The sequence below is a fragment of the Platichthys flesus genome, chromosome 1 (genome assembly GCF_949316205.1).
Source record: "Platichthys flesus chromosome 1, fPlaFle2.1, whole genome shotgun sequence".
NCBI classification, from domain to species: Eukaryota; Metazoa; Chordata; class Actinopteri; order Pleuronectiformes; family Pleuronectidae; genus Platichthys; species Platichthys flesus.
In genome coordinates, this window is record NC_084945.1 from 30,251,715 (window position 1) to 30,395,893 (window position 144,179).

Genomic DNA, 144,179 nt, shown 5'->3' on the forward strand with positions numbered 1-144,179 from the left:
GGCTTCAAACTGGGTGAGGAAGAGCCAAACTCTGCTTCCAATGTGAGGTTGTGAAAGACAGTTTGATGTCACAGGTCATACACCATGGCAAAACTGAGCACAGCAACAAGACACAAGGTAGTTCTACTGCATAAGCAAGGTCTCTCCCAGACAAAGATTTCAAAGCAGACTGGGGTTTCCAGATGTGCTTTTATTGAGGATCATAGACGCAGTGGTCGGCCAAGGAAACTTAGTGCAACAGATGAAAAATACATCAAGCTTATTTCCCTTCGAATTCGGAAGATGTCCAGCAGTGTCATCAACTTAGAACTGGCAGAGACCAGTGGGACCCATGTACACCCATCTACTGTCCAGAGAAGTTTGATCAGAAGTGGTCTTCATGGAAGAGTTGCAGCCAAAAAGCCATAACTCCGATATGGAAACAAGGCCAAGCGACTAAACTATGCACGAAAACATAGGAACTTGGGTGCAGACAAATGGCAGCAGGTGCTCTGGACTGATGAGTCAAAAGTTGAAATATTTGACTGTAGAAGAAAGGAGTTTTTTCGCCAAAGGGCTGGAGAGTGGTACAATAATGAGTGTCTGCAGGCAACAGTGAAGCACGGTGATTCCTTGCAAGTTTGGGGGTGCATTTCTGCAAATGGAATTGGAGATTTGGTCAGGATTAATGGTATCCTCAATGCTGAGAAATACAGGCAGATACTTAACCATCATGCAATACCATCAGGGAGACGTATGATTGGCACCAAATTTATTCTGAAGCAGGACAACGACCCCAAAGCCAATGTCATTAAGAACTATCTTCAGTGTAAAGTCCTGGAAGTGATGGTATGGCCCACACAGGGCCCTGATCTCAACATCATCGAATCTGTCTGGGATTACATGAAGAGACAGAAGGATTTGAGAAAGCCTACATCCACAGAAGATCTGTGGTTATTTCTCCAAGATGTTTGGAACAACCGACCAACCGAGTTCCTTCAAAAACTGTGTGCAAGTCTACCTAAACGAATTGATGCTGTTTTGAAGGCAAAGGGTGGTCATTCCAAATATTGATTTGATTTAGATTTCTCTTCTGTTCATTCACTCAATTTTGTTCATTGATGCATGAAATATGTATTTCAAATACAAGTAATAGAAATACTGCCCATCTTTGTCGCTGGGGATTAAGGACCTTGTTAAACCCTATGGGACTAATTGTGATTTGTGAATATGAGCTATACAAATAATGTTTGATTGAATTTATTTATGTTAAACTGTAGGCTACTTCATTCATTGAAGTGGGAGAATACACATTACTTAATAACCATGCTCATCAATGTTAGCTGTTGAATTAGCACACTGAGACTCCAACAGTTACCTGTAGTTATGCTGCTACAGGTCTAGACTGCTGGGGGAACTCGCAACATGCCCTACTTCTCCCCTTCTCTCTGTCTCTCTGCCCCCCCCCCACATTTATTTTACTACATGTCATTAACTTAGTGTTTTTTTACTTCCATAGTCTCTTATTAATTCATTATTATAAAAACAGTTAACATCTTTATCTCTTCATCTTTATCTCTTCATCTCCTTAGAGGTTTCTTCCAGTTAATGGAGGTTTTTTCTCTCCACAGTTGCCCAGGTGCTGCTCATTGTGAGAACTGTTGGGATTATCTATACATGTTCAAAGTCTTGACCTTCTTTGGGAAGTGCCTTGAGATAAATGTATATTATGATTTGGTGCTATACAAATAAAATTGAATTGAATTGTATTGAAGTGCGTTGTGTCGACTGCAGGGGGAAACATCCTCACATCACAACGGGCAGTGCTATTCCTGAACACCGGCAGAAGAAGAGAAGGAAGCGGAAGTGAGAACGTGCATGCGGAGCTTGACAATTATTTACCTACATTTGTCTAAACTTTCTGTTGGAAATCGACATATTCGTGCCAATGGATGGTAAGTTTATAGGCGAAGTGAAGTTAATATTTAAAGAAAACCTGAAAAGGAGATGATTCGGTGCAGTGACGTTCAATGAGGTGAACTGTAAACTACGTACACTTCTAACGTTCGAACGGGACGTTTAAGAAACACTAGAAATTAATGAAGTCAAATGGAGATGAAAGTAGGAAGAGGACGATATGCACGGGTTGTCCAAATCTGGTCCTGAATGTGTCTCCTGTGACCTTTTTATTTTACATCTCATGTCCCTGCTTTATATGCAACTACACATGTGCATTATTTTTATATTTTTTCACCAAATGATGTTGTCACCCAGAGTATACACATGTGTCCATTTTGTGTGTGTGCGCGCGCGCGTGTGTGCGTGTGTGTTATATATTGTGGCCACATACAAATCAACATATGAACACTTGAGAAGAATACAAACATTTTGGGTTCTTAATAAAACAAGTTTTTCAGCTGAGTAGGTGTTCTTTCAATCTGACCCAAGACACGTTTCGTTCACACTGCTAAAATAATGTGGCCACATATGTCCTACACCATCTCTCAATGTTATCGGATCTCAAATGCGTCCTTAATGCGTGTTGGGTGCATTCACACCTGAACCTAGAGGTGTTCACTCGTGTTTGGATCACTCTGGACAGATATATTAGGTGTGAATGGCATCAGGGTGTGTAGATACTCTTTCTTTCAGATACAGAATATTAATGTATCGGTGTCAAACACACTGGAATCAGTTTCCAGTTTCAACCTTGCATGTTGATCTTTCTGCCGTCTACTGGTCACTAAACTTTTAAAAGAGCTAACTCTTCTGTTCCTGTCTCGATCAAGTGATCTGATTGCTCATTGGGCAGGCTGTTATCAGATTATGATCTAATCCTCTGAAGTTAATCAGAGCGCTATAGCTCTGTGCAGCAGAGTTTACCATGGGGCTCCAGCACCTTTAAAAGAGAACCAGCTGTCTGGTTCAGTTAACCTGAGTCAAGCCCAGAGGGAGCTGAATAGCACTCATTTCTGTTTGTGATGGAGGACCCACATGCTTTATGTTCTGCAAAAATCTTCAATGTTTGGACAAGGAAGTATTTGGATTTCATATCTCAGTTCTCTGTGAGCGTTGTTTGTCCAATTAATGCTACTCCCTAATTATTTTAGGAATTTTTGAACATTTGCACATTCATGAAAAGTAGGATAACTGATATGGATATTGGTTATGGGAGTAGCAAAATGGTACATTCCATCCATATGAAACTTCACAAGACTTTACATTTCAAAAGAGCAAGTAGAAATGCTTTGCGCATCTGATAACTGGTCTTCTAGGAAAATATTGCAACAATTATCCCAGCAAGGAACCAGAAAATGTTGCTGCAGTTAGACACATATGGAATACTTTGACTGATGATCAGTTGACTGTATGGCTCTGACTTTGGGCTCTTGGGTGAAAACAATAATATCATGTTAGATTTGTCACAGTTTAATGGCATTTTATAGACTCCTCAGTTAATCGGGCAAAAAAGCTGATCTACTAATAATTAATGGAAACAATTGTTGCAACCAAATGTACTTACTGCTTGAAGGAGCCCAATAGTGAGTTACAATAACATAACCATACAAGTCGACAAAGCTACAGCTGAAGTACTTTATAAATAAGAAGTCCTTGTGGCCAGCTGCTGCTTTTTGTTCTAGTGTCAGTGAGTTGATCCGGTTTTGTATCTTTCTCATTTTATTTGTCTCTCAACAGAAGCACTTGTTCGAATCAGGATTCCTCAAGACCTGGTGAAGCTACTTGGTGTTGAGGTGAGCAGATTCATCTCATCCGACACTGTGTGACATCCTGTGGAATCCAGACTTCTTGTGAAGATGAACCTAGGAGAGAAGAGTGACAGCAGTTTTTCAGCAAAAGAAAATTATTGATCCATCAAGCAGGATATACTGACTGAATTTTCTATCAAAGTTTAAAACAAACTGTGCAGCCTGGACATTACTCTGAGTGTTTTCAAGAAAAAAATTCAGTTAATGTAAGCTCTGTAAATGTACTTGGTGTTGTTGTCTCATTTCCAGTCTCAGACCAGCTCTAAAGCGGAGGCCTTCACCCAATCGTTCCTAAAACACAGCATTCAGCATCATGAACGACATGATTTGAAGAACATGTTGAGCCACAAAGCTGTGGTCCTGGGCTACTCCAGGCCCAAGAAAGACCAGTCAAAGAGGAGTAGTAAAAAAGCCAAAGGATTGAATGCTCGTCAGAAGAGGGCTATGAAGATCTTCCAGATCAAGCCTCAGAACCAGAGGTTGGTGAAGTAGCTGAAGCATTTGACACCTGTTGTGTCTCATGTGGAAAAGGGTTGGATGATGTCCACTGTGCTCATCTACCCAGTTCTCTCCCTCCTCCTCTACCCCCACCTTCAACATTTATATAGAGTAGGACCCTGAGTAGGTTGCGGACTATCTTGGACAATTAGCACCACCCACTACACAAAGCTCTCATCAGACATAGGAGCTTATTCAGTGGCAGACTCCTGTCACTGTCATGCTCATCCGACAGGCTGAGGAGGTCCTTTGTCCCCAGGGCCACTCAGCTAGATAACGCCACGCAGAAGAGGAGGGGAGGGGAATGATCTTCCCCGCATGAGTCTACCTCAGTCTGGCCTCCCCTTCTCTACTCATCTCTTCTCATCTCATCTCATTATTATATACCAACCCACTGTCCATCCCTTTACTGGCTATACTAGCCCCATGCACAGACTTAACCACTACATATTCTTATATATTCAGATATTTATATATATATATTTTTCTGCTGTTTTTATATATATACATTTTATATTTTATTGTACTATCCACTCCAGCAGCACAAGAACACTTACCTACTGGACACTGACACAATCACATCATTGCATTCCATTCCTGTATCTGTAAATTTGTTCTCCGTATGTGATTTATGTATGTATGTCAGTGATGTGTTAAGTGTACAAGCTACTGGATGATCTGAATTTCCACGTGATTAATAAAGTATCCATCTATCTATCTATTTATCTATCTATCTATATCACCATCATCAGATACGAGCTCTTCCTGCCCCTGCATGAGCTCTGGAGACAGTACATTATTGACCTGTGCTGTGGATTGAAACCAACAAGGTAAATCAGTTATGCACACTAACATTACTTTGTAACATCTCATCTGAAGCTGTTTTTCTTGAGTCTCTGAAACGTCTGTAATTTTACAGCAGTCCTCAGTTGGTGCAGCAGAAGCTTCTGAAGGCTGACTTCCATGGTGCGATCATCACAGGTGGATTTTTTATTTTCTCTAAAGTTAACATCAAAGTGAATTAGATTCAATCACTTATTTTGCATAGTACCAAATCCCAGGAAAGTGTTCACTCAGTTATCATGAACTTAAATGGTGCAGTAATATACTGTACTGGTAAAAACATCTTGCTGGAAATGGCTCAGGTCTAAATTAACAATCAATTACAACCAATTTATCCAGGGACTTTAGTTCTGTACCATAGTGTACAGCTGTTATACCTGCACCAGCAGTTGTCAGATAGACAAACTTGTCAAGAACAACTGATCAAACAAAGTTTTGACCAATCACGTTCAAAAGTGAGACACAAGACCACTATTTTAAAAACAATCATATTTTCAATGCCCAGAGGTGGTGGTCTAGTGGCAGAAACTTGGAGTATGGGAAGAGAAGGTCTCTGGTTCGTCTCTGGTTCAACTCTTTGGAGAGACAACAAAAGACGAACCTGGATTGATCTGTCCAAAAAATCCAAGAGTCTCCCTACCCTGTCTAGTGCCCCTGAGCAAGGCACCTTACTCCCCCAACATCTGCTCCCCGAGCGCCGTACATGGTTGCTCACTGCTCTTTGTGTCCTGCACCAGATGGGTCAAAAGCAGAAGTTAAATTTCCCTACCTGCATGAGTGTGCCTTTGCATGTCTGTGCATGTGTTTGGGACTAATAAATGCATCTTAATCTTAATCTTAATCTGAAGACATTCTGATCATTTCCATTGCTAGTAAACATCCTGAATTAATGGGAAATGTGTAAATTTGACTGATATATCATTTTAGCTCGCCTAGAGGGGAGCAAATGTAAAAAATGTCTCACATTACTCCCTCTCCCCTAACATCTGTTACATCTGTTATGGTATAGACCCTGATTTGGATGCACCATATAACCGCGTCTTTTCTTTTCAATTTCACAGTGGTCCGGTCTAAATGTCCATCATATGTGGGGACAACAGGGATTTTAGTCCAGGAATTCAAACATGTCTTCAAAATGATCACTAAGGAGAACAGACTGAAAGGTTTGACAGCTCTGTCTCACTCACTGACTGACTGACCCCCCCCTCCCTTTAGCTGACTTCTAACAAGTGGTTGTTTTCATTTCACATTCTGCTGAATGATTTGAATGAATCTGACCTTGTTGTTATTTTGGTTGATGTCGTTGTTTGCATTTGTCAGGAGATTGTTGTATGAAATGCAAGTAGGGGAAAAGTCCCATTTATATAATCTTAACTTGACAGAGCTGGGTCATCATTAAGATAATCTAAATGTTTGTTATGACAAAGATCTTTTTGAAGAGATTCATTATTTTATCATTTTATATTATTTTAAATTCCCTCACCTTGCCTTGTATTATATAAAGTACAACATTATACAATACTGCACAAAACGGCAGTATTTAATTATGAAAGAGACATCTGTTGAATAGATTAGATTTCCCCACACAGAAACTAGCCTTTCAGTTATGTGGGAAGAAAATATTTATAATGGCCTACAGGTTAGAAGAGGGCTATCTGGATTCCTTTATACAAATCTTCCACTTCCTGTTAGACTGCATATCATGGTAAAAAGTTAAACCATTTTGGTCAAATTCAGCTCATTCATTTAGACATGTGTTCGAACCACCATGGGACGCTTCTCATTACACAATATGATGATCAAATCTGTCTGTGATGGCCCATTCATACATTTACCTCAGTAGGGTAACACATGTGTTCCTTTGTTTCTCTCTCTCCACTTGTCATGTGCCAGTGATCCCTAAGAGGAACAGTGTTTTTGCTGTGGAGATAAACGGCTTCATCTCTCACATCTATGGAAGTAGGTTTGAGCAGCGAGCCAGCGAGCGCTCCGCCAAGAAGTTTAAAGTGAGAGGATCTCTTGACTTGTGATGGCACTTAGAGCCAGAGGTGCTGTGCTGCAGAGACGACTCTCACTTGGACTGCATTCTATTGGCCATCAAAAGACACTGAAGCAACAATAATTGTCCCCCTGTTTAAAGAGAAATTCTGAAAATGGTGAACTCTCAAGATCATTTTAGAAAAGGACCTTACAAACTGGATGTATTGACTTAAAATACCTGGGATTTTACTTGCCAGGTAGTTTGCTAGAAAAAATTTGTCCATTTGCATTATCAAAAAAGTGGGATACATTTTTTTCTTTAAGACTTAGCATCAGGATAGCTCTGTCTCTACTGCTTTGATCGTTATTGTTTGAAAAGTAGTGTTTTGCAAGCCTTTATATCAGACAACAGGAAGTTATGTAAGTAATGGAAAAACACAGAGAGGTTTGTGCTGCCGGTTTGTAGTTTGTCAGGTTCTTATTTAAAAGCAAGGGACTTGTCTGACGGCAGCTTTCTTAAAATGAAACCTGATCTAGTTCTATAACTTCTCCAAGAATTATTTTCTTCTGTTTTCCATTCAGTGTCTTAGAAGTGCATAACACCAGAGTGTGATGAAGCGACACACTGACTGTGTTCCTGTGCGTACAGACTTTACAGTTTTTGTGTTTATAATAATGTTTTTGTTTTACAATGTTAATTGTGAAGCAGAAGAGAAGGCAGAACGTTCTGTTACCTGACAGCCTGACTGCACCCTGTCCTGTTCTCTGATGGGAAACATGCAAAACTTCCTTCTTCTTTTTTAAGAGAAAATTGATAAAGTATGACTGTTAATAAACAACTCTTTAGCTGACGATGCGTCTCCTGCTGTCTGGTGTGCCTCACATAATTAATTTGTGGATAGAATTTGTCCGACCACTTATTGCCACCATTGATCGGGAGCTGTCTCTGGTTTGAAAATACACAATTGTAGTTGTTTCCACAACAAATCCCGGAACTTGGTTTCATAATCACTCCTTTCATTCAAGAAAGGTGCATGCAGAAATTTAAGTCAGATCAGGTCACTGATCGAGATAATGACTGCAGAATAGGAACTGTCAGTTTTTTTTCTGATGCCTCACCCTGTATAGAAGTACTAATTATAAGTTTTGGGCCCGTACTCTACAGACCCTAAATAAACAAGCACACATGGTTGATTAAAGAGGAAATCTCAAAGATTTTAATTTAAATGCATTTCAAAGTCACCATGGTGACTGAGCAGTTTAAACTTCCTCTTTGAATTATAAGCTCTTTCACATTTAGATGTGTTGCAGGGAGGCCTTATGCAAAGCTTTGTAGCTTCAAATTGAACCATGTACGAGGGAACTGGCACTCCATTGAGAGATATGCTGTTGAGTAATGTGAGTAAGAGTGTGGATGTGTAGGGGAATATTTGATGCTATTTCATTTGAACAACACAGAGGAAACAGTCAAATTCAATGATGGCTGAATTCTTTTTAGCTGCTTCTGTTTCAGGGTCCACAACAACCTAAGCCTAACCCTGTGTGTATTAATAAACAAATGAATGCATCATATAGTTTGATAAATACTAAATTACGAGATAAAATCATTTCTTGCATCCAATAAGCCTGCATCAGCCAAGTTTTTTTAAGGGATATAAATGAGAAAGGTAAAAAGAGATGGATCCTAACATAATTACTCCAGGGTGTTTTCATATTGACTGTTGCCCTTATTTGTTTTGACATTAATATATGTAAGTAATGTCCCGGCTCCCTATAAAACCCTATACAACCCCAATAATTACTGAACAATAAATGAATAAACATTCATGACCTGGTAGTAGTGGGAGCAGCATGTACCTTTTACTGCAGCCAGTCAGGATGTATTGTCCTGAAGTCCCACTAAAATCACTGAGAGCCTCATAACTTCAGACTAAATTTAACACATAAAAAGTGAATTTTAGCTGCAAATCAGCAAAGGAATTTAAATTCCCAAAATATTGTTATTCTGTTAGAACTGACATTCCCTTCTACTGATTCGCTTGCATCACTTCTCTTAATTAAATGTAGCTCCCGCCCCCTAAATGTTGTTGTTGACGCTGAACCTACTTTGGAAAGCCTGTTTGCGTCATCAAGAACATTAAAGGCTTTTGCCAGCCTGGTTGTTTTATTAGAGGGACAAGACGAGCACATGACAGCATCTCACACCCACAGAGGCGGGAGCTAGAAAGACTCTAACATTTGATCAGGAAAATCTGAAGCGGATCCGTGCTGTTGAGATTTCACTTGGGCCATCAGGGAAGCCCCTCTCCCAGCCTGGTCGGGTTCTGGTTGGACAGGGCCAGTTGATGAAGCAGAGCCATCGGGGGCCCCAGCCTAAAGTTCTTCCGCTTCAATGATGAGCTTTTGTATGGCAGCATCATCCTGAAGGGACGCTGGTGCCAAAACCAGCAGATCATCCTTCTAGGTGAGCACCTCATCCTCCTCTGCTCATCACAACTCTTCATTCAACAAGATGATAACTTACAGAGTTAAATTATTTCATGAGAGTGTTAGGGCTTGAAATGCCTTCAAAGTTAAAAGTGAACCTCAATGCAGTAGATAAAGGCTAAAGAAATATATTAAGGACAAAGCTGTCTGACAAAACTCACATGCAGTTTACACTTGTTGTCATCTTGCACTACTCTAAACTCATAGAAGAAAAAATGCTTACAAGAACAAACTGTCACCTTCAGTGGTGGATGCATGTGCTTCTAATCAGACATGCTGAAATAAAAGATGTTGTCTTTACGTAACAAGCTGTTTATAAGAGGTCCCGCCTGTGTGCTTGTTGACGCCCTAATAATGGTCCACACCTTTGGTACATTATATGAATGAATTTGCTTTCATAATTTCAGAAGACATTCAGCAGGAAAACATGGAAGATGGTGTGAAAATGAAGAACCAATGGTTGATTCGTTCACCACGCAAGTCATTCTTCGTGGCAGCTGCCTCATATGAGGAGAAGCAACTTGGATAGAGCATATGGAGGACTGTTTTCAGACTGCTGCAGGGTGGGAACCGCAGACCTGGCTCTACTTTTGCTGTCACCTGGATCCCTGACCAAGCTGCTACCATCTGCATGCGCTTTTACAACGAGTTCACTGTGACCCAACGTAGACACCACTGCAGAAAATGTGGCTTTGCGGTCTGCAGCTCATGCTCCAAGAATCGAGCAGTAGTTAGACATATTCACTCAACTAAGCGGTTAAGGGTCTGCTGCATGTGTCACTTGAGTCTTCTGAGCATTGGGGAGACAGGCTTGGCTGAAGATGGGGTAGAAGGGTCCGTTGAAGAAGAGGAGGCAGAGGAGCAAGTGGAAGACCATGACATAAGCGAGTGGATGGACTCCCAGATGGACTCCTGGTCAATCTATATCTACCTCAAACCAGAGCATGTGAGGCCCTCACGAATACAGCACTCAGACTTGGGCTAATAATTTTTTTATTATTATTATTATTATTATTATTATGCTTTTGTTCATATACAGCATTTATTGATGTAAAAAGCTTGTAACCACTACTGTTTTCACATTTTGCTTTGAGTGGAACTATGACTGTTAATATTATCTCTGATTATGCTTCCTGTTCCCTGTCAGAGGCAGGCCTCAGTCTGCCTTGCTGTTTATTTATGCTTACTTTTAGTTAAATGTATATGTTTCATGGTTTATATGAGCAATAAAGCACTTACAAACCTGATCAAATATTTGTCTCTGATAAGTTGTGTGCTACTAATGCAGCTACACTACCGTTCAAAAGTTTGGGGTCACCCAGACAATTTCGTGTTTTCCATGAAAACTCACACTTTTCAAATGAATTGCAAAATGAATGGAAATATAGTCAAGACATTGACAAGGTGAGAAAATAATGATTTTTATTTGAAATAATAATTTTGTTCTTAAAACTTTGCTTTCGTCAAAGAATGCTCCATTTGCAGCAATTACAGCATTGCAGACCTTTGGCCTTCTAGCTGTTAATTTGTTGAGGTGATCTGTAGAAATGTTGCCCCACGCTTCCTGAAGCAAAACAGTTAAACAGTTTTCAGCTGTGGTAACATAATTGCACAAGGGTTTTCAAGGGTTTTTCTAATCATCCATTAGTCTTCTAAGGCAGGGGTTCTCAAACTTTTGCAAGCTGGGCCCCCCCAAAGATGGTTAGGGTGTGCGTGGTTGCGATATATAGTTTTGAGCGCAGTCAGTCTTGAAAAGCCTGCCTCGCACAAATAAGTCGACGCAAAAAGGAGGATAATTTTTAAGGCTATGTCGCAAAGCTGAGGGTATTCCGGCATCAATGCTACCAAGAATGAAGAAAGAGGGGAGGTGGTAAACAGATGCTTTAGTCTACTGTCACTCTTCAGCTCAATAAGCTGCTCTTGCATGTCTATTGACAGCTCGTCTGCTGAGCAGAGAAATGGATCCCGAACCCAGGCGAATGAACGGTAGTCCTCTTTGAAATAGGACCCAAAGTGATTCTTCAGCGCTAAAAGGTGATCAGCAGCTGATTGGAGGAGAGAGGAGAAATCAGTGCCACGTGCATCGGCAATGAAGTCTGCAAGGCTGGGAAACATGTCGCAGTTTCCAGAACTGATGCGACCATGCCAGAGAGCAATTTTTTGCATTGATGCGTTCTGCTTCTATCAGCGAGAAGCAGAACGTTAGATTCGCGGCCTTGCAAAGAACGGTTAAGGCCATGCAGCCGGTCAAAAATATCCACCAATTAGGAGAGGGAGGCAAGCCACATGGCATCATCCAGGTGCTTCACCAGATCTTTTTGACTTTGCAGAGGCCAATACACTTTCCCCAGCCCAAACCACTGTCTTGGATGAATGAGTCAAGGACATCAAAGATTGCCTCCCCTGTTATACGGGTCTGAAGAGGCCGGCAAAACAGGATGTCCTCCTCAATTTCCTTTTCCCGCACATACCTAACGTAAGTGAGAAGCTGGGCCTGTCCAGCGATGTCTGTGGATTCGTCCAGCTGCAGTGCATAGTAAGGACTGATTTGAATGTAGTGTATTAGTTGCTCTTTGATATCATTAGACATTTCTGATATTCGGCGTGACACAGTATCATTTGACATAGGTATTGCGCTGAGTTTAGCAACTGCACTCTCTCCTATCATTATTCTACACATGTCTTGCGCGGCCGGCAAAATCAGTGTTTCAGCAATTGTATGGGGTTTGCCAAGCTTAGCAATTCTATGAGCAACTACATACAATGCCTCCAGACGCTGCTTGGAGACAGTGCTATGCTTGGAGATGGTGGTTTGTTGTTTCTGGAGGCCATCATGTTTACGTTTAAAGAAGTCCACAGGCTTCTCTTTCAAGTCCGGGTGTTTGGTGTCGAGGTGCCTTTTTAATTTGCATGGCTTCATGCTGTCATTTGCCAGCACCTCGGCACACAAAACCCACTGAGGACGTTGCTCAGTCGTGCCAGTGACGGTGAAACCAAACTGCAAATAGCTCTCGTCATATTTGCGAAGCTTTGGCTTCTTCGCAACTGGCGCATCGGTTGCCTGACTTTTACGAATCAGAAACTTGTCCATGGTTGTTTGTTTGCTAATACAGTGTGTGTGATGTTAATAAAGTTAAAATTGCAAGGTCGTGGTCTTGTGAGTGTGTTTTGAATAATGAATAAGGCTGTTCTAGGCAATGGTTCCTATCAAAACAAGCAGTACACAATGTAGACAGAGACAGCACAGAATGGAAAGTAAGGAGTGAGTCTTTAAATAGACTGTTTATAAAGCAATGAATATCTGAATAATAGAGGAAACAAGAGCAATCGCACAAGCTCTGCAGGGTGTCGTCTCAGTGAGGGTGAGTGCTGACCATGCCTGCAGTTACTTTTAACAACTTTTAGCAACTCGCGTTCAATTGATAACACTCCTCTTTTGATTAGTGGATCACGAACAAAACAATATTTGATTTGTTTGCGTCAGTCCAGCCCCTTGCATTTTGCCACTGAAGGAGCTTTTCACTAACCAGTGCCAGGTCTTTTAAAAAAAAAAAAAAAAATGCGCGCCCCCACTTTGAGAACCACTGGTGTCCACCAAAATGGCGTAGGTTGATTATAATATATAATGCCGGGTTTATGGATAAAATTAATTTGATTGGCAACTGATGGAGGAATATCTCCCGAACAGTTGTCTGATGATGATGGCTGAATCAAAACTATATGAGCCAAACATGCCGCCACCTTCTTGAAACAAACCTTAACTTAGGGGGCCCTCATGACCTTAGGTCAGACAGTTGTAAGACAGATTTATGATCACGCATGGAGAAAGTCACAGTATAGCATTCTATGGACCATTAAGATGTACAACAGCAACTGTATAAGTTCTGAAGCATATAACCACTTCTCAGTTTATGACCATTTACAACTTGTAATGGGTTTACACTGCAGCACAAATCTATGGGGATAGTCTGGGCCCCATGCTGTAGCTTTGGGTTGTTTTACAGTTTAATCATTAGGTGTAGTTGTGTATAGTTTATAACATTCCCTCACAATCAGAATCTGCTATTGTTGCCATATACAAGGAATTTGCTGAGGTGTCAGTGCAAGTATGAATATCAGAAATATAAAAAAATTGTTAAATTATTAGTCTCACAATGGGGAAATTTGTTTTATTACAGCAGCAAAAATACATCAGCAGTAATAACTACAAAAATATCAAAGAAAAAGTAAATATCAATGGAATTAATTAAACTAATATATATAGTGTAAACAAATATATTATGTGAGAGAATATGTACAGTGAATAGATTGAACATGAACTGTTTATATTGGACAGACTGAATATGGCACAGTTGAGAAATGTTAAGTGCAGTCCATAATGGTTGTGCATGTAGTTTTACTGGTAGCAGGAACGACCTGTGTTACCTCTCCTTTTAACTGTGGATGGATTAGTTTGTCGCGGAAGGAGCTGCCCAGTGCGGTGATGGTGTCCTACTGGGAGTTGGACTGGTTGACTATTAGAGAAGACGGCTTCGCCATCATCCACTGTCACTGGGTCAAGTGGGTATCGCAGGACCGAGCTGGCCCTCCTAATCAGTCTATCCAGTCTCTTCAGTCAGCTGTCGAGATGCTGCTGCCCAAGCAATTTCCTCCAAAGAAGACAGCAGATGCCACCACAGAGTAATAAAAGGTCTGAAGGTCTGATTGTTGGCTTTAGTTACTCCAGTTTTTGGAGTCCTGGTGATGTTCATGTTCAATCACTGCCACCGTCATCTGGCACAACTTCACAGAACAGAGCCATCGCTGATTTTGTTACCAACACCTGAGCTCTGACAAGTCATAATGCCTGCTCCAAAAACGATTTTTCATGGCATCAGTAACATTCATCTAATTATTTACCCATGATTGATGTTTAGCACAGAAAATTTACTTGACGTCCATTTAGTGAAACCTTCCCTGTTTTTCACATCAAGTACCTTTGTGTCAGCTGTGATGATACAGCACAGCTAGTGTTGTGCTGTAATTGCATATTGGGAAAAAGGGGGTGAGGCCTTCCTGTCTTTGCCTGATCCCTCATTCAGGCTTTGCGTGTTGATTCTGGATTTGTCACTGTGGTGACCTGTGTGCTGTCAAGTCACCCAACAAAGGCAGTATCTGGTCGTAAAGCTCGGTAATGTGGAGTTCCTGAAAGGCTGCGCTCAGCCCTGGTAACATCTTGTAGTCCTTCACCTCAAATCTCTGGAGACTGGAAGAAACACATGGAGAGACAGCGATCTCAAGTGCTGTAATAATATCCCTATGTGATGATCCAACACAGATTATAATTTCTGCCCTTATTCCATCTCTCTGCTACATCAGTGTCATATTAACCATACCCATGTTCATAGGAGCAAGACAAAGGGGTTTCAATGAGAACCTTCATCATCCTCTCCTTGCATTTTTTCCCTGAAGAATCCACGTCCACCTTTACTGTCTTCAACAGGTGATAAAACTCCTAAGGAGACAAATGATTGGCCATAACAGTCAGTGAACAGAGGAGAGAGAGTCCGATCACAAAAACATCTCAAATATCTAACATCAAATCTAACAGTAGTTAGATATTAATTTTGGCATATTAAGTTAAGTAGGAACTATAGTCTAAAGTTACAAATAACAACACACATGATCTCAAATCACTTGACACAGTAAGGTTGGGTGTTGCAGGAAGTTCTCAAAAGTAAAAATAGACAAATGTACCAAAGTAAAGTGCCAAATTAACTTTTCTATTGAGTAAAATTAAGTACTTGTTTTACATTATACTTTAAGTTGTTGTATTAAAGGTAAAATCACTTGCCCAAATTAGCCTAATCACTAATGCTGCAGTCACATACATCATTAACTGCTGTGCTACATGTGAGATCTATTGCACTTCTGTCAGTCCTTGGAGAAGGATCCCTCTCTGAGGTTTCTTCATTCTTTTTTTTCACTTTTAAAAGCTTTTCTTTTGTAGTATTTCCTTACTCTTGTTGAGCGTTAAGGGCAGAGGATGTCGTACCTTGTTAAGCCCTATGAGAAGTTGTGATCTGTGAATATGGACTAGACAAATAACATTTGATTGATAGATGGAGTAATGTGTGAGAAAACAAGAAACTTTTTGTTCAAAGACACAATTATGCCACAAAAATGAATGAAGAGCCAGTTTGCATTTTCTTGGCCCCTGACAAATCTGGTCAGTGACTACATATACAGCTGAATGTCATTATTCAGGAGTGCTGACAGGAACTAGGAGCTTCTCTGTGTTGGCTCTTTGTAAATTCAGAATAGAATTCAAGATACTGCTCCTCACATACAAAGCCGTTAACAATCAAGTCCCTTCATATATCAAAGAGATCATTAAACCGTATTATCCAAATATATCACTTCCAAAATACAGGCTCTCTTGTGTTTCCAAGAGTCTATAAGAGCAGAATGGGAGATGATGTATATTATGGTTTGGGACTATACAAATATAATTGAATCATTCAACCACTGGCTGTCGATACAGTGTCCAGAAATGTTTAATGATGCCCAATTCGATTGCTCTTAGACATATGAAAGGTTACTTCACCAGTGAGGATATCAATTTGACTTTTACTCTCACTAATGCTTACTGTGTTTTTTCCAGTACATAAATTATCTCTATAAATTGTTAAGAAAGCTACTAGGTAATAGAAATACTATCTTAGACTTTGTGCGATGAAGTATTAAATGTGGGTTCTTGCCTTGATGCAGGGTTTGGTTCCCTGCAGAATAACCAGTATATGCCGTCCCACTAATACAATCACAGTCAGCTGTAGCTGCTGGCTCCAGCGCTCCAGGAGCCCCATGTAACGACTTCTAGACCGGATGTGGTCCAACGACAGCACTGCAGTCCATCTCTCTTTCACCCCATCTTCACCTGTACTCTGCTCCTCTTTCACCTCCTCACACTGCTATTGTTACAACGCACATATAGGGTACATCATTTATCATGAATGTTAGGTCTGCTTTATTTTGAAATGTATTATTTTTTGAATGCTGATGACTTTTTTTAATGTTATTTTTTGGTACAATATTCCCTCAGTGTGAAAATTTTCTTCAATACATTTTGCCAGCTTAAGTCTCAAAGCTCAGCCAAAGACTCTACTTTCAGACAGCACCGCCTCTCACCTTAATGATCTGAATGGAAAATCTACTGTTGCATAGTTAATGTGTGAAAGGCAATTCAAAGAGAAGGTCCAGAACCAATTGTTCTGACTTTCTCTGAAGTCAATGTCTGAAAATGTGAGGAGGTTTACTGCGGTCAACCCAGTCTCCACTCCGAAAAATATGGTGAAGTTGCCCCCACTAATTTCTCGGTGTGCATTTCTCCAAATATTAATAAGATTGTAATATGACTCAAAATGGGTTATTTATACTGTGTTTTAAGCCTAAATGATGGGAGTGTGAAAGGGATAGTTCACTCATTATCTACTCATCACTATGCCAATGGAGTGGTGGGTGAAGTGTTGGAGGCCACAAAACACTTTTAGAGATTCAGATGTAAAAAAAACAACTGTAATGCCACCATAATGCTCCTGTGGTTTCATCCAATCCCTGACATTCATATTCAACTCGAAAATAGGTTATCTACAGCTAGTTTTTTTTGCCTAATTGTCAAGTATTTTTTTGCCACCTACTATTTCAGCTTTTTATGCTATTGCTTATTACTTGTTGTTTATTAATAATTATTATTTGTTTAATTTATTTAACCTTTTGAGTATGCAATCAATGTTAAGAATTTTGTATCACCTGTTTGAAAAGGCGTTATGGATAAAAGTTGATTTCTAGTGATAGGTCTTACTCAGGTCACTATTATATCACATTCATATATCCCCCTCCTGTCTTTGTTTGTACAGTAACAGAGAGATTGTAAATATAAATATGTCCCTTTTGTAAAAACATTCTGCAAATGCCACTATGGAATTTAGATGTTTTACTTTGAAATTCTAAAATTAGAATCAGAATGTCCTGCTATTGTAAGGGAGAGGCTCTGAGGTGGTGACCTATCATTGTGAACAGGAATTGGTCTGTGGAAACAGGTAGCTTCTCAATGACAGTCTTTTTCTTCATATTAAAGTTTGATTAGTCTTTCACACAGTACAAATGACAATTCATTAATTTTGTAAGTCTGAGTTTTCTCATGAGTTTCATGGGAAGTCGTAATTTCATTGATTGTATTTACTACTTTTCATTACTTTGTGTAGTTCAATTCATTTCTGTATTTCCATAAATTAGATATTAACTCTTTATTTCCTTCCTGCGTTCACAGACTGTACAAATGTGACGTCCCATTTACAGGAAGGTCACTTTTAATTTGAAATTACTCGTAATTCCTAGAGAAATTGCGCACCGCTAAATGAGTGGAGACTGGTTTGACTGCGAGTATTAGGCTGTTTACCTGTAACCACTCTACGAGCTTGTGAACCATTGGCTCTGCTGGTAAAGTAGCAGCTTGGTCCAGTAGCTTCTGTCTTATGTCATGACACTGGGTCCTGGAGAGAGCGGTGGAGGAGACAGAGATGTCGGGGGCACAGGAGGGGTAACGCGGGTGCAGATGGAACAACAGACTCGTGTCCCTGTCCGCTCCTAACACGGTGCTGTTAATTTTGACAAGGAGTCCATCCTGAGCTACGAGGAAACAGGATAGTGTTGTAGCAGTGAGACAGAGCGAACACACAGAGTTGAGTTTAATGTCCCTTATTAGTGTTATTTTGCTTCACAGTCAAGTTTCCGGTTTTATCTATAATATGCAAGTTAACACAGGGTCAACAGTACAATGAAATGTGTTGGACAAGGAGAACCTCAGCAGTGCAATAGTTAAATTAAAGTAAAAGCAGGGCTTACTTTAAAAAAGTCAGATACAATACAAAACTAAAACTACATACATTCAGTGTAGTGTGGTATTCGTTTCAAATGATGTAATAACCTGAACTGTATGGAATGCGTGTGAATAGTTATTGCACGTCTGTAACTATTTTGGCAAAATAAAGTGCTAACAGGCAGGAAAAGGGTGTGCAGAAGCAGTCAGTGTGACAAAGCCTGGTGTGTAACCTGTGCTCACGTACCAGACTGCCCCAAGAGCTGGAACTCTCCTTCTCCGCAGTATATCGACGACAACACTGAGACCTCCTCTAAGACAGCTTCAAACATGATTCAGGAGTCAACACCATCAACACCGTCTCTGTAACTTCACTCCCGTCTACTTTGTAGATACGCCGGAAGTTATTGTGCTGGACTTGTGTGCTTCTCCGTCGTCCGGGTAGTGCCGCATTTGACGATAATCTGTTCCGCAGCGCTGTAATATTGTTTCCTCCTCTGTCTGTGTTGGTCAACATACGTATGCAATTGTCATTTTAAATCAAATTTTAAGCGAATAAAATGCATATCTGTATTGGATATAACTTATTTAAAGCACCCACTGTTCTTAACCTTCAACAAGAGTTCGTAATGTATAACCTCCATTTTAGGATGATTTCAGTTTAAGAAAGCACAATGAAATGGCTTTGATATTTGTTGTAGTCATCAGGGGAAAAAATACCAGAAGAAGACAGTAGGGGTCCCTCCTACACAGGAGTAAATGGTTTTGTATTTATATAGCGCTCTTCTAGAATTGACCACTCAAAGCGCTTTACAGTAGTTTTACATTCACCCATACATTCAGAGAGTGCATCTATTAGCAGCACTTTTGTTTTTGTATGAGGGCCAAATCAGGGTTCAGCATCTTGCCCAAGGACATGCAGATGGGGAAAACTGGGGGATCTACCGACATTCAGGTTGGAGGACGACCGCTCTACCCCTCAGCCACTTATACGGTGTCCCATACAGAGGAAAAATAGAGGGGCTTAACAACTGACCCACTCACTGGCAGCACCAGGAAGCTCTGTGTGTTGTATATTCCCTTCACGTTACCATGTTCTTGTAACAATCCCATCCCGATTTTTCAGCAGTTTTTTTATTTCATCCTGATATTTAATGTAGCCCATTGAAAAAAAATATTATTAGGAGGTTGGGATACATTTTTGACAGAAAACATTATTTGCATTGTAGCCATACGTCTATTTCATTACAAATATTTGAGAAAAAAAGTGCCAAAGTGCCGTCAGTGCTTTTAACTTGAAGTCAAATTGCAAAACAGGAAGTGATTCTATGAATGTTGTCGCGTTTCTTAGTCCAATATGATGAAATAGAAATAATCAAATTATCTAAATGATCTGGCTGCGATTAGGATCTGCGGTTTGACCTAGTTATCAACCCCTGCAGTAGTTTATCCAAGAAAATAGAAGAGGACATCTTCAACTTGGTTCACAGACTTACAGGCTCACTGTCGTGAACCCTGGAACCAGTCAGCAAAATCAACACACGTCAGGCCTGTATTTAATGACAAGAACTTCTGATTTTATTTAAACATACATCTACATCAAGATCGACAGCTCCATGACTTCCACATACAGCTTCTTATGACTTACCACATTCCCATACCCTGAGTGGCATAATTCATTTAAAATATATTTACAAAAATACAGTCCATTCAAAAGGGTTATCACCAGTTTAAAGTTTAATCAAAATTATCACCAGCTATATCGAAAAGCATCATAGGATAGCAGATAAATTATGTCATACCCTTGCACAACTTGGTATTCAAAATATTTGACATAAACTTATGTGTACTTAATAACAGCAACTTGGTCTGCTCTCATATAAAGCTATTCTAACCCTCACACACTGCAGTACGTCTGAAGCAAAGCTTTCAAAAATTACTTTACCAACAAATTAGTTCTTCCACTGCTACTGTATCTTACGTAAAAATTGGCTGTGATGCTGGAGGAGTACTGACCTGCAATATTGTAATACAACTTTTACAATGAGCAACAATTAACCATCCCAGCTCAGGGCTCAATAATGAGACATCTGAAAATACTGCTCACATGTGACAAAAGAAGAGACTGGATCCACATGAGCTTTTTCAGATTGTTTGCCTGAGTATAAACATTCACAGTGGGTGAGAAGTGGGGGAAAAAAACATTGACTCTTTATTTTGACAAATGAAGGAGAGAACTATTAGATGTCAATCAACAAAGGAGTGTTATGCACATCAGACATTTTAACATTTATTCAACAGTTATTGTGGTTTCTCTGTTTTCTATCAGTAGTTTAAAGTTGAAGTTTGTTCTTTATCATATGGCTCTTGTTTTTTTATATTTTAATTGGGTGGCATCACTGACTTCTTTGTTCCATTGGTAAGGCACTGCATTACGGTGGGATACACATCCTCTAACCCCTGTACACAGCACTTTCTAGTTCATCAGTCAGATTACTATATTATACTGATGCACCTGACCTATTTGTGTTGAGTGATCAACATTCACATGCAAATTTGAAATGGCCATAGAAAGGCAAAAGTAACAGAGATTAGCAACTTAACACTTCATACCTACTGACAGAATATTTTTTTTGCAGAAAACATGACTCAACAGTTTTAGAGAGTCACCCTTGATAATTCAGATGTATTCACAATACAGTGACAGTCAGTCACCTGACCACAGACAATAGATAACCAAGGGACTCATAATCAACCACAGGAATAAAGTGAAAATGTCTGTCAGAAACAGGGCAAACTTCATCACATCCTGCCTCCACAGCTTTGGACATAGATAAGATAAATTAGACTGTTAAAGGAAGCACATGACTTATCAGTAGACATTACTTGTTTAAAGCTCCCTTCTTTTTTTAAATAAAGATTCAGTGTACAAAAAGCTTGAGGTGAAAAAAAAGAGACATACTTCAGTGAAACATCCCACAACTGAGCTTAAATGAGATGATCTCACTCTGCAGAAACACCAAGTGCATTTTAAATTGTGTCACTACAGATAATAGTATTAGATTATTCCAGCAACAAAGACAGTGTTGTTGGAAATTGCCTTTTTTTTCTTAGGAAATTTGACTCATAATGAGAAGTCCAACTAACAAAATTAATAATGGCCATGTTCCATTTATGAGGCAAGGGGCATTGATTTGGTCAAAAAAATGGTAAAAATCCATCATAGTTATTTTTTATGCTACGACATTCCAATATGTCTGCTGTGAAAAAAAGGTCTACTGCAACAATGAGGCGCTGAGAATCATTCATCAAGTTCATGAAATACATTGAAGATCTTCAAACTCATGGCTGTTTCTACATCAAGAAAATGCAAACAACGATTATTATCAAGGATATTATATTAAAAAAACTAAAAAACATTAGTGTGAACTATAATCTAAGTAATTTAGCAAATCCTTTCTATTTAAGGGGTTGTCCCAAGCCGTTGCTCCACTGACTACCTGAGCTTGACAAGGCCTATTTACTTAAGTGAAAAGAAGCCTGTAATACATCATTAAAATTTCAATCATTGACTTGAAGGGATTACAGTACAATCAATTCTGTCTTGGTGGACTTTAGATCGGCTTGATTACGACGCAATATATTTAGCTTTTTCAGGTCTTCAGGACCAGTCCAAATTTTCCTCAGAACCCAAGACTCGCAGAAACTCAAGGTGGATTCCACCCAAAACTAACCATAAAGAATGGACCTGAGACCTTTTCTAGGTAGAGTCAGGTCTGATTAATGATATTTACTCTTATGTCCAATGTTAATAACCATCATCCGCTGACAGCGGATGAATCGGAGGTTAAGGAGTGGTTGTTATTCATGTTTAGAACGTGTTTTTGTTAACACTCTGCATCCATCCAAGAGATGGGACTGCAGCCCAGGGTGGAAGATTTTGAGGTCTGATAGTCTCAGCGTGTCTTCCTGTAGTAAACAATGGTTGCCACCAGTACAACCGAGGCTACTATTGCTACTGTTCTCCACCGAGAAAAGCCACTGATCACCCCCTCCTAGAGAAAATAAAGAAAGCTGTATTAAATGCCCTGCATGCTACTAAGCAATTTATACAATGGACCATAAAGCCTTACACCAACATTTTTAACAAATTAAGCACTTTACTGAGATGATGCATCACTCACCCAGCCTCCTTGTTGTACTAGCCAGGAGTAAAGCTGCTCTCTGATGACCTCGAGAACCCAACTGATGACTATTCTGATGTTCTCTAAATGGTTGGTGGTCAGTGCCTTTGAAGCAAAAAACAAAAAAGGACAGGACAACCCTCAAGTAAAACAAATTAATTTGTCAAGTCAACATTCTCTTTGCACAATAAATACGATATGTACATCATGGGTAAATGTGAATTGTTACTAACACAGGTGATTGCTCTTTGCTGTTTCGAGTCACAACACTCAGTAAACTCTGTTTACATTTTCCACTTCACTTCAAGTAGCAGCTGTTCTGGCTGTCTCGGAGACTCCATTTACTCCTTGCATTAAAATCTGCTTCATATCTATATTGTATCCTGATACGCTTTAAACCCAATTACTTTTACACCCAGTATTATTTTATATTTCCTGCTCCTGTGACATCCTCCTCTTGTCCCAAGTTTCTAAGTTTATGTCATTGCTTGAAAAATCAACTTTTGTTTTGTTCCAATGACAAGCTGTTGAGAATTTGGTACATAAGTCGAGGAACTGCAGGATTTGATTCCCAATGATCCTTTGAGGTGAGGGAAATATACAACTGCTTAACAAAAGTGGCGGTACTTTGCAGGGTCAGATACACCGATACATAACGTCCCACAGATGCTCAATTGGATTTAGGTCAGGGGAACGTGAGGGCCAGTCAATGACATTGATGCCTTCATCATCCAGGAACTGCCTACACACTCTGGGCGCATGAGGCCAGCGTAAGGCGATTCAGTGTTCCCTTAATTTTTTGAGCAGTCTTTTTGTCTTGAGGCACAAGGTATAAATGGCTGAAAATGACTTGACTTATGAATATATGCAACGCAGATCCCCACTCCAACCCCACCGTGCATTCATCAGTAACTCTAACAAAGCAACTTAACGCGAAATGGAAACTGACATTAGTGCTTTAGAACAGTCTCATCCCTGCCAAGAAGGGTTTTCTGTTTCAGTACATTACCTTGTATATGAGTCTGTAGGCCAGATGGAAGAGAGCCACAACTCTACCCCAGTTGATTCCATCAGCAAAGATACTCCTGGCCACCTTCATGAAGATGTCCCGAGCACAGTTACCTTGAACCTGGTTGATCAATCTGATAGGAGGGAATAGAATGATTGAAATTATTTCATTCGATTCAACATCACTGTAAGATTATCTACGTCTTGCATCAGTGTTCATAAGTCTTGGTAAACAATTTTTATAGTATGTCGTATGGCACATGGTTTGTGGTATCTGTAGTTCAGTTTAAACGGTAATATTATTTGGGCTGGTATACTTTGTGTCATTGTGATATTATAGTTTACCATACAATTTATTGACACAATAACTGCAGCATGAAATGTTGACACTGGCCCATCCTTAGTAGTCCAAATGCAAATCAGCATGCGATTCCATCAACTGAAGTTCTATGGGCTGATTGGTTGGTGGAAACTAGGAATGTGAGTTCCACACAACTACTTCCACACCTCACACAACTAACTCTCTTTCCCAATATTTCTAAGTGTTTAACTTTAAATTGACAATGCACATATACAGCTTACAGTTGAAGTTCAGCATTCCTGTTCATATCATCTGCAATCTTGAGAAGCTGTTCCACCACTTCTTTGATTTGTGGATCCTGTTGTTCATTGGGCCGTCCTCCCAGATCCTCAGAGCGGACTTGTCGACCAGGGTCCTGTGTGTTTATGCGTTCAATCACGTATCTGTGACAGAGAAAAACAGTTTGACCTAGTGAAAATTACAGATATTTATTTTGTGCTCTGCTACAATATCGTAACCCTCAAAGATTAAGTTTACCTGCCGTTTTATGCTATTTTATCAAATGTGGTCAGTGGTCATTTAGCCTGTTTGAAATCTAGTAGGAGTCTGCAACAGGTCGATAAGCCCTTCGCATCGCCTCTTTGAACAGTTCACCCAAAAAATGTTACGCCTTAAACATCCCAAAAGTATTTTAAGACGTTATAAAATATTTCAAGAACTCCTGGGGACCCTGGATTAGGAGAAACAAGACTTTAAAGGGATAGTTCATCCAATAATGAAAATGTAATCCTTATCTACTCACCCCTATTCCGATGGAGGGGTGGTTTGAGTTCACAAAACACAGCCTAAATTTCGGCTACCAGAAATAGGAATGCTAGCGGTAGTCAGAGGACATGTAGGCTAAATACAAGGTGTAAATTAAGCTGTTGCCATTGGAATATGAATGCCAGGGCGTACGGACACGTGGGTGGAACCACAAGATCATTCTTTTTTTTTTTCCTGTTGTTTATCTACATTTGAAGAATTAAATTGGATTGGATTTGTCTGCAATACTGTTTACCCCTTAGATTCCAAAGCATTTGTTGACTAAACACTTCAGCCACTCCTCCATTGGCATAGTGGTGAGAAGATAATGAGTGAATTTTCATTAATTTAATTTATTTCGGTGAACCATCCCTTTAACCTTCAATACTAAAACTTGTAGTGTCAGCTATAGACCCACAATGTTACCAGATATAATTTATTTTCATGTTTTACGAGAAGTACATTTTGGTGTTGTTCTTATTATTAAAACGTTTTACTTTTACATTTTTACATCGCTTTAACATTCTGTGAAACTAAGCTTGATTAACAACTAATTAATTAACTTGGTCTCATACATTTCTGGTACTCCTCCCCCCTGTTAATCAGGTTTGTTTTTGAGGTTGAAGCTATACAAAAACACAAACCTGAAAAGTCTAAAAAACCATTGGGTATTTTAGAGGGTATGTAGCAGTTTGTAGTAAACTAATTAATCCATGACCAAACTGGTATGGTCTTTTAAAAAGTTGTTATGGTGAGACTTACCCTCTGAGGACCACTGCCCCTTGCTCCAGGATGGCATCATCAATGACATCTGGATCAATAAGAAGACTGATTGAATACACGTCAAATAAATGTTTCCCAAAGATTGTTTTGTTGATTTTTTTAGGCAGATCTTATTTGTTCTTGTTTGTTTACATGTGTACCAATAGTTATTCGTTTGAGATTTGGCCGTTGAAGTCGTTGTTTCTCTGGGATGGAAGGACAAACATGTTAGCCACATTGGAAGGAGGCTTCCAAATAGGATAACCTAGGCTCACAGCTCTGACGCAATTGAAAATCTATACTTTCAGTAAAGTCATTTGAAAGTTTGAAAGACGTTTTTCTAAATCATCGGAATAGCTTGTCATCAGTTGATATGTTGAATGCACCTATTATAAGTCGCTTTGGATAAAAGTGTCAGTAAAATGATATGTAATGTAATGAAATTTACCCAGTATTAAAGACAATCATAGGACAAGGGACATGATCCATCTTACACAAGGACGTCGTACCTGCTCCTTGTCTTGAGCGATACCGTCAGGGCTCAGGGTTACAGGCAAGTCAAGATTATGTGTAGCACAGATAATATGTGGGTGACAGGGGAGAGATGAGGTCATTTGAGCTACGGAAAAACGGATGGCTGGTGTAAACCTCCAGATCAATGAGGGGAGAGAGACTTTAACCCGCCATAATGAAAAAGAGAGAGGGGAACGTTGTCTTAGCCTACAATTGGTGTTAGAAAGTTAGTTAGAAAAGAGCTTCTTCGCCTGAGCGTGAAAGAGACATGGCTTCACATACCTTCCCCACCCCCGGCGCCCTTAAGCTCCTGGTCTCCTTCTTTTCTCTCCTCTTCCCGGCTGTCAGCCATGGCTGCAAACCGTCCGTCAGCTCTGAGCGTTACTTTAGGAACTACTTGTCTCGCGCCGACATTTAACGTTGGCACGGCTCGTTGGCGGAGTAAAGTCGCTGTTCGGACTTGTCGCTTCCGTGAAAGTTTTTCACAGGAGAACAAGGAAGTGACATGATGTGCGCAGTGCCAGCCACCGGCACGCCCCCACCCCGACCGGAATGAGTACTGCCTCTCATTCGAGCTGTAGCTTACTGAGGTGAGTCGGGGCGGTGCTCATTGTGTCCTTCCTAACGAAGACTGGACCGTGTCGCCTGTCCTGCACAGACCACCTAGAATGGAAGTAGGGTGCACTGACATTAGGAATAATGTATGTTATAGTCACATTAGACCCGTGCAGTAATACGTTTAAGTATGCAGGGGAAACTTGTTTAATCTATACGTATGCTTTGTATTGATTTAATGCATATTTGTTACCTTATTGGCATGTTTTACTTTATATTTACTTGACTATGTGTGTGTATTCTGCCAGATCCTAAACAGCTGTCTGAAAATTATTTAAAAAGTACTGAGGCTGTTCTAAAATATGTAAATCACATACATCATATATGCAACACACAGTATAACTTATTTTACAATAATCGATGGTCAAACTACGGCCATGTCACGGCTACTTGGTTTCCACCATCTCCATTAAATCCCATGCAATACCTGCCAGTATTTTTCTTGAAAGATTCATCCATCTGTTGTTGCTTGATCTATATATCTGGCAATGGTGGGAAGTTACGAAGTAAAAATACTTCGTTACTGTACATTCACATATCTGTAATTTACTTGAGTATTTATTTTCATGACGACTTTTTACTTTTACTCAATACATTTCCGAAAAAAAATTGCTGTACCTTCAACTTCTTATATTCTAAAAGGTGTCCCTTTACGCACGGCGCACCTCTCTCTGGCTCGGGCCCCCTGCCTCGGGAGATGCGCAGGCCCGAAGGCGTATTTGCCGTCGGGGGGGAAGCGAGAGACCCAAACGCGGAGAGCGAATCCCTCTGCCTTGGTCGACCGGGCTCCGCAGGTTCACCGTCAGAAACTTTGTTAAGAGTTTTACTTCCTCTAGATCAGAGGTCTTCAACAGGGGTACCGAGGAGGTACTGCAGATGGTTCGCGAAGTGGTCGATCAGACAATTATTAATATTATCTTTTTTTCAACCAATTTTTTTCCTACAAATTTAAATGTCTTTAAATCCACATAAACATGAATCCAACATATTGTCGCGAACGGGTAAATGGAGGCAGGAAACGTTATCTTCCAGTCAGCAATGCACACACTGCAGCTCCTATACCTTGCACATTTTTTAAATAAAAACATGAATATATGATCCTTTGAATTAATCGAATAGCTTAGAATTGAATGCACAATAACAGAGTAGCTATGTTTATACATGACACTAGGCCCCGTTTATTATAAAACATTTTTTTTTACAATATATAAGGTAGGGGGTCCCTACTCCATCTCTCAATCAGTTTTGGGGTCCTTGGCCTGAAAAACTTTGAAGACCACTGCTCTAGATAGTCAAGTTTTATCGTCTTCTCGGCGTTCCGCCAGGGCATTGACCGACACTGGCGGTGCCGATCCGAGGACCTCACTAATCCATCCGATGTGGAGCAGCGATGTGTGTACCACGGGCAGGGACTTAATCAACGCGAGCACATTTCCCATCCATTTATTCCTTTTAGAATTATTCAGGTGTTCATGCAGGAGATTGGTTCAATTTAGCCTTTACTATTCTGTCTGAAATTTGGCCTGCAGTACAACTAAATGTGACAAGTGATTTTTTCTTCTCTGCACTAGCACTGTGCGTGTTGTCAACAAAAGAGGAAACCTGTCCTATTTTGTGTCCCTAGAACTTGTTTCCTTTTCCTGAGTTATCATGAGGGGCATTGTGTATCATTCCTGCTACTGATTAGAAAGTGGAAGGTACATGTTCAGTGATATTTACAGAATTGCTTAATGGTTATACTGTGGCTATTAGGCAGACACAAGAGTCACTTTTTTAGTCTGTTGAGTTGGTTCTCTATTGTCCCTAAAAGTTCCGATGTACTAGGCCACAGAACTACTATTTGAACTGAGCATCTGGGGTTCAAAATTGTAAAATTATACAGTATATCTATATTTTTGTTGTAATTTTTCAGTCAGTTGAAATAAATCCTGAAGAGAACAATTTGGGGTTATTTTGCGTCTGTATAGGCCTACTATAAAAAGCACTTTATATTTTTAAGTTTGGTACTTGTACTTGTGATACTAAAGTACATTTCAACACCAGATACTTTTCACACTTAAGTACAAAAATACTTTAACACTTTGACTCAAGTCATTTTCTTATGGGTGACTTTTACCAAATTCACTTTCAGGTAAGATATCTGTACTTTTACTCAAGTATGGCTTTCAAGTACTTTATACACCACTGATTTCTGGACCAATAAAGTACTCCGTATTTGTTCGGGGTACTCAGCCGCCCCGAATAAATACGGCTATACATCCTACGACTTTAAAGTCGGTTTGCCAGTTGTATGTCAAGATATGTCAGTTCATATTGTGACGTCCCTAGCCATATGTGTTCCCCTGATTGCTTCCTCTGTTGCAGGTGGTTTGCTGTTTTGACCTGACGTCCTAGTAACTTCCATGCTCCGCATACTCTTCATGAGGAAACACTGCACCTGCACAGCCGAGTATAAAGGAGAGATTGCATTCAACTGATCTCACTCTCTCCCTGGACAACCAAGCTCCTGCTCTTTGTTTGTATTTTGCTCTCCGCCATACAACACCTGCTACATACACATGGCTTCCACTCCATTCAACACCGACCTGACATCATACATTTTGGTTATTCTGTTGATTATATTAAAACATGTTACTTTGATTTAAACTCTGCATAGACCTCACTTAATTGTTTTGGCCTAAAATGAGCTGGCCATAACAATATTTGAACACACAACATTATCATCAATCAATCGATACAATTTTATTTGTATAGCCCATATTCTCAAATCACAATTTGTCTCATAGGGCTTTAACATGGTGTGACATCCTCTGTCCTTAACCCTCAACAAGAGTAAGGAAAAACAACTGAAAAAATCTTTTAACATGGTAAAAAAGACTGAGAAACCTCAGAGAGAGACACATTTGAGGGATCCCTCACCCAGGACAGACATAAGTGCAATAGATGTCAAGTGTAAAGGAGAACATCAATGATAAGGGTAAACATTTTGAAGCATAAATGAAGGTCAATGAATTGATGGTTTATTGTCAGTAATGGTCAAGTATCTGAGGAGAAATACTGTGTATCAAGCAGTCCTGCTGCAATCATAGTCTATGGTCAGCAGCCAGCAAGATCATGATCCACCATCAAGATTGGTTGCCACTATAGTCCACAGTCTTTGTCCACTGCCCCCATTAGGATCCACCATCAGCTGCCACCTCGATCGTGGTACACCACCATTATCAGATGCCAGCATGATACAGAATCCGCCATACTGGATCCACTATTACGATCTCTTATACGCGATACACAGATTGTAATCCATGATGTGGCCACAGCTGCTGCCCTGGAACTGAGGATGATAATGCAAAGGGCCTCGGGGAAGAGGTCCAGTCAGGAACATGTATTGATGAGATATGAATTTCTTTGATGAAATAATGTGGCATGTGTCCCCTGACCTTCTAAACCTATAGCAGCATAAATAAGAGCAGGTCTAAGACAAGCCTGGACCGGCTCTAACTATAAGCTTTATCAAAAAGGAAGGTTTTAAGCCTATTCTTAAACGTACAAATGGTGTCTGCTTCCCGAACTGAAAGTGGGAGATGATTCCATGGGCTTGATGGCTGAAAGCTCTGGCTCCTACTCTACTTTAGAGACTTGAGGGACGACAAGTAAGCCTGAATCCTGGTGGGGACAGTGCTCTAGTGGGTTGTCATAAGGCAGTTGAAGTAAATTTGTTGAAAATTTGTATTATTGGGTCTCTTCAAACTTCTGTAATAGAGATTGAAATACCACATTCTGGGGTAATAGATGCTTAATTATTTTTGCTGCAAATTATGGACAAGCTGATACCTAAAAGGTTGATGTTCAGTTCGGTCTGTCCCTCTATAAAGCAGCTGGTATTCTTTATAGGGCGCCTTACATTTTTTATTTGAATTTATTTGATTTCAGCCAACAGTACAACTTTTCTTTCAACCGTATTTCCTTAAACTCAGGCAATGATTATTTCCAAAAATACTGGTGTCACATGTCTGTTTAGGAAGCAGTGTTCACCGTATGTTCATGCAGTATGGATGTATTTTAACATGCTGAATGACTTCCGCAACTAGGTGGTGACTTTGAGTAGATAGAATTCGGTTTAGTTGCACATGTATACCATTTCCATGTAGCACTTTGTAGTTTGGCTTTTTTTTCAAAGCAAATTGTATTTACATGATTCTGGTGGTCCTGGGTTTGTACCCTCATGGTTGAAGGCACTTATTATAAGTTGCTTTGGATAAACGCGTTGGCTTTCTTTGTAGATTATATTATAACTTTTATTTCATCGTAATATTATACTTTTGGACAGACAAATCGAGGCCTGTGTTTTCTCTTTCTGGATAAGAATTACAATATCATTTACATTTGAGTCACATTTAAATATCCCTCACCCTACACAATTCATATTTCACTTTATATATTCATATATATTCACTGTTTGATACATTTCTCTTTTTGATACATTTTCTTTTGTTCTGTTTTTGTTTCTACCTTGTAAGGTGACTTTGAGTGCTGTGAAAGGCACCTATAAATGAAATGTATTGTCATTATTATTATTAATATTAAATCAACACTTAGGATAGGGTTCTTAGGAATTTGTGTGAGCAGTGGGTGGCTCTTTAAGTATCCCACCACTCATTTTACTCCCAGATATTGCACAATGATTCGAGGTGAAGAGAATTGAGCTTACAACCTTAATGAGAAGATTAACTGTATTCAATAAAACTACATTTTCATAATACCGGGGCTTTGCTCATCACTACAGTATATTAAAATTTCTGTGAAATAAGTGGCTTTATTTATTTTTTTTTAACACAAAACCCACTGTTATATCTTACAAGATACCACGTGAGGGCGTCATTGTATCCCATATATATCTTGCTTGCAGCCCTGTTGTCTACTGACAGCAAACACTTTGAACCTGTTCACAGGTCAACCTGTACTACAAAGCTGGGTTTGCACTCATTATTGCTTAAGGTAGATTCTAGGTGTCCGGTACTACGACATCATGAAGAGGAATCCACTGGAAATTGCTCAGAATCTCTCAGGTAATTTTTTCAAAACATGCATCCAGAGAAATTAAATTTGATATGAACATTTCCGCCGTAGCAATATATATATAATGAGAGACTATAACTAAAATATATATATGTATTTTGTCATTTTTTGCAACTCCAATCTACCGTACTGCTTTACCGTTAAGGCACAAGTAGACGTGTAAAAAACATCCAAGGGGTGTCCAGCCTTTCCGTGCTTACATACATCTCGGCTCACTTTACTGCTGTATAATCATGTCGTGATCATGAAATATATTTTCTCAAATGTCACAATGGGCTCCAAAACTTACACATTCACACAATGAGAGATTTTTTTATAACCAACTGTTCTTCATGTATTTAGCAGCTGTAACTGTATTTCCCTTAGCCCCGATAATGAGTTTGTTCTCCTAAAATGTTTTTACCATAGCACTTTGATCCTTGCTGCCAGTTCACTTTTCCATGTGTGTGACTTATCAAGTTGATAACCATCTTCGTGTGACTACTTATAGCCTGACTGCTATTTTTAGGTTAAGTTCGGCTGGATCTGGGTAGGTTAAAACTCGCTTCGTAGTACAGATCTCTGGTGCTATATTAACGTCTGTCCGAAGAGATCCAATCACAATTGGCAGCTCTAAGTACATGTGTAAACACACCCAAGATGCATCGTGGACATATTTGAGATCAGATTCCCTCCCCCCGTGCGACAACCCCGACACGCAGCGAGTGTTTCCAGGGTGTGACAGTTCACCTTCTGTTCTGCTTGTAGACTGAACCATGCAGTGAACAGAGAGAGGGGTGAAATATAATCGGATATCCTGATCATTTTGCCCTGTCTGTGCTGGGCCCTAGGAATGGTGCTTACTTACCCCTGCCTTACGGCGCCCCTGTGCAGGGTAGAGGCAGGTATGAACCACTGAATACTATGGATTTGTGTTATTGGTGGAGCATTACCCACCACAACCACCTCGCCCGTCCACATGCATCACAAAAAACCTGCCTGTCAGGCTTCTGTTAAGCCGTTTCTGTTGAATGAGTTGAGGAAAGAAGAATGTATGGCCCTGACTCATACCTAAACAAGCTGTCAATGTCACCGTGACTCTTTACACTTATATGTAAATAATGGTAGCAGTAAAAAGCTACATATAACATCATACTTAAGCATATAACACATTTTAATTCATGGTGAATTCTTAATGAGATGAAAGTAATTTGTAAAGGCTTCTGAAGAAGTCATTCTCTTCCTCTTTAAAGACCCACTTAGCATTTTTCTGATACATAAATGAAAAAAAATATTTTTTTCAAAATTATCCCTGCTAATAATAAACTAAGGTCAAGTTTTAACTAGCCTCATTCTGTAAACCTGAATCACATAGATTTAGTCATTATTTATTACTTGTATTAAACACTTCAGAACATAAAAATAGCGATCAGGTTGGATACACCAGATATGTGTTTAGTGTTATTGATAGTATATAAGATACATGTGTAATTCCAAAATTATGAACTATTCCTTTAACCACAGATAGGGCCAGAACCTGTCTTTGAGCAGGTCCCTGTTTCCTCACTCGCTTGATTTGGTCACTTTTGTCATGCAAACTCCCTCATTCACAGCACAGTGCATTTGATAAATGATCAATGCAAATGCACCTTGTTGTCAACCTACCCCTTGAGTAAATTTGGAATGGCTGTTTCTCAGGAGGTAAAAGGGTGGTATTCTGCAAGACACTGAACCACAGGTTGCCTATGATGGCTGTGCTGACAGTGTGTGATAGTAAAAGCTCTGCGTATAGAAGTGCTGTATTAATGTGTTAAGGTGACTTGTTCCTTAAAGCGCATAGAGTGGTGGGCTAGGCAGAACAGTAACATTTACCTATCATACTCTTACATTGAAGTCAGCTTTACTTAATCAAACCAAACTTGTTACCCACATACCTGTAAGAGAGCAGGTAGGAACAACAAGACAACAAAAACTTGTGTAATTTGAGGATTCACTCATTATCTAGTCACCACTGTGATGAAGGAGGTGTGGGTGAAGTGTTTGAGTCCCCAAAACACTTCTGGACTCTCACGGGTAGAAAGTGTTGCAATTGAGGGAACTGGTGAACTATCACTTTAAGCCTGTTTGTTGACACTTGTGTGTTCTATTTTAGGACATTTGCATATTATTACCTTTTAATTATACATATATATGTTTTATAAATACAGACAGCAGACACAGGACAATAATAAGCTCTGTTACTTCAGTATACAGTAGGTCCCATGTTCACTCTCAATGGTTTAGTCTCCACTAAATCAACAGGGAAAATATTTGGCCCTTAGCTGCTAAAAGCTTTGGTATGTTGAGAAGCTGAGCCCTATGCAACTAGTTGCTAAAATATAACAGGGTTATCAGAGGTTTAAATCAAGGCTGATGGGAGCTGTGATTTTGAGTTAGGATTGTAGAGTTTTGGGCCAAGACAAAGCTAAAATTCGTGGGGACCTGGGGAAGGCTAGTGTTACAACAAGCACCTTCTCTCACAGTGTAAAGTCATTTGACCCATTGTTAATGTAAACAAATATTTTCACAGCTTTAAATCCTTAATTCAAGGATGAGATGGAATTAAAATTGAATCAGTTGTTAACTAGTAGACCATCATACAGTCAGGTGAACTACTGACCAGAACTCATGTGAACCCTCAGCAGTGACACACACACTCACGCCTTTCCTTCAGGATGTTACATAGAACCCCCCCCCCCCATATTGCTTATGTTTATCTGCTACAAGAGTTGACTTTAAAGTTATTATTTCTTGATCCGTGTAAAAAAAAAATTCAAGTAGCTTTCTATCCTTTCTGACCACCATTCTCTGTCTGTGTACGACTGTGAGAAAATGCCCCTAATCTCACTGACGGCTGTGGAGGGGTCGAAACTAACAGCCTGTTTTAATTTCAGTCATGTCATGGCAGGAAGTCTATGTATATATGTGTGTGCGTGAGAGAGACAGAAAGATAGACAGAGTATGTGTTTGGAGGAGTGGGGGGGACAACAGGAAGCAGAGCAAATGGTGCATGGGAAACAGTTAATCGAGTTATTTTTGCAGGGGACACTGGTGTGAGGAGGGCTGCTTGACCTTGGTCCTGTTCACACTGATGCTAAATATGGCAAAGTGTACTAATATTATTATTAAAAGTCATCTGTCACTGGGTGCTTGTAGTTCAGCTGAAGCAAGACATAAAGATAAATGCAAGATTAGGTCACAAAGGACCTGGAAAAAAAGCCAATTATGTAAGGGGGAGAGACAAATGTTATTTTGCCTTCAGAAGTCACATTAAAACATAAACTTAAGTGACTGACTTGTTTACAACATCAGATCATTTATTATATGTAATTAAATAAGATCACAAGAACTGAAATTAATTACAAATAGCACAGCTTAACTAGTCATTAATAATAATAATTAATTATTATTAAATGGTTAATGGTCTGTAGTGCTTTTCTAATCTTGATGACTTTACACTACCATTTTTTGCAACTCACCCATTCACAAACATATTCGCACAATGCATCTACAGGCAGCACAGGCCTCACAGTACTTCTGAATAATTCTCCATAATTTACAAAAAGCCACAGAGGAAAATGTACATATCTAATAATTGTTTTTGCAAAGTCATTGTGGTATCACTGTCAAAAATGAAGAAGAATGGAGCCATGTATTCCTGTGTATTTAAATGGCCTGAACAGAACGTTTAGTACCTTTTTGGAAAGAGTTTCTCTTCCTCTTCTTGTTTATGAAAATATGCCCTATGACTTTTAATTATATCAAATAGACAAAGCATTCCTACCCTTACAAAAACTTCTAATTTATAATTTAAATGTATTATATCTTGAGTTTGATCAATGAAAATTATTTGCCATTAGATTTCTGTCTGAGAAGGCATCCCTTCCCAAAGTAATTGAGTACATTTACTAGAGTAGTGTTGAATAATTCTCTATAATGTTTAGGTTAACTTGAGTTGTGTTTTTTAATGTCAGTACACAGTACACTACTCTGCTCTAGTTAATGAAATTATAGGACTCAAGAGTTATTGACTCTTTATGTCAGAGAGGTTTCTATATTGCAGCTTTAAGAACATTTGTTCTTTGGAGTCCCAACAGGATGTGGTGAGATCATCAGAAGCCAAGCTGGGACTTGTCTTTGCCGTCCCTGTCCTCTGCCTCTCTCCCTGTGTGTCATTTGGTACCTGCTTCTTTCAAGCTCTTGTAAAGACCTCATGAACACAGCTGCACATCATTTGCTTTCACATCTATTTCACATGTAATGATTAGAATATAACAAATTCTGTGTGTCCTCACAGATACTGTATAGTGTCTAAAGATGTTGATAGCCATTTTATTCAGGAACACAGACATTTCCTGAAGCAAGTGTCTTCCTCGAATTTTCCCAAAAAATCTGAGAAGGATTGTGATAAATGAAACAAACAGAGCACTTTGAGAGGTAGACCAATACAGATTAAGGAAACAAATGATAGAAGAATAGGGTGAGATCCTGCCAAACTAGAGCGAGTGCTTTGCATGTATTCTTTTTTTCTTTCTTTTTTCATTTGGTATCCTTTGTGAGTTAGAGATGGATAAAAGCGTCAGCTAAATTAAATGTAAGTTTCAGGGGGTCTCAAATGTCAATCAAGGGGTCTCATACCCCTCAAGACACCTCTGCTTTGTAACCAGGCCACCAAGCTTTTTGGGAGGGGTACCATAAAACGCTATAATTAACCAGGTTTTCAGATATCAGACCAGTGCACTAACAACTTCCCTCAGGTCTGTATCATTCTCATATGGGATGGATTGTCATTGTGGAAGGTAACTTAAGTTTGACAGCAGGGATCAGTCACACTTTCAAAAACAACGGTCCAATGATGTACAGGGGAGTTAACTCAAATCAGTATTGAGTCAAAATGTCTAACCTAGTTTGCATGTGTTGCATGGATTTAACATATTTTAGTGTTTGTTAGCCTTCAGAACTTGAAAGAGAAGAACACATATCCCTCCAGATCTTGTGAAGTAGCAGTGGGTGTCTGGACTTCTGGGACCTCAATTTCTGCCTCTTGGTTGAGAGTTGGTAACTAACATGAGGAAGCTTCATGAGTAAACAGAGTAATTTGGGGGAAAAACATGATAATGAAGGAGTTCATCTGTCTCTCCTGGCAGAGAGAAGCTTAGGAGAAGCCACAAAAGCAAGGAAAAGTTATCACACATGGCAAGACTAATTGTATGACCTTGTGAGGGGGGGAAACCAGTCACAAAACTGTGCAACGGGTGACTAGGCACACCAAATATTGAGACTGAGAGGATGGACAAGATAGAAGAGGACAGGGCAGATAAAAAAACTATCTAGGTGGATGCTACCAGATGTGGTGAAAGTACTTTAAAAAAAATTGCGGGGGTTGACATTGTGCAGCAACAGTTATTCAAGGAGAAGTGGCTAACCATGGAGAGGAGCAGGGGTATGGAAGGGAAGCAGCTGATGAGAGGCTGTTACTTGCCATGGTTTGTTTCTCTCTCTCTCTCTCGCTCTCTCTCTCTCTCTCTCTCTCTCTCTCTCTCTCTCTCGACTCTCCTCTAGGTGGGTGCTCTTGAAGCACCTCCACTGTAACAGCTGAGGCCACTGTAGAATCAGGGTGTGGCCCACAAAAACCTAAGCAGAGCATCAGTTGTCCCCAGTTGGCCAAGCGCCAGTTTGGAGAAGCTTCGTGCGGACGTACTGTGTGCAGTATTGATGTTTTGGTGTGGAGTTGTTTGCAAACAGCTCCTTTCGAAGTCATGGATATTGTGCATAGTTAGGGTTCTTTTGTGTTTCGTTTTCCCCTTCCGTTTTGGGAAGCGCGATTTGTGTTCACCCTAGTTGGTTAATACGGCGGCTGTAGAGCAGTTGTCCTCCAACCTAAAGGTCGGCAGTTCGATCCCCAGTCTTCCCTATCTGCAAGTGTCCTTCGGCAAGAGGCTGAACCCCGAATTGACCCTAATAGAACAACAAAGTGCTGCTAATAGAGGCACTGTATGAATGTGTGTTTGAATGGATGAATGTAAAACTGTACTGTAAAGAGCTTTGAGTGGTCATCAAGACTAGAAAAGTGCTATAAAACTACAAAACCAACCATTTAATAAAATACTTGTTTCATTTAAAAGCATCCTACCGGTTTCTTGTTTTTGGCCCGGTTTATTTTCTAATTGTTTGTCCCCCTTGCCCTTGAGGTCTTAGGGACATAACAGTAACCATGACAGGGTCGAGGGACAGAGTGTGGAAGAGATGAAGGAGAGTGTAGTAGAATTGTTAAGGAGTCGAGTATGGGACTTGCAATGAATGGGTAACTGCTATTGTATCTGCTATTTAACTTACTTGCATTTTAGTTTGTCCCTTTTTTCCGCTCACTCTGCTCATGAACTCCAGCTCCCACTGTTGTTGGTGTGTGGGTGTGTACGAGGTGGCAGCACTCGACAGTGGCTGTACGAGCCCAGTACAGCCACTGTTGAGTCCACTTTTGTCTATACTGAGCATAAAGTAAATAAAAACCAGTGAATGCACTCAACAAAACAACTAACCATATTAGTCACTTGTCAAAAGGAAACAATAATTCATTAGAATACTAATATAATACAGCTAAAATCCATTTCTGGTACAGTATCTGTTTTTCTCTTCAGTAGTTGTGTGCTAAATACTTAACATAATCTATCTTTAAAAAGTTGGGCTACCTGGAAAGATGAATCTTGTGGAAATGTTGTTACCACACCTGGTCTCTCTCCTGATTTACTTCTGTGTACTGTAAGGTTTGGGTGTGGTATGTAAACCAACACCCAGGGCTATAGTCTTTGCATTATTGAGAAACACAATGGAAGGACAAAGCTCATGCAAATCTATTGCATTCTCTGTGACATGCCCTACTCTGGCCCACACCTGAAGTATGAGTGCTTGAATTTTATTCAGCATGTCCAAACTGACACCTATTTGGGAATTGTTATTTTTATTTTAGCAAACAGCACTCCCTGTTTGATTTGCCAATGCGTGTGAAAAACCAAGGAGGAACAGTTTCTTTTGAAATTAACCTGTTGACTGTTGATTCTAATCATGCTGAGAATGTCAATCAGGTTAAATAACTTTCATAATTTCTTCTTCTATAACTTGCACTGACAGACAGTGTTTGGGTGACTCTGCATGTCTGCACAAGTTTGCCCAGAATGCAGTATGACACATTCACACACCCACAGGTAAACCCTTGCAAATGTGAAATACTTACACACTCCTGATACCTGCACCGAAGATCCAGATAAGAGCTGCTTGATATCTTTCACACAGGGCACTTCACTAGCTTTTCAACCACATACTTTTCATCCTTGTTTCATGTTAATTATATGCTGGCATTAAGGACTGTACTTGTACAGTGGTTCTCTGCTACTAACAGCAAGGGTCAAATAAGTTTAAAAGGTGCCCGTTATTCCCCCACACACACGTTTGTAGGGGCAATCATTGTTGACGTGGTGAGGACCAATCACAATCGATCTCCAGCTTTTCCATTCGACATGTCAAACTGGGGCAAGACAATGAACCTTAAATCACTCTTGATGGTTGTTGCATTAGTGTGTGAATGGAGTATGATAGAAGAGGCTCGCTATTACATTAAATGGTAAATGGTTTTGTATTTATATAGCGCTTTTCTAGTCTTGATGACCATTCAAAGCGATATACAGTACAGTTTTACATTAACACACACATTCATACAGTGCATCTAATCGCAGTACTTTGTTACTCTAAGGGGGCCCATTCAGGGTTCTGCGTCTTGCCCAAGGACACTTCGGCATGCAGATGGGTCAGACTGGGGATCGAACCGCCGACCTTTAGGTTGGAGAACGACCACTCTAACCCTCAGCCACAGCCACCCGCACAGAGTAAAGCGGTTTGAGTGGCCATTGATAAGAAAGACCCAACAAAAATGCAGTTAAGTTACTATTAGTACATCTCCTGAACTGCTGGCAGATCACTGTTCCCAGATCAGCAAGGCTAAGCATGTCTCACAAAGAGTACATTTTTCATTGTGCAAACCACTTAAGGAAAACCCATGGGTACTCAAGATACAACAGGTAGATAGCTCAAACCTAGTTCTTAGATGAGACAAGCAGAAAAAATGTTAATATGTAAATGCAAACGTTGATAAAACATTTGAATGGATCAGACAGATTATACTCTGTCATGTGCTGTTTGTGTGATATAAACGAACATAAAATATAAATCTACACAAAAGTGGTATCTCACTCCTTTTCATTGAATAGTGTCACTCTGCAAGACCTAAGAGTAAGTTCAGAGGTGGGGTCTTGTTTCAGATCTTGAGAGCCTACTGACAAGTCCACACATGCTGGTCTAGAAATGCCTGTCTCACCTGAGGAGACTCCCTTTCTACCATTTCATAAAGGTAAGAAATAAATGTAGATCTCAGATCACCTTCCCGTCAGTAAAAGGTTGGTTTACAGTTCTTAGTCATGCGCGTTCATTTAACCTGTGTTGTCTCAGAGCTCAATCCGCACTTCAAGTCTTTATGGTCACGTTGCATAAACCCCCAATGACGACATGTAGTCCCAGTGCTGCTGTGTGAGTGGGAGGAGAGATTTTACCTGAGGAGGCCAGAAGCACTTCCTCTTCTGCTCCGTCTCACTCAGGTGAACGGGAATGTTACCTTGCAAGTACCAGCAATTGATCTCTTTACCTTCTACCCAAACGGCTTTTCTGTAATTCTGGAGGAAAGGTAAATATTAATTTCTTATTATATGGCTTTATATTAGTCAGAAACCTGCTCTCATTAATTTTCTTTTCATCCATTGAACTAACATTGAATAGCGGCTGTATCTGTCAAGTAAATGCGATTTGTCACATGTATTTTATTTGTGCTGCTATTTAAAGAACTGCCACAGTGACGGTTGAGCAGGTTGGGCTAGAACATAGTTGCAGCCATCGGGCGCACGGGGACAAATAGTGGCCCGCTTCGGACAGCAGAAAGGCTGGCTAGAAATGGGTAAAGTAGGGAAAGGGACCCGCTCTCTCGTGTTGGTCATTTAGATCATGTGAAGGGTTAAGACGATGTTGTGTGTGTGCCCTTATCTCTGATGTTCGCTCAGAGGTGATCTCTCTTTGTGCGACAATACACCACTTACTCGTGCGCTTCTATCACCTCGCGCCTACTGGAAGACCCGGGCGCGAGTGGGCGTCACCAGCTGGCTCACTGATGCTGGAGCCAGAGAACAATGCTGCATTCATGTTTTATAGGAAATAACAGAACTATGTTATGTTCCCCTAATACTTATTTCCCCCCGCTACTGAATGGCGTTTTATGCATACATAATAAGGGGTAGAGGTATTGTGTGCAAAAAAAAATAATTATCTATAGCCGCAGTAATGCTCATTTGTCCCCATGCCATTCAAGACACAGAGCTGAGTAAATACCAGGAAAAGAATCCAACTTTTGAAACATGAAAACATTTTTGGAAATGTTATAACAATTCATCCTGGTAGACAGAAATGGCATGCTTCTGAAACACAAGGACAAATATTTGGGTATTGATAACAAATGTGTGTGAAAATATGAATAGACAGTATATATTCATACTTTATTGTTCAGCAGATGGACATTTTTCTCCACAAATATGGCGAGAACAGAAGGGAACCCTTCAGGAAATGTTTTAAAACAGACTCTTTGTTTTTTTTTAAATACTGCCAGATAGTTAACATTTTGAAAATGCTAATCTATTAGTAATCTATTACTATCTATCCAGACCATTAATCTACCCCACAACAGGTTACTTTAGATGTTTAAGAATTTTTACAGGACAATGTTAACATTTATAAGAGGGTACCAAACCCAGCACTTTCCCTTTTTGTGTTGGGATAGTGTATATATGTTTTATATTATGTAATTTGCACTGCTGTAACATCTGAACAATAAAGCTAAGATGAAGCAGGCCATGAACCCTATACATTGAACTGTGTAAGAATAAATACGTTAACGTGACCATCTTGTTTGCATAATCAGCCCTCGTTCACTCTTTTCCTGGGGCATTTTAATACAACATCAGTCTAGAGCGTTTTTTGCACAATTTCTGCTGCGCGTCCCTGCGCATTATCTCTGCTCTTAGAGAGTGGATCATTTCATCCAAACAGAGCACGTACCCGCACAGATGTGTTCTAACATAGAAGAGTGTCACGCTGACACATAGTGTCACGGAAGCAGATTCATTCAGACCTGAAGTAGCTTGTGTATTCATTTACATCAATTCTATGTTGGGGGTCCATTCGCTTCATTTGGACCCACTAGCCAGGACAGACTTTGTCAGTAGTCTATCAGGTCTCTGCAAGAATGAACAAGTGGTAGCTTTCTGTCCAGCGTTTCCACGCAACAGCGGCTGTGAAGTGACGAAGCTCTCGGAGGGATACATGCTGTTACAGAGTCCGACGGCACAGTAGATGTGGTGTGGGTTTCAGTAGAACCCTTTGCGCCTTTTAAACCCAATGGAGCGAAAGGATGATGGAGGTGAGGCGATGGGGCGCTTGATTCACCATGATGGTGCACCGGAGCCCGGTAAGAGTCCGTTATTCCGGCAGACATTTCTTTCTACATTTGGTAAGAAATGCGGGAATATAATGATCTGTTTGCGCGCGCACTGAGACGTCGCGTAGCAGGAGAGAAAAAAGCCTCGCATGTGTTTACTTCAGTTTACATCTGTCACAGCAGCCTCTTACATTCCCTCTGGTTGATTTCTGTGAACTGCAGTTGTTAATTTACGGCACATGGGCGCTGAAACAGAAACATATCTGGTGTTCAAGATGCCTGCTCTCACACCAGTGCTACCTGTGTTTAATCAAATTATTTAACATTAGGAGGCTGTTGAGTCGGAAAATAAAAAAATTGTAATTTTAAAGCACAGAATAGGTAAATGGTTTTGAATTTATATTGCACTTTTCTAGTCTTGATGACCGCTCAAAGCTCTTTACAGTACAGTTTTATATTCACCCATTCACACACACATTCATACCGTGCATCTATTAGCAGAACTTTGCTGTTCTATGAGGGGCAATTCGGGGGTTCTTGCCCAATACGTTTTTCCCATATATTTTAGGCTTACTATTCCAAAAAAGATTGTTCAGATTTCAAGTCTATCATTGGCCTCATGGGATATGTAAAGAATATAAGCACAATCCTCGACCAAAAACTTACCTTAAGTAAAAGGGTTTCCCCTTAACTTAAATAACCTTTTTTTTTTTTACTTAAAGTAGAATGGGTTGGTCACTGTCTACCAAGAGTTAAATAATGAAATATCATTCTGGCTCTCTGCAGTCAGTAGACAGATTGATCGGATTCTTGAGGACCTGGAGATGAGACGAGCTGCTTTCAAATTAGAATGCAACTTTGGAAATTGTGTTTATATAGCCCATATCAACTATCAAATTTAGGCTCAGCTTAACAAGGTGTCACATTCTCTGACCTTAATCCTCATAAAAAGTAAGGAAACACAAAAAGGGAGAAAACAAACCATAGAACCACAAAGAGAGAGTTACAAGCGAGGGATCCTTCACCCAGATGATGCGTGTAGCTGAGCACATCAACAACATATCAATGCTCAAGTTCTTATTAAATAATGAGTGAACTTACATTTTTGGCTCAACTATCCTACTATTTAATGCTTTGATAATTAATCCATTAGTTTTGCTTATGGCTGTCCCTGTACTGTACTGTACTGTCCTGGCAGATCGCTAACATGTCAGACTTTTTTGTAAACAAGGTAATATAGTATTTCCAGAAACTCTAGCTGAATTGATGGCTGTGTAAATAAGTTCACACCACTCTCAGTGTTAACACATTATACACTTTATTTCTCTTTGATCAATACAATGTGAACCAGTACTATGTAACAATGTGGCATATAAATTCAACTTGCAATCTGAATATGTTGCAGGCGTTTCTGGCTTTTTAATCATAATCGTGCCTACTAGTTCTCAAGGCAACAAGCTAATTATTATTCCAGTTTTTTACATGGGGGTGTTATCTTCACTGGCTGTCTGTTTAATCTGTGCTCTTATTATCTAGCTCATTAGAAACCAATGATTATTCCATGGTCTGTGGGAAAATTGTACATCTCCAAACCTGTTACATAGCCAGATTCAAATTTCAGACAGGTGAACTAACCTGTTGTTGATTTACACTGAAAACATCTTGTGTTATGAAGGTAAATACAAGATACATGCTTGGGGTCGTCTGTCTATACTCTGTGCCAAGATATTTGACAGATGATCTCCCCAGGTCTTTGGCAGGGTGGTGTTAAATATTTTTGTGAAAAGCAAGATGATTTCCTGTGATAGTGCCAAATTGCCAATCAATTAATGTCAATGATCTAGTTGCGCCAAATAATCTAATGAAATAAACCGTTCATAAAATCTACTTAAATCTACAGAATACTGTTTAACCACAAAATCATACAAAAAGGTAAACAGTACAGAAGAAGGCTGATGTAATGTACAAAGTAAAACTTGCTATGTCATTCTAGACATGTTACATCAAGTTTCTGACCTGCAGAATCTAAACAAAGCCTATCTGTTCCCTCAGGGCTCACTCTAGATCAGCAATGCAAAAACATTATCCAAACTACAGCTCTGCCAAGGCTGTATCTCACAGCCCAAAAAAAAGGCAGGCTGGTAGGGAGACAGCCAGGCAGATGGAAATTCAAATGTAAGCGCAATGGTAAGGCAATAAGGTTCCAAACAAGAAAGTGACACAAAGGTTATAACACATTTAAGATTGTTAAATGTTAGGGTTTTCACATCTTTCCTGCATGGACCCCATTAACTAATTTCCTTCATCACTGTACCCAATATATTTACCAATCTTTTCCACCAGGTCCTCCTTGTTACGTCTGTTTATATGATATGTTCTTTTCCTCAGTGTTCCTGTCTGCCTCTTATTTACCTTGTGGATGTCATTGAACTGTAGCTGTACAATCTAACAGAGACTCATCTCTGTCAGATATTTATTTGGAGTTGAAAGCTTGCATGGACGTTTAACCTACCAGAGTAAGGTCACAACTCATGACCAATTAAGAGGTAAAGAATATTTTTTTACTTCTGAAATCTGCTAGAAACTATAATAAAATAGACTTTAAATGGAAAATAGGAGTTGAAGTCCACATGGCAGGTTCTTCGGCTTAACTTCAACATGCAACTCCTGTCCCATGGTCCTGTTTGTTTGGGTCATACATCTTTACTGAGATAATACTCAGGTAGCCTCCACTTATTTAGTGATGAAACTGAATACATGGCAACTGCATCACTGCAAAAAACAGCACTCTTTTTGAGGACTTTTTGTATTGAATATCTTACAGTTTGGAGTCTGTTGATGTGCATCCAGGAGTTGAAATCTATCAATGGTAATTGCCAGATCCCTTTTCCAGGTACAAGATTGAAAACGTTCTTATTAGGAATCCTGTGTGGTGGATTAATGTAAATTTTGCTGTTTTTAGTCTGTTGCCTAATGCCTCAATTATTATTAAGACACAGTTTGAGACAACAGCAGCTCCTGAAAGTTCTGCTTCACCTGCACAATAACACAAGACGATACAAGATGTTCTAGAATGATGGAGGATCAGGGGCCTACTTTATCATAATGCATCCTTTCACATATGAAGATTTGGAGAAATGTTATTTCCCATATACAAAAACGTAATAAAATAACACACCCTAATGGGAGTTCTCTCCGTTCCTCTCCCAGGTTCTCCTCCCCTTGTTAGTAATCACTCAGGCAGCCCATCGCAGGAGGAGCCCACCATGATGAGGAGGAGCGACAACTACTCGCCGGTCCCTAGCGAGGAGAAGAACCCAGATGTGGACTTTGTTAACACAAATCCCAGGAGCAGCGAGTCTATAGTAAGATACTACTTCTATATAAATCCCCATTTCCCCCTTTTTGCTACCAATACAGGGTGTGCATCCAACCATTGATTTAGTGGTTGTGGGTTATGGTGTGTGGAGCATAGATCTAAAAACAGCATCTCCTTAAAATGTTTAAAATGTTTAGTGCCGATTTCATTGCATTTTGCATAGTTTCACACTTCACAGTCAGGACTCAAATCTGGACACAGTCATGCTTTACACATGTATAGAATGTTTGAGGCTAATCTGTATCAGAGGATAATAATACATTTTCACCTGAACATGATTTATTTTGAAATGGTTAATCTTATTTTCTTATCCTTATATTGGATTTTCTTAAAGAGCAAGTAAGTAAGTATTTAAAAACACACACCCTGCTGTAAATCCACTATATCTTAATATCTGAGGCAGTGCCTTTATCCAGGGGGTCATGCAAACAAGGGTGATCCTGAATAAGTATAATTTTATTAATAAGTGCTTGAAAGTTGCTTTGACATGTTGTGGTACCTGTGTTATGTGTTCTAGTGGCTTGCATCAAGCAGCTGTTTAGTGGTTGTTAAATTATAGCAAATACAAAATAGGAGCGATTACTACCACATAAAACAAATAAACCTCTCTGCCTAGAAGCATATCCAGAGATGTAGTTCTTTTAAGATGAACTTTTATTTAAATTCAGGGTGGGAAAAAAAAGGATTCATTCAAATACAAATATTTGTGCTGATACAACACAAACACAGCAATTAGGGAAGCTGGTTTATGAAAATGGACTGTGGCCACTGGGCATTAGGAGAGGCGGTGGTCTAGTGGCAGAAACTTGGACTATGGGCAGAGAAGGTCTCTGGTTCGTCTCTAGTTTGACTCCACGCAGAGACAACAAAAGACGAACCTGAATTGATCTGTCCAAAACTCCAAGAGGATTCTCCCTAACCTGTCTAGTGCCCCTGAGCAAGGCACCTTACTCCCCCAACATCTGCTCCCCGAACGCCGTACATAGTCGCTCACTGCTCTGTGTGTCCTGCACCAGATGGGTCAAAAGCAGAGGTTAAATTTCCCTACCTGCATGAGTGTGCCTTTGCATGTCTGTGCATGTGTTTGGGACTAATAAACGAATCTTAATCTTAAAAATTATCGAAGAAACTCACAGATAATTTCAAAGAGCTACACTTAGTTCAGTGTCAACAGTATTCTTCTGCTTTGTCAGTTGTTCAGCATTCATAAGATGTACATTATTTATCATTTAAAAAATCGTGATCACTACATGTTTTGAATTTACCGCATAATCATCCAGTGTCAGGGGAACAGGAAGTTATCTGTTTCACATGTTAATTGACTACAATGCATCAGCGTGCTTCAAGTTGAGAAGTGGTCTTTTTCGGTTAATTAAGTTATTTTACTTAGTTTTAGTCACAAGTTACTTTGTTTTACCATTTGCTTTCAGAACCTTTAAACTGGTAAAGTGGTGGTCACAAGTGCTGGGTATGATGCCCCTCAGCAGGCTTCTGAATGTCTGGCCAGTCAGAAGAAAGTGGGCTATTAAGGTGTTCTCTAAAGGTAGCCTGAGCTAATATTACCTGTTTCAGATGCTCAACTGAGCGGCTGCGAATCAGGTAGTCTGAGAGAATTAAGGACTTTTTGAACTCTGAATCATGCAGAGCTTCACTATTGGAGTTCTTGACTATAAAGCTGGAAATGAGCATAACAGGGCCACTTAAATTACAACTTGAGCTGAAGAATATTCTCCAGTTCAGCAGGACTCAGATCAAACCGATTCCCCATGATCATGACAACCAACAAAGGAAAAAAGCACTGAAGAACAGTGAGCTAAATGAAAAATTACTTTTTTAGTTGCAATGTTTATTACATCTCACAGTACAAAAGTTCTATGAGAGAGAATAAACCATAAACTGGTAGATGATAGAGTTTTGCAGCATTTTCAGCAGTCCAAAAATATAAGTTTATGAGGCACATAATAGAGAAAAGTTAATTACACATCATTCAAATCAAAAGTATTTGTCTTCATGGACGAATAGATCTCTAATAGATCTCTTGTGGGGATGCCTGTTAAATTTGAGATATTCTAGCTGACATTTTGTCCTGAGTGTGGTGCTAGAGGAGAGATAATGACATGATCAAAATTGGGAGAGCTCATACTGCTGCACAGATTAATATGTTTTATAGAATCAATGGTTTTTGTGACTACTTTTTGTGTTAAATGGGTTGCTCATAGTAACAAATACACAAAGAATTAGTGGATATGGCAGCGCAGCTAAAAGATTGACTGTTGCACTAGATCATTAGGGGAACCCAGAATGTATAATGCAGAATGTGAACTCTTTACAAATATGTTCGCCATATCATACGCCTGGCATTGCTAGACCAACTCACATTTGCTAATGTTTCTTTGATCTTTTCGTTGATTTTGAATTTCCAGAGGGAGTTATCAACAAACACAGAGCAGAACAAGGGCAAAGAAACATGTGACACATTAGTTACAGGAACAGTGAAAACAGCTTATATTGTGCAGCTATTCTTTTGTCTTATAAAAACATTTGTCAAGTTTGTTTAATAAAGATTCGATAGAGGACTAAACCGACCTGTCAACATCAATCACAGCCATTTCAGCAATGCTCCCATTGGGTGCTCTTAAGTCAATCATTGTGACATTTTAGTTAAAAGTGTTGTGAGTGGCTGGCCAGATTCAGGGCTGATGGGAATCTGTCTGAGTGGAAGAGGACCATACCTACCTGTTTTGAGAATAAATAAACATCAGCTGGTTTGGCCAGGCTACCATCTCATAAATTTATAACCTGATAATATATGATTAGTGTTTTTTGTCAGGGTTGAATGGTATATATCTTGACATAATGAAGCAATGATTATTTTTAATATGTTTTAGAATATATTGAAAATAATTAAATTCAGTTGGCACAATTGATGTTACCAACTGAATTTTAGTTTAGCTCAGGCTAAAGGTAACTCTGACTGGCTACTGGCTTATACTGTATGGGAGTGCTATGAAAGTCATGTGGCCTGTTCAGTAGATCAGACATCATATCCAGAGTATCAGGTTTGGACTTAGTCTGGTATTAACAATATGTACATAAATTTATACTTACAGTAGGCTAATTTCAGTAGTTTTCAGAGTTTATTTGCATAGCTGAATATTATATTTGTTCAGTTGTGTGAGGTACTTACTAGGTTTGGAGATTAGGAACTGCTGAACCCTGTTGGATCAAAGTTATTTTTGGTCCCAATGTGTACTTGGTGTACTGGTTTGGAGCGAAACAAAAGCTGCAGTCTTTTTTCTTTTGCTTTAAATGAATTATTTATCCAAATTAGCAGGATATTTAGCTGTATATGTTGAGCACCATAGATAGTGTAAAAGCCAGACATGGAGAAGCTTAATTGTCTGCATGTGTAAAACCCACCAGGGGTACAGGAGAAGCTCTGTTATTTTGAGTATTTTGTTTTGGACCAAAGTCAATAGTGGCATAGCTTTAGCTGTTTACGGCAGTCAGATTTCTGCAGTTCCTTGTGTTGTGAGATAAACCGTCAGTATGCAAAAACTCACTGTTCCAGCTGTCACATGTAGCTCACTGTTTCTATGAAAAACATTATTGACTGGAAAACTGCAGGGTTGTCTCAGCCTAGTGCTTATTATGGCTCAGAAATATGTTTGTGTGTGTGTGTGTGTGTGTGTCTGTGTGTTTGTGTTTATGTGTGTGTGTGTGCGTGTGTGTGTGTGTGTGTGTGTGTGTGTGTGTGTGTGTGTTTGTTGGTGGGTGTGTGGGTGTGGGTGGGTGGATGGTTGTGTTGGGAAGCCCAGAGGAGAGAACCTCCTTTACCAGTATCTTGGTGAGAAAAGAGTTCTTATTGGTGGATGATGCATACACCACCACATCCTCATGCGCCCTCTGAGAAGCAACCTCTGATCTTCCAGCTATGACTACTTCCTGTTGAGAGAGGGCTAGATATCAAAGTCTGTGAGTATGTGTGTGTGTGGTTGGGTTGAGACTGTGGGCCATATACTGTACACACACAGAAACACAAATTGCTGCATAACAGTGTGTTGGTTGCTGTACTGAGGAAAAGCTTTTCATTTCATTGCAGTGTTACTTTTTCAATAATAGTTGCTGATCTATGTCCCAAACGGCAATTCCCCTCCATTCTGCTTGAGATTATGATGGCCATCTTCTCATCATGCATTTCCATGTGATTGTGCCTTCATCACCATATACACATCAGCCTTTGGATATCAGCTGTGTTTAAGGCTGTTTTGAACTCATGTACAGCTTGTGCTTTCTTCAGTCTTTTGAGTGGTCATTTTACTAGGAACACCTTAGAGACTGTTTCTCACAGGATCCTGAACTATGTCTCGAGAGATCCTCTGTTCATATGTAGCCCTAAGCTTTCATGTAACATACTGAAGCTCCGTCCTCTGTAGATGCAAAAGAAACTGACTTTCGCAGACATACAGCAACTCCTCATCTGTTTCTATCGGCGCACATTTTCCTCAGGGGCACCACCAATTATCCTCAGTACGAGGCAGCTTTGCCATCCTCACGGCCTGGTGCCGTAGTTACAGTGTATTGGGGCTCAAACAAGTAGCACTGCTAATCAAAGTATCACTATCCAGCTGTGTCTTTTTAGTGTGATAGTAGAATATAAACTTATGATAAGTTGGGAGCCTGTTAGTTGAAGGATCCACCTCCTTTTCTATTATTACAGCAAAGTGATCTTATGGTAAAATACCGTGCTATGAGTTCTTAAATGTATAATGGGGGTTGATCATTAAATGCTCTGTATGTGAGGAACAGGGTCTTGAATTCTATTCGGAATTTTAAAGGGAGCCAATGCAGAGAGGCTAAAACAGTAGTAATATGATCTCCTCTTCTAGTTCCTACCAGCACTCGTGCTGCAGTATTTTGTACCAACAAGAGCAGGGGTTGGCAAACTTTTTGACACGCGGGCCACAATGGGTTCTAAAATTTAACAGAGGGGCTGGACCAGGACCAGATGGATGGAGTATTTTTGTGAACTAATATAAATGACATGGAAAAATCATAACATGAATGGATTTAACAAGTAGACAAGCATTTATTTGCAAGGCACTTTAACAAAAACTCGCCTTCGGAGAAAGGTTTGCTAGCCTTTGCTATTTCGAATGCCACCAAAAAACTTGCCTCGGTAGTTGACTCTTGAAACGCAGCAAAAAGTTGCTGAGTCTGTAAATTAGCCGCCAACCTCTGAGCCGTAGCCGCCCGTTCTTGCGTTGACTGCTTTCTAGCGTAGTTAGCATGCTTCATAGCAAAGTGACGGCTGATGTTGTACACCTTGAAAACTGCTGCAGTTTCTTGGCATTTCAGGCATACAGCCTTCGGTGGATTTCAGTGACAAAGTATTTTGTTGTCCACTCCGTGTTAGACAATCGGCACTCATTTTCCACTTTTCATTTCCTTGATCCGCACATATTACAGAAGGGCTCACAGGGCAAAGCGAAAAAGTGAAGGGAGATCATGTGCCCTTTCGAGCCCTATACACCACACTCCCGTCAAATTTAATTTAGCTGGCGCTTTTATCCTAGGGCGACTTACAATAAGTGCATTCAACCCTGAGGGTACAAACCCAGAACAACAAGAAGCAAGAAAATGCAATTTCTTCAAAAATAAAGCAAAACTACAAAGTGCTATAAGTAAGTGCCATTCAAGTGCTACTAAATTGTTAGTTTAAAAAAAGTAATAGTCTTTTTTTATATATATTTGGACAAGTTCGGCGGGCCGGATTAAAAAGCCGTATACGGCCCGTGGGCCATGCTTTGCTCATGTCTGAACTAGAGGCTTTTCACAGACTTACTGGGAGATCCTGTTAGTAATAGTCTAGGTCCTGGGGAAGATTTGTACACGCTTCATTTAACGGAGAATATCTCAACTGTTATAGACTAATATGACCCCACTGAACAACGTGGGATGTGTGCCAAAATCTAAATTTTTTTCTTTATAAATATCCTCATCAATTTCTACCAGATTCATCTTCATATTAAGAGAAATAAATTTTGTTTTAAACTTTTTCTCAAAAATAAAGTAAAATATGCAAATTAGGCAATATATCATAAATATTGAGTGTAATAATTTTAATTCACTTTGGACAAAAGCGTCAGCTTAATAACATATATAAAAAAAAACTTTAAGTTGCGGATAAGCCAGAGCTCTTGGAGGCCAAGACTTTTCCAATTGACTGTTATGTGGTATAATAGGCACACAAAGACATCTGTGTCACCTGACGACAGTTTCAGTGATGTAGATCCTGTACAGTGACTTAAAATGTCCTGCACATGGAAAATCATCCTGTCATCAGCTTCCTCGTGTGTGACGTTGAGCCGAGAGAATGGAGTAGCACTCGCCGCTGACATAATCCATGCCAGTGGTGGTGGCGGACCCTGTGTGGCGGATTCTGTGTCATGTGGGCTGATCGTGGTGGTGGTGGCGGACCCTGTGTCGCGTTGGTATCGGGTACGGGCATTGGACCAGGACCGCGGCGGAGGCTCGTGGTGGGTGGCGGTGGACGGTGACTGAGGACTGGAGTGGCGTTCTGGTCTGGATGGTGGATCGTGGTCCTGCTGGTTGCTGACCATGGACTGTGATTGCAGCTGGACTGCTTGGCATGTCATGTTGGGGTTGTCCTTCGGGATGCTTACCCTCATCAAATGCTGCTAGAGACTTTAATCTTGATGATGTTTTCCTGCACGTGGCGTCTATTGCACTTCTGTCCGTCCTGGGAGAGGGATCCCTCACATGTGGCTCTCTCTGAGGTTTCTACATATTTTTACCCTGTTAAAAGGGTTTTAGTAGTTTTTCCTTACTCTTGCTAAGGGTTAAGGACAGAGGATGTCACACCCTGTTAAAGCCCTATGAGATGAATTGTAATTTGTGAATATGGGCTATACAAATAAAATTTGATTGATTGATTGATACAAAGGTATAATGGTTTGGTGCCTTTGTAATTGGTGGTCAGGCACTCAACATAGAATGCCATAGATTCCCTTACTTTTCTTGATCTCACAAGTCATCTTGCTTGACAGCCATGTGCTCTGCTATGACCTCAGGTCACTATGGCTGCCAAGTAAACTTTGTTGAAAAAAAAGTTGGAGGTGATGACGTGATGACAGCAATATTTAGAACAACTAGGAAATGTAAGCTTTTAAAGTTTAAGTTAATAAATAACTGGCAATTCCTGTATGTTGCTAGTTGCATGTAATAGGTAATAGTTGTAACTTTTTTTTTGCCATTTTATTTATATCAAATCAGAATGCTTACACTCTTCTATGACCTTATAATCATGGTCATTGTGAACATTGTGATCACCTTAGAAAATCTGTAGCTTCAAGGGTTTATGTATGCATAAGGTAATGGTAAATGGCTTTGTATTTATATAGCGCTTTTCTAATCTTGAAAACCACTCAAAGCGCTTTACAGTACAGTTTAACATTCACCCATTCACACACACATTCATACAGTGCATCTAATCGCAGCACTCAGACTGGGGATCGAACTGCCGACCTTCAGGTTGGAGGACGACCACTCTACCCCTCAGCCACAGCCGTCCTATAAATGAGATATTGCCTAATTTGCATATTTTATTACCAAAAGTATTTCTCTTAATATGAACATTAATCTGGTATAAATTGATAAGGATATCTATAAAGGAAAAAAAAAAGTCCCATTCACCTGTAGTGTGATAATAGTGTCACCTGTTGTGGTCATTTTCAGGACTTTCGTCCCGGATAGAGATTTTGGCACACATCCCACGTTGTTCAATGGGGTCATATTAGTCTATAACAGTTGACATATTCTCCGCTAAATGAGGCGCATACAAATCCTCCCCAGGACCTAGACTATAAAGAATTATAGTCCAGTGTAGACGTTTCAAATGCACGGACTCGTTTCTCAGCATCCCTTTGAGACAGGATGTTTCTTACCTCTAAAAGGTTTTATGACCCATGACCTCTCTTCCAATACCACAGGAGGTGCTCCAGATGGGGGGGGACGGGGGACGTCAAACTTTTCATAAACTTCAGATTTGCCAAAACATAATCATCATGTTTAAGTTGTCATAAAAAATGTACTACAATCAGCAGGGAAAACTCATGAAAAATATGTAAGGACATGTTGAAGGCCAGAGCCATTAAAAACTACAAAAAATTACTGAAAATTATAGGTGTTTAGATGTTCAAAATAAATTTGGCATTTATAATGCTAATACTAAGAATAAGAATAAGAATAAGAATAAGAATAAGAATAAGAATAAGAATAAGAATAAGAATAAGAATAATATTTTCCTCAGAAAGTAACTGCTCATTTAGTGATCACTCAAAATGAGTGAATTAAACTGACCCATCTCCCCTCATACAAGAAACTCTACAGAGACTCTTGAACTTAATAGTAATTTGTCAACCTATTCTTTATTGATAAGAAATAGGAAATGTTTATAAATTAATCTATGATACTTTGTTTCTGTCTTGCTTCTAGCCAATGAAAAGTCTTTATGCGAACCCCTTCTCCCCACTATACCCTGGGCTAGGCCCATACTTTTCTGATGGGTGTCGCCGGGTGGACTATGTGTTGGCATACCACATCCTGAAGCCCAGCAGCGTCCCACGCCGGTCATCCAAATTTGGCGATAACAACTTCATCCGAAGGCTTCGCCGCAGCCTGAGTATGAGAAGCAGCCGAGCCCCACTGCAGCCAAAGGAGGACCCTGAAATCGCCGCCCAGGAGCAACGGATGGACTATCATGAGGATGACAAGCGCTTCAGACGAGAGGAGTTTGAAGAGAACCTCTTGGAGACAGGACTGGAGTTAGAAAAGGATGAAGGGGTGAGAAAGGAGGGAAAGTTTACAGAGCTGAATGTGATTTGGTATGGTGAAAACACAAAGGAATTGGAAAGAGGTATAACATTTATGCCCTCCTGACTGAAAGGAATAGTTCACCCAAAAATGATAATTCACTCATTATTATACATTTTCAATTCAGTTTTTGTGTAGCGCAAAAATCATAATATACATTATCTCCAGGCACTTTGCCTAGACATTGAGATTGTGAGTATGATTCAAGTGCACAGCAAATTAGTCTATTTTGGCATTTTTATTGTTTAATTAAACAAATGTTGCAAAATAGTATTGCATAAGGAGCGGTTGAAATGCTCAATTTAGACAAATTAGTTTGCTCAGCAACTTCCTGGACAGATGTTATGTTAATATTATCATAATATAATAAAATCTGTTTTTGTTTTGTTAACACAAGCTAACTGACTGAGCTAAGTTGGTCTGCTGCCTAACAGCCATTAAATTGATTTTAATTCATGTCTTTGAACTGACTCCGGATAGTTACTTTACATTATTAGGTTTATTTTTATCACATCAGTGAGTGAATGTTTGTTAGACCATATTCCTGGTAGCTTCGGTGTCACTACTGTGTACTTGCTCTGTGAGTGAACCCATGGATACATTTGTTTTCTTTAATGGAGACCAGCGCTTCCGCTGGTCATTTCTTTGCCACTTTTTACTGGACAAGACAAATGGAGATTTCATTGACTTCTCACACACTGCATCACCCATTAAGAGCTATATACTGAAAAAGGCTCTTAAAAAGACTAATAGGCTTGACAATGTGTTGGCAAATGTTTGAGAAAGGGTCCTACAGATAGCCAGTGTGTTATTATAATATACTTTTTCAGTGGGTGATTATGTATGGGTTAAATGGGTTTTAGTAGCTTGATATACAGAATAAATGGCTATAATTACATTTCCAGTATATTATTTACTTTTTTAATACAGCCTGGTGTGTTTGATCATAAATACCATGACTGCCAACCCAAGGAAACCAAGCTGGAACCTGTAACATTCTACATGTTTCTGGAATGGCTGCAAACATTATTTATATACGCCATTGCTGTTTGTTTGTTTTATTTGTGTAGACTGCATATTGGCTACTAACAGGACATGCAGCTGTGGACTTGAAAGCTGACCACAGATGCACACACACTATGCAAACTACGATCGGGAGTAACCAGACACATTCCCCACATGCACTCTAGATCTAGCACGACGGTGACCTCCATCCAAGAAGAACTTCTGTGATTGTTAGGTCTCTTAGAACAAAATGAACAAGTTGGAAAAATAAAAGAGTGTCTGTGACTCCCTCACATCAATCAGACCTATGTTGAGGAATACATATAGTGCATGAGTTTAATAATAATTCTTTACTATTTCATTAAATAAAAAATAAATTTATAAGAGACAGTTAAAATGCATTTTATGAATCAGTCCCTAAACTTTTTGTGTGTATTAAATAACTAATCAATTAGAATTGCCCTAAGGAAATCCTGGGAAACACCATCCTCAAATGAAACTCCATAACTGGGTTTCACCCCCCCTCCCCCCTTTACAGTATATGTAATTTGGAATTTAATATAAACCCTTATTTGCCAAAATCCTTTTAACAATATTGTGTTTTAGCTGTATCAAGTCATTTTGAAGAAACTGCATTTTACATTTTATGGGCTTTGCTTATGATCAGCAGCAGAACACAAACCATTTGAGCATTTTACATTGAAATCCATGGTATATATATCTATCTGTGTGATATATTCAATACTCTCCTTTAGCTACTTTGAATTGGTTATATTTCTGCATCAAGATGTGTCAGTGTGCTGACCTGAATGGTGTGAAGTGAGTCTGGCAGTGTAGGAGTTATTTATGTAGGTGTAGAGGCTGCAGACATAATCTCATATGCAGCAGTAGAGGCATCAATTTGTACTGAAGTGTATCTACCAGCTTAGCTTTAAATCGAACAGAAATGCAACATCTACCTTTTTCCAAATATGTACTGTTCATAGTAAACGTTCATATATTTTGCCAAACCATGATCTGTAATTCTGATGCATCATAGATAATAGTTTCTGACTATTCAATGCTATTATTTCAGTGTAAGATACCTGGAATTGGGTTTTTGAAGATCCATGCTCCTTGGAATGTTCTGTGTCGAGAAGCTGAGTTCATGAAGCTCAAGATGCCAACAAAGAAGGTACTCTGCCCATCAGTATGTTGTCCATTTATCAAATGTTCATTCTCTGTAACTGAGGCCGAGGAGCCTGGCTCTCAGTGCTGCAGAGCTACATGGGAGGGAGTGTGAAGATTAATGTTTTCTGTTGCTCCCTCCTTTCCATTCTTCAGTGTTATAAAACCCTTATGGGGTCATTTTGTGGTGACAGCTTTTATAAGCCAGATAATGATAATTTGATCGAAATCAAATGCAAATGCAGAATGCAGATTGCCTGTTTAATAATCAAACATTTGTGCCGTAATTCACAGCCCATTGTTAATATACAAGGAAAGAGTGCAGTACAAAAATCATTAGAATCTACTTTGCACTCATTGTCAGAGTCAGAAATATTGGATATTAATTAAAAACACTATAACATCAGCAGGCTCAGTCCTAAAAAACTACCAACTACATTATTTAAAGCCTACACTTAAGTCCCAAGTAAGCTGTTTGCATTTCTGGAAAATAAGTATTTATGCAACCTCAGAATTTAGACCATACTATATCACACACTTCGTTTACGACCAGATGACAAAAACATTAAATAGTTTGAAGAAGTTCCGGTAGAAATTAAGCAGTTTACAGCGATTTCATGTAAAATGCATTTCTCATTTCTAGGTAAACAATTATTTTGCCTAATCTGCAGGTGTACGATGTGAAACAAGGAAGTAATCTGGTGGAGAAGATCAGACTCTTCATTCACAAAGTCACAGCTCCACTGCATCCAAAAGTAGATGCCAACAGACCACAAACACGCAAATCCCTCTCTCATCCTTTCTCAAGGGAGAAGCAGCATCTGTGAGTAAAACCTCTGCTGACTATTTTGCTTTTATTTATTTTTTACTTGTAAAAAAGAGATTGTGATTTCAGCAACTGTGTTCATCCATGTACAGAGCAGACAGTAGAATTGGCATTAAAATGTTCAGCCAACCCTGCAGGGCTTTTAGTCTCTTTTAACTTGCTCTTTTGCTCTATGGGGTCATACCTTTCTGGTTAACTACACTGCCTATGCACTAAACCCCCAAAGTTAGAAAGTTGCTGGTGAATATGATGGAGTATTTATCAGTAAGACATTTCCCTATCAAGTTCAGTCTAAATACAGCGATGAGAAGGAATATTGGACTTTGGAATGATAGATACATTTTTTGTTAAGTGGAGCCACCCAGTGGCTTCAATTATTGACAAAGCTCAGAGAAGTAAAAACAATTGAGCTGTAAATTAGTATCAAATAGTGTCAAGCTTTCCGATTAGAGCCTGACTGGAAAGTTAAAGCATGTCATTCAACTGCTGCCCTCCTTATCCCACAGCTTTCTCACATCCTACGGGAACAAATGAAGCTACTGGATTTAGAAAATAAATGTGTTGAAACATCTAAATAAAGCATTTACACTGATTATTGGATTAACTACATACAGCAGTCACAACTTCATTTATGCTTCCTTTCCTATCAAGTAAAATCCCTTTCAAAGGCAGCGATTAAAGAAGAAAAATATCTTGGTATTAAAGCCAGCCTCCCGAGATGTGTAGAGGAGAGAGTGGGCAGTGGGCAGCTATATTTACAGCTCTGACTAACAGCCAGCTGGAAATCTCCCTCCACATATTTTCCATCACTTGATATTCATCTTTTCAAGAACACTCAAAGTCAGCTCTGAGATTAAAGTTGGTATAAAAGATTATAATCCAACACAAATTTTGTCCAATTCAGCAAATATATCAAGAAATAAATGGGGAGAAAAGCTGGACAGACCCACAAAACATTATGCATGACAGTCTGCAAAATGTGTCATTTGTGATTAAGCACGGGAAAAAGGAAGGAGGCAGTAGGAGCAAGAGATGGTAAATATAGCAAATGCTAACAGAAAATGTCAATTGAAGGATTACTAGAGGAAGGAAAAGGAGCAGACTATAGTTTGTCTCAACCAGATCGTGTGGTGTTTTGCCCGGAGACTTATTAGGACTGCAGATGACAGCAACAACATTAAAGTGAGTGCATGGAAGGAACACTGACTGACATTGGCCTGAGATTGATGTGTCCAACAAATTCACATTGTGGAAAACCTTTTAAAAGTGCTATGAACAGACAAGGTTTATGAGGTGTGTCAACAGTGGTTAGGCTTTCAAGTGGTGAAGAATGCACCTTCAGACTGGGACAGAAATTCAACCTTGGACGTTAACCACACATGACAGGCAAACAGAAAGCAGTAAAGAGACTGGTAAAAACTTTATTGATTTGTTAGCAATCACCAAACAGCTCCTGGGCTCAGTCTGAATCGAGTCTACAGGTGTAACATTGCTGTGACCATACCAAATTTGTTTAGCATTGATTGGCTAGTTGAGTTGATTGTTGCTAACTTGTCATGCCGACCTAACTCATACACTACGCTGATAGTGCGGGCTAAATGGTGTTAGCTAATTCCACATATTGGTAGGCCTATGTGTTGTAGCATGTTATATGGTTGGTTATTTAAAATGATAACTTCCTTTACATTTGGCATGTAACTCTACTAAAGGACTGGAACCACAGATAGAATCTCACTTTGCCGCAAATCATTTGGGTTATTAATTTAAGACAGGGGCCTTTATCAGATGTACATAGTCTTTAGCATGAACACTAAACTCGCTTGGGCATCTCTGGCTGAATCTCAGTCATGTCCCCACTCCACTTCTATGCCGGAAAACATCCTGGAAAGAATAAGGAAGCAAAGACTTGTAGAGTCAGGACCCCTGCCTGTTGGAAGACACCTCTAGGTCGAAATGACAAATACTGATTGCGAGACATGCCTCCATTCTTTGAGAAGCATCTCCAAGGCAAACCAGACAGTTAGGGAACAGAGTAGGCTATTTCCGAGTAGGGTCTGGAACTATGCTTGTCTACACAATGCAGGCTACACAGAGAAAAGATACAAATATTAACTCAAGTAATGAAAGAGACATTGATTATCTATTTGTATCCAGGAATGCTCTTAATGGATTTCCCTTTCCATATTGTGAATAATAATAATAATTTAAAAAGAATGTCTATCAGTTTATTTAAAATGAATCCAAATATATTAATGATAATTTTACTCTTGTCTTTGCATACCACATATTGCATGTTGACTATATTAGCAATACATTCGAAAGTTAAGGTTTTGCTACCCCAGTTTGTGTCCAAAAATAAAACCATCATCATACAGTCCCCACAATCGGATGATTGATGATTGAAGCAGCCTATCTATTTCAAAGGTAATTTTGATATTTTCAGGAACTGACAAAAATAAGTAATGATAAAGTCACATATTTTGGACCTACTTGTGGTTGTGTCAGAACGACCCACCACTGATCTATCACAGCAAACTGACTTACAGAGCAACGTTTTTAGTTGTCTGAATCAACTGTAATATGTCAAGTTTTCAGTGGCACAAAGTGAAAGATTTAAATCTTTAGATAACTTTGTTTATTTTGAGTTTTAGTCAGACATTGGATGGAATAAGTTTTTCATTTGAGGATGCATCACTTTGTGTAATGATCTTTCCTTTTATCCAGTTGCTCTGCACTGAGATGACTATCTATTGATTATTTTCTCATTATCTCATACATGGTAAATGTCATAGTTTTGCTCTGAGGTTTATAAGCAAGGAGACATAGGTCTGTTTCTACTTATATCCACTTCTAAGACCTCCACAGCCTTGCGTGTCCCTGCATAAAGTACCTGCTGTATGTCAGTGAATGTTGCCACTGATGTAAATTGCCAATGCAGATGAAGTAATTATGAGAATAAATAGCAGGATTGAGTGATTGAGCCAACAAGGATTTATAGAGGTTTCTTTCTTGCAGCCATTCCTCTTTTGTTAATCATCAGCTGGTTGTGAAATTGCAGCCTGCTCTTACTGTAGATTAACTTAACGCCTTAGACTCCATTCTGTTGTACTTGTTAACATACATTGTGTAACTTATTTGTTTTGCATTTGGTCTTACTTGTGCATGTGATTTTGGAAACATAAAACAGATTTGAGCTTTAAGTCAGTGTAAGCATGATTTAAGCTAATAAGTGTATTTTACATCCAATCTTGTCTGATATTTCTCTAATCTTGATTTATTGTGTACATGGACAGCAAAAACCATGTTCGCATCATAAAGACCTAAACTCACTAGCAGTTGAATTTTATTCATCTTTCTCAAATTTTTTCTCTCGTACATGGTCTGCAGGACAATGCTGCTATCAGCCTGCACTCTTTCTCTACATTTACCATTAAAATTAGACTCTGTTTGCTTTTTCTTGCCAGATTCGATCTGTCTGACAGGGACAAGTTCTTCGACAGCAAGACCAGGAGCTCAATTGTAAGTACTGGTTTGAATAGATACGGGACTGGAGGCTGGTGTCTTCTTCGTGAATCATGCTTGTTATCTAACAACAAAGATTTTTAATCATGGGCTACCAGCGGGCACTTTTGGGGCTTCTATGTGACTATTTAATGAAAGGGCTGCCATGAAAACCGAATAGAAGTTGCAAATTTGTGTCATACATATGCTGCTACAATGACATACACACAAGCACATTGTAGCCATGTTTATAAATTAACTTTTGATCCTATTACAGACGTAGCACAAAACTGGTGACTGTCTTGTCTGAGATATGTTTCCATCTACTGGATATGCTGTGCTTGGTTCGGGCGAGGGATGGCACCCAGGAGAAATAATAGAACACAATTAACACACCCACTCACTCCCAGTGAATTTTCTGAAAAAGAAGATTCTCTATTCACACATGGGCTCAATATTACACACTTTATTCTAGGGAGCTGGCAGGGAACAGTGCGTTTAATTTCTGGTTTCAGCAATTTGGACGTAAGTGTTCACAGCTCCTTTGGGTAAAGGGTAGAAAAGATCTGCGTGAAAACGGCTGCACACCCACTCAGCACGAGACTAATGACTTGGTTATGTGATTGACTTCTCATTATGGATGGAGCTCCTCATCACAGCAGTTATTGGCTCCCAGGCTCATCTCTTAACTCTCTGTGTATAGTACATGTGTTTTACACTGAGCTGGTCAGCAGCCTCTTTGAGGACAGACATACAAATGTTTTACCTGCTTAATATTCCTTTTAACAATCTCACCTGGGCTATTGTATAAGTATATAAATACAACTCATCCTCCTCTGTATATCTAAATCTTTATATCTTTAGGGTTGAAGCTTCTCAGTGAAATATGAGATTTTTTTGTAACATTAGGTCTACGAGGTACTGAAGAGGATAAGATGCACCAGAGCCAAATACTCCATGGGTAAGTCCTCTGAATATATCTCTAACACCCAGCATAAATCTATATGCAGTTAATCTGGTCCCCCTTTTTCATTGGTGTATAGTGTAATTACTACCACAGAGTAGAGGAGGGTTTGGAATACTCTCTGCCTGTGTATTTGATATGAAGTCTCATCTCTTTTGTGACATTTTATTTATTTATTAGGTAAAAATATAACACTTAGTTAAAAAGAAGATTCAATTCTGCTCTCTATTTGTTCCGCCTTTGGAAAGACATCCAACATCCAATGATTGTGCAGCATTTTCTGTCTTGTAGTTGCTAGCTTAGCAAAGGAATGACAGCTTTGTGTTGTGTTGTTAATAACAGTAAAGCAACAAAAAAATCAGATTGTGGGATTAAGTAGGCATGCTGAGGACTGTGCCTATGTCGCTGTGTCATCCCAAAATGAATGAAGTGTCCCTGTGGCTCTTTATAAGATCGGAATGGAGGCAGTGTTAATTTTTCTGTGAATAGATATGTTCACAGTATATATAAGGGACATATACCTGCTTTATAATCGTGTGTGTGTGCCTGTATTGTAATACACACTGAATATATCGTCCTACAGGGATCACCAGTCTGCTAGCCAATGGTGTCTACACGTCAGCTTATCCTCTGCATGATGTGAGTATGTCATTATCACACCTCCAAAGGCCTGAGATTAGTTGATAATCTGCACTTCATTTCCAGAGAGAAATATTCCTTAAACTCAGAGATTTCTAAAAACATGTGTGTGCGAATACATACAATTATAAGTCTGTTCTATTAATGTTTGTAGAATGTATTATATTTATAACATGTAATTTATACACCTATACATTATGAATAAAGATTACAAATATTGTAATGAAAAATATGACCATATGTACACTTTTTAAATTTAATTTACAGGTTAAATTTGGTGCAGCTCCGTATAAGGAACCAGATTTTGTCAATTAAAATATACAGTTCCTGGGTACATATCTTTTTACAGTTATTGTGGGATAACCAACATTCATTCCCTATATCAGGAAATGCCTGCGTTTAAGGTAAGCAATTGGCAAAAAAGGCGTGTGTACATGGTAAATGTATCTGATGTGAATACATGCATATGCAATATGAGGATATTGGTGAAGGTTTTTCCTCTTTAAATGCCCCTATAGTTTATGGAGAATAAATCTATTTGCGGTCCACGTTTAGGTTTCTACATTAAATGCATTAATCATGCTTGTTGACCAATGTATATTTACTGAAACTGAAACTGAGTGGGGGGGTGTGCTTGTACATTTATGTGTTATAGGGAGACATCGAGGACGTGAATGCGGAACCTAATGACAGGAAGGTAAGTAGAGGCGATAAATTGAATCCAAGGTTACCACACCGACACTGTCAGCCCATTTAACAATACTGAATCATCAATCAGCCCAAAGAAACTACATGCTGAAACTGGGGTGTTCTATTTTTATTTTCAATTAACAGTCCACATTTACAGACATTATTCAGATGTGGCTCGTAAGCAGAGGAGTGGTGTCACTTGACTCGTGCATTTTAACAACCAGGTTATATATAGAGAGAGAGAAGCCCAGCGTTTCTGATGTTTGTCTGATTTCTGAAAAATGACAAGGGGCAGAATATGGAAAAGACAATAACAATTATTTTTATTAAGAAACCTTTTATCTTTAACTTGTAGATTCATTAATACTGGCAGCCTTGTACTATTTTACAACAATACCTAATCCCCCATACAGTCCAACAACAAAATGTACATTGTTTTGTTTTGACACTGGTGTCATTAGGGTAAATTAAGTAATCACAGTCAGCCCAAACATACTCTGTCCAGTTAGTTGAGTTAATTTTAAGAAGTTCTGCAATGTAGTTGCAAATTTAGAATTATCTTAGATCAGAGGAGTGACAATAAGAAGTAGAAATTTCCTTTGAAGGGAGGGCTTTATATAAAAACCAAGACAGAGTATCATGGTAACTGTCCAGGTACAGGTCTATTAATATTAAAAGGAAAAGAATAGGCATTTTCTGTTCTAAACTTTACTTTGTATAAATGGCGGGAGATAAAAAAAAAGATCACCTGTAACAAATTCATAATTACAAATCACAAATACATCCTTTCTGTTGCAGGAAATGTAATACATGCTGTATTGACATGTGATATGTCATAGACAAAATTAAAATATTCTTGAATTGTATTATCATAAATGTATCTAATTAAATATTCATTTCTGAGAAAGATTTATTTGGAAAGTAACAGTGTCAGTGTGTTAAGAAGGGCATATCCTCTATTTAATGCAAATCATTAATACATTATCTTTAAGTGACTAATACATGTAACTCAACATGTAACCAAGATTGGTTACATGATCAAGCCTATGTCTGCTACTATAGAAGTAAGTCATCAATATGAAGAGCTGAGTCTCCTCTCTCCTCCATAATTATACTTTAGGCTGTGTGTGTCACTAGGGCAACCGGCTTGTGTGTGTGTGTGTGTGTGTGTGTGTGTGTGTGTGTGTGTGTGTGTGTGTGTGTGTGTGTGTGTGTGTGTGTGAGCTCGTTCTTTCACGAGCTCAATGTTCTGTGAAGCTGCCTGAACAATCCTCTGAACCTGCCTCTTGTGTTTATGAGCCCTCATTTGACGCCTTGCAGTGTACTGCTCTGCCTGTGGATGGAGGGTAGATGCATTTGAAAATGTTCCACCATTTCACAGTGATGTCTATATCATCAGCAGTAGTTGGAATAGAGCATTTTTGCAGTCAAATGTTTGGTGATAACTGTATCACATAGCATTTGATTATGAATAAGTTTGACCCCACCCCTTTAACCTAAACATTCTTGCAGTATGAATTATAGTACATTAAAAAACTATGTATCTAGAATTAATACCAAAGTAAATCTAAATTCCTTCTACATTCCCCCTACTTTAAAATGCAGCTTAAAATTCATCATTCACTAAAAAATGGTAACAGCAAGATGTACAACAATGATACATAATAATAATGATGATATATGATAATATAAGTCATAGTTTATATTCTCCTTTAAAAAATGCAAGAGATGAATTTCAGTCTTAACTAAAGGTGCAAATTAAATTAATAAATATTAAACTACAGTTATGAAGAAGTCATTCAAAATGTACATTCAATTGTCAAATTGTCCTAGCTCTAATATTATAAATATTGAATATTAAGAGAAATGCAGTGTATTATAACCTTTATTAAAATAATATGACCACCACTGTTAGAGCAAATTAAACATGACTCAAATACAAAATGCTTTGCAAGCGCCAGCTATTTCCACTGATCATTAAAATAATAAAGTTTTAAATTGTATAAAAAGACTGAATATAATTACTGGTCATGTAATAGCAGATTGTTGCTAAATGACCAAAACTCTTTGCAATTATAGAACATTTTATCTCCAAAGGAACTGATCTGCCTACAGTGAATTGATCCACTGCATCTCAATCTGAATAACCTGCTTGCAATATGTACAAATGTATTCTTAAATTTGTATCATTATTGTAACTTTAGGGATTGTAGTAGCAACATTGTAGTAAGATGTTCTTCTATATACTCAAGATGATATTTATAATTCAGACTCAGGGTCTCACATTGCTTTCATTGCCACCATTGGTTATTCTGTTGCTCCGTCAAGCACAAACACAGGGACAAATTACACAATGTCTCAGGTAAATGCTGAATACTTACTTAATAATATATTCCATTTGATCTACGCTTGTGTTTCCATACTGGTTGACCTACTGTAAATGATTTAATGAAATTCTTCATTACTTTAAACTTAAATTAGCTATTGTCAAAAAGGCTTATACAGAATCAGTGGAAATATGGCAGCATATATTTAATGCCTTCTAAATAATGATTGTTTTCGTACAACAATGGGTTCTCAGTGATGACCTGACAGAAATCCCTGCTGGACTAGAATCTGCTTTGAAGCTCTTTCTTTAAGATAAATGTGGATATTCTGTTTAGCCTGTAGGTCAGTAACTCGTTTGGAAGCGTGACCATCAAACGATTGTGGTCTTACTGTACACCACTTAATTAGCACTCAATGAAAAAATATGTTACTGTGAATATGCTTCATCAGTGGATTTATAATGCAAATATGAGTGCAGGTAACTATTTTTCTTTAATGTATTAGACATGTGCTTTATAGTGATGCATAACAGCATAAATCCTCAAATAAAAACATGTAATTAAATAATATCTGGTGGCCAGCACAAGCAAATATTGGCTAGTCATTCAAAAACTGTGGCTCAGTTAGCTGAACAGTGAAATTTAGTATAATGTATATAACGACTTCACTTATACATGTAGCACTTCTCTATCACCCTTGAGTTAATGGGAAAGCCATCAGGGGCACTTAGAAGTTCAGTGTTTTGCCTGAAGACTATTCCATATGTAGACTGGTGGAGCCACTGATCGAACCACCAACCTTCAGACCAGTAAATGACCTGCTCTACCTCATGGACCACAGCTGTCCTTTCATCAGTCAACAAGCCATTTCCCCAAGAGCTGTGAATTGTCAAGCCTCTCTTTATCAAACATGATTGGCTTAGAGATATTATTTCTTCTGTAATGTCCAGCATATTGAGACACATTCAGGTGATGGTGGGAGCAGCAGGCATAGGCAGAATGTAACGTATTTAGTCTGCTGCGAAGATCATGTCTTGTGTACAGCTCTTTGACAACAGCTTCAGCACTGATGTGCAAATGGGTGAATATCTCATATTTGAAACACTTTGAGTGGTCATCACGACTACAAAACAGTATATAAATGCCGTACATTCATCATTTTGGTGTTTTTTTCCACCTTTATGCAAATCAACTTGATCATCAGTCTTCTGAGGTCTTTCTTTACAAGGCATGTTTCATCAATCAATCAATCAATCAAATTTTATTTGTATAGCCCATATTCACAAATTACAATTCATCTCATAGGGCTTTAACAGGGTGTGACATCCTCTGTCCTTAACCCTCAGCAAGAGTAAGGAAAAACTACAAAAAACCCTTTTAACAGGGTAAAAATATGTAGAAACCTCAGAGAGAGCCACATGTGAGGGATCCCTCTCCCAGGACGGACAGAAGTGCAATAGATGCCACGTGCAGGAGAACATCATCAATAATCAAAGTCTCTAGCAGCATTGATGAAGCACAGTCCATGCTCAGCAACCATCTAGACCACGATCCACCATCCAGACCAGACGCCACTTCAGTCCTCAGTCACCGTCCACCGCCGCCCACCAGGAGGACCCATCACAAGCCACCACTGCGGTCCTGGTCCACCGCCCGTGCCCAATGCCAACGCGACACAGGGTCCGCCACCAGCACCACGATCAGCCCACATGACTCAGAATCCGCCACACTGGATCCAACACCGCGACCCCCGGTGCGCGATCCACAAACCGTAATCCATGGTGCGGCCACAGAGGCCCTGGATCTGCGGGTGATAAAGCAAAGGGATTCCGGGGAAGGGGGATAGGGATGGAGAAGAGGAAGGAGAAGCTGGAAAGAGAAGCTCCGTGTGTCATGTGTCATAAAATAGAACAAGTAACGTTCTGGCGCACTAATTAGCTCTAACTATAAGCTTTATCAAAAAGAAAGGTTTTGAGCCTACTTTTAAACGAACAGATGGTGACTGCCTCCCGAACTGAAAGTGGTAGATTATTCCACAGCCGAGGGGCTTGATGGCTAAAAGCTCTGGCTCCTACTCTACTTTTAGAGAATTTAGGGACGACAAGTAGGCTTGAATTCTGGGAGCGGAGTGCTCTAGTGGGTTTATAAGGTATTAACAGCTCTTTAAGGTATAAAGGCGCTATATTATTAAGGGCCTTGAAGGTGAGGAGGAGAATTTTAAATTCTATTCTAGATTTAACTGGAAGCCAGTGTAGCGATGCTAATATTGGAGAAATGTGCTCTCTTCTCTTTGTTCTCGTCAGGACACGTGCTGCAGCATTTTGGACAAGCTGTAGAGTCTTTAACGACTTCCTGCTGGAGCCTGATAATAATGAATTACAATAGTCCAGTCTCGATGTAACAAAGGCGTGGACTAGTTTTTCTGCATCTTTTTGTGAAAGGACATGTCTAATTTTTGAAATATTACGCAAGTGGAAAAAAGCGGTCCTAGAAATTTGTTTTAAGTGTTTCATGTCAGCAGATGGACAACAAAATCAAAATGTCTTTATGGTTTTATGAATCAAAGTCACTGTAACTCACAACTTCACTCTGATTTCACTAAACTCAAGGTTTGACAACTTATGACTCCAGTAGGCGTCTGCTGATATCTTTTACCTTGGGCTTCACATGTTTTTTTCCGCCCTATACTGTGAACATTTGAACAATGTGGTTAGTGACAAAAAAATACGATGAGTGATTGATGACATATTGTGTTTGTTTCTAACTTCAACAAAGATCTCACCAGACTTATTTATATATTTATACATAATTGCAGGTGATTCCAATGGGTTCACTTACTTTTTGTATCAACCTTTTCTTTACAGCTGCTTTACCAGGAGTGGGCCAGCTACAGTGTCTTTTACAAGTACCAGCCCATTGGACTCATCAGGTCAGATCAACAACGGTGCTGTTGTCACAATCATCAGGACATTTAGACACATTTCCCTACTTCACACATGTAACATGGCTGGTGCTCTCAGACCAGTAAATACTACCTTGACCAGCCTGCAGGCAAGAAAGACAGATGAGGACTCTCACAAGCAGAATGATGCTCCAATGATGCTCTTACGTGGAAGCAATAGTCCTGTGGTAGGCTGAAGGAACGAGACTTTGAGTGTGAACTGTATCTTATCGGAGTATCTAATCTCTTACCAAGCACACTGAGGGAGTGTCAGGGAACACAACGCTGATGAAACTGGTTACATACAATGAGCTAGACCAGGGGTCTTCAAAGTTTTTCAGGCCAAGGACCCACAAACTGGTGGAGAGATGGAGAAGGGACCCCCTACTTTATATATTGAAAAAAATTGTGCTTTATATCAAACTTGGCCTAGTGCCATATATAAACATAGCTACCCTGTTATTGTGCATTCAATACTAAGCTATTCAAATATAACACAGGTTCATATATTCATGTTTTTAATTTAAACATGTGCACGGCACAGGGTGGCCATGCCACTGTCATTTATAAACATACATCTTGCATACAACACTGAGCTATTAAAGTAATTCACAGATTCATGTTTTTATTTTAAACATACATGTAGAAGAGACAGTGAATCCTCAAGCCATCTGTGGATGGCACACATACTCCCACATTAGTGAAATGTTGGACCCTGATGGGTAGCACACAACTTATCTAACCTTGGACGTATGGAGGTTGTCAGGCAGAGGGTCAAATCAGCCTTTCAATATGTCGGATGCCTGTTAATGTTTATTTAAAGACATTTAAATTTGTGGAAAAAAATTGGTTAGAAAATAAATCAAAAATTTAAATTGTCCAATCAACCAAACATTTCGCGACCCCCCCTGCAGTACCTCCGCAGACCCCCTAGGGGTCGCGGACCCCCTGTTGAAGACCTATGGGCTAGACTATTCTCCATCATCTGCAACAGTCAATGGCCATAAATATGTTTTTAGGTTTTTCTACACTATCAAGATTTTAACATTTAGAGTCTTTAATGGAACATACTGGCAGGTATTCATTCCATGGGCCATGCAGTAATAGTAGTTAATTTGTAAATTAAAACCTTAAACCTTTGTATCTCTTTCCACAGGAAATATTTTGGGGAGAAGGTTGGACTTTATTTTGCTTGGCTAGGAGTCTACACACAGATGCTGATCCCTGCAGCCATCGTTGGAGTTATTGTATTCCTCTACGGCTGTGCCACTGTAGACGATAACATCCCTAGGTACTAAACGCACACACACATAAAATATCCCTACTGTTATCAAGCACTGCTTTTAGGATGTGGCACATTTTGATAGACACACCAAAGCGTACTCACTCAGTGAACAACTGTTGTTGTTTTCCAAAACAAAACTATTCAAGCGTTTTTGTATTTTGATAGCTCTTTGTGTTTGATATTGAATCTGAGATATTACATCTTTCCAAAATATGTAAGCTTGTTTCGCAATCTATTGCGAAACATTTTAATCAATTGGTAATTTTTTTTGTATTTCTTGCATATTAATATTCTTAAAAAGTTAAGATGACAGCTACGCTATAATAATAATTACAAATCAAAACTAATTATCTGGTTTCTTTTATCAGAAACAGGATGAGTTGCCAGTCTTGTGTGTGTGACAGTTGAGTGCTATGTAAGAAAATACCCCCCAAATTTGACTCTTTACTTGTTTTCTGGAATTTTACTAGCATTATCCTTAGCTATCTTCATTATAATTTTTTCATTGATGAGTTGGGTTGATCACCCTATATCGAAGCTGGCAAAACAACATGGTCATGTGTGGTGACATATTCACACTAGCTGGAAAAAGAAAGGGATTGACAACTTTACACCGGTTGCCTTTACTCCGGCAAAGACTTCTTTGAACATGCAGTTGTCTGCTTATGCTATCTAGGTGGTCTGACTTCCCTATTGAGTATTGTTACAAGCCTTCTTGGATTCTGCTGCCTCCCTTTAGTGGCCACTATCGGTCAGTGCAGGTACAGGAACTGATACTGGGGCAAAGCTGAACATGAATCTACATGGGTTGATACAAGGGCTAAATCCAAGGTCATTGTTTACATCTCTCCATATAATTGTAACAACCTCTGGACTCAGCTGCCCTGTCCAGATGAAGTTTGTGGAAACATCTTATTTTTATTAACAGGAAGAAGTGATAAAACAATGGTCGATGTTTACTTGGTCTAGGAAGTTACATTTGAAGCATTCCGAAGCAGCAGATGACTTGATAGATGTAGACATGTTGAAGTTTGGTTTGACTATCCATGGTAAATTCTGGGCTCAGGACACACCCTCAGAATAAGGATCTTTTCACATAATCCCATGCTAAAGCTTTATTTGAAATACATCGACAAGTCAGTATCAACTTGTACATGCAGAGAGCATGTCCCTTGTTTGGCAATATGATGATTCACATATTTGACTAGGCATTCGATTTTGCCAGCCATTAGCGTTTACATGAAATTTATAAATCATAGATTGAATAAGTCTGAGTCATTAGCCATATGTTCTACATTCTATCCAAAAGATCTTTCTCAATTGTTTCTCTGTAAAATGTTTTTGCAAAAATGAATGCTGTACAATGTGAAATTATCCAGATGGTGCAAACTGTCTGAAGCTAATTCAGACACTTGTAATCACAACAAGCCTGTTGTAAACATATAATGTGAAATTCAGCCCTCCATCATCCTTTTACGGTCTCCCCCCTTGAATAACAAATATCTTCCACTCAACTCTTTGTTGTCAGTATGGAGATTTGTGATCCAAGGGGGGGAGACCTTTTACGGTCTCCCCCCTTAAATAACTAATATCTTCCACTCAACTCTTTGTTGTCAGTATGGAGATTTGTGATCCAAGGAACAATATCACCATGTGCCCGCTGTGTGACCGCGCCTGCAGCTACTGGAAGTTGGTGACTGCTTGTGGCACAGCCCGTGCCAGCCACCTGTTCGACAATCCAGCCACTGTCTTCTTCTCCATCTTCATGGCCCTCTGGGGTAAGGGCATACTATCATCTAATCACACCAACAGCAACGAAGGGGTCCAATAAACCTGATTAGATGAGCAGGATCTTACTAATACAGGTTGTGTATTTTAGCATTGCTAGAGAACAAATCCAATTTATAAATCATACAATTTAATCCAGAAATACAAAACATTTACCTGCTTATGAACATGGAATTTACTGTAGGAATCTAGAAATGTAAACACACAGGCAGACTTCTCCTGGTGTCCTATCAGGCCATACTGCCATCTGTTAGCAGCAGCAGGGAGGTGTTATGTGTTTTAGACAAAGATTACAGAGTCACAGCAAGATGGCCATCTGTATTCACCTAATGTAGAGCTGATGAGGGATAATACCTTCTATGTTGGTTCCAGTTGTTTTGACTCCAGCTCCGACCTCAATCCCAGTATAGATAACGGATGGATGGAGTCTATGTATGTATTCTTATTGGGAAACTGGTTGCTATAGTAAACTGTGTAGATTGAAAGCTGTTCATCATTATAACATTTTTTAACAAACTATGAAAGTCTGATCTTATTAATCTGTTTCTGTGCTGCAGAGCTCCACTCTTGTCCTGAAACTATTTAACTAATATGTCAACTAAAATAGTTATGCCTTCATATGGGAAGCAGGGCCGTGAGTAAAATGAGCATGTTGAAATCTACAAGGGATCAACATTAAAAAAATCTGTTCAGATTCAGCATCATTTATTTAGACAGATGAAAATATAATTGAGAGCATGATCACACATTGGTAGCATAGAAAACATGATTATGTTTGAGTCTGTGCTTAGTTTTCTGTGTGTGCTTGGTTATGTAGCGGTGCTTTTCATGGAGCACTGGAAGAGACGACAGATGCGTCTCAACTACATTTGGGACCTGACAGGCTTCGGCGAGGAGGAGGAGGTGAGAGAGAGAGCACCACAAATACCTTCCAACATACATCAAGTGTTTATAGATTGGACAATCTGGCTTTCTAGCTTAGAGTTAGATGTTAAGATTTATTCTTTTAGACATTTGTTATTAATGTTGTCATAATAGTGACTCTTAATGTGTATGTGCGCAATCATTCTACCATGGTCATTTTAAGTTAAAACTTTAAATACGATCAGAAAATTTGATAAAAAAATACTGTTTTTGTATTTGTGAATATACTGTATATTCTATACAGTTAAAAATGGGTGGTTCGTCAATCAAATCCTGTTTCCAGCTTAAATCAGTTCACGTATATATTTTAGGTAAATTTTGGATGAATATACAAAACTTTGTTGAGATCTAAATGTAATGAGTTCTGCTATCCCTCTGATTGGAGCCTAAATCTGGCCTCTTTTTCATGGCGAAGGCAGCTGAGAGACATGGATATTGTAGTTGTAGTGAGCCATATGCCAAGCCAAAATTACAAAAAACATGAAATGTCAGTTACAAAGCTGCAATATTACAACCTGGTGGTCATAATTGATACAGGTTAGTTCTTTCTTTCTGTGTTACCTGGTTTAGTTTAATGAGTATAAGTTAACACAGAACTAGGAGAAACACCTGGAACCTGCTGACCCTCCCTTTAAGTCTATTATTTTCTAGCATCTCAAATTACATGCCTCAACAAACTTCTCACAAACAGATTCTAGACATCTTTTAGTAAAGAGTATTTAAAATTTCCAGTAAAGAATACAGATGTCTAGCAGTCAATAAGGCTGACATAAATGGTAGAGGTCAGGATATTGAGAGGAACATGCTTTCTCTTTCTTTTGTGAGGTGAGTCAATCCTCATCCAAAATAATCCAGCATTTGTCAGTGTTTGTCCTTTGTTTAAATCATAATCATGGAACAGTGCATTGTCATTTAGATGAAATCATCTTGTTTGTCACTTTTCTGTGTTGCTCTAAATATGATACTTGTTCAGAGACAGGCCCTTCTGACTGACATCGTGTCCATGTGTTTTTGTGTGTGTGTGTTGGCATATTACAGGAGGAACATAAGGTTTGGATCCGACTTGCTTACCTCTTTTTCTTCCTTCTCTTTAGACTCACTGTTTCAGATCACTTCTGCGGATGGCTGTTACTTAACTTGTCCTTTTCAAAGTGTCTAACAATCAGTCTGAGCGTTTTTCAGCTGACATCTTCCGCTTCTTTTGCTTCTGTAAATGTTATTTTTCTGTATCTGCTAAATTTCTCTAAAAGGTTTATCCTGATGCTGGCTCTTCCTGTGGCTTCTCATAACAATCCTATTATTTGTGACCACTAATGGCAGTTTACCTAACAGGACAGCTGATTTATATCTGCTCCTCTTTTTTCCTTGACTATTCATTTAAAATGTTTCCCTGTTAAAGAGAGACAACGCTACACTAATTAAATAGGCAGAATATCTTTCTTTATCGGAATATCTTTCTATATCCGAATATCTTTCTATATACGAATTGAACATTTACATTCAGAGTCACAGAAGTTATATAAAAAATGTATGCACCCTAAACATTGACAAAACAATTCAACAGTGGATTAGGGAGCACATTTTTTATTCAAGAGAAATAAACAAATTTGATTTCAGAGTTGGTGGTGCCAGTACAATTCTTCAGGTAAGAAAAGAGATATAAACCAAGTCATAGGGTGTTATTCAAGCTTAATTTCCTGCTGGATGAAAGTTATAACAAAATGTTGTGCACTGACACTACAAAGACATAGGCTCTTGATACTAATTTTGATGAACTTGAGGATCAGTTAATTTTGAGCATGTTCTGGTACCAGGTAATGCAAATGTCAAAATATTATAACGGGTATAACTTGTTGTGCCAGAGGTGATTGAAGATTCACATTCTCTCCTCATTAACACACACGTAGTAACATGTAGTACATGTGGTTTGAGGCCCAAGCTTTGAACGTGTTTCCTCAGCTCACTTTTAGCCTTGCGAATATACATGTAGACAGTGGTGGATCAAAACCATATATTTCACAAAAAAACACACAAACGTAAACTGTATGGTGTATAGAAATTTCTGTCTGGTCTTAGGAAAGTGTCAGACTCTGTGAGTCTACAGATGCAAATATAGATAGTATAATAAAAATATATTGTAGCTTTAAATTGTGTAATAGAGATTACATGGATGTGTAAAAAAGCTGGTTTCTTTAAGTTAGAGTTAGTGTTAATGCTTGATAATAAACCTTCAGTTAAACCCTTGAGCATAAGCTGACTGGGCATTGTGATACAACCTCAAACTACAGGTTGTTTTCAGTTTTATGTTGACTGCATAATCTTTGCATGGTGGGTCAATGCATTTCTCTCTTTTTCTTTCACAGAGCACCGTATTCAGGCTTCATCCTACCACACTCACGCTACCAAACTTAATGCAGACAAGCTGCTAATTCCATTTCTTTCTCCGTTCTCAAATGTCAAAGGGATCTTCGCCACTGCTAACTGTAACTAGCTTCTTAATGCTCACAGTAGTATCAGTTACTGTAACATCCAAACTGTTTCTCTTCCAGGACCACAACCGAGCAGAGTATGAGTTCCGGGTCATGCAAAAAACAATGAAACTGGAACATACAACTCCAAAGGTAAAAATGATTCAGTAATATTTGTTACAATCTTATTCACCTATAACTTAAACTATGTTTCTCTCAAATTAACTTACTTATGCAGTTTTATGTCAAACCTAGATATTTAGGCTTAATACTAAAAATATCATATCAGGGTTAATGTGTAATTAGTACTGTAACTAGTACTGCAATTAATGTAAATAGTATTTTAACAGCAATTTCACCTGTAATTTAAATGACTACCAATAATTATCTCAATATTGTCATAACTTTCGCAACAATACATATTCATTTAAGATGACAAACGAACAAAAAATACTGCTGTATTACAATAGGTCAACAAGTGCACAGTAAGGAACAGTCTCTGGCATTAAGTCCACATTCAAATGTTTTCATGTAGTTTTACATGACCATGGTAAAGTGTTTGCTAGTGTAAACAGGAAGCAGAGTGTTTCTTCTGCAGCTTGTTTCTTATTAACAGAATTACTACAAACGAGGAACTGCGATGGTGAGAATAAAGACCAGGAATTTCTTTACTTGGCACAATGACGAGGTGGAATTCTTTCTGACATTAACTGAGCAGTGCTTTGCATTCACTGCTAGTATTTGAGTTGTGACTTAAAATAACCAATCAGGAAAGAAAAAGATATATGATATCATGTATATTAAGCAAAAAAATAAACAAATGAATATTATTAGTGTTTCAGTAACCTCTGACATCGCATGTGTAGGAGTGTGTAGGTGTGTAATTTACACCCAAACAACAGCACTATGCAGCAATAATGTGAGTGTAAGACACATTATTGCTATGCAGTATTTTCAAATGTGTGCATGTTATTTTTCTATACATATTTAAATGACCTGAAAGAAATAGTTAAAACGCTTCTTAGCTTCAAACTAAACTTGGAACTTTATTCAGTTGCAACATCTGCTTTACTGTGTTTTAACTTAAATTAAAATACTGTTGAGGTGGGACATTGACGGTTAGAGAGAGAACGCCATAACCAACGATTAAATAAAAGTATTCTTACACACTGTACCAGTCAAGAAACAAACACTGTCCATCAGCAGGAAACTCCCAATGAGCACCGACTGGAGGGATTACATGTAATGGCTGTGTCACCAGCATTTTTTAATGCTGATGAAACATTGATACATGTTTATATGTGGTAAAAACAAACAATCAAACAAACACAGAATGAAAACAACATATTTGTGATAACATGTTCTGGGGAACAATGTTCAGAGATGAGCATATCCATTAGCAGCCTTTTGTCCTTTGTCTTGTGCTAAGGTCACATCTTCCATTTCATCAAACACACAAAGGGTGCATGCAAACACACACACAGGCTTGGGGAATCTGACCCAATTTTCAGAAGGCTTGAATATGACATGATAGCTCGGAGCAGAATTAGCTGTGCTCTACTGGAGCCACATAGTCTGTGTGTGTCTATGTTTATGGTGTGGGGGCTCTGTGCACCAGAAGGCTTGCAGCATAAAGAGGTGCTACTGACAGTACTTTCATAAGGCTATGGCAGTAGAAACACACACAGTTTCAATATACAGCTAGATGGAATTAATGATACTGTATGCTGTGTGCTTTCTGTCCCTCACATTGTTGTCTCTATCTCTATTTATCCCTCTGTCTGTCTGTGTGTGTGTTTGTGTGTGTGTGTGTGTGTGTGTGTGTGTGTGTGTGTGTGTGCTTTAGGGGGAGAAGGTGAAGCTGACATGTACAGACAGACTGCCAGCTTACCTAACCACTTTGGTCACAATGGGCTTCCTAGTGAGTCTCAATACTGTCCATCCAGTGTTGCATCAACACACTTTGAATTTCCAGCACATGTATGACATCTGAAACAGCGCTTTTTAATCACCCTGGAGAATACATTTAATCCTTGTGTCATAATGTAATTTCATCTATGTTTAGGTTGAGGCACTTGCATATTGAAAGCTAACCTTTAAAAAAAAATTTTTTAAAGAAGAAAGAGACTTAGATTTAATGCCTTTAAACTGCACAAGCCCATGCATGTCTGCATAATTGTAGACATCTGCGTCTGCAGGAAACTATACCCATACCATATCTTAAAAACTTGAACTCAAGTTATAGTTTATTTCTACTTCAAAGGCTTTCTTTCTAATGAAAAATAAACCACCTGGCAGAATTCATGTTATGTATTTTTTAAATAATATTTTAAAAAGTAACCAAAAGCAAATCTATACCAAGCCAGACTTTTATGAAATGGTCCAAAACCACTAAACTGGCTAAAGATGAGTTGGTGGGCTTGGTTCAGATAGTAGAGAGATACTTTGTGGTAACTTTTATTAACTGCAGTCTAAGGTGATGCTGATGATGCATTTAAGCTATAGTCCGTTGTTTTCGTTGAATAAACATGACTTTGTCTCTTTCTACAGGACTTAAAATTTGTTATATATTTTGATTACACTACAGTTCTGTTTGACTTGTATTTTTTCCTTCTAATTATTTAGATTAAATACATGTAATTGAGATTGATGTTTTAATTAGGGAAACATAACAAAAAAATACCTGTTTCAAAATTGGGCATTCAACATGTGCTGCTCTACTCTTCCTTGTGTCAGCTGATTTTTAGATTTGGTGTCCCCGAACTTCTCACTACTTTTAGATTGCTGTGACGTTTGCCATAGTCTTCGGAGTCATCCTGTACCGGATTAGCATTAAGGCAGCGCTGCACGTGAGCAACTACCCTGCAGCACGGTCCAACATCAGAGCCACTGTCAAAACCACAGCCGCCATCATCAACCTCATAATCATCATCATCTTAGATGAAATCTATGGCGCCATCGCCCGCTGGCTCACCACACTGGGTGAGGCTTTCTTACTACAAGAAAACATCTTTACTGGAAAAGACAAATAATTTAAACATGAAGCTCATGTCTTTGTTTGCTGTTTACTACAAAAATATTCAAGTTAATTTCTGCTTACACTTGATGTGTTTTGCTGTGTTGTGTTTGTGTCTACTTCTGTGTGACGTTTGAGTGTGTATTCAGTTTGAGCTTTTCAAACTAAAAACAAACATATTATACCTTACCGGCAGTCAAGGTTTTTGTTGTGGTACTTCACCACAAACTGGCTTCAGCCCCACAGTCAGAGAAAAATTCTTTGGGCAGACAAGACTTTCAAGTCTGGCTTTTAAATTTTAGATTCAAATCATTAAGAACAACCTGAGAAACAATACCAAAACAAAATAAAAGACCATGAAGTTCACCTCTTTAATTTAGTGAAAGTGTTCTGAAATTTCTACTACAACAAACAGTCGGCCTTAACAGTAAGACTGTTAAGTAAGTAATTACTGGATGATTTAGTATGTGTGGGGGATAATAACACATGTTTCTCTTTTTCAGAGGTTCCAAAGACAGACAAGAGTTTTGAGGAGCGCCTCATCTTCAAAACCTTTATCTTGAAATTTGTGAATGCCTTCACACCTATCGTCTATTTGGCCTTTTTCCGGGGCAGGTAAGAGGGGACCTCTCTCTGCTTGTTTTTTGTACATTGTTATGTTAAATCATTTGAATCGAACAATTCTATGGTTCACTCGTAATGTAAAAACTCATCTGCTGTTGCTCTCACGTACCATTTGGCAAACCTTTATTTTGATACCATATGTTTGGTCCACAGGCTTGTTGGGCGGCCTGGGAACTACTTGTATGTTGTTGGATCATACAGAATGGAAGAGGTAATTCTATACTATATACGATTTCACTTGACTTAGGTTAACGTTGTTTATTTTATGCTGTGTATGTTATAATAAATTTACTTGATGTCAAGAGGTCCCAAGAAAAGACTTAACTTTGTCTCAGTAGTTTCCCACTGTCATTTCCTTTGAGGTCATTGGTTCTTAGTGTCACAGTGTGGCTCACTGATTTGGTTAATAGTTGTTGAATCTCTATGGCACAGGGAAATAGTTAATACAATAAAGCTTGTTATCAGAGCAGAATTGTTCTATAAAGCCTTTATAGGAAAGGAAGTATTTTTCTTACTTGACTGCAACTGCTTAAAATGTAATGTACCCCTCTCTGCCAATCAGTAACAAGTATGACACCTAGTGCATGTATCCACCGTCAAATACCATGATAAGCTCAAGCTGGATTTTCTTTAGGTCACTTAATTCTAACAGCAGTACTGACATCAATAGCCAGAAAATACTTTGTCCATAATGGAAAGACTTACTATAAGTTACTATAGTGACCTGCTGTCAATCCTGAAGATTACATTTATCAACATACTGTAACTAATTTCAACTGACTATCAGGCAATTAATTGTAATTGACACAGCTGATAAAGGCATTAATCATGAGTCCTTGCTACTGTTCTGAGGTTTGAATACAAGAATATATGTTATATATATATTTTTATAATATTATTTCCCAAAATCCTGAACAATCCTGACTCTCCAAAAAAACATTTGTTTAATATAAAACAGCTGTGTCACGTGTCACTGTTCTTTCATGCTCTTCTGCGTCAATTTGATCATGTCACTCTTTGTTCTTCTCTTCTTCTCTCCCCAGTGTGCTCATGCGGGCTGCCTCATGGAGTTGTGCATCCAGTTGTGCATCACCATGCTGGGCAAGCAGCTCATCCAGAACAACCTGTTTGAGATCGGCATACCGTGAGTGCAAAGCATTCCCTGTGCAACATTCACAAACGCACACACTAAAACCAACACTCAAACACAGATGACAAGCAAAACCACAGATCACAATACCTGGGCTAAACAATTCACAAACAAATTGTGCTTATTTACTCATTTGTAATTACATGTAAGACGATTCATTTAAATGCCTGTCTGGCTAACAGATCCACATATACCTGGAAGCCAGACACACATTGATGAAATCTTGTAGCCTAAAATTTTGAGGTGTAGAGAGTGCATCATGTGTTTGGTTTCTTTTCTTTATCATACAGTCCACCAACAGCAAACATCTGAGCTGTGTAACATTTATAATTCTTAGATATTATTGAGCTCCAACAATAAGAAACAACCAAATGGATGTGTCACAAACTATCCGCCAATAAATGAAATACTTTGGTAATTCAGACCAGGTTGTTGTTGGTCATAGCACACACATGATATCCACATCCATTACATCTTGTTTTCCTCTCCTGCTTTTTTCTGAGGCTTGCTGCATTTATTTGCACATTACTGGCACCACCCCTTAGTAATGGCAATAAACTGAATTAGACAAATGTCATACATGTATAATAATAAATTTGCTGTGCCACATTACAACCACTATTGGTCAGAAACTCTGCAAGGTACCCGAAGGATAATCCTATATTCATATTGCATATAAATTAACATAAATACAATTTTTAGTTAACAACGTGTGTTCATGTATGTTCTGATTTTAACTTAAATGTCCAGCATATGTCAGGCTCTATTAACAAAGGTGAATGTGTTGTTTTATCACTGTTTTTTGTTTTTACAGGAAGCTGAAAAAAATGCTGCGGAAGAGGAAATCAGACTCAAAGAAGGAGGAAGAACTGACCAACAGCCTGCAGCGTCACGAGAAAGACCAACTATTGGGTCCATTTGTTGGCCTCAGCCCCGAGTACATGGAGATGAGTAAGTTTAAACATGAAGGTTATTTTAATTAAAATGAGAACTCCAGGGCTATAGGGCTCCGTCTGAAGGGGCTGAAACAAAGTTATTTTGGAAACAAGAATGCATCACATATATCTTTTTTCTAATTTTGTCTTACCAGTTAAGACTGACTACCAGTGTCTGTTAATGCTCAAGGTACAATTTTGTTGAGCTCAACAAAATTTACATTTAAAAGGAAGATTGTAACAGCGGCTTCCCTCCATTTGAGGACTGAATATTTTTGGGATGAACAACAGTGCTGTTTGTTCCTGTAAAGCAGTGGTTCCCAAACTTTTTATCCCGTACATTGAATACGGTTGCAGAAATCCCCTGTAATCCGGGATTAAGTTCATTCAGACGAGAACAAATTTCACCCAGATAAGCTAGTCATGTAAGAAACTCATCATTATGCAAATGCTCAGACAGGTGAAACTTGTGGTCAATAAAGAACTTTTTAACATAATCTTTCAATTCAAAGAAACGTGTCAATACTTTGGCCCTTGACAACCAGAGCACATACGTGTGCAGTAAGAGCGTTGTATGGTCGCTTCCCATTTCACTGCATAAGGCAGTAAATATGCGTGAGTTCAGGGGCCTGGCTTTAACAAAGTTCACCAATTTGACTGTAGTGTCCAAAACGTCCTTCAAGCTGACAGGCATTCCCTTGGCAGCCAGAGCCTATCTGTGGATGATGCAGTGTATCCAAGTGGCGTCAGGAGCAACTGCTTGCAGGCACGTTATCACTCCACTATGTCTCCCCGTCATGGCCTTTGCGCCATCTGTACAGATGCCAACACATTTAGACCGAATAAGTCCATTTGATCTTACGAAAGTGTCGAGAATTTTGAAAATGTCCTCCCCAGTTGACCTTGTTTCCAGAGGTTTACAGAAGAGCATGTCCTCCTTAATTTACCCTTCTTGAATGTACGGCACATATACCAGGAGCTGTGCCAGGCCGGCTACGGCTGTTGATTCATGCAGCTGTAGAGCATAAAATTCACTGGCTGGTGTGTGAAGTATTAGCTGTTTTAAAATGTCCTCTGCCATGTCACTGATACACCGTGAAACTAGCCTGACGTTGTCATACTCACAATTCTAGTCAGAATGTGAGTCTGAGACCGTTCCATTGGGCTGTGATTATGGGGTGTGTTTCAACCGAACCAGGAAATAAAATGCCTCTTCGCTCTGTTGGATAAACCTACAACCATCAGAGCAATGTAGTATGTGACGTATGTTAAGCGACGCATTGTGAGTTATTTACTAACACTAGGTTCACAACGGATGCTGAAACGACGCCAAAGCGACGATTAAGCGCAGCGCCAAGCCTTAAATAACAGCTGGCTCCCATCCACTCCCATGTTAAACCTTGGTGAAAAGGTCACAAAGGTTGAGTCTATTTTTTTTGCGCTTGACACGAGCGTATTGCGCCAGGAAACAGACTGAAACATGATTTTAAACGATATTGATGACATATTTTATATGATATAAATTATCAATATGCATCCCATAATTTGAATTCCCCTTCTGTTGTCCTGGAGTTTTAATTTTACTAATGACATTATTAAAATTTCCCCCTCTGCCCATCCACTACAGCCACACAAGCAGTGATAAAGATAAAAAGAGAGAGAGGGGGGGCTACGTATTCTCCTCATAGGCTTGGGTGGAGAATACGTAATTAACCCTTGACACCCGACATTTAACGAAGCAAATAGCTGAGAAGTTCTTCAATACGGAGGACATTAATTAATAATTGAAGTGGAGAAGTACAGTGAGTTTTATGATCCTCGGAACATGTTGTATAAATCCAACACCAAAAAAGACAAATGTTGGGACGCTGTTGCTTAATGTTGGAGCAACAAGTAAGTATATGCATTAATACTACTGGATCAACGGGTGATATTATTAGCGCTGCCCGGCGGTTCAGCGTTGCTTCAGCGTCCGGTGTGAACAGGATGCCAGACAAACTTAGCCCCGCCCACAACATTTGAGGTTGGGAAGTTCGGTCTGGAGTCGCTCCGTTGGGGAGAAATTGTGCCCGAACAGAAACTGTTCGGACCAATCAGATTGTCAGGGCGGGCTTTATACGATGATGGACAGATGATCAACAGTAACGTAATAAACCACGTCATCAAAGTGCGCTTGGGTTGAATTTGTTTTCAACAAACATGCCTTCCGCTGGAGAGCTGAGATGTTTAGATTCTGCCATTGAGTCTGTTTTAGAGGACATCGACAGCGCATTCATTTTGAAAGAGGAACAGAGAACGCGGAGGCGACGCCAAAGCGCCGCACCGCTCTAATCCCTATCGCGCCGGTGCTTGGCTGCTCTAACCGGACGCTGAAATTAAGCTGAAACGCCGGGCGGCGCTAATAATATAACCCGTTGATCCAGTGGTATAAAAGCATATACTTAGTTGTTGCTCCAACATTAAGAAACAGCGTCCCAACATTTGTCTTCTTTAGTGTTGTATGATCCTCGGAACATGTTGTATAAAGACAACTCACTGTACTTCTCCACTTCAATTATTAATTTAATGTCATCCATGTTGAAGAACTTCTCTGCTGTTTGCTCCGTTCAACGTCGGGTGTCGAGGGTAAATTACGTATTCTCCACTAAAGCCTATGTGGAGAATACGTAGCCCCCCTCTCTCTCTTTTTATCTGTATCACTGCTTGTCAGGCTGTAGTGGATGGGCATAGGGGGACATTTAATAATGTCATTGGTAAAATTAAAACTCCAGGACAACAGAAGGGGAATTCAAAGTATAGGATGCATATTGATAATTTATATCATAAATAATATGTCATCAATATCGTTTAAAATTATTTTTCAGTGTGTTTCCTTTTGCAATATGCTGTTGTTCTGAACAGTATACGGTAGAGACGAATTTGAATAAATAACAAATAAATGTCTTTAAATTAATGGGTCAAATGGGGATATATAATTTAAAATCAAATCAGTGTTAATTTTGGCAGCTATTTTTGATTTAGTCTTAGTCTTTTGACGAAAAAGCTAATTAGTTTTAGTCACATTTAGTCATTTTTATCCTTCTTAGTTTTAGTTTAGTTTTAGTCGACAAAAACTAATTACATTTTAGTCTAGTTTTAGTCACATTTAACAGCCACATTAAACTCCTTTTCTATAAAAACATAAAGCTGCAGCCTAATAGCTTAAAAATATATATTTAGTTTTAAATGTGAAAACAAAAAGGGAGAGCAGGTCAGACTGGAGGCGAACACAGAAACTGCAGCGCGGTAGAAACCAACTGCAGCTTCTGCTCTGATCAAGAAGCTGCTGCGCTGATCTCTGATCAGCTGAGACCAGAGACACTCTGTGTTTTCACTGTTTCCATAGTTAAGAAGCAGTGAGTCACAGAGCGGCTGCTCTACGTGAACGAGCTCTGCTTTCACTGTGTCTCTCTGAGCGAGTGCGCGGGGCGGGGGGGCGGAGCTACGGACCGGTACGCTATCTGGGAGAGCAGAGACACACACATACACACACACAAACACACAGACTCAAGCCTGAAACATGCTTCTGCGTTTTCACGGGCCCGTAAGCGCAAGAGCCCTTCCGGGTCCTTTACGTGCTTATGTATCCCTTCTTACTTGCTTACGGGCGTCGCCCCATTTTTCTAAAATTTACGGCAAAGCTCCGCAAGCTCACTCAGCCCGCAAGGCTGTGATTGGTCTGCTCTACATCCCTTCTGGAGCTGCATTTCCGGTTTCATGCCCCATACTACAGGCAGAAACAACGGAAGACTTTAAAAAGAAGAATGGACAACCGCGAAGAACTCCTGTCTTCGTCCATATCCCTCATAGGTCGGACAAGGGATGCATATTCACCCGTCCTCGGCCTCGGTTGATTTAATGGCCGTACAGACCACCTACGCCTCCGTCTCCTCTCCAGTCGCTTTTCCTGATGACTAATTATAAGAAGTTGCTCTTCAATGTCCAGCAGCTCCATCTCAATCAATTGTTGTTCGGTTGGAATCGTGAATACACTCTCTGCCATGGTTCACCGTGTGTTTGTAATGGAGAACACGACTGGTAGAAGGTAAATAAACAGTCAACAACGATTGCCACACCCACAAAGAAGGCGTCTCTCTGGTCATCTTCGACAAAAAGCATTACTCCGCCTAGTGTTCTGGCGCGGAATTGCTTTGTAAGACGTGCAACGGTTGGGGAAATATGAATGACAACGAGTCTTGCGCCACAGCGGCGTGAAAAGACGCAGACGCAGTCGCGGAAGCATGTTTCAGGCTTCACTCGCCCGCTCCTGATACTTCATGATGGCCTGATACGATGATGTTTTAAAAATTATTGTGACTTAGTCAACCACCAACATAGTCTTCTCTACTCGTCTCGTCAACGAAAGTTAAAATAGATTTAGTCATAGTTTTTATTTTCAAAGATCCGTTTTCGTTACGTCTTCGTCTCGTCTTAGTCATGGAAAAAAGTTTGTTAACAAATATTTTTCGTTATAGTTTTCGTCAACGAAATTAACACTGAATCAAATGTACTTGTATTGTCCTAATGGGCAATTAAAAATAGTACACATGTCATTTCACGCGAGACCCAAAACAAAAATGCAGAACAAAAGTGAATTGAATATACTTGTCCTAAGACACTTAAAATGATTAAATACTAAACGCATATTGCCAGATGAGAAGCAGAAACTGGCATTAAAACTTAAAAACCGAAGTGTGAGATGTGCTAGTCAAGTGAGAGGGTTATGTCTCTGCCAATTTTTACAATCTAACTCTACCAACAAGGAACTAGACACAAATCTCTTACAGTATTGTCGCACTTTAATGCTCAGAGCATAGTGAATACAACAAAGGTTAGTTTGTAATATGCACCCCGATGGGAAACAGTTCTTTGTCTTTATACATTTGGCTCACCCCTCCCACTCTGTTTGGGGTTGTTACTAAGTCAAAGGTTCGGATCTTCTGACCACATTAAAACAACAATGCCTAGTTAAAGCAATCCAAGGGTCATTCAGTTGTACCAAGGGTCATTCAGTTGTACAGGATACAGCATGATCAAGGTTAGGGTTAGGGTTATAATAATCAATCAAGGGGGAAATAAACATGATCATATTGTGGTAAAATATTGTTGTGGTAAAATGTTACATTTCCCCTACGTTTATTAGATGCATGACTGAATCAACCCGTCTCCTTGTACAGTAGTAAAATGGATGTTGGTATGAACAAGAGTTTGAGGCATTTGGTCTTACACTTAAAGGCTCTGTAATGTCTGCCTGATTGTAACAGGTCGAGTTTGGGGAACAGAATGTGTGACAGTCATTAAGGATCCTGTGTGCTAGTCTGACCACAGAACTTTTGTGGATGGTTCTGAAGGGAAGGATAGTTCTTTCTGCCCATCATCATCAAAGCTGGTTTTACCATATTCTCAATTATTGACATTTGCTGGACTGTGAGGGTGACGAAACCATGCTGCCATTCAGTATCTAATTATGCTTTCAAGCACAGCAGAATCTAAATTGGACGTGACGTAGGTGATCACACTGAAAAATCTAAGTCTACGTACTGTAGTTATTTGAAGGGTGTCACTCATTGTGACATATCCACTGGAGGGTGATGGGATAGAGTGGATTGGATTTTCCCACTCCATGATAAAGACACTCATGGTAGATGTGTGCTGAATCCTTAGAAGGTACATTTGAAAAATCATTAGAAGGACACAAGCACATTATATATCAATGCTCAAACACCTGAGATGAAAGAATTCAAAAATAACTGTGAAAAACCAAGCACCGCTTAGCTACATGGCATTTATGTTGCACATCAGTGTGGTCATCATTGTTTTGTTATGGAAGCAATTAAGATTAAAAAAACATCTTGATGAGACATCTTCGTTTTGGGGGTATGCATTTGATGAGATAACAAATCCAAAATTACTCTCTACAATATATCTATTACATTTCAGTCAGACAACTCACATTCAAACATTTATTGCAGCCGTAGAACAGTTTTAGTGTTTAGGCTCCAACTTAATCACTCCCCCATATGATTACACAGGAATGATGAGCAAATACTTGTAACCTCTCGTCGGAGCCTACAGTTGGGGCAGACAAACTTAGAAAGGAAGTGAAGAACACACACGAGGAGCAGGGCCTACAAAATAAAACAGTAAACAGAAAACACAGAGTGTGAAAACATGAAACAACTCAAACATACACAACAGAGATTTACTAAATAAACAAAAAACACTTCAAACAGAGGGATAACCTAAACATAGAAAATACCAAAACCGTGACACACTGTGGGTAAAGTTATTGTGTATTGAGGCAATGGTGCAGTTTAGCAGCTTTTTGGCAGCACACTAATAACTGAAGGCAAATGAAAATTAAAAGATTAAAGGTAAAATGTAGATTGCATCTTGTTGTGTATATTTGAGCTGTTTAGAAGTAAACATATTGTTTAGTGCAGTTCTAGGATTAGACCCTGGCTTCATTTTGGTCTAATAGATATTGAAATATAGGTACAGTTATCACACCATGTACTGGTTTATTAATTGCAAAATATCACCTGTCTCTGCTATTTAAGTCTGCATGAGTTGTTCCCAATTACTGTAAGTGTAATGACCTGTATTGACATGAAATCATGGGTTAGCTCAGGAACCTAGGAGAACATGAGTCTTTTTGTATTCAATTACTAAATTGTGTCTTCCCTGATGCATTCATGCAGGAACTTGAGCAGATTTTTCCTATTGTCTGTTTCTGCAGTAATCCAGTTTGGAATGGTTACTCTTTTCGTGGCCTCTTTCCCTCTGGCTCCACTCTTCGCTCTTCTGAATAACATCATTGAGATTCGCCTGGATGCCAAGAAATTTGTTATGCAGCTGCGCAGGCCAATTGCAGCTAAAGCCAAAGACATTGGTAGGTGTTCACTGCCCAACTACAATAAAAGAAGCAGATCATACAAGTTATTCCTGGTTTTCTATGTTAAATCCTAATACTAGATGCTTTCAGCTAGAATGCCTTCATTAGGTGGAAACTAATGGTCAAAGTCATCTTTACCTCACTTTGTTTTGGCTCTAAACACAAATTCCACTATATCAGAAAAAACATGCCTTATGCTCAAACTTTTACCAACATAAAGATGCTTTAAAGGATATGTTCCTGCTTTCCCCACTGGCTGTGAAAAGATAACTTTCCCAAAGATATCAGTTAAACAGTTCTCGTTTTATGTCAAAAGCATTTTAAAGTTGACCTGAAGAAAATATGCATTAATTAAATTGAAAATGTTTTTGAACAATTGTCACTTTGGTCATTAAGGCCTTGATCCTATCTCAGAGATTCCTGAAATGCACCAGTCATGCAGTTTCATTACCAAACAAGAAACCAAAAGAGTTAAAGGATTACACATTTCAAGTTAAAATGTACACTATGGTTTTCAAAAAGTCTATTGATGTTTTGACATAGATGGAAATCAGTCTCAGAACCTGTGGTCCTAGTGTGCAGTAATCAGGATCAGAATCAGATAGTATATACATCAAAAATAATATATCATTAAATAATATAATTGTTAGCATTCACAACATTCCTAACAACTTATTTGTAACACTCCTTTAACACAGCAAAGTGGTCTTACCACCTTTCAGGCTGCGATGTACTGACCTTATACAACAGTTGTATGTTGAAATGGCTGTTTCCTCTGTTCTTACTTTATTGACAGTTCTGTCTTTCTGCAGGTATCTGGTACAACCTTTTGAGAGGCCTAAGCAAGGTAGCAGTCATTGTTAATGTAAGTCTATATTTTTACAATCACGATAGACCTAAAATCCCAAAGGGCTCGACTAACAGTGCTATGTCACAGCTGTGTCAGACCTTTCTTACCGGGAGCCACATGTAAACAAAAGTGGACCTTAAAGGGATAGTTCACTGAAAAATGAAGATGCACTCGAACACTTCACCCACCCCTCCAGCAACATAGTGGCGAGTAGATGATATGTGCATTCTAATTTTCAGTGAACTATCCCTTTAATTCCTTACTCTGTAAAGCAGGCTTGGGAATCTTAAAAGGCCCTATATAAAGCTAGTAGTTGGTAAGGGTGGCACAGTGGTTGGCTCGGTCACTTAAGTCTTTTTCGAGTTTGCATGTTCTCACTGTGTTTGAATGTGTTTTCTCGGGTTATGCTGGCCTCCTCCCACAGCCAAAAGATATGTCAGTTGGGGTTAGGTTAATTGGTGTGAATACCTATTGGTCTGCATACTGGCCCTACTCAACACTGGTGACCTGTCCAGGGTATAATCCACCCACAGGGATTGGATCTGAAAGATAATGGATTGATGGAGTTATACTTTAGGTAACCTGCTTTGCACGGTGGATGTGAATCTTCAGTAAAATGATGTGTTTTACTCATCAATATAGCCTTTCTAATGGCAATATTATTCAGGGGGAAAAACTGGCTTGATCAGACTATTGATTGTGGAAGACTCTCAACTCTGGTTTAGAGCAAGCAATAATAACATATTTAGAACTGCATTTAATATAGTTTTAATTACTTATCATATGGTGTCAAGCCACAGATGTCATAGTTTGACCACCCTTAGACTTTTACATAGGTGAACAATTACAGTATTCTTTTGTCATGGAAATCAAGAAATCCAGGAAAAGTCATAGTTTATTAGATTGCATCAAGATTAATCAATCAATCCAATGGAAAGGAAGACAGAAGATTCTAAAAATGTTTTATCTCCCTCAGGCCTTTGTCATCTCCTTCACCTCTGACTTCATCCCTCGCCTGGTCTATCAGTACATGTACAGCCCTGATGGCACCATGCATGGCTTCGTCAATCACACTCTGTCTTACTTCAATGTCAGTGACTTCCAGCCAGGCACAGAACCAGGGCAACCAATGCACCTGGGGCATAATGTAGAACTATGCAGGTAAGCTTTCACTTTAAAGGTACATGCTCTTGATTTTTGGATAACAGCTCATGTATGGTTCAATATTTTATACATTTAACAATGGTAATTGTTCTTTCTTACGGTGTCAATATCTCTTATTTGCATTGGTTGTTGATTATCCCAAATTGAAATTTAAAAGGGAGCATTGGTAGCCTGGATGCCAGACGAACTTAGCCCCGCCCACAACATTTGAGGTCGGGAAGTTCGGTCTGGAGTCGCTCCGTTGAGGAGAAATTATGCCCGACCGGGCCAATCAGATTGTCAGGGCGGGCTTTATACGATGATGGACAGATGATCAACGGTAACGTAATCAACCACGTCATCAAAGTGCCCTTGGGTTGAATTCGTTTTCAACAAACATGCCTGCCGCTGGAGAGCTGAGATGTGTAGATGCTGCCATTGAGTCTGCTTTAGAAGACATCGACAGCGCATTCATTTTGAAAGAGGAACAGAGAACGTGGAGGCGACGCCAAAGCACCGCGCTAATCCCTATCGCGCCGGCGCTTGGCTGTTCACACCGGACACTGAAGCGACGCTGAACCGCCGGGCAGCGCTAATAATATCACCCGTTGATCCAGTAGATTAAAAGCATATACTTACTTGTTGCTCCAACATTAAGCAACAGCGTCCCAACATTTGTCTTTCTTGGTGTTGTCTTTATACAACATGTTCCGAGGATCATACAAGTGTACTTCTCCACTTCAATTATTAATTTAATGTCATCCATGTTGAAGAACTTCGCTGTTTGCTCCATTAAATGTCGGGTGTCTGGGGTAAATTACGTATTCTCCACTCAAGCCTATGTGGAGAATACGTAGCCCCCTCTCTCTCTCTTTTTATCTGTATCACTGCTTGTGTGGCTGTAGTGGATAGGCAGAAGGGGACATTTAATAATGTCATTGGTCAAATTAAAACTCCAGGACAACAGAAGGGGAATTCAAAGTATGGGATGCATATTTGATCATTTTGATCATATAAAATATGTCATCAATATCGTTTAAAATCCTTTTTCAGTGTGTTTCCTGGTGCGATACACTCGCGTCAATCTTAAAAAATAGACTCGACGCCAAAAAGATCGCTGCACGGTGCGAGGCAGCCTTGGCGCAGCGCGGCCTTTCAGCCTCCGGTGTGACCAGCACAAAGTTTTAACATGGGAGTGGATGGGAGCCAGCTGTTATTTAAGGCTTGGCGCTGCGCTGAGGTGTCGCTTCGGCATCGCTTCGGCATCGCTTCAGCGTCCGGTGTGAACCCGGCGTTAGTAAATAACTCACAATGCGTTGCTTAACATACGTCACATAATACGTTGCTCTGATTGGTTGTAGGTCTATCCAATTGAGCGAAGAGGAATTTTATTTCCTGGTCAGTTGAAACATGCCCCATAATCACAGCCCAATGGAGCGGTCTCAGACTCACATTCTGACTAGAATTGTGAGTCTGACAACGTCAGGCTAGAGCATTGGGGGAGCAGGTGAAAATATAGACATCTTTCAAATTGTAAAGTGAAATGAATTGTCAAATAACACCCTTTTAAATATGTTTCTAAATAAGTTTACTGTTACATTTTCCCCTGTTATGTTTCTGTTTCTAGATATAAGGACTACAGAGAGCCTCCTTGGTCCAGCACACCTTATGAACTCTCCAAGGAGTTCTGGGCCATTCTGGCAGCCCGCCTTGCCTTTGTTATCGTCTTTCAGGTTCAGTACAAAACACAGATATCAATATCAAAGCACCTATGCCTCTCCATGATTTCATGCATGACAGAACCACTACTAAATAGGAAGAAGCGCAATTAACTCTGTATGGTGCACGATGTAGTCCAGTCGGCACTCAGGGGTATTAAGAGGCTAGGACAATCCTCTGCACCTGTATGCCTCCTCACTCACTCTAATGATCCACCTGGAAAGTCTAGACAGAACCTCTTTCAGGGGAGCGATAGCACAATGAAAGGCTGTCACAGGGGTGTTTCCTGATCCTGTAGTTAAGAGAAAATATAGAATTTCAGCTCATCTAGCTGATTAAAGTGGGCAGAAGAAAATATATTTGGAAAGAATAATAGGTTAAGTATCGTCCCCGTTTCCTCCACATTCCTGCAGATGTATACTTCATCAACTGACAGGGCATGGAACTCATTCATGCCCTTTTCTGATGCCATTGCCAGAATAAAAGCAAACTCTGGAGAAACCACTTCATTCCCCACTGCTCTAGAGGCTAACATGGTGTGAAATTAAAGGCCTACAGAAGCAGCTCCCATTAGGGAACCATAGCAGGCTGTGGGGGAGAATGCCCCTGGGCTCCATGTCACCTTAGCACAAAACCTGAAGGTTTGATTTTCCACTTGAAGTTCAGGGTGGAAGCAGAGAGCTTTTTTCCGTTAAGGACAGTGTTATCGGCAATAAAGAAATCCCAGTCACCTCTTAATGAGCTTTACACCACACCTAAACTCTTGGTTGCAAGCTTTACAGAGTAGGTCAGGGTATTCATGGGTTATATCCATAGGTGCAGGCATTCCAGAATTGGATGTGGCCCCCTCTGCTGTCAGAGCAGGTCTTGCCTCTTGTCCAGTCTTCATGGAACTTCGGCGAAAAGCCCGTTCATTGCATGGAACTTGAGCCTCCCTTGCCAGTTTGGTGCAAATGACAGGAGTCTGTGCTGCACTCTGTTTAGTGTTAATTTAATCTATGATTATGATATGAAGAGATAGAAGAGACAACCTTGTCAAGGGTCTGTCCTCTCCGAATGGGTTTCTTATCTTCATATGGGAGAACCAAAGTGGGCAGTGGGTGGAGGACCTCACCATCCCATATTTGCATCTTATATCCTTTACCACCCCTTTATGGAATCTCAACTCCTATGAAGGAGGTTTCACTTCCAATGCATAATTGTGGGGACATATCAGGTACAGAGGCCTGAGGATGGCATAGTAAACAAATGTCCATACAAGGAGACACTGATCCAACTGCAGCTAATGGGTTCATCCTGTGCCTCCTTAACTATTGTCAAGGTAGGTAGCAGATTTTCCTGGCCATACAAGGACATGACTGTCACACAAAAACGTCAGGAACTTGTGGTGTGCCAATAATATATCACAGAGCTCTAGCCAATCTCATGCTGTGGCAAGAATATATTCACTCTTTAGATTGATGGATATGAACCAACTCTATAGTGTTAGAACAAGGCATTTTTCCAAAATTTGTTTAGAAATGTTATCAAGCCTGGTAAGTTTGTTGATAACATTTGCCCTACACTGCATGTATATAGCAAATACTTCCCTGTTTGTGTTGAATCAGCAAATATTAAACTAAAAATGATTTACCGTCCAGAAACATCCTGTTGTAACCGACTGTAAATATGTGGCAGGTCTTCTATAGCAGTATCAATCAATCAAATTGTATTTGTGTAGCCCATATTCATAAATCACAATATGTCTTATAGGGCTTTAACATGGTGTGACATTCTCTTTCCTTAACCCTCAACAAGAGTAAGGAAAAACTACAGAAGTGCAATAGATGCCACGTGTCATTGAGAACATCAGAAAGATAAGAGTATTTGCAGAATTGATTAGAATAAATACCTCGTAGCAAAATGGAAGGTAAATTAAAATATATTCATATATACAAACTTAGCATGACTTTCAGCTGTGTTTACAGACAGAGATCGTAAAATGTGTCAGAAAGAAACTGGTGATAGGTCACGTTTCAAGCAAAGTGTAGTGAGCCAATCAGAGGAGGGGCTCATGAGGCAGGCGAAAACAGCCTGTTCTGTCAGCAGCTCCAGAGAGAGGCAGTTGAGAGGACACGGAAATACACACTGCAGCATTTTTAATGATACTGATATATCATCTTAGGGGGACCAATACCTCAAATTAAATCCCAGAAAGGTGTAAAATATGGGGCCTTTAAAACAAGATTTAAACATACCTTTATTTTCAAATCTTGCCAGGATGTGACAGAGCTTTTGAGCTTAAATTTAATTGGCTTCCCTTAATGGTGCTATCCAAGAAACTCTGAGGTTTTTGAAGGGATGACCCTTTCTAAGATGTTCCAATCAGCTCTTTGTCCACTCTATTCTGTGCAGAACGTGGTGATGCTTATGAGTGACTTTGTGGACTGGCTAATCCCAGACATCCCCAAGGACATCAGCCTCCAGATCCACAAGGAGAAGATCCTCATGGTGGAGCTTTTTATGAAGGAGGAGCAGGGCAAAAGACTTGCAGCGCGTGACAACCACAACCAGGAAAACTGCACCTCCACCTCATCGGCTAATCAAAGCCCACCACAGCCACGCTCACGGCCCATCTCACATGCCAACTGCTGTTAGACTGCTTGCTGTTGGATATGAGAAAAGCCAAAACCCCAACTTGTAAACAAACTGTAAATAAGTTGATCAGCTGCTTATAGCTAGCTGGTAATGGGTAATGTGCATCCTTCAACATATCTTAATTTTGTAATACATATTTTAGCCTTTGTTGCATTTAAATTGTTTGGGAATGTTTTCTGGAATGACATGACTTATTTTGAAGATTTTTGCATTAGAATTACTTCAGCCAATAAACTGGCTGTTTGTGCTTGTTTGTTTTCAACACTTTTCCCTTGTTTTTTTGATACATTTTTCAACAAGCCAGACATAACCTTATCAGGCATTACCAAAAATCCAGGAAGTAGCAAACTTGGTATTAGTAGACAATTACTCATCCACAGGGTTTATGATCACAAAACATTATTTATTGGATGTAATTAAAAGGAACGAGCCATTATCTTCCTAAGACTCGGGGGAATTCACTCGTTGATGAACGCATTCAGGGTGTCTGAGACATTACACTAAACTCTAACCTAATATGAATCATATTTTTGATCATGGAGTTACCTAGCAACTTAATGCAGCTTTTGTATTGGAAACTGCCTGTCAGTCCGTCAACATAGTCTTGATATCTTATGGTTGAGACACAAAACCAATGAATACTATCAACACAGCTCAGACAGGCCTTTTTCTGTTTTGCACAATTCTACACAAATGCAGGAATTTATGGATGTTTTTCTTTAATATGCAACATGGTCAGGCACTTGTGCTTTTGTTGTTTGGACACAGGTTTTGAAAGACCGAGCCTGTTGATTTGTACTATTATCTTGTGTGAGCGCCACAGTGCTTATTGTTGAACAAACAGCCTAACAGTGCTCAGTGGCATTATTCCTAAAAGCACAAGTCATAATTATTCATTATAATGAACTGGAATTAAAGCTGAGATTGGAGGGTCCAGACTGACAATATAAATACAAAGGGATATCATGATGTCCACAGTCAGAAAATTTGAATAATTCCAGTAGTGTTTCCTGTGTTTCTACTGTATGAACTATATTTTGTCTTCAGCGGAACAGCATAAATCAAGCATATAATACTGACATCTTATCATCTTATAAAATCTGATGAAAGTATTTGCAAAACCATTTTCATGACCAACACAAATAATCAATAGCATTCATATGTATATATATATATAGTGTCTATCAGTCAAGTAATCACTTTAGTTCATTCAGTTTAGTTTACCTCTTATTAACTTGTAACTAGCAGAGTATTTACTTTATCTGTCTGCAGTCTGGTGATGAGCAGGAACAATTGTTTTCCCTCTTAGTGTTTTTGAAGCTTGCTGCTATTGGAAATTAGTTTTAAACTAAAATACTCTCAAATACTGTGTAGAGCTAAAAGGTCAAGTGTTTAAGACTAAGGTGAAGGGGATCTATTGGCAGGAAGTGTGTTTCATCTTAATTGTACAAATTGTTGTTTGCTTTACCCTAGATCCATCCCTTTTATATTTAAATACTTTATATTTCCATAAGGAGCAGGTCCTGTCTACGAAGGCCAACATGTTTTCACAGGAGCCCAAACTAGACAATCTAAACTACTTTTGAGTTTTTGTAAGGACTGAAGGCTAACACAGGTTCTCTTTCATGTTTGGAAGGGGAGAGTGGGTTAGGGGTATTCAGCTGCAACATGCAACTTCACCACTAGATGTCACTAAATTGTTCACACTGAACCTTTAAGGTGGATTCAGAAGTTGATAATTATCTTTGGGTTGAACTTAATGGTTTAGCTGTAATAATCAACATGACTGCAAATTAATGGTAAAGTTGCTCTGTCTCTGGTACCTAAACAATCATATCATCATGGTAACTAAAATGGTGATGTCAATGTCATAAAAACCATTGACATTTTTGCATATCATTAAGATGCCCAGCTTTCTATATTGGAGGGATTTGCTGGGTATATTTTTCATCACCAGACTGCAATTCATAGTGAAATTCTGTTAATCAGTAGTAACTTTGTTTAGTGTTAGCAATTGTAAATGAAATGAAAATGTTTTTCAAATGTATGTTTAATCATTCATAGAACAGATTTAAGGCTAATTTTTTCAGTCACATATAGTAATGTAAACGGTGTATGCCATCGCACTAATATAATGTAAGATAGCTGCATCTTGGAACAATTGAGATTGAAGAATCTCAATATAAATGTGACATTATAATTTAAATGGACATTGCATTTAGTTTTTTTTAAATTTAGAATGTTTTCATGTCGTTGTGAATCAGCAGCAGTGTTTTGCTTGAGGGGGCCAAAATGACCGTTGTTAGTAAGTAAGAAAACCGCATTACTGACTCTCTTACCCTGCCTTATTACCTTCTAGTTGCTCCAGGAGTTAACACAGTCAATTTATACCTTCTCCAAACCACCACTGTCTCATTTAGCAGTTTTCATGTAAACTGCTTCACTATTATCTTGCCTTATATGAACCTTCAAAATAGTTTGGTGTTCTCCTAAAGCTGCAATTCTTAAACAATTCAAGCACAATGACTGAATAATATATATCATTTTGTATGTGTATATGAGTGTGGCTGGATATCACTTGAGGAAGTTACTATATTGTATACGAAACTTGCAGTAACACTGCAGTCTTGTCAGTTTGTGTCAAATCCTGCCCCCTGCTGTAAATATGTTGAACAACCCAGACTGAGAGAATGTATTATTACATTTTCATTTTCAGTGATGTAAAATCACTTTTAGGTCAACATGTTGTATTAATGTTGCTATAAGACAGGGCATTTCTAAGTGTATGTAATGTGTTGAAAGGTTTTCATCAGCCCACAGGGGGCCACTGAATGATTAACTGTCACAATGACAAGAATATTCTTAATGTTATTGTCTTGAATTTTATTCATTATTTAATGTACGACAAACCATCAATATGGCCTATTTCTCTGTATCTGGACAGACATTACTTTTTTCTGGGATATAACTTTCTTTAAGCAAAAACTGCACATGTGTGAGTGTACGTGTGTGTGTGTGTAGGTTAGGTTTAGATATTCAGAGTTAAATTACAAAGAATATTTTCCCTCACAATCTCTTATGACCGGACCCCTCAATACCATCCTTCCATGTCCCTCATGAGATGTCTTTCTGTAACATGGTCAAGTCTATTATAATCTATGTCAATGCTCATTTCACAACATGCATGAGTGTTTACGCACGTATAACAGATTTGTCTTTTCTTCATACTGCAAATAAATGAGTGAGGAACTAGCTTGGGTGTGCACATTAATTAATATATATTTGTATATGTGTAGTGGCTATTTGTCGAAATATGTTTCCGACGGAGGTGCGAGTGTTTGTCTTGAGACTGGTATTCAGGTAATCTTTCAGGCTTAAGACAGCGACTGTCTGCATATTACGTTTCCACTCATTTTCATCCCACAAAGAATTTTCACCTTTCTCACCTTCACTGTGACCCACGCTGTTCGCAAGCAAAGTTGCAGGTGATTTTACTGGACGTATTTAATGGAAAGTTGTGATGGATGTTTGACCTGGTAAATGAGAACACAGGAAGCAGCTCATGTCTTATGCAGAAGGATTTATTGAAGGCTTGATGTATCTATCAACTTTACCATAGTAAGATCAGCGAATGTCAACCCAAAGTCCGAAGAAATCTCACACTGCATCCTAACTTATCTTCTTCCCTCCCCACTTCGCATCACCCATTCCAACATCACATGACTGAAAGGCTATAATTGCTGTCACTCTCTATGTTAAATGTGGGTGTTTTTATCTAATTGGATAGTTAAATCTAAAACAAACATACCAAAATCACGTTGTGTGCTTATGTCTTGCTTCTGATATAATTTAGAAAAGAGTTGGAGTTGGTGTCTCTCTGTCTGGGGCATTTGAATAAGGAATGAAAGTCCCTAAGCGCAGACACTACAGTGTACTGCTAGCCCTTTTATCTATAACCCGACCTTGAGTACTGCTCGAGAAGGGAGTGTGTGTAGAATGACGCAGGCTCTGTTCTGTTAACAAATGCAATGTGTGAGGATGGTCAAAAATTCCTTCACTAAGGTGAGCTAAAAAAATGTATGGAATTCACAACTTGCTTGTATACGATATTATTTTTAAGAAATTCTAAAGAGTCCTTTTGTTCAGGTGGACCTCAAGTTTCAGAAGTTTTTAAACAAACACATTTTAATCGAGGATTCTTAATAATATTTGATTTATTGAGCAAGTAAGACTTTCTCAATATATGTCACAATTATGCCACAATTGCCGTATATATATATATTAATTACGTTCCATTTCATTATAGTTGTGAGAGTGTTGTGTGGAAATCAAAATCGTTTTTACATATTTTATCAAACGTCTATAATAATTTATATTCAACTTTCAACGTTTGTTTGAGCCTTTTTTCCCCGCTCCAAGTCTTTTACCGTAACACCAGGAACTTACGCGCATACATTTTTAAACCGCTGTAACCGTGGAAAACAGACGCAGTCACATACATATGCATAAACCACGTTGACCCATATGCCACGGATAGTTGTAACTCATCATACTGTCGCTAGTTACATTTATCGATCATCCATCGTACAGTGGCGAAATTAGTTTTCAAATACGACATTTACCGTAAATCAGGAAAAGTAACAAACACACGGAAGTGAAAGTACAAGTGAAGTGTTTCCTAGTTCAGAACGAATAGGTCCGATGTTCAGTCTGTGTGAAAGAATGAGCGCTTTACGATTTAACGCTGTTTTACTTGAGATTTCAAACCAGCTTTCCAGTGATGAGCTGGAGAAAATGAAGTTTCTGTGTCGAGAGAAGATCGGGAAAAAAGATATGGAGAAGATCAACAGTGGAATAAAACTATTTCAGTTTCTGACAGAGAGAGGGCAGCTGGGAGCCGGTAAAACTGAGACTTTGTCCGAGGTACTCCAACAAATTCAACGATCCGATCTGGCAGACAAATTAACCACGTTAGAAAGCCTGGGTGTAAACACTGAGAGTGAACCGGACCAGGAGGAGAAAGGTAAGGAAACTCAATCGCGTCCCAACTATAAACTCCCTCTCTTGCTCTTGATCTCTGTCTCGCTCTCAAGCTTGTCAAGCCAGCACTCATACGGTATGTGTGCTTGGAGTTGCCAAACAGCCCGGAACTTAAAACTGGTAATTTCCAACTGTATATAACATGTACTTCACTGGACTGTGCAGTACATGTGCAGTGGCGGTTCTACATGGAATTGCGCCCCGGGCGAGACCCCTTCCGAGCCCCCCCCCCCCCCCGATAATTTTTGTAAAATAATTATAACAATATAAGTGAAAGAGAAACTTACATTTCTCAATTGCACAAATCCTTCAATTGAACAACTCACTTAAGAGAATCAATGCGCACAATTCTGCACAACACAGTATAAGTTACAGTATAAAAGTGGCAAAAATATATACAATCAGATATAGAAAAAAGTTAACAAGAGCAGAGATACAATAATATAAATATTAAGAATAATATATAATATAATTACATGTAAAAACACACTAAAGAAAATCTAATTATAACACCATTGCACTAAGCACAGAAAACTAAAACTAAAACTTAACCTTTCTGGCCTTCCTTGATGCAAAACCATCAATAATGTCATCATATGAAATCTGCTCCCCTATTAGTGATTAAAACTGATGACGGCAAGGACAGTCAGCCGTTCCTTAGACATGGTTGACCTAAGGTACGCCTTGATCAACTTCAGTTGTGAAAAGCTCCTCTCTGCTTGAGCCACAGTGACTGGCACAGTAAGTGCAATCCTGAGAGCAGTCCAAAAGTTGGGGTAGATCTCCGATAGATCCTTGTCATGCAGAAAAGTGATATGCTTAAGGAGGCTCATGGTTTTTAATGGCAGGTCAGGGAAGTTCTTAATTTTTTTTTTGTTTCTAAGAGTCTTCTTAATTTGATGGGTCTCTTGGAGTTTTCAAACATTAAATTACACACTGCTCTCTCCTCATGTCCTACCCCATTGACTGTGAACCCAAGGGCAAGACAGGCTTCATCATACTTTCTTTTCAACTTGGTTTTTGAACACCGTCTCTTGTTTGTCCCTGACTGGCTGCTTCACGTGAACGAGCTTTGATCTCACTATGTGTGTCTCTGAGAGACAAGCAGGGGCGCCAGCAGTTGCAGGGGGCGCCAATTTGCCAATTCCCCACACAGTTATATGATAGATAATAGAAAAACGCATCGCGTGCCAGTTGATTTTTTTTATTTTTTTAAGTCCTGGTGACGCCCCGGTCGCCCGTGCCCAAAACCGCCACTGGTGATAAGTAATTAGATTGGAAATCTTTGCTCTCAAGCCATAGTTTCTTGCTTTTGGGCCGTTCCTCCAGCGGAGACTTGCTTGACAGTTACAGCAAACGACGGCTCACCGATCGCCGTGCAGTGATCTGGGGACACTTTTCAGCAAGTTCGCATTATCAGTTGCTGCTGACAAAATTGCTTCTTCTTTTACTCTCCCCAGGCTCTCCACTTCTGGAGATTCGGGGGTTAGCTCTTACAACACTTATTTTTTTCACAGATATAATATACTTTGTATGAAGAGGTATTACTTTCGTTTGGTATTTGTCTATTTCCAACTTCAAACAATGCATTAAAAACTGTCAGGCCTACTTCACATTAAGTCAGTTACATATAGGAAATGATGATGATGATTATTATAATGTAAGTGCAGGGGTGATTGTTCTGAAGTTTTGTGGATTAACACAAAAGCATTTATTTTGTACATGTTAGGCTACTTGAAGATATGAAGAATAAGCACAACTACACTTCACCATGAGGGCAGTGCAGAACCCCACAAGTTACAGAGGCCACATGGTAGGGTTTTAAGAAATGCAGAAGTCAACTCCTAGGACTCTCAATCTTTAGGAGTTTGAACTCTGCAAATTTTTGTCAGAAATTCTGAATCCTGGTGACAGGAGAACTTTCTGTGAATGAAACAACAGTTGTCTTTCTTAAATCAACAGTTCAGTGGGAATATCCCCTCAGTACAACTATACCTGAATAAATGTTGACATAGTAATCTGAACCTAATAGTCAAAAAGAGACTAAAAAGAATTGACAGCAGGTGTGGTGAAAGATAAAGCATGATATCCAATATTAAAAATCAAACAATATATAATATGGACCAACTTTGTTCATCTGTGTTCAGACAACAGAGAATTGCAGAGGTGCACATTGACCAGCTGGACTGCAACATACACTTATTGACATTGTTAATTAGTCAGACTTGTATTTTCTTGATTTAACAACTCTGGGGATACCACTTTTTTTTATATCTCTCAATAAGCTCTAAACTAATTTACAGTGTTGTCTGGAACTAAAGGGATTTTATATAAAAATGACATTTTATCTTAATGTTTTTAAATAAATAATTGATAGCTTCCTGATCTGCTTGGAACAGCTCACTCTGTAAAGACCTGCCTTGTTACTCCACATTTTGCGAAAAGGAAGATGAAAATATGCGTTGAAGTTAATTGTTCCCCAAAAGTATAAAACATTTTTCTCTAAACCCATTATATCTCCTCCTCCTTCAGCCAAACTGGACTTTGCCACGGAGGTGACAGCAGAAAACCTAGGAAGGAATTGGCGTAAACTGGGCCGCAAACTGGGTTTGAATGATGTCAAGTTGGATTCCATAGGCAGGAGGTATCCCACAGAACTGGAAGAGACAGTAGTAGAGCTGCTGAAGGAGTGGAGAAAGAGTCGAGGAGCCGAGGCCCGAACAAAGCAGCTGATAGAAGCCCTGAGGGCGTGTCAGTACAACCTGACTGCTGATAAAGTGGAGGACAAACTGGCAGCCCAAGGATATTAATGGAGATCAAAGATGAGATTTGAGAAAAACTCTTTGAAAATGAAATATGCTACTATAGCTATATATTAAATTATGATTGTTGAGGTGAATCAATTGACTTTTTTTCTGAATGTCATAAAATGTATATCAAAAGCTTTTTTAATGTCTGACAATTTCCTTTTATGTTATATCAAATTCAATTTGTATCTACATGTGGGATGATATTTTCAGATTTAATGTGATCAGTGCCATTATTAGAAGAGCAAGAATGATTTAAGTTTCCTGCAATTGTAAAAGAGGACTGAAATGGTGTTCTAAACTTTTCAAGAAGAAAAGCAGAAGGACAGTGCTATTTGAAGCAGACACCACTATAAAGAGGCTGTACTTGTATGTGCAGTAACATCACGTAAAAGTCCTGTTATAAAGCAGGGGTAGTGAGTATTATTAGTATCAAATCAGTGGATATGGATGTTATGTACTTGGGGAAATAAACATATTTGCCTTCAGTCAGAGGCTTGGATCATAAGATAAATACGACTCACATCTGTCTGTCTGTTAATTAAAGAGTACAGCAATGGTGAAGTGCTGTTTTTCCTGAATCATAGACGAGATGCAACTGTATAAAATGTGTGAGGTTTAGAAAGTCTGACGGATTTTGTTATTGTTGGACAGAGCCTGGCTAACTTCCTTCACATCTCCAGAATCTTTAATGTTTAAATGCTTAAACAAGTGAGAATTTATGATCTGAAGTTTGCAAGTTTATTGTTACAGGATCATTCAAACTTCCATCTGCCCAAAGCACTCATTGCTTCATCTCCTTTGATGTCATCAAGACAGCAGGTCAAAGGTCACATGCAGTTTCTGCAAAGTAGATTAATGTTATTAGGTGAACATTTTAGAAGGGATCTGCAAAAGTGGGACTGATACATTTTTGTGTATATGAATATCGTAGTTATGTTGACTTTAACAATTCAATTGATTATGTCTGATTTAAAATACTCAAGACTATCCTGTTATCATTGTTGCTATTCATTTACAGGCTTTTGAGATCCCTTCTTTATTTTTTCAGTTGAAGTAATGGGGGGATAATCTTTCAAGCCTATGTAGAGCTCCAAATTGTTAGTTAGACAAATCATTAAATTCACTTGTAAAGTTATTGTACTTTTAGTCCAATCTTGCCCGTGTGTCCCTTTTAAACACCAAGATGCCTGTATTCTACCTACTAGCTGCTACAGGGTTTTGTGATGTCATCAGAAACATAAAGTGTATCGATGCTGACGCTCTCTGTCTTGTCTGGCAAGGACAGTCTAATATAAACTGAATTCTTTGCCAAAAAGACTGTGACTTAAGAAGATTCCCACATAGTTTACATGCTTAAGCCTATCTAATAGATATGCCTACATTGTAGGTACATTTTTCATAGTGTAAGGGTGGACAAGTTATTACAACAAGCACAAAGTTACTGTGGCATTACTGTGAATTTGAGTTTGATCCAACTAAACGACAGAACACTTACAACAATTATACAGCCTGTTCAGACGGTCAATGTCATTGCTGCTCATCTGGGAGGCCTGGCCAAAGGACACATTGCTGTTGGGAATGGGAACCATTGTGGGACGGTTGTTCTTGGAGAAGGCGTACCTGGAGAATCATAGATAACACAATGTAAGTTAATTTATTTTGTAAAGAACAATCACTGATAAGTCTGGTGATATTTTATTATTTTGGGTGCAGATTTGCATTGTCACTGCTGTCACTGATTAATAGCTCCTTGTGCAGAAGAGTCTATACATACAGTGGAGGTTTACAGAGGAAATTAAAGAAAAATGAAATAAACCAAATAAAATGAATGATACAAACAAAACTATTCATACCTCTCATATTGCATGACAGAATTGTAGTCGTAAGAAGTTCCCTGGTTCAGAGTGTCAATCTTATCAAAGTTGTACGCCATGCCTGCAGGGATAATAGGAAATGTGTCAAACCACACACATGTACGGCGATTTTGAGCAGCTCAATAGATTCTCAGCTACTACTTGCATAACACACCCCAATCTCAGGCATTTGAAAAAGTCAGTAGATATACCCTTCATCTCTTAAAAGTTATAATTTTTTACTGCTTGACATTCCAATAACAAAATGGTTGTCAGAATGTTTTCACCAATTAGTCAAGTTCAACTGAAAAAAATGCTCATATATTTCTGTCTCAAGAACAGCTCTGCCTCTTGGACTACTTCTTAGTCTAAACAAGTCAAAGCCTACAGTTTATAGTAAAATTGTCTTACCATCAATAATGTTTTCCCAGTGCACCTTAATGTAGCTGTCTCTGTCAGAGCGAGTCTGTTCATGGTTGAAGCCGAGGGCGTGGAGCAGCTCATGCTGGACAGTGCTGTGGTACAGACATCCCTGACGACTCAGCGACACAGTCTGACCACCACCTTGACGACCTACATACGAGTAGCAGCTGTGGAAATATAAAAATAATCGTAGAAGATATTATAAAATAAAATCTCCTTATTGCACAGATGTAGCAAATATCAGTTAGTATATATATACCTACTTCCCAGGTTAAGTAGTCATCTAAAAGCCTGACCTTTCTAATGAATTAAAAGTTAGTAAAGGGAGGACTGAGATGAAAGACAGAAACTTCAAGACAGATGTTATATCACGCATCTTTTAAGGATGTGAATTGTTGAAGCAAATACAAAAACTCATTGAAATCCTGTATGAATGACTAATAGACTTGACGAAACAGTTGTCAGAGCTGTTTGATTCCTAACATTTACGTGTACGAATCGCTGGATTTGAAAAATAGAATGTTTAGGACCTTAAGAGAAGAATGAGTCATTAAACACTTGAAACCACTTACAGGAATAGAAAAAACAGATTATTAAGCAATTAACGGGACACGATTTTGGAAAATCAATTTTTTCAGAGCATTACCCGTTCCTGGACTCAATGCTCAGCCACTCATGATCACCGTCCTGGTAGGGTCTGAAACGGATGCAGGAAATTGAAGAAAAGGACTCCAGTCCACGAATGATGATAGCCTGCTCACGGGAGGCTGGTGGGATGGCAGATTGAGAGGATATGTAACAGTGTAGCTAGTCTCCCCCTTTCCACAGCAATACATCAGTGACCCCTCATCAGCTCTGGTTTATACAATCAGCCTGGGTGGCACTAAACCCTGGATGCATTGATTGAGCCTCTGCCAAATAGAATATGAAGGGGGGCTTGATTTAGTGGACAGTTTGGAATATGGGAGGCGATCACTTTCATTAATCCACCTTGAAAATTTTGACTGTGTTTGTTTGCAACAGTGTTTCAATAGGCCGATCCTTACCCTGAGCACCACACTCCCTCTGCTGACTAAACCTCTTTCCATTGGGCCCCTGCTGCCATCTTTTCCCCCTGTAAATCTTGCACATGCTCCCAGTCAACCACCAGAAACGTGATTCATCAGACCAGCCCATCCATTGCTCTATGGTTTACTGCCAATGTTTATCAATACGATTGGACGCCAGTCCCCCTGTCACTGGTTCAGTGACATCCTTCCTTGGCCCAGAGGACCTGTTGATCTGGAGATGCTCTGGAGCGTCTGACCCAGCCAACTAACACACGTTATGGACCTTGTCAAGAGATTCAGATTGTTTTGTTTGCCTATTTTTCCTTCTTCTACCACATAAACCTCAAGAACTGACTTTTTGTTTGCTGCCAAATACATCCCACCACCTGACAGATGTATAAGTTATGGGATAATCAGTTATCCACTTTAGCTGTCGATGGTTTTGATGTTGTAGCCAGTTGGTGTAAGTGCTAATTATGCTTTTCACTCACTCAAATAAGTGAGTAAACAGTGTCTGTTCATAAAAAAATTATAAAAATTATTGATGCTTACAGAAGTGATTGGTAATGTAGAAAGGGATGTAGACCTTTCCATCAGTCCACTTTCTCCAAAGGCAGCCCCTAGCGGTGCAGGGGTCAGCGTTTCTGTCAGCCTCAGACTTGACAGCAATGTCTCCTCCGATCAGGGTGGGCTCATCAAAGTCAGGGGCTATAAAAAGGATAAAGGGTTTGGAGGTGATTTGACGTACATACAGATTAACATATATAATTCTTTGTTTCACTGTTTTCTTTTTGTTTTATTTTGTCAGTCTGAATGACCTTTAAACTTTTACAGGTCAATTGTGTCTCTGCCTGTTTGTGGATCTTATTTGAAATTAATCAAAAGACGCAGTGAGATTTTTCATTACATTCTATATAAGGTTTTAATCACACAATAAAATATGGTGATAGCATTGCTTTTTGTTTGTATCTTCAATATTACGACTATGGCATGGTGAAATGCTGACCAAGGGACTGAACAGAATCACAAGTTAAGTTTATGGAAAGCTGTGCTCACTGCGGTCTCTGTTGGCTCTCTCCAGCAGTTCACCAACAGACAACTCCCTGGACATATCCTCCTCCATGGTAGCAACCTCTGCACAACACATTTTATGGGATATTGTATGAACTGTACACATCATAATTCATGATGTATAAACAATGAAATATGAGCAACTTACCATCCTGTGTTTGCCCAGAAAGACATGGAAAAGAAGAGCAAAATGTTGCAGAAGTACATTCACAAAAGCAGAATTTAACATAAGCTATCCTCTCTATATTGTCCTGGAACGTCCAGCTTTGTTATATGTTAATCTGCATCTAAAGTGGTTAAAAATCTTGCTTTGGTGACAATTAATGAAAATACAGCTGTGTCATGTAGGAATGTGAAACCGTTTTGGCTAAACATATGTTAACATTATAGTAGTCTTTCATAAATTGAACTTAATAAGAAAATACATAGATGTTATAATAACATTGATATAGCATTTTCACAATAATGTCATGCCTTTTTGCCTGTGATGTACATAAAAAATACTCCAGAGTTAGTGTGCAATCTTTGGTTCCTTCAGAGGAACAAGAGTTTTTGTAATAAGTTTGTAACAATTCGGGATCTTACAAAGTCAATGCTTATAATACTAATAGAGTTATAAGTATTAAACCCTAAAATGAAACCCAATATACTAACGTACACAATGGACATGCTGACAAATCAACAACACTTTAATAACCATGGAAATTTTTTAGCAGAAATGCTACTCTGAATTCTCCAAATGTTCTAAAATATTCTAAATACAATGTCCAACGTCATCACACTACTACATTTATATTAACCAGTAATAGATATCCATTAATTACCCTATCATCCCATAACTTCACATCTTGTTTCTTGATTGCATATACATATCGGTACGTACTGTACTGATAAATTGTTGTGCATAATGTTACATCTCAACCCAAACTGTGATCTAAAGCATTAACACCTCTTTTCATTGTCATGATTTCACTTTTAAAGATACGATTTGTGTGTTTGTCTTTGTGTATTTAGTGTCTGAGTTACAATAATAGCAATTCATTATAGAATCTACTCCTGGATGGATCCTGGAACTAACTATAACTATCAAATCAGAACAGCTTAGGCACAGTTCAGCAGTGCCATCACCAAGATTGCCAAGATCAGAAAATAAATGATAACAATGTCTTATGCAAATGATTGACTTTTGTCTTTGATCTAACTCCATCAAAAATGAGTCATAGTTGAAATATTACTCATACAATTTTTAAATATTATATATATATATATACAATAATATGGTCTAAATATGTCTCCATTTAGTGCATGAAAAATGGAAATGGAGTGAAGTGACATGTCTCGCAGTGTAGAGCAAGTAAAAATAGATCAACGAAGATCTTAATACTGAGATAAATGCAAAGAAAACAAAATAATTGAATATTCAGATTTGATGAGCACAGTTTGTTTGTGCTACAGTAACCAGATATTGCGATAATAGCTTCAACCTACCTGCTCTCATTTTGTTCGTGATTAGTTTGTTGTTCTATATACAAGCCTATATTTAATGCTATGTCCCTACAAGCTGTGGGTGTTAAAATCATTCTTCTTTAAAGCTAAACAAAATCCAGCAAAGCAAGGTGTTGGTGTGTAATGGAAAAAAAATCATTATGGATTAAAAATAAACTTATCAAAGGAACATTTTTGAAATATAATAATTTCTATACTGAAATAAGAAATGTATCTTATAATGATGATTTATCTAAAAACTATTTGCTCTTGATATCAAAAAAAAAAATTTGGCTCAACATAATTCTGCTTTATGGTGGCGGTTGGTAAAAAATATCAAAAAGCAATCAAAGCTACTTCTTAATAATGAAAGAGACATTTTTTTCTCTCGCTCTCTTTAGACTGTTAAAATAGTTTTGAACTTTTGTCAACTTTGATTTCAGACAGTCTATGAAGATCAACTCCTGGCATGTCTCCTAAGATAATGATTTTGTCTCTGACAAATGTGATATGTTGGTGAGATGCGGTGATTTGTGATGTTTGTACCTCAGCCGAGGAGGAGGACACTAGCAGCAAGGCCAAAAGAGACCAAGAGAAAACCAACATGCCTACAACAGACCTATGATAACCACACAGAAAAAGGAGGGAGAAATTATAATCAAATCTACAACAGATAAGTAAAATAAAAACAACAAAAATATTTTTTAGGAAAAACATCAATCCAGTCAAAAATGACATGTAATCAATCCAGGCTCTGTTACTCGATATTAAGCTTTACATTTCTCCTTAAAGCACAGGCACAGCTGTCTGGGGGCAGTGTCTTGCCCAAGGAGGTTTCTGCATGCGAAATGCAGGAGCCAGTTATCAAACCAGCTACTCTCCAATAAGTGGACATCTTGCTGTACCTCCTGTGTCAAAGCAATCCATACACAGGTTCTCTTTATACAAACTTCTTACAAAAAAAAAAAAATCATATACTGAAATATTTTCTGGATATATGTGGTCCAGTATTTCCATATAATGTGTACTGGTAAAGGCTGTGTATGAGTCTTACCTGAGAACCTGAACAGACAATCAGTGTCCTACTGTCACAATCTGACTGTTTTTATACAGTTCAGGTAGAAAAAATAAACATAATCTGCAAACACAGCAGCACCACTTTATCACTGAAAATGGTTCGGTGTCCTTGTAACCTGTGTGAAACACTGCATATGGTCTGCAAGCAGTGTGCACACATTACGACTTTTCTCAGTACTCAGTATGTAAAATTAGTTCTAAATCCCCCCCCAAAAAGTATTCTCTCTGCTGATTGCCATTCAGACATATACTCTTTTAGTGAGGTCCATCTCCAATGTTGGTGTTGAGTTCTGTTCAACCAAAACGTTTTGGCTGGGTATAATGTCAAGTTCCTCCAAAGTAAACTGTAAAAACAGTTCCTTTAACGGTGAAAGTCTGGTTCAGAGTTGAAGGAGAACTGTCATCTGAAGAGTCATCCCTAAGTAGCTCTAACCCTGTGTGTACAAAAAGATTTATGTTAAAATGAAAATAAACAAAATATGTAAACAGGGGTGTACACACACCTTTCACTAGTAGTGCACATTGAATTTGTGTTAGATTCCCCAAATTCGTGTTTTATTTTTTCTTAAATTGGGCTGTTGTACCCCAAAGAAAGAAGAGATAGTGGTAGTTAGTTAGATTCATTTTCATTGGAATAAAATCATGACAAATCACAAATGCTTTACCTGTATTTCTAAATTCAATTACATTGATGTAAATGTTTTTAAAATGTATTCGAAGCTTTCAGAAAGCTTTTTTCAGAATACTGAGTTAATACATCTAATAATTTTGAAAAGCAAGATAATGTGTCTAATTTATTTAACGCATATATTCATTTAAATATTAAGTACTTTAAAATATGGAATCAGTCTTTAAAAAATAAATTGAAAATTAGTTAATAGATTAGAAAAATGCAGATACCTTCTAACTAGAAGGTTCAATCCCAGTTCTCTCCATCTGCATGCTGAAGTTTCCTTGGGCAAGATACTGAAACCTGAATTGCCATTAGAAAATGTACCATTAGAAAATGTACCATTAGAAAATGGTACTGTAGAATAGATGCACTGTATGAAAGTAAAAGTATTTTGGTCACAGTGTCAAAAGAAGAAGAATTGGTAGATGACACAGAGAAAAATGCTGAGGCATGTGCTGAGCTAATCCAGTTTCTAGATTTAAATAGTTTGTTGCTGGTGATGTGAGAAACTGTGGACAATGGTGTTGCGGTTGGAAATCAAAGAAGAGGAGTCGTCGTTCTCAAGTTGAAATTAAGCAAGTTTATTCAGAGGTCACAGGTCAGGAAAACGCGGTGTCCAGCAATTGAACATACATGGGTCTCTAGTTCTACGCAGGAGGCTGCACAGGAAAAGAGGCGCTTAAACAGAGTGCGCACATAGGTTATATATCGATATACTGGGCGTGACAGAGGTTCTTCTTGGATTGGTCAAAACTAGATGGAGGCCGCTGCATCTAGACGGGGCAGTGCCTCATCCTCTTGGAATGTCGCGTGATGAAGATATCGTACGTTTACTCCATTGTCGTGGTTACCAGAGGCAATGTGTAATGTATGTGGTATATGTCAATAATGGCCAGAAAAGAACTAAAATGGCATCCCCTAAGAACGTCATGAAAGTGAGAGTGCAGCCACGATCGAGATCCCTTTTGGCAAGTTCAAGGGATGGTGGGCCTGAGAGTGCGGGCAGTTAGCTTCAGATGTGGTCTAAGAGGACACAAAGGATAACACGTTGCACAAAAAGTGGTGAGCAGCAAGGAATATGCATTTCGGATGAGTGGCAGTGATACAGAGATCCCGCCAGATTAGGTTGACAGGTCTGATGGTGAATACGGGGCAACTTCGCATATCATAATGAATATTGCAAATTGAAGAAATTCAATGACAAAACCCAGTGTTCTTATTTTGAAGCCTCTACCTAAATATATATATAGTAAAAAGTTCACAATATTAGACAAGTTGACATGCGGATATAACATTAAAACAATTGTAGGTTATATTTCACTCATGACTATTCCAGAGCAGTGTTTGTGTAGGCTAATTTATAAAAATCGATTATTTAATTGAGTAAAAGAGTAAAGTGAAAAATAAAAGACAAGGGTGTATGATTCTCATTAAAGAATTACCATGCACATCTGAAATAATGAGGCAGATTTGAGACCTCACCACCATACCAAAATGTTACTGCAAAGCAAAACTGACACTGTTTGACATGGCTAGGTGAATGCTAATAGAGAGCGAATCAGTTATTGACCTATGCAGTGCAGTAAGGAGCAGATGTATTGAACAGATGCTTTAACAATTGCACAAGACAGACACCTTAGGCTGATGGCCTAACCTTTCCAGGATGCATATGCTTGGGTCAGTGTGTTTTGGCCTTGGTCCCATTTGATGTCCAGTCTACAGTCTACTCCGTCATTTTGTTTTGGTTGCCGTCACAGCACAGAATCCTGCTTCACAGAGTTTTTAGTGCTGTTCCAGAAAACCGGCAGAGTGGTTTTCTTGAAAATATTTTAAGGCCACCAGCGTCTTGCCATGCGTAAAGCATGAGTCATAAAGGAGAGGATTCTGTAATTTTTCAAAATAAAACGCCATTCACAATCAGATGATAAATAAAACGGAAATAATGTAAGTTGTTTATTCTTTATGTGCGGCCCGATACCAAATGACCCACGGCCAGGGGGTTGGGGACCACTGTGCTACAGGACAAGCTCTTCAAGCTGATTGTGCCTGACTCCACGTGCAGGTGGATCACAGACTTCCTGTCTGACAGGAGGCAACACGTGAGGCTGGGGAAGCATGACTCCAGGACCATTAGCACCGGTTCCCCTCAAGGCTGTGTTCTTTCCCCTCTACTCTTCTCTCTGTATACCAACAGCTGCACCTCCAGTAACCAGTCCGTCCAACTCCTTAAGTTCACGGACGACACCACCCTCATTGGGCTCATCTCTGGTGGGGATGTGTCCACCTACAGGGGGGAGATTGACCATCCGGTGATCTGGTGTGATCTGAACAACCTGGAACTCAATGCTCTGATAACAGTGGAGATGGTTGTAGACTTTAGAAGGAACTCAGCCCCACCCACCCCCATCACCCTGAGAGACTCCCAAGTGTTGTTGCGTGGTCGTTTATCCTAAATATGAGAAGATGAGCCAAACTGGGTTTTTTCATTTAAGTAATTATTTAGAAAGCAAGGAAAGGTATCCATCAGCAAAGACAATGGGCATCCAACACACTGCCCGGAACTCTAGCAGCCCCGGACAGTCTCGAGTCGTATCAGAACACACCAAACAGCCGGCGCCTGTCTATTTTATAATAGTGAGTCTTGGTTCTTCCTCCTGAAAAGTGCGCAAGCGTAGTCCCTCCCTCTTGGCATTGGAATCCAGGAAGTGACAAGGAGCAAAGTCTCAAAATGTTCATCTCTTGACCAGCCTTGACACAGCTGATGGCATGTGGGCCAATGGTGTTGACAATTGGAGAAAGATTATTGTGTACTTGCTATATCAAAACAATGTTCGGTTTGTACAGACATTCAAAACAACTTAACCAAATAAACGAAACAGCATTGGGACACTCACACATTCTAATTACAAGATGAAACACTAGTTAGGAAAAGGTTTTTATTAAATCATTTGTCTGAAGGCCTTATATCTGGCCCAAACTGCTTCTATCTGTATTGTTAAGATTACAGCTTTAATTTGAAATGCTTCTATCTTTATTGTTAATAGTTCAGTCAGACACAGACTATAGCTAAAATATTGAAATCCTGACAACAGTCATCACTGCGGTGTCCTTCCGCTTCCTGGGCACCATCATCTCCCAGGACCTCAACAGGGAGCTGAACATCAGCTCCCTCACCAAAAAACCTCAACAATGGATGTACTTCCTGCGGCAGCTAAAGAAGTTCTAAAGAAGCGGTGTCCATCCCTTTTAGCTGTCCTCTGGAAACACTTCCGTTGTGTTGTCGCCTCTATTTGCTGCGCGTTCGTCTATTTGCTGCACGTTCGTCTATTTGCTGCGCGTTCGTCTACTTGCTGCGCGTTCGTCTATTTGCGGCGCGTGTGTCTATTTACAGCGCGTTTCTGTAATGTGTTGTGTTGTGTTGTGAAATTGATGAAGATGTTTTCTTACTTTGCTTGTGTTTTGTCAACTTGCATGTGTTTTGTCAACTTGCATGTGTTTTCTTAAGTTGCTGTTCGTTGAGCTCTCAGGGCCACCGTAGTAAACCTACTTGGCAATAAATACCTTCTGATTCTGATTCTGATGACATCAGTGCGCATGGATACAATCAATTTGTAGGGGTTCAAGAAGAGCAGAGATGTTCATTCAGTTCACAATTAAATCTTTATTTAATAATGGAAGGACTAGAATGGTAGCTTTTTATTTCTGAATGTTTTTAAAACGCAGAAAACAAATACTCTAACCACAGAGATACAACACACTTTAACCTTAATAGCGGGGACCATTATGTAGGCAGCATACTCACTACGGGGAGATTCTATCTCAAACCCCATAAGACACCATCACCTGAGCACACTAATCACTACCACTGCAACTCACACTGCAAGGACAAAAACCACAACACCCTGTTCATGTGACCACCACCCTTTCGCCTAAACGAAAAGTGGTGTGAATCCAACAACTATTCCCCGTAGGTCATCCAGCTGCCTAAAACAAGGAAAAGATTGAGAGTGAGTTGGTTCAGGGTCACCATAAAATATTTAAAAACAACAATCATTACGATTAAAGGTTGAACAATCTATCAGGAATGTGATACATGACATGTCGCACCAACAGGATAAACCAACGCAGAAACCAGTAGTCAGACAACACTGGAATTAGGCAAAACAGCAGTCTGGCACTTAATCTGCAGTGAGGGAGAGACAAGGTCATTCATCAAATTGCAACCAAATACATCAGAGGGGATCACCCTTGACGTTGCTATTAAATATAACCTACTATATGGGGCCCTACTTTACAGCGACCATGGATGGCTGACTCTGTACTATGGCTCAAACAGGGGAGACACAGCGTGGTTTTGTATTTATATAGCGCTTTTATATAAGACACCTCATTCGATTTCAAGCGAGTAAATAAAACATATTTCTCCCAGTATCCCTTAACCAACTCATTTTAATGAATATGTCCTAGGTTCTGACTGATAGATTATTTTTACAGATTAATGTGAAATGCCCCACAACAATACCGGTAAGCTGTAAACTAATTTAATTCAGAGGAAATGGTTTAGGAAATGCAATCACTGAAAGAATCACAAAAATCAACCCGTCTAAGGATAAGAAGGCAGTGGGGGTAGATGAGTGTTTGCAATTAAAAACAATGCTAATGGATCTGACAAATAAAAAATTATCTAAAAACTTTTTTCACATGGCGGCTGTGGCTGAGGGGTAGAGTGGTCGTCCTGCAACCTGAAGGTCGGCGGTTCGATCCCCAGTCTGACTCATCTGCATGCCGAAGTTTCCTTGGGCGAGATGCTGAACCCTGAATGGCCCCCTATAGAATAGCAAAGTGCTGCGATTAGATGCACTGTATGAATGTGTGTGTGAATGGGTGAATGTAAAACTGTACTGTAAAGAGCTTTGAGTGGTCATCAAGACTAGAAAAGCGCTATATAAATACAAAACCTTTGTAGCCTGGATGCCAGACGAACTTAGCCCCGCCCACAACATTTTATGTTGGGAAGTTCACATTCTGACTAGAATTGTGAGTCTGACAACGTCAGGCTAAAACCTTTGTAATATTAAATTTTTTTTATATTCTTCTCTTGAATATGTTCATCTGAACATCTTTTAAATATTTTAAATGTGTTATATTTTGCGGTATAGACCAAATATTCTATGTGTTTTTCTCCTCAACATCTCCATGCGTTTCAAAAAACATCATATTGTGGCAGGACAAGGAAAGGCAGAGATGCAGGTACTGTTTACTGTCTTTTATTCAGTAGCCAGGAAGGACTGGCACATGTTCCCCATACGGGAAGTATATATAGCTACAGCCTCTAACATCACCCATCAACCCACTGGGTGAGAGGACACACCCATGAGTGCACGCCACAATATGTCTTTTTTTAAGATAAAAATTATAAAATATCGGTATTAATTTAAATCTTACTATACAACTGTGGAAAGTAAATAACACAATAACAGAGTTTTGTACATAAAAATTTCAGTTGTCAAGTGTGCATTAGAGTACTCTTCAGTGTGGATATGTCCTGTTCTTACATAAGAACCAATTACAGATGAGAAAACATTCATGAAGGTCAGAATCTTCGTAATAAATGCATAAGTGGGTTTTAAGAAGATATTCATTCTTAAGAACAGTTGGCGAATGAGACCCAATCACCTTGAGACCAATTTTTATCCTTTGAAGTTATCCCTCGTTAATGTGGCAGTCCCCATCCAACCGTATTTGCTGTCACTTATCACACTCAATACCTTCCGGCACCTCGTAATAACAAGTCCATGGATTTTTATATTTTCTTGTTTAAAATCATGACAGGATTGTTCTCAGTTATTAATCAAAATATCTATCCTGCACACTACTTATAGATTACAACATCTTTTAAGCAGAATGTGTGTAGATCATAACATTACTGTGGACATACATCGGACCTTGTACTTAGTCTGGGTGTAAAAATATCCGCTGTGGATTTACTGAACATGCCTGTATCAGAAATTATTGCTATTATCTGTGAATCACTATCTCTCAATACTGTTCAATCTCTCTCAATGTGCACTCGGATCCTTAAAAACCAAAGTGTCTCCAAATTCTGAACAATGTTTAAGAGAAAAATGTATTGGTTGCTTGATAGAACCAACTGTTAAAAAAACAGGGCTAGATCCCATCCTCATTCGAAATCAATCAATCAATCAATCAATAAATCAATAAATCAATCAATAAATCAATCCAATTTGTCACATAGGGCTTAACAAATTGTGACATCCTCTGCCCATGTCAACAAAATAACAATATTTACAACATTCATGAGAAAAGATGCAGTAAATTTGTCTTTAAATGGTTGTGCACAGGGCAGACTTAATGTAATGCATTCTGGTGTTAACACAATGCATGCAGTTGTATAGCTTTTAGCACTGCAGAATGTCATCATGTCACTTGACTATTGTAATGGTATGTTTAGATCAAAAAGCTGCAGCTAATTAAAAATGCTGCTGCTCGAGTCCTCACTAACACAAAGAAGGTGGATCTTAACACTGGATCCTCCTCAGGTCGTCTGGAACAGGTCTGCTTTCTGTCCCCACAGACAAAACTAGACAAGGAAAAGCAGCATTCAGTTTCTATGTATCAATATTTAAAGTATCAATACAAAAGACGGTCTGACAGAGATGAAGGGAGCAAAAATTATTCACCTATCTCCAATATACAGTTGCAATCAGAAATATTCAACCCCCTTAAGATTTTAAGGATTTATCAATTAAAGTTTTTTCAAAGAGCAAGATTCTGCTTTGGATGACTACTCTATGAGTTGAGTAATACATAAAATCAACAAAAAAAAAAATTGCATGATATAGTATTTGCGTGTAACAGTATATTTTGCTAAGATACAATTATTCATTGTTTTTAAAGCTTTCTGACAGTTTTTTATGGCCTAAAGTGGAGTTGAAACATAATTTAGCCTTTGGGAACTCTATAATGATCCTTCATTTGCCTCAGCTGTGATGCAAATAAACCCCAACCATGAATGTATTCCAGGTGAGTTGCATCATGGGAAAGACAAATGAGCTTCCACAAAAGCTGAGAGAGGAGATTATTTCATCACAGCTGAAGGGCCTTGGGTATAAGAAGATTTCCCAAAAATATAATATTCCAAGAGACACCATTATAAGGAAGTTTAAAACGTATGGATCAGCTGCAAACCTGCCTGGCCGTGGAAGAAAGCCCAACTTTTCATCAAGGGCCCTGAGCAACTTAGTCAGAACAACTCAGAGAAACCCCTGTGTGACTACAAGACACCTACAGGATGACCTGATGAAGGCTGGTACAAGTGCTTCAGTGGCAACTATAAGACGTTCACTGAATAAACAAGGACTTCATGGCCGGAATCCAAGACGCACTCAGCTCTTGACCAGAAGGAACATCAAAAGTCGACTAGAATATGCCAGGAGGAATTTGGATAAGACGACTGAGTTTAGGGTGACAGTTCTATGGACTGATGAAACCAAATTTGAACTGTTTGGACATATGGACCAGCGGCATGTCTGGCGTGCGAAAGGCAAGGCTTATGACCAGAAGAATACCATCCACATGGTCAAGCCTGGAGGCTAGTCATTGATGATGTGGAGCTGTTTTTCTGCTGCAGGGACTGGCAATCTTGATCATGTACCTGGCATCATGGATTCTCAGAAATACCAGGCTATTTTAATGAGGAATGTGATGCCTTCTGTTGATAGATTAATCCTTGGTGATCATTAGACTTTCTAACAAGACAATGATCCAAAGCGCACCTCCAAGTCAACCAAAGCTTGGTTGAGAAAAAGATCCGGGAACGTCCTGGAGTGGCATTCTCAGTCCCCAGATTTAAATCTGAGTGAAAACCTTTGGTGGGATTTTAAAAAGGCTGTTGCAGCACAGACGCCATCAAACATCCCTGAGCTAGAGGCTTTTGCATGTGAAGAATAGGCAAAGATTCTGATCGAGAGGTGTGAGAAGCTTATCCGCACTTACCGAAAACTTTTGTTAGAAGTTATAAAAGCTAAAGGAATGCACACAAAGTACTGAAGCTGGGGGTTGAATAATCAATCAATCAATCAAATTTTATTTGTATAGCCCATATTCACAAATTACAATTCATCTCATAGGGCTTTAACAGGGTGTGACATCCTCTGTCCTTAACCCTCAGCAAGAGTAAGGAAAAACTACTAAAAACCCTTTTAACAGGGTAAAAATACGTAGAAACCTCAGAGAGAGCCACATGTGAGGGATCCCTCTCCCAGGATGGACAGAAGTGCAATAGATGCCACGTGCAGGAAAATATCATCAAGATTTAAAGTCTTCAAGATTAAAGATTAAAGTCTCTAGCAGCATTTGATGAGGGTAAGCATCCGAAGGACAACCCCAACATGACATGCCAAGCAGTCCCGCTGCAATCACAGTCCATGGTCAGCAACCAGCAGGACCACGATCCACCATCCAGACCAGAACGCCACTCCAATCCTCAGTCACCGTCCACCGCCACCCACCACGAGCCGCCGCCGCGGTCCTGGTCCAATGCCCGTACCCGATGCCAACGCGACACAGGGTCCGCCACCACCACCACGATCAGCCCACACGACACAGAATCCGCCACACAGGGCCCGCCACCACCACCACGATCAGCCAACACGACACAGAATCCGCCACACTGGATCCACCATCGCGACCCCCTGTGCGCGATCAACAAACCGCAATCCATGGTGCAGCCACAGAGGCCCTGGATCTGCGGGTGATAAAGCAAAGGGATTCCGGGGAAGGGGGATAGGGATGGAGAAGAGGAAGGAGAAGCTGGAAAAAGAAGCTCCGTGTGTCATGTGTCATAAAATAGAACAAGTAACGTTCTGCCGCACTAATTAGCTCTAACTATAAGCTTTATCAAAAAGGAAGGTTTTGAGCCTACTCTTAAACGAACAGATGGTGTCTGCCTCCCGAACTGAAAGTGGTAGTTTATTCCACAGCAGAGGAGCATGATGGCTAAAAGCTCTGGCTCCTACTCTACTTTTAAAGACTTTAGGGACGACAAGTAGGCCTAAATTCTGGGAGCGGAGTGCTCTAGCGGGTTTATAAGGTACTAACAGCTCTTTAAGGTAAAATGGCGCCATATTATTAAGGGCCTTAAAGGTGAGGAGGAGATTTTTAAATTCTATTCTGGATTTAACTGGAAGCCAGTGTAGCGATGCTAACACAGGAGAAATGTGCTCTCTTTTCTTTGTTCTCGTCAGGACACGTGCTGCGGCATTTTGGCCAAGCTGTAGAGTCTTTAAAGACTTACTGCTGGAGCCTGATAATAATGAATTACAATAGTCCAGTCTCGATGTAACAAAGGCGTGGACTAGTTTTTCTGCATCTTTTTGCGAAAGGACATGTCTGATTTTTTAGATATTACGCAAGTGGAAAAAGGCGGTTCTAGAAATTTGTTTTAAGTGACTATTAAAGGACAAATCAGGATTGAAAATCACTCCCAAGTTCATGGCTGTTTTGTTGGAAGCAAGGGCAATGTCGTCTAGCGCAGCTATATCATTAGATAATGTATCTCTAAGGTGTTTGGGGCCAAGTATTATAACCTCTGTTTTGTCTGAGTTTAATAAGAGAAAATTGCGGGTCATCCAGGTTTTTATGTCCTTGAGACATGCTCGAAGTTTAGTTAATTGATTACTTTGTTCAGGTTTTATTGATAAGTATAACTGGGTGTCATCCGCATAGCAGTGTCCTGATAATGTTTCCTAGTGGAAGCATATATAATGAGAATAAAATTGGGCCGAGCACAGAGCCCTGTGGAACACCATGGTTAACTTTGGTGCGCACAGATGACTCATCATTAATTTGCACAAATTGGGAGCGATCAGAAATAATACTGCTCATGCACATGTGTTAAAAGAGGTACATTTTTCATTTGAACTTAAATGTTAAATATATATCAATAGTTTATCTTTTGTTGTTTTTTTTGTTATTTTATTGTCATTATCTTTCATCCACATCACTATATTGTCTTTTGAGGTGAGGGGGTTGAATATTTCTGATTACAACTGTATGTTTAGTATCAACAAAATTATCATTATTTGCTCAGTTTCCATCTGGGTTCTGGAAGAACCATAGCATTGAGACTACCCTGCTGAAGGTTACTATTGACCTTTCGATAGCTGGTGACGCTGATGTGATAAAAATATCAGCTTAACTAAGGCAAAACAGAGCTACATAGTATTACAGCAAACGGCAAAACAAATGATACCACATGGTTCTCTAGTAAAACACATAACGGCAGCTCCAAGGAATCTTTACTCCTTGTTTGACAGTAAAGGCCGGTGCATGCTTCTGCGTTTTCACGGGCCCGCAAGCACAAGAGCCCTTCCGGGCCCCTTACGTGCTTATGCGCTTATGGGGCAGCTGTGGCTGAGGGGTAGAGTGGTCGTCCTCCAACCTGAGGGTCGGCGGTTCGACCCCCAGTCTGACCCATCTGCATGCCGAAGTGTCCTTGGGTAAGATGCTGAACCCTGAATGCCCCCCCCCCCATAGAATAACAAAGTGCTGCAAAATATATGCACTGTAAGAATGTGTGTGAATTGGTGAATAGAACTGTACTGTGAAGAGTGGTCATCAAGACTAGAAAAGTGCTATATAAATACAAAACCATTTACCAAAACCATGTATCTCTTCTTACGTGCTTTACGTGTCGCCCAATTTTTCTAACTATAGAAATGGGGTTAATGGGGAAAACCTCTGTTTGCTGAATCTGGCATCCAGCAAGGCCAAAAAAAGACTTATCAGTAAACGTTCCATGTTTAATCACCTGTGTTTGTGTACCAAACAGCTACGCTTTGCCCGGTTCATGAAGGGCAACAATGTGAAAATAACAGAAAATGTAAATAACTCAACCCACATCAAGATAAATGTTTATCCTTTTTCTGTGGAGTCAAATACTGGAACATCCCCTTTATTTTTCCAGGTTAACATGTAGTGACACACAGAAATAGGCTGAGATGATTAAGATATATGAATATGCCTCTTTAATAATTTTTAGCATTCAATCAAGCTGGCTAGCAGTTTTTCATTTAAGGGTAAATATAATGGTAACACTGGAAAGCTGCTACTCTTCATTTCTTATTGGAACAGCACAAAAGCTATGATTAGATCGTATTCTGACTCAAAGCATGTTCATCGAACAAAAACTTCACTGTTTGTGTGTAGATAAAAGCTGCATCAGTCTTCCTTTCCGCTTCATTTCCTGTCGGAAAAAAGAGATTTTGATAAATATGCTTAGATACACGTACACACACACACACAGACAGAAACACACCAGCAGTATGGAGGCATGTTTTTTCTGTTGTTAAATTAAATCTGAAGAAGATTGTCGCCAGCTACTTCAATTGTATTGGATTCAGCTACAACAAAGTTTACCCCTGTGACTCCAGAAGTGTTTTGTGGATTCTAACATTTCACCCAGCCCTCCATCGGTATAGTGGTGATTATATAATGAGTGAATTTTCCTTTTTCAGTGAACTATCCCTTCGCTGCATATCAATAAATTGACGTCATTATTTCCTGTGTGTCCTGTCTGTAGCTGTATCTGTACAGATTAAAGGGGTGGAAACTTCAATCTGAAAACATAATATACATATTTTTCTGAACCCACTTACTTTAATTTCAAATGGTATCTCTGCACAGGTTGCACACCAGGTCTGGAGACAGTTGAATCTGCAATGAATTCCAAAAGGCAGCAAAACTGTAAAGGCTGATTGGTTTCTTTATGGCCCCGCTACCATGTGCATATTGTAAATAAGTCTGTGTTCATACTTTTGTTAATTTAGTCAGTACAGTAGAGAGAGAGTATAACAAAGTGGGGTAGTCGGTTAAATGTGTAAAAATGTTACGTACTGCATTGATAAAGGCGGTTCACTCGAACAATGTCAGTGGGACTCATCTGGTTGGCCCTGCCAATGGCTACATTGGAGTCAGGGATTGGAACAATGGTTGGCTCCCGGTTCCTGGAGAAAGCATACCTATAGTACAAAACAGCAGTCACAATGAGAAGTTTCAACAGTTCACCATACATCCCAATTGCTCATTTGTCCACTTCATCATTAAAATATCAACGGCCACTCTCCTTTTACCTCTGTTTTTGTCTCAACTCCTGCTTAAAAAAATAGCAGCAGCTACACTCACAGTCATTGTGTTGTCCACTAAACAGAACAGTTAGATCACCATCTTCCCCATTCCAAATGCCAAAGAGTCTTCAGACAAACCCCAACTGCCCCTGACAGTTATGCCAGTGGTGTATGAGCTATCTGTGACAGAGAAAGTGCTGCAAATAGATGCAATGCATGAATGTGTCCTAATGGATAAATGGCCAAATTGAACTATAAACGTGCTTTAAGTGCTATCTCATGAGACTTTATAATGTTAAGTTGTGCTAAACTATATATATAACATGATTTCATTATTGCATTGTAATATGTATATTATTAGGAGGTTCAGAGGGAGAACTAACATGTTACCTTGTATAGTGCATGACAGAGTTGTAGTCATACGGAGTGCCAAGGTTCCTTGTTTGGATCTTCCTGAAATTATGCTCCATTCCTGCAGGGGATCCGAAGGACAATCATAATACATCTCTGTTTTCATATACAGTATGTCAGACCTGTGACTTAAATCTGCTGGGAATTAGGTATGTCATAATTTCTGTCGATGCTTGCCAATTCGACAGATATTTCACTTATACATTTACCTGCCGAAATAAGTATGAAGTATGATAGTTGAATTTATATATTGTATGCGTTGTACTCTGCATAATGAAAAACAATTTCAAATAGTTGATGAACATTACCAACCCCGAATTACGTTCTGCAACTGGATGCGAACATGGTCATCCCTGTCAGAACGGGTCTGCTCATGGTTGAAGCCCATGGCATGGAGCAGCTCATGTTGGATAACTGAACGGAAGACACACCCCTGGCGACTCAAAGACACTGGCTGGGCATTACCACGACGCCCAACATATGAGTAACACCTTAGTGGGAACAGTAAATAACAAAAGGATCTTTTGAGAACATTCCACACTGTGTCCTTTGACCTGAAACACCTGTCATCCTTAGGTGTTAATAGGGTATATAAGTGCAGTTATGTATGCATATGTGGTAAGTGCACTGTGTGGTCAATACCCTGACAGAGACTTGATGTCCACAAAGTCCCTCTGCCTCTGCAGGGGAGTGAATCGGATGCAGGTAGACTGAGCAAATGACCTCAGACCATCAATAATGGTATCTCTCTCTCTTTGGGCTATAAAGACAAAAAAAATGTTGTGACTTGCATTCATTCTATCATCACACTAAATATAATGTGTTTAGCAGTAAAATACCATCACTTCTAGATAGTCCTAATACTAACTGCTATTATTGCATTATAACCACTATACCAATGCTACCATTGCTACTATCTCTAATGCTGCCTTGCAACAGCACTATTGCTACAACTTCTAATGTAGTCACTATTTCTGTTGCTCTTAATAATTTTATTGCAACTTATACCAGCCTACTACAACTATTACTAACATTAATTATATTAAGTAAGTACTGTCATCACTAGCATTACAATACTTTTACAATATAGATGCTACAGCGACTGCTACTAGCCAGGTATTTACTGCTACCACAACCTTAATAGTACTGCTATTAATAATTGGATTCTTAGTCAGTTATATTCACTGCTACAAAAACAAAAGAAAAGTCCTTCATGTTTTACGTAAACTTACAGTATTGTCCTGAGATGCGGTACGGTATATACACATTGCCATCAGAGGATTTAGGCCACAGGCAACCGCGTGCTGTGCAGGGATCAGCATTTTGTAGACCTGTCGGCACTGCTATGTCTCCAAACATCACCAGAGGCTCATCCAAGTTCTTTCCTGCAAAAACCCAAAAGGATGATCTTTTTTTGTGTAATACATCTGTGATGTATTAAGGGCAGATTATATCTGGGTCTGAAACAAGCTCCACACAGAGGGTTCTATTTTAAGTATCGCTACTGTATACTTCAAAGTTAGTAATACCATCATTATGCTACATCTTAATGATTATCTAGTACTATTTATAATGGTTTGATTGTTTTTGTCAGGTTCTCAATATACATACAGTACATACAGTATGCCGGTTGACATGCAGTAGACATGAACCTACCAATATTAGAGTTGGCCTTCTCTAACAGTGTGGAAACGCTGAATTCATCATCTGCAATGGTGTTGCCTGTGGAAAAAAATGTGTTTGTGTATCAGTTGCATTAGACAAAACTAATACTTTAGTTATGAAAGTAGCTAAGTCTTACCAGAGTATTCATCTGTCTTTTCCAGTGAAGCCTATAATAAGGCAGTGTAAACATTTGTTAGATTTGGATTAGTGAAGGAGGAACCAAGGTGATATTATCAGAAATAGGTTCAGAGAGACAGTTAAGTTTCCACAGAAATTTATTTTCATGGGAAGAGAAGGTCTTGTATACATCATGTAAAGGGACACAGGGCATGTTGTGAATGTTTTTCTCCTTTCTATTGTTTACACTCTGGCATCGCAATAGATTGTAATGAACACTGCAAATAGGTATCAAATATAATGTAATTAATTTTTTCCAATTCAATTTCCTTACAGCTAAGAGATAAGTCAGCTTATTCTTAGAGGTATATACATACTACATACATATATGTAGTGTATTTATATATTTAGGTCCAGTATGTATGATTTAGATGAAAGGGATCTACTGGCAGAAATTTAATATAAAATAATCCTAGTGATGCTTTAGCTAGTGTGTAATCATGTAAAATGTACAAATTATTGTTTTCTTTATCCTAGAATGGGCCCTTCATATTTAAATACTCTTTTCTACGGAAGCTGCCATGTTTTTAAAGTAGTCCAGACTGGAAAAACTAAACACCTTTGTAGTTTTAATGATTGAAGACACATCTCACATGTTTGGAAGGAGAATGTGAGGTGAGGGTTTTCAGCTGCAACATGCAACTTCAACACTAGATTGACAAATTGTACACACTGAACCTTTTAACAAAACCTAAATTGGGCAAGATATTACAAGGAGTGCACACTTTAAATTGAATTCTGATGAACAGATAAACTCTTGATCTGTCCATATTCACATGGACAAATGTATTAATTCTTACCTGTATAGTGAAGCTGTAGACAGAGCAGAGGAACACACTGAGAACAGCAGTCTGGAGTATCATGGCTGGTTGAAGGCAGCAGCTGCGCACCAAGAAAATGCTCCTTGGAAGGAGTGTTCAAACATATATAGGTGGTAAGACCAGTCAACTGCTCAACAGACATATTGGCAAATTTACCTCAACTGGAAGTGGCAGTTATTACTTAAGACAGACCTTGGTTTGTGTAAGACGTGGATGTTATCTTCTGCTGTTTGTCTTTGTGAGCATCATTGATATTAAAAGGCCAAATTCAACAATTAATAAGCTAAATGCTGCTTTTTACGTCATTTGTTTAACAATATTTCTGGATATTGAGTGATTAAGGTTATCAGAGTCAAATGGGGAAAAGTAAAATGGAAACCCAAAAACATGACTGACATGACGAATCTGCCTGTCCTACTCATTCACCGTAGTATCATCAATCAATCAAATTTTATTTGTATAGCCCATATTCACAAATTACAATTCATCTCATAGGGCTTTAACAGGGTGTGACATCCTCTGTCCTTAACCCTCAGCAAGAGTAAGGAAAAACTACAAAAAACCCTTTTAACAGGGTAAAAATATGTAGAAACCTCAGAGAGAGCCACATGTGAGGGATCCCTCTCCCAGGACGGACAGAAGTGCAATAGATGCCACGTGCAGGAGAACATCATCAATAATCAAAGTCTCTAGCAGCATTGATGAAGCACAGTCCATGCTCAGCAACCATCTAGACCACGATCCACCATCCAGACCAGACGCCACTTCAGTCCTCAGTCACCGTCCACCGCCGCCCACCAGGAGGACCCATCACAAGCCACCACTGCGGTCCTGGTCCACCGCCCGTGCCCAATGCCAACGCGACACAGGGTCCGCCACCAGCACCACGATCAGCCCACATGACTCAGAATCCGCCACACTGGATCCAACACCGCGACCCCCGGTGCGCGATCCACAAACCGTAATCCATGGTGCGGCCACAGAGGCCCTGGATCTGCGGGTGATAAAGCAAAGGGATTCCGGGGAAGGGGGATAGGGATGGAGAAGAGGAAGGAGAAGCTGGAAAGAGAAGCTCCGTGTGTCATGTGTCATAAAATAGAACAAGTAACGTTCTGGCGCACTAATTAGCTCTAACTATAAGCTTTATCAAAAAGAAAGGTTTTGAGCCTACTTTTAAACGAACAGATGGTGACTGCCTCCCGAACTGAAAGTGGTAGATTATTCCACAGCCGAGGGGCTTGATGGCTAAAAGCTCTGGCTCCTACTCTACTTTTAGAGAATTTAGGGACGACAAGTAGGCTTGAATTCTGGGAGCGGAGTGCTCTAGTGGGTTTATAAGGTATTAACAGCTCTTTAAGGTATAAAGGCGCTATATTATTAAGGGCCTTGAAGGTGAGGAGGAGAATTTTAAATTCTATTCTAGATTTAACTGGAAGCCAGTGTAGCGATGCTAATATTGGAGAAATGTGCTCTCTTCTCTTTGTTCTCGTCAGGACACGTGCTGCAGCATTTTGGACAAGCTGTAGAGTCTTTAACGACTTCCTGCTGGAGCCTGATAATAATGAATTACAATAGTCCAGTCTCGATGTAACAAAGGCGTGGACTAGTTTTTCTGCATCTTTTTGTGAAAGGACATGTCTAATTTTTGAAATATTACGCAAGTGGAAAAAAGCGGTCCTAGAAATTTGTTTTAAGTGACTATTAAAGGATAAATCAGGATCGAAGATCACTCCCAAGTTCCTGACTGTTTCATTGGAAGCAAGGGCAATGTCGTCTAGCGCAGCTATATCATTAGATAATGCATCTCTAAGGTGTTTGGGGCCAAGTATTATAACCTCTGTTTTGTCTGAGTTTAATAAGAGAAAATTGCGGGTCATCCAGGTTTTTATGTCCTTGAGACATGTTCGAAGTTTAGTGAATTGATTACTTTGTTCAGGTTTTATTGACAAATATAACTGGGTGTCATCCGCATAGCAGTGGAAATTTACCGAGTGTGTCCTGATAATGTTTCCTAGTGGAAGCATATATAATGAGAATAAAATTGGGCCGAGCACAGAGCCCTGTGGAACACCATGATTAACTTTGGTGCGCACAGATGACTCATCATTAATTTGCACAAATTGGGAGCGATCAGAAAAATACGATTTAAACCAGTTAAGGGCGGTTCCATTAATGTTAATTAACTGTTTTAGTCTTTGTAATAAAATTTGATGGTCAATTGTGTCGAATGCTGCACTGAGATCTAACAGAACGAGGACAGACACAAGTCCCTGATCTGAGGCTATTAAAAGGTCATTAGTGACTTTTGCCAAGGCTGTCTCTGTACTGTGATTGGCTCTAAACCCCGATTGAAAGTCTTCATATATATTATTTTCCTGGAGAAACTCACACAGCTGATTGGCTACCACTTTTTCTAAGATTTTAGAAATGAAGGAGAGGTTAGATATTGGTCTGTAATTGGCTAAAACCTCTGGGTCTAGGGTGGGTTTTTTGAGTAGGGGTTTGATGACAGCTATTTTAAAAGACTGTGGTACATAACCTGATGATAATGACAGATTGATAATGTTAAGTAACGAACTATCAATTAGGGGCAGAATGTCTTTAAGTAAGTTGGTAGGAATGGGATCTAAGATACAGGTAGTTGGTTTAGAACCTGAGATTAATTTGGTAAACTGATCACGGGTGATCAGAGATAAGCTGTCTAAGTAATGGGTAGGATTCTCAGCCGTTTCTGAGATCTCTGTTGTTGGGAGGGTATTAGTGCCAATTGAGGGCAGGAGATGGTTGATTTTATTTCTAATAGTTTGAATTTTATCATTAAAAAAGGTCATAAAGATATTGCTATTTAGGGATGGAGGAATACTGGGTTCGGTGGAGGTGTGACTCTCTGTCAGCCTGGCTACAGTGCAGAAGAGAAACCTGGGGTTATTTTTATTCTCTTCTATTAGTTTTGAATAGTAGGCGGCTCTTACTTTGTGGAGAGCCTTTTTATATTCTTTAACACTATTCTTCCAGTCTATGAGGTTTTCAACATTGTTGCTGGAGCGCCACTTCCTTTCTAGTTTTCTTGATAATTGTTTTAACTCATTTGTCTGGGAATTATACCACGGAGCTAATTTACTATGTTTGACATTTTTCTTTTTTAGAGGCGCTATTGAGTCTAATGTTAATCGTAATGAGTCTGCAGAGCTATCGACGAGGTGGTCGATCTCAATGGAGCTCAGGGTTTTAAAGAATTTGTTGTTTATATCTACTGCTAATACGGGTTTAAATGTAATTGGGATTATTTCCTTAAATTTAGCTACAGCACTATCAGGTAGACATCTAGAAAATGAATTTTTTATTAGTGGCATATATTCAGTTATTGAAAAATCAAAGGTTATTAAATTATGGTCTGATAGAACTGGATTGCGCGGAAGTACTGTTAAATTTTCAATTGCGACACCGTACGATAATACAAGGTCAAGTGTGTGGTTACCACAATGAGTAGGTTTGTGCACACACTGACTGAAACCAATAGAGTCTAGTATTGAAATAAATGCTACGCTAAGGCAATCTTTATTATTATCAACATGAATATTAAAGTCACCAACAATAATAATTTTATCGGTCTTTAGGACTAAGTTTGATAAAAACTCAGGGAATTCCTTTAAAAATTCAGTATAAGCCCTGGGAGCACGGTAAACTACGGCAAATATGATTGGCTGTTGGTGGTTCCTTGATTGGCGTGGAAGACTAAGAACCAGACATTCAAATGACTTGTAGCTGAGTTTAGGTTTAGGATTAATTGATAGACTGGAGTTAAAAATAGCAGCAACTCCACCTCCTCGCCCAATTTCTCTAGGAACCTGTGAATTGATATGACTGGGGGGAGTAGATTCATTTAGACTGACATAATCATCAGGATGCAGCCACGTCTCAGTGAGGGACAATAAATCTATGTTGTAATCAGAGACTATTTCATTAACTAAAAGAGCCTTTTTTTCCAGTGATCTAATGTTTAAAAGACCACATTTAAAAGTCTGGGTTTCCTGTATTGTTTCAGAGGTTGTTTTAATTTGTATTAAATTTTTGTGTGGAGTTCTCGTTCTATTATTGTTTAATTTCAATAATTTAATCGGACGGTGAACAGACACAATCTCTATGGGGTTTTGTGACTGATCCAGAGGGAGCGCAGAGAAGTGTTTAGCACTGCAGCTCTGCTTCCTGGTCCCAACTATGGGTTGTCATGTTATAGACTTAGTAATATTCCTAGATAAGAGAGCTGCTCCATCCCAAGTGGGATGAACGCCGTCTCTCCTAACAAGACCAGGTTTTCTCAAAAAAGTTAGCCAATTATCTATAAAGCCCACGCCGTTTACAGGACACCACCTCGACAGCCAGCGGTTAAAAGACAACATGCGGCTAAACATGTCATCACCTGTTGTGTTAGGGAGCGGGCCAGAGAAAACTACTGTGTCCGACATCGTTTTAGCAAAAGCACACACCGACTCAACATTCAATTTAGTGACCTCCGACATACGAAGCCGGGAGTCGTTGCTGCCGACGTGAATTACGATTTTATTGTATTTACCTTTTTTAGATTTAGCCATTAACTTAAGTTTAGATTCGATGTCGCCGGCTCTGGCCCCTGGGATACAATTAACTATGGTCGCTGGTGTCGCTAACCTGACGTTTCTCAGAACCGAGTCGCCAATAATCAGAGTTTGTTTATCAGCGGGTGCCTCGCTGAGTGGAGAGAATCTATTTGAAACGTGAGCTGGTGGCTCTTTAATCGTGGGCTTTCTAAGTCTAGCACTATGCCCCCTCTGGAACGTCACCCATCTGCCCTGGGCTCCCGGCTGCACGGGACTAGTCTGGGTAGACTAGTCCCGTGCAGCCGGGAGCCTTACAATACAAATATTAATCTGCTGCTGCACACTTACGAGTCCAGAAAATTCACATAATTACTCAAAAATGCACCTGAAAACACAATGGGTTCAAGTTTATGCTCATTTGCATAGCAGAGTTAATTAGAAGAGACAATGTTTGTTGAAAAATCCATTAATTAAGCTAACGCTTACAGAATCCATAACGATTATATTGTGAACACTTTCAATCTAGAATACACTTAAATGTAAATTATGTTGATTTAACATGGAGGTAATGAAATTTAACACGCAATCTTATGGTCAGTTAATGGTAAATGGACTGCAGTGATTAAGCACTTTACATTACACTACTAAGTCACATTCACTCACTCAATGTCAGCTGGGATTTGGATAGAAGTTCACATTTACCCATTCACACACACATTCATTCACAAAGGGATGCCAGATCCATCACTTGCGAATTCAGTGTTTTGCACGTGGACATTTCAAGTTAATATTTTAAGATATATTGCAAATCAGTTCAAATACCATTACACAGTACTAATCCTCAATCTAATTTTGATACGATATGGTATTTGAAGGGCAGAATCCCACCTGAGCTCTAGCATACCACCTGGCCATGAACTGGTCTGGGTATGCACATTTTGTGTGCATCTCTCCATTGATTGAGCACTTTCACAATTTTTATATAGCACCCAGAGTTTACTATAAGTAAATCACAAAAATCTCACTTTCTAAAACAAACGGCCTTAAATACTTTAAATTATACATCCAGATGATTCATGTTTATCGGAAACTGTAACCCATTAATAGTTTTTTTCATACTATCACAAATAATCGGTGTAATAAAACTGAATTAAAAAATGATTTCTTAATGAACAACACCATTCATTACAGCATTAAAATCATTGTTGTTCCCACAAGGAGCAGCACTTTGGCGACTGTTGGGGGAAATGTTTTTAATTTTCATTTAATTGTGCAGGTGGAAGAAAGCTATCCTAAAGAGAGCTCAGAGGTAAACCTCAGAGGTAAACCTGGAGGCCAAGCTGATGCAGAATTTTGGAACTCCATGACTAACTGTTGTGTGCATGGAGGAGTCATTGTTAAGATAAACAAATTGTAATCTACTTGATAAAGACAGTTTAAACCAGCCTAGTGTTTAATCCCTACATGTTGTTTGAGTCTGTGTTACAAAATCTTGTGACCTACATTATCAAATGCAGCACTAAGAAATGCGTCCTGTATAGAGACGAGTACATTGACTTACAATAATGCTTTGCTTTACTGTGATGGATACTAAATAACATTTTTTGTGAAAATAATCACGAGTTAGCTGCAGCTTATTCAAGGATTTTAGAAATTATGGGATATGATGGTTTGATATATTTTTATATTTAGCTAAAAAACATCTAGGTCAAGAAAGAGCATCTTAAGCAGCGGTTTAATTACTGCTACCTTAAAAGCCTGTGGTACATAGAAAGTTAATCAGATTTAATATACAGTAAAACTGATGATTAAAGGAAAAACTTCTTGGATTGTTTGGACGAAGGGACTGGTTAAGTCAGCTCAGAAATATGTATTGTAGAAATGTTGTCTAAATAAGAATCTGGTGCTACATTTAGTTCTAAGGTTTATCTCCACTGGCTCCCCATCCCACAACGCATCCAGTACAAAGTCCTTCTCCTCACTCATAAAGCTCTCCATAACCAGGCTCCCCCCTACCTCACCGACCTGCTCCCCCACCACACTCCATCCCGTCGGCTCCACTCCTCTGATGCTAACTTCCTGTCTCATCTACTCACGACCAAGCACCGGACCTGGGGCGACAGAGCCATCTCCGTAGCTGCCCCCTCCCTCTGGAACTCTCATCCTAAACAGATCCGAGAATGCACTAATCTCACAATGTTCAAATCACAAATCATAGCTAACATTTTCAGAACTGCTCTATGTTTTTAGTATGTAACTTTTTATGTGAATTTTAACCTTTATAAAGTGGCGCACAACTGAACTGAGATACACAAAACATCTACAGGTACAGACTACAACATAAATTAAATTAAAGTAATTTAAATTACTTCCATTTATGTTTGTTACTACAATAAGATTTGCACATTTACACAAACCCTGTGTGAATAAAAGCAGACGTTAAGAGTTGCAAAAGCTTATGTGTTACAACTTCTCCAAACTGCACACAGTTGCATTATGTGGTAGGTATACACAGTTTTGCAAAGTCTTGCAAAAAAAGGAACAAAGGAATAAAAAAAATAGATGAAACTCATTTGCTTTGCATTTAGATTTTGCGTAAACCCATGTGTTTGACATAATTTGAGACCGTCTTAATGCAAACTCAAGCTAATAAGTATGAACAATAAAAACTATTACAGGAACCTGTCTTTTCCTGCTTTACTCTGACTGACAGAGTCCTCGACACGAAGACTGACGAACACTTTAAATGTATTGCAAAGAAATAAAATACGTATCTGCTGTTATCTATGGAAGTTTGTGATGGCTATGTGCAATTGTAAGTAGATACCTAGAAACAAACAAAATAGGTTCTATATCACATATTTATAAAAGTAATTCCTATTAAGTAAATTAGCTTAAGAAACAACTATGAACTAAATATAAAATCAATCAAAAGGAATGTAATGTAATTTGTATGTGAATAAAAAGTAATAAAAAAGAGTTATTATATAAGTTTTAAAATAGGTCTTAAATATTTACTATATAATAGTATGTTATGATTTAGCACTAATAAATCTGACCTGATAATACATTTTAATTTCTCGCATTGTATTATAGACCACACTTCTTCAAGCATTGCAGCTCTCATGTGAGCTTGCTGCAACATATCTTCATCATATTTCAAGATGAGACCAAGAAATTACTTAATAGAGACACTGTGGTTTTGTGTTTCGACATGTCTATTGATGTAAGAACTATTGAGATCTTGCCCCAGTACAGCATCATATGTTCTGTTTGGATTCAAAGGCCTACTCTTCTCATTTTACTCAGGTGAACCAAAATACTTTTTAATAAAAAAAATTGTAAGTGTTATAGATGTGAATACAGGATTAATAACATTGGATTTATTAATAGGAAAATATATGAGAACATCATTCTACAAAAATTAAGAAATCTGTGTCTGTAAATGGACTGGTTTGTTTAGCTACTAGTTAAAGGCCTTTAAAGTTCAAGTCATACTCACCCATTCACACAAACATTCATACAAAAAACACCTTTATATGCATTGCTTTTAATGACAACAAAATCATTCTCAAAATCATGCATGTTTCCAAACTTGTTACTTTATAGCTTTAATTCACAATTGGTTTCTTTCAGTATTTTTTAGCATTTGTGAGAAATTAATATATTGTCTATTTATGGAGCCGTCCCGTTTATTCTGAACATATATGGCCATGCAGATTGGAATTTAACTTTCATTTATATTTTGTATCACTACAAGAAGGTTACACTTTGCAATGATCCTCATCTTGTTCCTTCTGACCCCATGTGGAAGCTGTATAGAAATTGTGCTGTTTATCTGTCCTCTGCTCTCTTCCAGGCTTAAGCGGCTGGAGACTGGACTAGAAATTGATGGCGCCAACTTGAAAAAATGTCAGCTCTCTCTTTCTTGCTTCTCTGACCACTGACCATGTCTTGTTGTTTGATAGCTTTTTTAGTTGATTTAGCAAATTTGAGTATCCTGTTCTGTTTCTGTAAATAATTGTACATGTTGTAGATAGTTCTACAAAGCAAGTATGATCAAGTGGGGATTGATAACATATCATTTTGATTTTAGTTTCGGCTGTGCTTACCCTGAATACTGAACATCTTTGGGAGATGAGAAAGGGAGAAACCATTATTTATGTTGTTCAGGTTTCTCCCCAGTCAGGTGTAACTCAGTTAGTCCCTTTACAACCATTCACTGTCTGCCTTTGCTAGCTCTAGATGTTAGCATGTTACTCTCATTCACCAAATTGTTTGTTTTGTTTTTCTGGCCTTAACTACGAAGCAATGTTACTGGCTCATCAGGGTAGCTCTGTGACGTCAGGAGTAACTTCATGGTTAACTGGTACTAGGAGGTTAGGTTTAACCAAAGTATGATGCCATGGCAATTTACACTGCATTGCTTGTGGTTAAGTCGGTCTTACTATATGTAGGCACCGCCATCTTAAAACTTAGTTGGTATCAGAGGATTGTGAGGCTCCATCTGCAGGACTTAAAGATCCACTGGTCTTTAATCATGTTCTATATGAAACAAAGATTTAATCATTTTCTGCATTAAATATATAGATTCAATAAGGTTATATGAAACAAATATATTCTCATCTGAGTGAATTCAGTTTCTTTGACAACTTTTAGGACCAGACGTCGCTAATGCCACTCATCAGAGAAATGTCCTCACTGTCAAACTGCGTTTATGCCACGGAACACTCAATGTGTTCCATCGGTGATGCTTAACATGTGATCAATATCAGAACAATATCATTCTGATCAAAAACTCAGAAGCTGTTCCAGATCAAAGAGGGGTTTATGCGATGCAGGTCATCTGCAGTCTAAAAATACTTAAATATGTGTAGTAGCAGACCTACATATAATGCATATTTTTTTCTACAGGATCAATGATGTTAAAGTGCCAAATGTGAACAAGAAGGACGTTATGTGATCATCATCAAACATTTAAGAGCATCAATATTCAGGTATTTGATTGGATCAGATTTTTTACTGATACAGTGACTTTACTCTGGTCTAAAATGTTTTTGTTTCTTAATATTGAATGCAACTACACATGAGATGTTTGTTTTTTGTCAGAAACTCAGTTTCCCCCTGAACTGTACATAAGACAGACATGTCTTATGTACAAATCAGTCAGACTTACTGTCTTTATAGTTTGTGACAGAAAAGGCAAACAGGCATATCACCGCATGATCTCTATTTTTTTACTCCTGCACGTTTTACTGTTTTAGATGCTCTGTTGAAATACAGTGTGCAGTGTGCAACCATCATATGGACACTTCGTGACCCTGCCCGAGCTTCCCTCAGCAAAAGAGATGGCTGATTTCATGTTGCCGTATGTCTTACATCTCCACGGCCTCCCAGTCTACATGGCCTATGACCAGGGACCCCAGTTCACATCCACGTCTGGAGGGAGTTCTTGGCACTCTGGGCCCTTATGAGGGCTACAGCCAGTCTTTCCTCTGGGTTCCACAACCAATATAATATATATTCAGACGGAACGAGTCAACCAGGATTTGCAGACGGCCCTTTGTTGCCTGGTTTTCCAGACTTCCTCATCCTGGTTCAGGCATTTCCTGTAGAGTATTCCCACAACTACCTGACCAGTTCCAACACCGGACTCTCCCCATTATAGTCCACAAATTACTTCCAACCTCTACTCGCTAGAGACTTTGATTATTGATGATGTTCTCCTGCACGTGGCATCTATTGCACTTCTGTCCGTCCTGGGAGAGGGATCCCTCACATGTGGCTCTCTCTGAGGTTTCTACATATTTTTACCCTGTTAAAAGGGTTTTTTGTAGTTTTTCCTTACTCTTGCTGAGGGTTAAGGACAGAGGATGTCACACCCTGTTAAAGCCCTATGAGATGAATTGTAATTTGTGAATATGGGCTATACAAATAAAATTTGATTGATTGATTGATTGATACTCTTTCTGGCTCTGGAATAGGAGATCCAGGGTTCATACACATTTTGACCAATGGATTTCCATGACTTTTCAATAACTTTAAACCAAATTTGCATGACCGAACATTTTGTGAAATCTTATATTTTGAGCGTATTTCTTTAAAAGCATATTCATTATTTAAAACGTAAATGAACGACATAAAAAAATGAATATAACAAATTTCCATGACTTTTCCAAAACTTTTGTGATTTAATTTTTTTATTGACTTGGTTTTGATTCAGTTTTTCCACTCAAGAGAAACTCAATGCTTTATTTCTCCTTTAGGTCTGCTAAGAGGTCTAACATGTTCTGTCTGCCTGCTGTTGGGCCAGCAATGATGTAAGCCCATCCAAAGGCCCATTTTATTGCAGTATAGATGTTATTACTCGTTAAAAGCTGGTTCTCTAGACTGTTGTTTAACTGTACAATAACTTTATATACTATATTGCAAAGTGGGCATCTCTTAACCTCCTGTCTTTATTACTTTTGATGTGAACGTGCATCTTTAAGACACATTTTTTGGGTTATTTGACTGAGTTAGTTTGTTGACTGTAATTCAATGTGGTTTTTCTAATAACTCAACATGTTTGTTTCGTCTCTCCTATTTGCAGGCAGGTACGTACAATCAGACCTATTGTATTGATAGGCACTGTATTAGGACTGTTGTATTTTTTTGCTAAATAAAATTGTGTTGCTGTTGATAATTTGACTGAGCGTGGTGCACTCAGGGGAGCTTTCTGTCTCTGAACTTTTAGAAAGAGCCAACTGTACTCTGAGTGAGTGTGAGCTTATAAATAAAAGTATAAATAAATACAGAAATAAATGAATAAATAAAAAAGGAAATAAATAAATAAATACAGAAATAAATAAATAAATGTCTTAAATATATTTCCACATTTATTTATTTCCACATTTCTGTGTCCGTATGCTAATTAGAAAGATGGGCCTAAGCGCAGTCTCATGCAGGATTGGTCACAGGAGTGTAATGATCCAGCGCTACTACTTCTGCGTCTCCATGATGACTGGTATCCAGCATCTGTTTGCAGCGTTGAGCCAGTTCTCACTTAAAATTAACTAGTTCAAGTTCAGAGGGTTGGTTAAGGTAATTTTTTTATTGGGATGATTTAGGTGTCAGTAGTTCTGACTGTGAGAGCCACGTCTCGTGTTCTACTGAGCACAAAGAGCGAGCCGAGAGGAGGAGGAGGAAACAGAAACATTTTAGCTCGGTACAAACCACCTGCAGCTTCTGCTCTGATCATGAAGCCGCTGATCTCTGAGCAGATGTGACCAGAGAAGCTCTGTGTTTCCACTGTTCTACAAAGTCACTGAGCGGCTGCTTCACGGTGATGAGCTCAGGTCTCAATGCTTGTGTCTCTGAAGGCCGAATTATAGTCCTGCGACTGCAACCGCGGAAGGCCACACAGTTGGCATCGACGGACTCGTTTTGGTTTATGCTTCTCTAACGTGTTGCGCGTGTTCTAAATCTTCCATGATTTCCGCTTATTATGGGGCATGAAACCGGACACAAGACTTCAGACGGGATGTAGTAAGCAGACCAATCACAAGCCTTGCGGGCTGCGTGAGGCTTGAGTTGCTTTGTCGTATAATTGGCGGACGCACGCAAGCCGCCAGAGGGCACGAAAGGGCCGTGTTGCGTGTCTTGCGTGCATGCGTACAACCCGACTATAATTCGGCATCCAGCGAGTGTGTGGCGATGTGGGGGGCGGAGCCCCGGGGCCTGCGTGTATTAGTAGCTCAGTTGACCAATCCTGCTTGAGACTGAGGTTGGGACCTCCTACCTCATTAACATAGGGACACTTAAATGTGGAAATAAATAAATGTATAATTAAATATATGTTGAAATAAATAAATGTGGAAATAAATGCAGAATTAAATGAATCAAGGTCGTAAACTTATTTCCACATTTATTAACTTATTTCCACATTTATTTACCATTTATAAACCCATTATTATCAGAAAACAAGATAACAATTCATCTTAACATGGAATTCAGAGTAAACTATAGCCTGTTATCAGCTAAATCCACGTTTTCTATCATTCTCAGCTTGTTGGCCTTCATTAACAGAACTGACTGCAGCTGCTGGGTAAAGAAACACAAGTAATCAAATGAAGCTGTGGTGTCCTGTCATTTTAGTTTGTTAATTCCAGTCGTCTGTGTGTTTTCTATTTCCTGTTTTATTTTGTAGCCTAGGTCTCACTGTCTTGTTTCAGCTTCTCGGTGTCTCACTTCCTGTCTTTGATTGTGATCTCCAATCCTCATGTGTTTCACCTGTGTGTAATTGCCCCTGCCTTCCTTCTGTGTATTTAAGCCTCTGTTTCCCTTTGTCTGGTGTTGGGTTGTACTCGTTGTTTTCTCCACACGTCGTGAGAGATGGTCTGTCTGTCCCTGCTGTTTCGACCTGCTTCCTCGTTCCTTGTACTCCGTGCGCCTTGTCGCCAGTGTAACTTTTGTTAGTGTTCCTGTTTTGTTTTTTTCTTATTTAAGACCTTTTTGTATATTAAATCCCCTTTTGTTATAACCTCTGCATCCTGGGTCCATCTCCTCCCTCAAACCGTAACAGTAGCGCTGTGGTTGATAAGCCTTTTTCTGGCCACATAAACAAACACACCTGTAAGAACAAATCACCTTTTAATCCTGTAAATAATTTGAATTTACAAATAGTATCCAGTAAAGCATTCTTTATGGAATGAGCCATGTATTAAATAGCAATTCAGTTTGTAGTTTTTCTTGTAACAGACCGCCTTAGATTATATAGTTCTTCTTTTACTTTGTCCCGTTATAAGAGGTAGAAAAACGGAAAGAAGCTGTATTTCATATGTTGCTATAATTTCAGTGTCATACTATATGGATATATTTTTGATTAAAGCACATGAATATGGATTCATTAATAAAGTATAAAATACCTGAGGTTCCCTGAGAAATAAACTCGCATCACAATGTGTTAAATAGGAATACTGAGAAAACATTGAGGGCATCAGTGACTTTCATCCATTTCTCCACGTGTTATGAAGGCAAATGCAACAAACATTATTTTTCCCACAGATAAAGCTTTTGGGGTATTTCTGTCTATCTGTCTATTTGTAATGAGACTGATAAGCCTGCCAGTTCTGCTGACTCTACAGGTTTTACTGTACTCAGATAATCCATATTTGGTCCAACCAACAAACCTGAATATCTATAAAAACCTTGAGCCAAACCACAGATACACAAGTCCACATAGAGGATCACAGGTGAGCTAGGTTGCTAATGACTACAACAGAATCAAAGTTTGATTATTTGGTTTTGATTCAGTTTTTCCACTCAAGAGAAACTCAATGCTTTATTTTTCCCTTAGGTCTGCTATGAGGTCTATCATGTCTGTTGTCAAGGTCTCAGCTCTGACTCTACTGTTTCTGTCTGCCTGTTGTTGGGCCAGCAATGAGGTAAGCCCATCCAAAGGCCCATTTTATCGCAGTATAGATGTTATTACAATAACTTTAAATTCTATAATGCAAAGTGAGCATCTCTTAACCTCCTGTCTTTATTACTTTTGACGTGAACGTGCATCTTTAAGACACATTTTTGGGGTTATTTGACTGAGTTAGTTTGTTGACTGTAATTCCATGTTGTTTTTCTAATAACTTAACATGTTTGTTTCTTCTCTCCTATTTGCAGGCAGGTATGTACAATCAGACCTATTGTATTGATATGCACTGTATTAGGACTGTTGTATTTTTCTGCAAGATAAAATTGTGTTGATGATGATTTCACTGAGCAGAGGAGATTACAGAGGTGGACTCAGGGGAGCTTTCTGTCTCTGAACTTCTAGAAAGAGCCAACAGTAATCTGAGTGAGTTTGAGCTGATGATTTTTATGTAGACTGTTGATGCTTACATTTCTTCAACTCATTATTTATTAGTGATACTTTAACAGGTTTTTAAGAAATTGTATAATGTTACATGATGTGTTTTAGTCCGCTCCAACAATGATCCCATCCTGATTGGAGGAGACATTGCCATTGGCAGCGAGGCAGAGAAAAATGCTGACCCCTGCACCAGCCGAGGCTGCATGTGGGGCAAGTGGACTGACGGGAAGGTCTACATTCCTTATTACATCACTAATCACTTCTGTGAGTATCAGAGAAAAGTAGAACTGCAGTGTCAAAAGGTTTGAGTTAGATTGACCATAGATAAAACAGTTAATTGACCAGCGTCAAACATGTTGCTGCCAATTATCAACTGTAAACTCCTGCATCACTCTCATCCTCTGGAGTCATGACTTGAATGATTACCTTTAAAAAAAAATTATGATTTAAAATACAAACAGTAGGCAGCACAAGAAAAAAGACAATATAATAAGGAATAATGACAACGTGTCTATTACAGTGTTAAGCAATTGTCAAAACAGCTTTCTTAAGTATAATTTTGAGCAGATCCTTGAAACACGGGTCAGTGTCCCAATACCTTAAACAAATACCTTATTAGCCCAAATATGAGCACCCTGATAGTGAGATACCCAGACAAAGTTTTCTCAACATATAAGGAGGCTTGAGTTTTGAAATTCCTACACAGCTAGTACCTACTGGGTGGTGGACCGAATCATAAAGCAAATTTTCCTGCGTCTTCGTGGTGCCTGAGCTACATACTGAAATAGTTGCCCTGCTTAAAGACAACATAAACATCAAAGCACACAAATGAATCTTGCAGCACGTAGCCTACTAAATGTAGACAAGTTAGCTTTTATTTCGAATGTGATTATGTTATGATCATTTGTTAAGAGTTTTTGCACTTGCTTTGTGGTACCATACTACCAGCCTCCCGAGAGAAGGCCATCATCACCCGTGGACTGGAGTCCTTTTCCTCCTTCTCCTGCATCAACTTCAGGCCCAGCAGAAGCAGCGACCGTGACTGGCTAAGCATTGAGTCCCAGAATGGGTAAGAAATTGATATAAATTAAGAGTTTGACTTGAAAGCTGTTGCCAAACTTCACTGATCTCCACTTATGTCTCTTCCTGTCCAGCTGCTACTCCTTTGTTGGACGTACTGGTGGTAAGCAGGTGGTGTCTCTGGCCCGTAGCGGATGCCTTTACCATGGAACCGTCCAGCATGAGCTGCTCCATGCTCTGGGATTCAACCATGAACAAACCCGCTCTGACAGGGACAACCACATTAGAGTCCTGCTGCACAATGTTCAGTCTGGTAATGGAGTTATTCATTTTCCCCAATGGTGAGATAGAGAGGGAACTAAGTAAACTGCATGCTGATAAGTTCAGATATAATGTACACTTCATGAATAAATAACTGGTAAGCAACACTGATGATAGACAATGCTGCCAAGTATACACTGTGGTATTGTATAATCCAGTCAAAGAAATAACCATTTTGAGATCCAAGATCAAAGAATCTTTATCATACATGAAACTGATGCTCATTGTTCAGCTTCAGGTTTCTAACAAAGATAATCTTCAACCTTTTTCATTTTCAGGAATGGAGCACAACTTTAGGAAGATTGCCACCCTCAACCAGGGCACTCCCTACGATTACAATTCAGTCATGCAGTACCACAGGTGAGAACAACTGGTTGAACATCAGCCCTGTCATGTTTTAATATACGCGTATGTGTCTGGTGTGTGTGTGTGTGTGTGTGTGTGTGCAGCAGATGCTGCTTAACTACCTAACTGCTGCTGTCTTGTTGTAGGACTGCCTTCTCTAAGAACAACCAGCCCACCATGGTCCCAATCCCTAACTCCAATGTGTCCTTTGGCAACGCCAGGGAGATGAGCCGCAATGACATTGCCAGGCTCAACACGCTCTACAAGTGCTGTGAGTGTCCAAATGCATAGTGCCAGTCTCCAGTTTGTGTTGAATACTTTTCAACATGTTCCACACTCTAACTTATAAAAGTACTGAGTAGAACCATAAATGGTTATTTGTCTTGTCCACAGGAGAACTCATTTTTTTTCCTGGTAGAACATTTTTGGAAAGGTGCAACTTAGAACCCTTTCCAAGGTTTCTACCAAAAAAACATCGTAAAAGGTTAAACCTAGAACCATCTGTGAAAGGTTCCACCCAGAGACTCACCCTATGTGAGGTTTTACAGATAACATTTCTATGATTTCATGGCTCCACTAAGAACCCTTGCTTGAGTATCCTTTTTAAATCAAGAATTTCAAGTGGAACTAAAACATGGGGTTCTATGATACCCCTTATTATTCAGAAGGTTTAATCTGGAATCCACCAAAGGGATTTATCAAGAACCATTTTGTGTTCATTGTATATTCTATGGATTTACTCTGGAATCCACACCAGTGGCTCAGAAAGATAGGATTTTTTTAAGGGTTTTACGTCTAACCCTCTTTTTAGAGGTATTGAAAACTTTGGCATATTCTACAGATTAGGCAAAAATTTACTGAATCCCATTTATTTATTTTCATTCATCACTTAAACCTTTTTACAATAATCAATGTTTTGATTAAGAAAATATGTCTAAGTCTTGGACCACTGGTTGATATGAATGGGTGACTGATAAACTGAAAACCATATTTATTTACTTAATAATCAATGGTGCTGGATCATGAATCCATCAATCCAGTCATTTAACACTGCTGTCCTGGCTGGGAGTCTCAGATATGCACTAGACACCGCATATCCTCCGTATTTTTTCCAGAGGAAGTCCATGTGTGAACGCAAACGTCAGAATGAGATGCTCCACATGTTTCTACGGACTTTCTTCACCTGACCTCCAAGTATAAAGTCTATAGAAATCCAGGAAAAAATTGATGTGAGAAAACAGCAGGGTATCACCCTCTGGATTTAATATGATGTCAATAGAGTTTGTGGTGATAAGAGCTAACAACGGTATCGGAGTGCTTTAAATATAATCACGTGACCTATGCAGCGGAATTAAATGTCACTTGCTGCCTTTCAAATCAATCAATCAATCAAATTTTATTTGTATAGCCCATATTCACAAATTACAATTCATCTCATAGGGCTTTAACAGGGTGTGACATCCTCTGTCCTTAACCCTCAGCAAGAGTAAGGAAAAACTACAAAAAACCCTTTTAACAGGGTAAAAATATGTAGAAACCTCAGAGAGAGCCACATGTGAGGGATCCCTCTCCCAGGACGGACAGAAGTGCAATAGATGCCACGTGCAGGAGAACATCAGCAATAATCAAAGTCTCTAGCAGCATTGATGAAGCACAGTCCATGCTCAGCAACCATCTAGACCACGATCCACCATCCAGACCAGACGCCACTTCAGTCCTCAGTCACCGTCCACCGCCGCCCACCAGGAGGACCCATCACAAGCCACCACTGCGGTCCTGGTCCACCGCCCGTGCCCAATGCCAACGCGACACAGGGTCCGCCACCAGCACCACGATCAGCCCACATGACTCAGAATCCGCCACACTGGATCCAACACCGCGACCCCCGGTGCGCGATCCACAAACCGTAATCCATGGTGCGGCCACAGAGGCCCTGGATCTGCGGGTGATAAAGCAAAGGGATTCCGGGGAAGGGGGATAGGGATGGAGAAGAGGAAGGAGAAGCTGGAAAGAGAAGCTCCGTGTGTCATGTGTCATAAAATAGAACAAGTAACGTTCTGGCGCACTAATTAGCTCTAACTATAAGCTTTATCAAAAAGAAAGGTTTTGAGCCTACTTTTAAACGAACAGATGGTGACTGCCTCCCGAACTGAAAGTGGTAGATTATTCCACAGCCGAGGGGCTTGATGGCTAAAAGCTCTGGCTCCTACTCTACTTTTAGAGAATTTAGGGACGACAAGTAGGCTTGAATTCTTTGTTTTTTTGTTTTACAGGAAGCCCGCCAAGATGTTCTATAGACCTGTTGACACCAGCACATCATTCAATCATCACCTAATAAATTTATTGAGACTGATTCACAGCAGACTGCCTTCATTCTTTCATAGCATCCATTTAATTTTGCTTCAACTAAATGAGGCACATTCATTCAATCATCTACTCTTTTATAACACCAACTGGTTGCATTTCTAGCCTGATCTCACATGAAAATTGACATTATCATATCTCAAGTTGATAGAAGAAATTCAGATTCTTTCAATGTTCCAATAAAACACAAATGGGTTGTCATATCAAAACCAGATTTCTTCTCACAGGAGTAAAGGTTGCCCAAACAAAACGGCTCATCTTATCTTTATCATTTCCCCATTTCTTTTGGCTGGGGGACATTCTTCTCCTACTTGTCTCAGCGAGGGTTTATAAAAATGGTTTTCAAACACATATCCTCTTTCAGAGGGTGTTGCTTTTAAAATAACATTCTCATGGTTCCAATGTTGCAATTTACAATGTGGTAGAATGCACAACAGTGAATTCAGTATTCAAATTCAGTTCAAACGAATTTTAAGATGATATAGATTACACATCTAATCAACACATTACAGTGATCTATCCATTATCTATACTGCTTATCCTTTAAGGGTGGCTGGATCAAATCCTGGTTATCAACAGGCAAAAGGTTTGCCAGTGTATTGCGGGACTAACATAAAGAGACATACACATTCATATGCACATTTGAGGGCAACTTAGAGTTTCCAATTAACCCAATCCGAATTTTTTTTGGACTGCCAGAGTAAATGTTAGTGATCTGTATTTATTGTGTGCTTTTCATGTCTTGATGACCACTCAAAGGGCTTTATAGTACAGTTTTTTTTACCTATTCACACACATTCATATAGTGCATACAGCGACATGTCTTGAATTGTATTGACATGTACAAGTGTTCTGTAGTATTTAGACTGACCCTTGACAGGAATCATCAAATTACTTTACACATCCAAAAAGTTGGTGCTGGAAGTCATAGATACCACAGAGGTTGGATGTTTCCCTGACTTATCTTAATTTTCTAT

The 144,179-nt window shown here is 39.2% G+C and overlaps 9 protein-coding genes across 13 annotated transcripts; 5 read left to right on the top strand and 4 right to left on the bottom strand.

Moving 5' to 3' along the window:
* Positions 1–1,790: 1,790 nt before the first annotated feature.
* Positions 1,791–7,919, top strand: pop4 (POP4 homolog, ribonuclease P/MRP subunit). Of its 2 annotated transcripts, none has more exons than XM_062391005.1 (7): positions 1,791–1,934; positions 3,676–3,731; positions 3,996–4,225; positions 4,997–5,074; positions 5,164–5,225; positions 6,149–6,250; positions 6,981–7,919. In XM_062391005.1, exons 1-7 carry the CDS (start codon positions 1,928–1,930, stop codon positions 7,115–7,117), a joined length of 672 nt encoding a protein of 223 aa, XP_062246989.1. In that variant the 5' UTR covers positions 1,791–1,927; the 3' UTR covers positions 7,118–7,919. The 2 variants fall into 2 exon arrangements, with proteins under 2 accessions (XP_062246989.1, XP_062246997.1); XM_062391013.1 differs by having other exon boundaries at positions 5,167–5,225.
* A 498-nt stretch (positions 7,920–8,417) lies between these two features.
* On the top strand, positions 8,418–10,539 carry plekhf1 (pleckstrin homology domain containing, family F (with FYVE domain) member 1). Its single transcript, XM_062393013.1, is given in 6 exon segments — positions 8,418–8,469; positions 9,279–9,444; positions 9,446–9,531; positions 9,962–10,069; positions 10,072–10,099; positions 10,101–10,539. Coding segments are annotated over 6 exon segments (879 nt in total).
* Positions 10,540–13,707: 3,168 nt separating this feature from the next.
* Positions 13,708–18,826, bottom strand: rwdd3 (RWD domain containing 3). The gene is made up of 5 exons (XM_062391024.1): positions 18,659–18,826; positions 17,992–18,221; positions 16,295–16,504; positions 14,930–15,048; positions 13,708–14,799 (listed from the first exon to the last, which is right to left on the bottom strand). The coding sequence occupies exons 1-5, from the start codon at positions 18,741–18,743 to the stop codon at positions 14,661–14,663; spliced, it is 783 nt and encodes a 260-aa protein (XP_062247008.1). The 5' UTR covers positions 18,744–18,826; the 3' UTR covers positions 13,708–14,660.
* A 1,140-nt stretch (positions 18,827–19,966) lies between these two features.
* Positions 19,967–26,483, bottom strand: zgc:153993 (uncharacterized protein LOC767645 homolog). The gene is made up of 6 exons (XM_062391035.1): positions 26,266–26,483; positions 25,471–25,519; positions 24,186–24,347; positions 23,605–23,737; positions 22,596–22,700; positions 19,967–22,466 (listed from the first exon to the last, which is right to left on the bottom strand). The coding sequence occupies exons 1-6, from the start codon at positions 26,333–26,335 to the stop codon at positions 22,368–22,370; spliced, it is 618 nt and encodes a 205-aa protein (XP_062247019.1). The 5' UTR covers positions 26,336–26,483; the 3' UTR covers positions 19,967–22,367.
* A 13,843-nt stretch (positions 26,484–40,326) lies between these two features.
* ano1a (anoctamin 1, calcium activated chloride channel a) lies at positions 40,327–97,279 on the top strand. 2 transcript variants are annotated; one of them, XM_062391054.1, is made up of 25 exons: positions 40,327–40,423; positions 45,431–45,585; positions 54,117–54,464; positions 56,575–56,673; positions 57,338–57,489; positions 60,957–61,011; positions 61,903–61,954; positions 62,541–62,596; positions 63,252–63,293; positions 68,478–68,542; positions 69,711–69,845; positions 71,457–71,617; positions 72,445–72,530; positions 75,101–75,172; positions 76,866–76,940; positions 77,800–78,001; positions 78,539–78,650; positions 78,813–78,870; positions 79,703–79,803; positions 80,624–80,760; positions 87,523–87,675; positions 88,491–88,543; positions 89,505–89,689; positions 91,299–91,404; positions 93,785–97,279. In XM_062391054.1, the coding sequence occupies exons 2-25, from the start codon at positions 45,487–45,489 to the stop codon at positions 94,025–94,027; spliced, it is 2,847 nt and encodes a 948-aa protein (XP_062247038.1). In that variant the 5' UTR covers positions 40,327–40,423; positions 45,431–45,486; the 3' UTR covers positions 94,028–97,279. The 2 variants fall into 2 exon arrangements, with proteins under 2 accessions (XP_062247038.1, XP_062247031.1); XM_062391047.1 differs by lacking the exon at positions 40,327–40,423 and adding an exon at positions 41,873–42,250.
* Positions 97,280–98,688: 1,409 nt separating this feature from the next.
* fadd (Fas (tnfrsf6)-associated via death domain) lies at positions 98,689–102,717 on the top strand. The gene is made up of 2 exons (XM_062391094.1): positions 98,689–99,050; positions 101,600–102,717. Exons 1-2 carry the CDS (start codon positions 98,729–98,731, stop codon positions 101,875–101,877), a joined length of 600 nt encoding a protein of 199 aa, XP_062247078.1. The 5' UTR covers positions 98,689–98,728; the 3' UTR covers positions 101,878–102,717.
* LOC133956190 (high choriolytic enzyme 1-like) lies at positions 100,256–108,831 on the bottom strand. 3 transcript variants are annotated; one of them, XM_062391083.1, is made up of 9 exons: positions 108,813–108,831; positions 108,260–108,377; positions 106,259–106,319; positions 105,755–105,910; positions 104,800–104,920; positions 104,142–104,320; positions 103,731–103,812; positions 103,373–103,497; positions 100,256–100,462 (listed from the first exon to the last, which is right to left on the bottom strand). In XM_062391083.1, exons 2-9 carry the CDS (start codon positions 108,362–108,364, stop codon positions 100,359–100,361), a joined length of 933 nt encoding a protein of 310 aa, XP_062247067.1. In that variant the 5' UTR covers positions 108,365–108,377; positions 108,813–108,831; the 3' UTR covers positions 100,256–100,358. The 3 variants fall into 3 exon arrangements, with proteins under 3 accessions (XP_062247067.1, XP_062247051.1, XP_062247059.1); XM_062391067.1 differs by lacking the exons at positions 108,260–108,377; positions 108,813–108,831 and having other exon boundaries at positions 106,259–106,626; XM_062391075.1 differs by lacking the exons at positions 100,256–100,462; positions 108,260–108,377; positions 108,813–108,831 and adding an exon at positions 102,593–102,717 and having other exon boundaries at positions 106,259–106,382.
* Positions 108,832–120,438: 11,607 nt separating this feature from the next.
* On the bottom strand, positions 120,439–124,848 carry LOC133956215 (low choriolytic enzyme-like). The gene is made up of 10 exons (XM_062391106.1): positions 124,708–124,848; positions 123,867–123,897; positions 123,722–123,787; positions 123,298–123,450; positions 122,708–122,825; positions 122,378–122,556; positions 122,045–122,126; positions 121,425–121,549; positions 121,187–121,244; positions 120,439–120,774 (listed from the first exon to the last, which is right to left on the bottom strand). The coding sequence occupies exons 1-10, from the start codon at positions 124,768–124,770 to the stop codon at positions 120,768–120,770; spliced, it is 882 nt and encodes a 293-aa protein (XP_062247090.1). The 5' UTR covers positions 124,771–124,848; the 3' UTR covers positions 120,439–120,767.
* A 13,591-nt stretch (positions 124,849–138,439) lies between these two features.
* On the top strand, positions 138,440–143,191 carry LOC133956225 (hatching enzyme 1.2-like). The gene is made up of 9 exons (XM_062391118.1): positions 138,440–138,538; positions 138,643–138,734; positions 139,066–139,137; positions 139,261–139,416; positions 140,101–140,221; positions 140,307–140,485; positions 140,772–140,853; positions 140,985–141,109; positions 143,112–143,191. Coding segments are annotated over exons 2-9 (822 nt in total). The 5' UTR covers positions 138,440–138,538; positions 138,643–138,649; the 3' UTR covers positions 143,114–143,191.
* The last annotated feature ends 988 nt before the right edge of the window (positions 143,192–144,179 follow it).

Bases quoted from the DNA above. Each gene is read 5' to 3' on its own strand.
- pop4 (XM_062391005.1), top strand. The intron at 5,226-6,148 runs GTGGATTTTTTA...TCAATTTCACAG, and splicing joins CCATGGTGCGATCATCACAG to TGGTCCGGTCTAAATGTCCA. The intron at 6,251-6,980 runs GTTTGACAGCTC...GTCATGTGCCAG, and splicing joins TAAGGAGAACAGACTGAAAG to TGATCCCTAAGAGGAACAGT.
- rwdd3 (XM_062391024.1), bottom strand. From the start codon at position 18,743: ATGTTTGAAGCTGTCTTAGAGGAGGTCTCAGTGTTGTCGTCGATATAC. The intron at 15,049-16,294 runs GCAAGAACCCAC...TTGTCTCCTTAG, and splicing joins GAACCAAACCCTGCATCAAG to GAGTTTTATCACCTGTTGAA. The intron at 14,800-14,929 runs GTATGGTTAATA...TGTTTCTTCCAG, and splicing joins TCTTGCTCCTATGAACATGG to TCTCCAGAGATTTGAGGTGA.
- zgc:153993 (XM_062391035.1), bottom strand. From the start codon at position 26,335: ATGGCTGACAGCCGGGAAGAGGAGAGAAAAGAAGGAGACCAGGAGCTT. The intron at 24,348-25,470 runs GTAAGTCTCACC...TCTCTGTCACAG, and splicing joins GGGGCAGTGGTCCTCAGAGG to ATACGTGATTGAACGCATAA. The intron at 22,701-23,604 runs GTAATGTACTGA...TTTGCTTCAAAG, and splicing joins CCTACAGACTCATATACAAG to GCACTGACCACCAACCATTT.
- ano1a (XM_062391047.1), top strand. From the start codon at position 42,181: ATGGAGCGAAAGGATGATGGAGGTGAGGCGATGGGGCGCTTGATTCAC. The intron at 56,674-57,337 runs GTACTCTGCCCA...CCTAATCTGCAG, and splicing joins TCAAGATGCCAACAAAGAAG to GTGTACGATGTGAAACAAGG. The intron at 76,941-77,799 runs GTGAGTCTCAAT...CACTACTTTTAG, and splicing joins TGGTCACAATGGGCTTCCTA to ATTGCTGTGACGTTTGCCAT.
- fadd (XM_062391094.1), top strand. From the start codon at position 98,729: ATGTTCAGTCTGTGTGAAAGAATGAGCGCTTTACGATTTAACGCTGTT. The intron at 99,051-101,599 runs GTAAGGAAACTC...CTCCTCCTTCAG, and splicing joins ACCGGACCAGGAGGAGAAAG to CCAAACTGGACTTTGCCACG.
- LOC133956190 (XM_062391083.1), bottom strand. From the start codon at position 108,364: ATGTTGGTTTTCTCTTGGTCTCTTTTGGCCTTGCTGCTAGTGTCCTCC. The intron at 104,921-105,754 runs GTAAGCATCAAT...CCATCCCACCAG, and splicing joins CTACATTACCAATCACTTCT to CCTCCCGTGAGCAGGCTATC. The intron at 100,463-103,372 runs GTAAGTGTTCTG...CTTGCTGAAAAG, and splicing joins GAACAGGCTGTATAATTGTT to TGTCCCCAGATCACTGCACG.
- LOC133956215 (XM_062391106.1), bottom strand. From the start codon at position 124,770: ATGATACTCCAGACTGCTGTTCTCAGTGTGTTCCTCTGCTCTGTCTAC. The intron at 123,451-123,721 runs GTAGGTTCATGT...GGGTTTTTGCAG, and splicing joins GAAGGCCAACTCTAATATTG to GAAAGAACTTGGATGAGCCT. The intron at 122,557-122,707 runs GTATTGACCACA...GTTCCCACTAAG, and splicing joins GACATCAAGTCTCTGTCAGG to GTGTTACTCATATGTTGGGC.
- LOC133956225 (XM_062391118.1), top strand. From the start codon at position 138,650: ATGAGGTCTATCATGTCTGTTGTCAAGGTCTCAGCTCTGACTCTACTG. The intron at 140,222-140,306 runs GTAAGAAATTGA...CTTCCTGTCCAG, and splicing joins AGCATTGAGTCCCAGAATGG to CTGCTACTCCTTTGTTGGAC. The intron at 140,486-140,771 runs GTAATGGAGTTA...TTTCATTTTCAG, and splicing joins GCTGCACAATGTTCAGTCTG to GAATGGAGCACAACTTTAGG.